This window comes from Scyliorhinus torazame, chromosome 10 (genome assembly GCF_047496885.1).
Source record: "Scyliorhinus torazame isolate Kashiwa2021f chromosome 10, sScyTor2.1, whole genome shotgun sequence".
Taxonomy (NCBI): domain Eukaryota; kingdom Metazoa; phylum Chordata; class Chondrichthyes; order Carcharhiniformes; family Scyliorhinidae; genus Scyliorhinus; species Scyliorhinus torazame.
The window spans coordinates 128,010,515-128,154,693 of NC_092716.1; the positions used below are offsets into that span (position 1 = coordinate 128,010,515).

General features: G+C 53.3%; 1 protein-coding gene across 1 annotated transcript; it reads right to left on the reverse strand.

Annotated features, from left to right (window-relative positions):
• Nucleotides 1-38,921: 38,921 nt before the first annotated feature.
• Nucleotides 38,922-110,510, reverse strand: LOC140430249 (uncharacterized). Its single transcript, XM_072517676.1, has 6 exons — nt 110,424-110,510; nt 106,069-106,360; nt 76,401-76,700; nt 69,238-69,348; nt 52,798-52,830; nt 38,922-41,296 (listed from the first exon to the last, which is right to left on the reverse strand). Exons 1-6 carry the CDS (start codon nt 110,508-110,510, stop codon nt 40,815-40,817), a joined length of 1,305 nt encoding a protein of 434 aa, XP_072373777.1. The 3' UTR covers nt 38,922-40,814.
• Between the last annotated feature and the right edge of the window lie 33,669 nt (nt 110,511-144,179).

A 144,179-nucleotide genomic window follows, 5' to 3' on the forward strand; every position in this document is an offset into this window, starting at 1 on the left:
CACCCTCCATCCTCCCTCCATCTTCCTCCCTCCACCCTCCTCCCTCCATCCTCCCGCCATCCTCCTTATACCTCCTCACTTTATCCTCCTCCCTCCACCCTCCTCCATCCATCCTCCCTCCAACCTCATCTCTCCATCCTCCTCCCTCCATCTTCCCTCCATCCTCCTCCCTCCATCCTTTTCCCTCCATCCTCCTCCCTCCATCCTACTCCCTATATCCTCTTCCCTCCATTCTCCAACCTCCATCCTACCTCCCTTCATCCTCCTCCCTCCATCCTACTCCCTCCATCCTCCGCCCTCCATCCTCCTCCCTCCATCCTCCTCTCTCCATCCTCCTCCCTCCATCCACCTCCCTGCACACTCCTCCAACCATCCATCCGCCCTACATCCTCCTCCCACCATCTTCCCTTCATCCTCCTCCCTCCATCCTGGTCCCTCCATCCTCCTCCCTCCATCCCCCTCCATCATCCTCACTCCATCCTCCCTCCAAACTCCTCCCGCCATCCTCCTCCCTCCACCCTCCTCCCTCCATCCAGCTCCCTCCACCCTCCTCCCTCCATCCTGCTCCCTCCATCCGTCCTCCATCCTTCTCCCTCCATCCACCTCCCTTCCTTCTTCCTCCCTTCATCACCCTCCCTCCATCCGTCCTCCATCCTCCGCCCTCCATCCTCCCTCCATTCTCCCTCCCTCCATTCTCCCTCCATCCTCGTCCCCCAAATCTGCTCCCTCCATCCTCCTCCGTCCATCCTCTTCGATCCATCCTCCTCCCTCTATCCACCTCCCTCCATCCTCCTCCATCCATCATCCCTCCATCCTTCTCCCTCCATCCTCCTCCCTCCATTCTGCCTCTATCTTCACTCCAAAGTCCCTCCATCCTCCTCCCTCCATCATCCTCACTCCATCCTCCCTCCATCCTCCTCCCTCCATCCTCCTCCCTCCTTCCATCCTCCCTCCATACTCCTCCCTCCATCCTCCTACCTCCATCCATCCTCCATCCTCCTAGCTCCATCCTCTTCCCTTCATCCCCCTCCCTCCATCCATCCTCCCTCCATCCTCCTCACTCCACCCTCCCCCATCCATCCTCCCCCATCCTCTTCCCTCCACCCTCCTCCATCCATCCTCAATTGCATCCTCCCTCCATCCCGCTCCTTTCATCTTCCTCGCTCCATCCTCCTCCCTCCATCCTGTTCCCTCCATCTTCCCCCTCCATCCTCCTCCCTCCACCATGCTCCGTACATCCTCCTCCCTCCATCCTTTTACTTCCAACCTCCTCCCTCCATTCTCCCTCCATCCTCCTCCCTCCATCCTTTTCCATCCAACCACTCTCCATTCTCCTCCCTCCATCTATCCTCCCTCCATCCTGCTCGCTACATTCTCCTCCCTCCATCCTCCTCCATCCATCCTCCCTCCAAACTCCTCCCTCCATCTTCCTCCCTCCAACCTCCTCCCGCCATCCATCCTCCCTCCAACCTGCTACCTCCATTCTCCTCCATCCATCCTCCTTCCATCCACCCCCATCCTCCTCCCTCCACCCTCATCTAGCCATCCTCAATTGCATCCTCCCTCCATCCCGCTCCTTCCATCTTCCTCTCCTCCCTCCATCCACCTCCCTCCACCCTGCTCCGTCCACCCTCCTCCCTCCATCCTTCTCCCTCCATCGTGTTACCTCCAACCGCCTCCCTCCATCCTCCCTCCATCTTCCTCGCTCCATCCTTCTCCATCCAACCACCCTCCATCCTCCTCCCTCCATCCATCCTCCCACCATCCTGCTCCCTCCATTCTCCTCCCTCCAGCGTCCTCCATCCTTCCTCCCTCCATCCTCTGCCCTCCATCCTCCTCCCTCCATTGTTCCTCTATCTTCTACTCCAAAGTCACTCCATTCTCCTCCCTCCACCCTGGTCCCTCCCATCTCCTCCCTCCATCGTCCTCACTCCATCCTCGCTCCATCCTCCTCATGCCAACCTGCTCCCTCCCTCCTCCTCCCTCCATCGTCCTCATTCCTTCAACACTCCATTCTCCTCCCTCCATTGTCCTCCCTCCATCCTCCCTCCATCCTGCTCCCTCCATCCTCCTCCATCCACCTCCCTCCACCCTCCTCCCTCCATCGTCCTCACTCCATCTCCCTCCATCCTCCTCCCTCGATCCACCTCCATTCAAACTCCTCCCTCCATTTCCCTCCCTCCATCTGCCTCGATCCATCCTCCTCCCTCCATCCTGCTCCCTCCATCCTGCTCCCTCCATCCTCCCTCCATCCTCCTCCCTCCATCCTCATCCCTCCATTCTTCCTCCATCTTAACTACATCGTCCCTCCATCCTCCTCCCTCCATCCTCGTCCCTCCATCTTGCTCACTCCAACCTGCTCCCTCCATCCTCCTCCCTCCATCGTCCTCACTCCATCCTCCCTCCATCCACCTTCGTCCATCCTCCTCCGTCCATCCTCCTCCCTCCATCCTCTTCCCTCCATCCTACTCCCTCGAATCTTCTCCCTCCATCTTCCACCTTACCCCTCCTCCCTCCATTCACCTCACTCCACCCTCCTTGCTCCATCTCCCTCCCTCCATCTGCCTCGATCCATCCTCCTCCCTCCATCCTGCTCCCTCCATCCTCCTCCCTCCATCCTCCTCCATCCATCCTCCCTCCATCCTCCTCCCTGCATCCTCATCCCTCCATTCTTCCTCCATCTTAACTACATCGTCCCTCCATCCTCCTATCTCCATCCTCGTCCCTCCATCTTGCTCACTCCAACCTGCTCCCTCCATCCTCCTCCCTCCATCCTCCTCACTCCAACCTCCCTCTATCCACCTCCCTCCATCCTCCCTCCATCCACCCTCCATCCTCCTCCCTCCATCCACCTACGTCCATCCTCCTCCGTCCATCCTCCTCCCTCCATCCTGCTCACTACATCCACCTCCCTTCATTCATCTCCATGCATCCTCCTCCCACCATCATCCCTCAATCCTCCCTCCCTCCATTCTCCCTAGAATCTCCTCCCTCCATCCTGGTTCCTCCCTCCATCCTCCCTCCACCCTCCTCCCTCCTTCCTCCTCCTTCCATTCTCATTCCTCTATCCTCCTCCCTCCATCCTCCCTCCATCCTCCTCCCTTCATCCTCCTCCCTCTATCCTCCTCCCTCCATCCAACTTCCTCCATCCTCCTCCCTCCATCCTCCCTCCATTATCCCTCCACCCTCTACCCTCCTTCCTCCTTCCTCCATCCTCCTTCCTCTGTCCTCCTCCATCCACCGTCCCTCCATCCTCCTCCATCCACCCTCTTCCATCCGTCCTCCCTCCATCCTCCCTCCATCCTCCTCCCTCCATCCGGCTCCCGCCATTTTCCTCCCTCCATCCTCCTTCCTCTATCCCGCTTCCTCCATCTTCCTCCCTCCACTCTGCTCCCTCCATCCTCCTCCATTCATCCTCCTCCCTCCATCCAGTTCCCTCCATCCTCCTCCCTCCATCCTCCTCCCTCCATCCTCCTTCCATTCTCCTCCTTCCATTCTCCTCCCTCCATCCTCCTCCCTCCATCCTCCTCCATCCATCCTCCCTCCATCTTCCTCCCTGCATCCTCATCCCTCCATTCTTCCTCCATCTTAACTACATCGTCCCTCCATCCTCCTCCCTCCATCCTCGTCCCTCCATCTTGCTCATCCAACCTGCTCCCTCCATCCTCCTCCATCCATCGTCCTCACTCCATCCTCCCTCCATCTACCTCCCTCCATCCTCCCTCCATCCACCCTCCATCCTCCTCCCTCCATCCACCTACATCCATCCTCCTCCGTCCATCCTCCTCCCTCCATCCTGCTCACTACATCCACCTCCCTTCATTCATCTCCATGCATCCTCCTCCCACCATCATCCCTCAATCCTCCCTCCCTCCATTCTCCCTAGAATCTCCTCCCTCCATCCTGGTCCCTCCATCCTCCCTCCATCCTCCCTCCACCCTCCTCCCTCCTTCCTCCTCCATCCATTCTCATTCCTCTATCCTCCTCCCTCCATCCTCCCTCCATCCTCCTCCCTCAATCCTCCTCCCTCCATCCTCCTCCCTCCATCTAGCTCCCTCCATCCTCCTCCATCCATCCTCCCTCCATTATACCTCCACCCTCTACCCTCCTTCCTCCTTCCTCCATCCTCCTTCCTCTATCCTCCTCCATCCATCCTCCCTCCATCCTCCTCCCTCCACCTCTACCCTCCTTACTCCTTCCTCCATCCGTCCTCCCCCCATCCTCCCTCCATCCTCCTCCCTCCATCCCGCTCCCACCATCTTCCTCCCTCCACCCTGCTCCCTCCATCCTCCTCCCTTCATCCTCCTCCCTCCATCCAGTTCCCTCAATCCTCCTCCCTCCATCCTCCTCCCTCCATCCTCCTCCCTCCATCCTCCTTCCATTCTCCTCCCTCCATCCTCCTCCCTCCATCCTCCTCCCTCCATCCTCCTCCTTCCATTCTCCTCCCTGCATTCTCCCCCCTCCATCCTCCTGCCCCCTTTCTCCTCCCTCCATCCTCCTCCCTCCATCCTCCTCCCTCCATTTGCCTCCCTCCATTCTGGACACTCCGTCCTCCTGCTTCCACTCCCCCTCCGTCGTCCTCACTCCATCCTCCCTCCATCCACCTCTCTCCATCCTCCCTCCATCCACCTCCGTCCATCCTCCTCCCTCCATCCTCATCCCTCCATTCATCCTCCATTTTAACTCCATCGACCCTCCATCCTCCTCCCTCCATCCTCCCTCCATCCATCCTCCTCCCTCTAGCCACCTACGTCCATCCTCCTCCGTCCATCCACCTCCCTCCATCCTCCCTCAATCCTCCTCCCTCCATCCTCCTTCCTCCATCCTCCTCCCTCCATCTAGCTCCCTCCATCCTCCTCCTTCCATCCTACCTCCATCCTCCTCCCTCCATCGACCTCCCTCCTTTCTCCCTCCATCCTCCCTCCATCCTCCCTCCATCCTCCTCTCTCACTCCATCCTACCTGCATTCTTCTCCCTCCATCCTCCCTGCGTGCTCCCTCCATCCTCCTCCCTCCTCCTCCCTCCATCCTCTCCCTCCATCCTCCTCCGTCCATCCTCCTCTCTCCATCCTCCTCAATCCATCATCCTCCCTCCAAAGCACTCCTTCCATCCTCCTCCGTCGATCCTCCATCCAGCCTCCTCCCTCCCACCATCCTCCCTCCATCCTCCTCCCTCCATCCTCGTTCCTCCATCCTCCTCCCTCCATCTAGCTCCCTCCATCCTCCTCCCTCCATCCTCCCTCCATCCTCCTCCCTCCATCTAGCTCCCTCCATCCTCCTCCCTCCATCCTCCCTCCATCTTCCCTCCAACATCCGCCCTCCATCCTCCTCCATCCACCCTCCTCCATCTGTCCTCCCTCCATCCTCTTCCGTCCATCCACCTCCCTCCATCCTGCTCACTACATCCACCTCCCTTCATTCATCTCCATGCATCCTCCTCACACCATCATCCCCTATCCTCCCTCCCTCCATTCTCCCTCGAATCACCTCCCTCCATCCTGGTCCTTCCATCCTCCTCCCTCCACCCTCCTCCCTCCATCCTCCTCCCTGCATCCCCTCCATCCATCCTCCTCCCTCCATCCTCCATCCATCGTACACACTCCTTCCTCCTCCCTCCATTCTCGTTCCTCTATCCTCCTCCATCCACCCTCAATCCTCCTCCCTCCATCCTCCCTCCATCCTCCCTCCAGCCTCCGCCCTCCATCCTCCTCCATCCACCCTCCTCCATCTGTCCTCTCTCCATCCACCTCCCTCCACCCTCCTCCCACCATCCTTGTCCCTCCATCTAGCTCACTCCAAACTGCTCCCTCCATCCTCCTCCCTTCATCGTCCTCACCCCATCCTCCCTCCATCCACCTCCCTCCATCCTCCCTCCATCCACCCTCCATCCTAATCCCTCCATCCACCTACGTCCATCCTCCTCCCTCCATCCTCATCCCTCCATTCTTCCTCCATCTTAACTCCATCGTCCCTCCTTCCTCCTGCTCATTCCATCCATCTCCCTCCATTCATCTCCAGCGATCCTCCTCCAACCATCATCCCTCCATCCTCCCTCCCTCCATTCTCCCTCGAATCTCCTCCCTCCATCCTAGTCCCTCCATCCTCCTCCCTCCACACAACTCCCTCCATCCTCCTCCCTGCATCCCCCTCTATCCATCCTCCTCCCTCCATCCTCCATCCATTGTCCACACTCCATCCTCCCTCCGCCCTCCATCCTCCCTCCATCCTCCTCCCTCCATGTAGCTCCCTCCATTCTCCTCCCTCCATCCTCCCTCCATCTTCCCTCCAACATCCGCCCTCCATCCTCCTCCCTCCAGCCTCCTCCCTCCATCCTGCTACTTCTCTCCATCTGCCTCCGTCTATCCTCCTCCCTCCAGCCTCCTCCCTCCATCATCCTCCCTCCATCCTCCTCACTCCATCCTCCCTCCATCCTCCCTCCATCCTCCTCCCTCCATCCTCCTTCCTCCATCGTCATCCCTCCATCCCACTCCCTCCATCCTCCTCCCTCCATCCTCCTCCCTCAATCCTCCTCCCACCATCCTCCCTCCATCCTCCTCCCTCCATTCTCCACCCTCCATCATTCTCTCTCCATCCTCCCTCCATCCTCTTCCATCGTCCTCCCTGCAACCAGTTCCCTCCATCCTCCTCCGTCCATCTTCGCCCCTCCATCTTCCTCCCTCCATCCTAACTCCATCCTCCTCCCTCCATCCTCCTCCCGCCCTCCATCCTCCTCCCTCCATCCTCCAACCTCCTACCTCCATCCTCCTCGCTCCAGCCTCCCACGATCCTCCCCCCATCCTCATCCCTCCATCCTCCTCCCTCCATCCTACTCCCTCCATCCTCCTCCCTCCATCCTCCTCCTTCCATCCTCTCCCTCCATCCTCCTCACTCCATCCTCCTCCCTCCATCCTCCTCTCTCCATCCTCCTCCCACAATCCTCTACCCTCCACCCTCCGCCCTCCATCCTCCCGCCATCCTCCTCCATCGTCCACCTTCCATCCTCCTCCACACCCTCCTCCCTCCATCCTCCCTCCAACCTCTTCCCTCCATCCTCCTCCCTCCATCCTCCTCCCTCCATCCTCCTCACTCCATCCACCTCCCTCCATCCTCCTCCCTATATCCTCCCTCCATCCTCCCTCCATTCTCCTCCCTCCATCCTCCTCCCTCCATCCTCCTACCTCCATCCTCCCTCCATACTCCTCTCACACTCCATCCTCCCTGCAATCGACTCCCTCCATCCTCCCTGCATACTCCCTCCATCCTCCTCCATCCTCCTCCCTCCATCCTCTCCCTCCATCCTCTTCCCTCCATCCTCCCTCCATCCCCCTCCCTCCAGCCTCCTCCCTCCATCCTTGTCCCTCCATCGCACTCCCTCCATCCTCCTCCGTCCATCCTCCCTCCATCCCTCTACCTCCCTCCATCCTCCTTACATCGTCCTCCCTCCAGCCCCCTCCCTCCATCCTGCTCCTTTCCTCCATCCTCCTCCATCCATCCTCTTCCCTCCATGCTCCTCCCTCCATCCTCCTCCCTCCATCCTCCTCCCTCCATCGTCCCTCCATCCTCCTCCCTGCATCCCCCTCCATCCATCCTCCTCCCTCCTTCCTCCATCCATCGTACACACTCCATCCTCCCTCCCTCCATCTTCCCTCCATCCTCCCTCCATCCGCCTCCCTCCATCCTCCTCCCTCCATCCTCCAGCCTCCATCCTCCTCCCTCCATCCTCCTTCCATCCTCCACCCTCCATCCTACTCCCTCCAAACTCCCTCCATCCTCCACCCACCATCCTCCTCCCTCCATCCTCATCCCGCCATCCTCCCTCCACCCTCCTCCTTCCGGCCTCCTCCCTCCATCCTCCTCCCACTGTCCTCCTCCCTCCATCCTCCCTCCATTAAACTCCCTCTGTGCACTTCCCTCCATTCTCCTCCGTCCATCCTGCTCCCTTCATCCTCGTCCCTCCATCCTCCACCCTCCACAGTCCTACCTCCCTCCATCCTTCTCCCTCCATCCTCCTCCCTCCATCCTCCCACCATCCTCCTCCCTCCATCCTCCTTCCACAATCCTCCTCCCTACACCCACCCTCCATCCTCCTCCCTCCATCTTCCTCCCTCCATCCTCCTCCATCTGGCCCACTCCCTCCATCTTCCACCCTCCAATTCTCCTGCCTCGATCTTCGTCCCTCCATCTTCCTCCCTCCATCCTACCTCCATCCTCCTCCCTCCATCCTCCCTCCATCCTCCTCCCTCCATCCTCCTTCCATCCTCCCTCCAACCTCCTCTCTCACTCCATCCTACCTGCATTCTTCTCCCTCCATCCTCCCTGCATACTCCCTCCACCCTCCTCTGTCGATCCTCGCTCCATCCTCCTCCCTCCATCCACCTCCCTCCATCCTCCTCCCTCCATCCTCGCTCCATCCTCCCTCCATTCTCCTCCCTCCATCCTCCTCCCTCCATTCTCCTACCTCAATCCTCACTCCATCCTCCATCCATCCTCCTCTCTCACTCCATCCTCCCTGCATTCTTCTCCCTCCATCCTTCCTGCATACTCCCTCCATCCTCCTCCATCCTCGTCCCTACATCGCACTCCCTCCATCCTCCTCCGTCCATCCTCCCTCCATCCTGCTACCTCCCTCCATCCTCCCACCATCGTCCTCCCTCCAGCCTCCTCCCTACATCCCACTCGCTCCAGCCTCCTCCCTCCATGCTCCTCCCTCCATCCTCCTCCCTCCATCCTCCTCCCTCCATCGTCCCCCCATCCTCCCTCCAACCTCCTCCCTCCAACCTCCTTCCTCCATCCTCATCCCTACATCCCACTCACTCCATCCTCTCCCTCCATCCTCCTCCCTCCAGCTTCCCTCCATCCACCTCCCTCCATCCTCCACCCTCCATCCTCAACCCTCCATCGCACTCCCTCCATCCTCCTACCTCCATCCTCCCTCCATCGTCCTCCCTCCAGCCTCCTCCCTCCATCCTGCACCTTCCCTCCATCCTCCTCCATCCAACCTCCTCCCTCCATGCTCCTCCCTCCATCCTCGTACCTCCATCCTCCTCCCTCCATCGTCCCTCCATCCTCCCTCCATCCTCCTCCCTCCATCCTCCTTCCTCCAGCCTCATCCCTACATCCCACTCGCTCCATCCTCCTCGCTCCATCCTCCTCCCTCCATCCTCCTCCCTCCATCCTCCAACCTCCATCCTCCTCCCTCCATCCTCCCTCCATCCTCCACCCTCCATCCTCCTCCCTCCATCCTCCCTCCATCCTCCACCCACCATCCTCCTCCCACCATCCTCCACCCGCCATCCTCTCTCCACCCTCCTCCTTCCGTCCTCCTCCCTCCATCCTCCTCCCACTGTCCTCCTCCCTCCATCATCCCTCCACCTTACTCCCTCTGTCCTCCTCCCTGCATCCCCCTCCATCCATCCTCCTCACACCTTCCTCCATCCATCGTACACACTCCATCCTCCCTCCCTCCATCTTCCCTCCATCCTCCCTCCACCCTCCTCCCTCCTTCCTCCTCCCTCCATTCTTGTTCCTCTATCCTCCTCCCTCCATCCTCCTCCCACCATCCTCCTCCCTCCATCTTGCTCACTCCAACCTGCTCCCTCAATCCTCCTCCCTCCATCGTCCACACTCCATTCTCCCTCCGTCCTCTTCCCTCCATTCTCCCTCCATCCTCCCTGCATCCTCATCCCTCCTTCCTCCTCCCTCCATTCTCCTTCCTCTTTCCACCTCCCTCCATCCTCCCTCCATCCTCCTCACTCAATCCTCCTCCCTCCATCCTCCTCCCTCCATCTAGCTCCCTCCATCCTCCTCCCTCCATCCTCCCTCCATCCTCCCTCCATCCTCCCTCCACCCTCCTCCCTCCTTGCTCCTCCCTCCATCCTCCTTCCTCTATCCTCCTCCATCCATCCTCCCTCCATCCTCCCTCCATCCTCCACCTTACATCCTTCTCAATCCATCCCGCTCCCTCCATCTTCCTCCCTCCATCCTCCTCCCTCTATCCCACTCCCTCCATCTTCCTCCCTCCACCCAGATCCCTCCATCCACCTCCCTCCATCCTCCTCCCTGCATCCAGTTTCCTCCATCCTCCTCCCTCCATCTTCGTCCCTCCATCATCCTCCCTCCATCCTACCTCCATCCTCCTCACTCCATCCTCCCTCCATCTTCCTCCCTCCATCCTACCTCCATCCTCCTCTCTCCATCCTCCTCCCTCCACCCTCCCTCCATCTTCCTCCCTCCATCCTCCCTCCATCCTCCCTCCATCCTCCTCCCTCCATCCTCCACCCTCCTCCCTTCATCCTCCCGCCATCCTCCTCCATCGTCCACCCTCCATCCTCCTCCCACCCTCCTCCCTCCAACCTCCCTCCAACCTCTTCCCTCAATCCTCCTCCCTCCATCCTCCCTCCATCCTCCCTCCACCCTCCCTCCATTTTCCTCCCTCCATCCTCCTCCCTCCATCTTCCTCCCTCCATCCTCCCTCCATCCTTCCTCCATCCTCCTCTCTCACTCCATCCTCCCTGCATTCTTCTCCCTCCATCCTCCCTGCATACTCCCTCCATCCTCCTCCATCCTCCTCCCTCCATCCTCTCCCTCCATCCTCCTCCCTCCATCCTCCCTCCATCCCCCTCCCTCCATCCTCCCCCCACCATCCTCGTCGCTCCATCGCACTCCCTCCAGCCTCCACGTCCATCCTCCCTCCATCCTCCTAACTCCTTCCATCCTCCTTCCATCGTCCTCCCTCCAACCAACCTCCTCCCTCCATGCTCCTCCCTCCATCCTCCACCCTGCATCCTCCTTCCTCCATCCTCATCCCTCCATCCTCCTTCCATTCTCCCTCCATCCTCCTCCCTCCATCCTCCTTCCTCCATCCTCATCCCTACATCCCAATTGCTCCATCCTCTACCTCCATCATCCTCCCTCCATCCCCCTCCCTCCATCCTCCACCCTCCATCCTCGTCCCTCCATCGCACTCCCTCCATCCTCCTCAGTCCATCCTCCCTCCATCTTCCTACCTCCCTCCATCCTCCCTCCATACTCCTCCCTCCATCCTCCTCCCTCCATTGTACCTCCATCCTCCCACCCTCCATCCTCCTCCATCCATCCTCCTTCCTCCATCCTCATCCCTACATCCCAGTCGCTCCATCCTCCTCCCTCCATCCTCCTCCCTCCACCCTCCTCCCTCCATCCTTCCTCCATCCTGTTCCCTCCATCCTCCACCTTCCATCCTCCAACCTCCATCCTACTCCCTCCATCCTCCCTCCATCCTCCACCCACCATCCTCCTCCCTCCATTATCCTCCCGCCATCCTCTCTCCACCCTCCTCCTTCCGTCCTCCTCCCTCTATCCTCCTCCCACTGTCCTCCTCCCTCCATCCTCCCTCCGCCTTATCCCTCTGTCCACCTCCCTCCATCCTCCTCCCTCCATTTTACTCCCTCCATTCTCCTCCGTCCATCCTGCTCCCTACATCCTCGTCCCTCTATCCTCCTCCCTCCATCCTCCACCCTCCAACCTCCTCAGTCCATCCTCCCTCCATCCTCCTCCCTCCATCCTCCTCCCTCCATCCTCCTCCCTCCACCCTCCCTCCATTCTCCTCCCTCCATCCTCCTTCCACAATCCTCCTCCCTCCACCCTCCCTCCATTCTCCTCCCTCCATCTTCCTCCCTCCATCCTCCTCCATCTACCCCACTCCCTCCATCTTCCTCCCTCTACCCTGCTCCCTCCATCCTCCTCCATCCAATTCTCCTCCCTCCATCCAGTTTCCTCCATCCTCCTCCCTCCATCTTCGTCCCTCCATCTTCTTCCCTCCATCCTACCTCCATCCTCCTCCCACCATCCTCCCTCCATCCTCTTCCCTCCATCCTCCCTCCATCCTCCTCACTCACTCCATCATACCTGCATTCTTCTCCCTCCATCCTCCCTGCATACTCCGTCCATCCTCCTCCATTCTCCTCCCTCCATCCTCTCCCTCCATTCTCCTCCACTCCATCCTCTTCCGTCCATCCTCCTCCCTCCATCATCCTCCCTCCATCCTCCTCCCTCCACCCGCCCTCCATCCTCAATCCTCCATCCTCCTCCTTTCATCCTCCTTTCTCCATCCTCCTCCCACAATTCTCCTCCCTCCACCCTCCCTCCTTCCTCCTCCCTCCATCATCCTCACTCCATCCTCCTCAATCCATCCTCCTCCCTCCATCCTCCACCCTCCATCCTCCTCCTTTCATCCTCCTATCTCCATCCTCCTCCCACAATCCTCCTCCCTCCACCCTCCCTCCTTCCTCCTCCCTCCATCCATCACCCTCCATCTTCCTCCCTCCATCTTACCTCCATCCTCCTCTCTGCATCTTACTCCCTCCACACTCCCTCCATCCACACTCCATCCTCCTCCCCCATCCTCCTAACTCCATCCTCCTCCCTCCATCCTTCTCCATCCACCCTCCTCCATCCATCCTCCCTCCAACCTCCTCCCTCCATCCTCCTCCCTCCAGTCTCCCTTCATCCTCCCTCCATTCTCCTCCCTCCATCCTCCTCAATCCATCCTCCGTCCATCCTCCCTCCACCCTCCCCCCATCCTCACTCCATCCTCCTCTCTCACTCCATCCTCCTTCCTCTATCCTCCTCCCTCCATCCTCCCTCCATCCTCCTCCCTCCATCCTCCTTCCTCCATCCCACTCCCTCCAACATCCTCCCTCCATCCTCCCTCCATCCTCCTCCCTTCATCCTCCCTCCATACACCCTCGATCCTCCACCATCCTCCTCCCTACATCCTCCTCCCTCCATCCTCCTCCTTCCATTCACCTCTCTCCATCCTCCTCCCACAATCCTCCTCCCTCCATCCTCCCTCCATCCTCCTCTCTCCATCCATCTCCCTCCATCTTCCTCCCTCCACCCTACCTCCATCCTCCTCCCTCCATCCTCCTAACTCCATCCTACTCCCTGCATCCTCCCTCCAACCCCTCCCTCCATCCTCCTCTCTCCATCCTCGTCCCTCCATCGCACTCCCTCCATCCTCCTCAGTCCATCCTCCCTCCATCCTCCTACCTCCCTCCATCCTCCTCCCTCCATCCTCCTACCTCCATTGTCCCTCCATCCTCACTCCATCCTCCTCCCTCCATCCTCCTTCCTCCATCCTCATCCCTACATCCCACTCGCTCCATCCTCCTCCCTCCATCCTCCTCCCTCCACCCTCCTCCCTCCATCCTCCCTCCATCCTTCTCCCTCCATCCTCCACCCTCCATCCTCCTCCCTCCATCCTCCCTCCATCCTCCTCCCTCCGCCCTCCTCCCTCCATCCTCCCTCCATCCTCCTCCCTCCATCCTCCTCCCACCATCCTCTCTCCAACCTCCTCCATCCGTCCTCCTCCCTCCATCCTCCTCCCACTGTCCTCCTCCCTCCATCCTCCCTCCGCCTTACTCCCTCTGTCCACCTCCCTCCATCCTCCTCCCTCCATCCTCCTCCCTCCATTTTACTCCATCCATTCTCCTCCGTCCATCCTGCTCCCTACATCCTCGTCCCTCCATCCTCCTCCCTCCATCCTCCACCCTCCATCCTCCTCAGTCCATCCTCCCTCCATCCTCCTCCCTCCATCCTCCTCCCTCCATCCTCCCTCCATCCTCCCTCCATCCTCCTCCCTCCATCCTCCACCCTCCTCCCTTCATCCTCCCGCCATCCTCCTCCATCGTCCACCCTCCATCCTCCTCCCACCCTCCTCCCTCCAACCTCCCTCCAACCTCTTCCCTCAATCCTCCTCCCTCCATCCTCCCTCCATCCTCCCTCCACCCTCCCTCCATTTTCCTCCCTCCATCCTCCTCCCTCCATCTTCCTCCCTCCATCCTCCCTCCATCCTTCCTCCATCCTCCTCTCTCACTCCATCCTCCCTGCATTCTTCTCCCTCCATCCTCCCTGCATACTCCCTCCATCCTCCTCCATCCTCCTCCCTCCATCCTCTCCCTCCATCCTCCTCCCTCCATCCTCCCTCCATCCCCCTCCCTCCATCCTCCCCCCACCATCCTCGTCGCTCCATCGCACTCCCTCCAGCCTCCACGTCCATCCTCCCTCCATCCTCCTAACTCCTTCCATCCTCCTTCCATCGTCCTCCCTCCAACCAACCTCCTCCCTCCATGCTCCTCCCTCCATCCTCCACCCTGCATCCTCCTTCCTCCATCCTCATCCCTCCATCCTCCTTCCATTCTCCCTCCATCCTCCTCCCTCCATCCTCCTTCCTCCATCCTCATCCCTACATCCCAATTGCTCCATCCTCTACCTCCATCATCCTCCCTCCATCCCCCTCCCTCCATCCTCCACCCTCCATCCTCGTCCCTCCATCGCACTCCCTCCATCCTCCTCAGTCCATCCTCCCTCCATCTTCCTACCTCCCTCCATCCTCCCTCCATACTCCTCCCTCCATCCTCCTCCCTCCATTGTACCTCCATCCTCCCACCCTCCATCCTCCTCCATCCATCCTCCTTCCTCCATCCTCATCCCTACATCCCAGTCGCTCCATCCTCCTCCCTCCATCCTCCTCCCTCCACCCTCCTCCCTCCATCCTTCCTCCATCCTGTTCCCTCCATCCTCCACCTTCCATCCTCCAACCTCCATCCTACTCCCTCCATCCTCCCTCCATCCTCCACCCACCATCCTCCTCCCTCCATTATCCTCCCGCCATCCTCTCTCCACCCTCCTCCTTCCGTCCTCCTCCCTCTATCCTCCTCCCACTGTCCTCCTCCCTCCATCCTCCCTCCGCCTTATCCCTCTGTCCACCTCCCTCCATCCTCCTCCCTCCATTTTACTCCCTCCATTCTCCTCCGTCCATCCTGCTCCCTACATCCTCGTCCCTCTATCCTCCTCCCTCCATCCTCCACCCTCCAACCTCCTCAGTCCATCCTCCCTCCATCCTCCTCCCTCCATCCTCCTCCCTCCATCCTCCTCCCTCCACCCTCCCTCCATTCTCCTCCCTCCATCCTCCTTCCACAATCCTCCTCCCTCCACCCTCCCTCCATTCTCCTCCCTCCATCTTCCTCCCTCCATCCTCCTCCATCTACCCCACTCCCTCCATCTTCCTCCCTCTACCCTGCTCCCTCCATCCTCCTCCATCCAATTCTCCTCCCTCCATCCAGTTTCCTCCATCCTCCTCCCTCCATCTTCGTCCCTCCATCTTCTTCCCTCCATCCTACCTCCATCCTCCTCCCACCATCCTCCCTCCATCCTCTTCCCTCCATCCTCCCTCCATCCTCCTCACTCACTCCATCATACCTGCATTCTTCTCCCTCCATCCTCCCTGCATACTCCGTCCATCCTCCTCCATTCTCCTCCCTCCATCCTCTCCCTCCATTCTCCTCCACTCCATCCTCTTCCGTCCATCCTCCTCCCTCCATCATCCTCCCTCCATCCTCCTCCCTCCACCCGCCCTCCATCCTCAATCCTCCATCCTCCTCCTTTCATCCTCCTTTCTCCATCCTCCTCCCACAATTCTCCTCCCTCCACCCTCCCTCCTTCCTCCTCCCTCCATCATCCTCACTCCATCCTCCTCAATCCATCCTCCTCCCTCCATCCTCCACCCTCCATCCTCCTCCTTTCATCCTCCTATCTCCATCCTCCTCCCACAATCCTCCTCCCTCCACCCTCCCTCCTTCCTCCTCCCTCCATCCATCACCCTCCATCTTCCTCCCTCCATCTTACCTCCATCCTCCTCTCTGCATCTTACTCCCTCCACACTCCCTCCATCCACACTCCATCCTCCTCCCCCATCCTCCTAACTCCATCCTCCTCCCTCCATCCTTCTCCATCCACCCTCCTCCATCCATCCTCCCTCCAACCTCCTCCCTCCATCCTCCTCCCTCCAGTCTCCCTTCATCCTCCCTCCATTCTCCTCCCTCCATCCTCCTCAATCCATCCTCCGTCCATCCTCCCTCCACCCTCCCCCCATCCTCACTCCATCCTCCTCTCTCACTCCATCCTCCTTCCTCTATCCTCCTCCCTCCATCCTCCCTCCATCCTCCTCCCTCCATCCTCCTTCCTCCATCCCACTCCCTCCAACATCCTCCCTCCATCCTCCCTCCATCCTCCTCCCTTCATCCTCCCTCCATACACCCTCGATCCTCCACCATCCTCCTCCCTACATCCTCCTCCCTCCATCCTCCTCCTTCCATTCACCTCTCTCCATCCTCCTCCCACAATCCTCCTCCCTCCATCCTCCCTCCATCCTCCTCTCTCCATCCATCTCCCTCCATCTTCCTCCCTCCACCCTACCTCCATCCTCCTCCCTCCATCCTCCTAACTCCATCCTACTCCCTGCATCCTCCCTCCAACCCCTCCCTCCATCCTCCTCTCTCCATCCTCGTCCCTCCATCGCACTCCCTCCATCCTCCTCAGTCCATCCTCCCTCCATCCTCCTACCTCCCTCCATCCTCCTCCCTCCATCCTCCTACCTCCATTGTCCCTCCATCCTCACTCCATCCTCCTCCCTCCATCCTCCTTCCTCCATCCTCATCCCTACATCCCACTCGCTCCATCCTCCTCCCTCCATCCTCCTCCCTCCACCCTCCTCCCTCCATCCTCCCTCCATCCTTCTCCCTCCATCCTCCACCCTCCATCCTCCTCCCTCCATCCTCCCTCCATCCTCCTCCCTCCGCCCTCCTCCCTCCATCCTCCCTCCATCCTCCTCCCTCCATCCTCCTCCCACCATCCTCTCTCCAACCTCCTCCATCCGTCCTCCTCCCTCCATCCTCCTCCCACTGTCCTCCTCCCTCCATCCTCCCTCCGCCTTACTCCCTCTGTCCACCTCCCTCCATCCTCCTCCCTCCATCCTCCTCCCTCCATTTTACTCCATCCATTCTCCTCCGTCCATCCTGCTCCCTACATCCTCGTCCCTCCATCCTCCTCCCTCCATCCTCCACCCTCCATCCTCCTCAGTCCATCCTCCCTCCATCCTCCTCCCTCCATCCTCCTCCCTCCATCCTCCCTCCATCCTCCTCCCTCCATCCTCCTTCCACAATCCTCCTACCTCCACCCTCCCTCCATCCTCTCCCTCCATTCTCCTCCACTCCATCCTCCTCCCTCCATCCACCTCCCTCCATCCTCCTCCCTCCATCCCCCTTCCTCCATCCGGCTCCTTCCCTCCATCCGCCTCCGTCCATCCTCCTCCCTCCATCCTCCTCCCTCCATCATCCTCCCTCCATCCTCCTCCCTCCACCCGCCCTCCAATCTCCTCGCTCCATCCTCCATCCATCCTCCCTCCATCTTCCCTCCATTGTCCTCCCTCCATCCTCCTCCCCCACCCTCATCCATCCATCCTCCCTCCAACCTCCTCCCTCCATCCTCCTCGCTACTGCCTCCCACGATCCTCACTCCATCCTCCTCCCTCCATCCTCCTCCCTCCATCCTCCACCCTCCATCCTCCTCCTTTCATCCTCCTATCTCGATCCTCCTCCCACAATCCTCCTCCCTCCACCCTCCCTCCATCCTCCTCCCTCCATCCATCACCCTCCACCTTCCTCCCTCCATCCTACCTCCATCCTCCTCCCTGCATCTTACTCCCTCCACACTCCCTCCATCCACACTCCATCCTCCGCCCCCATCCTCCTAACTCCATCCTCCTCCCTCCATCCTCCTCCATCCACCCTCCTCCATCCATCCTCCCTCCAACCTCCTCCCTCCATCCTCCTCCCTCCAGTCTCCCTTCATCCTCCCTGCATTCTCCTCCCTCCATCCTCCTCACTCCATCCTCCGTCCATCCTCCCTCCACCCTCCCTCCATCCTCACTCCATCCTCCTCTCTCACTCCATCCTCCCTCCATCCTCCTCCCTCCATCCTCCCTCCATACTCCCTTCATCCTCCTCCATCCTCCTTCCTCCAACCTCCTCCCTCCATCCTCCCTCCATCCTCCTCCCTCCATCCTCCTCCCTCCATCCCACTCCCTCCAACATCCTCCGTCCATCCTCCCTCCATCCTCCTCCCTCCATCCTCCCTCCATCATCCCTCCATACACCCTCCATCCTCCACCATCCTCCTCCCTCCATCCTCCTCCCACCATCCTATCTCCAACCTCCTCCTTCCGTCCTCCTCCTTCCAATCTCCTCCCACTGTCCTCCTCCCTCCATCCTCCCTCCACCTTACTCCCTCTGTCCACCTCCCTCCATCCTCCTCCCTCCATCCTCCTCCCTCCATTTTACTCCATCCATTCTCCTACGTCCATCCTGCTCCCTACACCCTCGTCCCTCCATCCTCCTCCCTCCATCCTCCACCCTCCATCCTCCTCAGTCCATCCTCCCTCCATCCTCCTCCCTCCATCCTCCTCCCTCCATCCTCCCTCCATCCTCCTCCCTCCATCCTCCTTCCATAATCCTCCTACCTCCACCCTCCCTCCATCCTCCTCCCTCCATCTTCCTCCCTCCATCCTACTCCATCTATCCAACTCCCTCCATCTTCCTCCCTCCATCCAGTTTCCTCCATCCTCCTCCCTCCATCTTCGTCCCTCCATCCTCCCTCCATTATCCTCACTCACTCCATCCTACCTGCATTCTTCTCCCTCCATCCTCCCTGCATACACCATCCATCCTCCTCCATTCTCCTCCCTCCATCCTCTCCCTCCATTCTCCTCCACTCAATCCTCCTCCCTCCATCCTCCTCAATCCATCCTCCTCCCTCCATCGCACTCCCTCCGTCCTCCTCCGTCGATCCTCCCTCCATCCTCCTCCTTCCAGCCCCCTCCCTCCATCCTGCTCCTTCCCTCCATCCGCCTCCGTCCATCCTCCTCCCTCCATCCTCCTCCCTCCATCATCCTCCCTCCATCCTCCTCCCTCCATCCTCCCTCCATCCTCCCTCCTTCCTCCATCGCCATCCCTCCATCTTCCTCCCTCCATCCTACCTCCATCCTCCTCCCTCCATCCTCCTCCCTCCACCCGCCCTCCATCCTCCTCCATCCATCCTCCATCCATCCTCCCTCCATCCTCCCACCATCATCCTCCCCCCATCCTACTCCCCCACCCTCCTCCATCCATCCTCCCTCCAAACTCCACCCTCCATCCTCCTCGCTCCAGCCTCCCACGATCCTCCCTCCATCCTCCTCCCTCCATCCTCCTCCCTCCATCCTCCCTCCATCCTCCGCCCACCATCCTCCTCCCTCCATTAGCCTCCCGCCATCCTCTCTCCACCCTCCTCCTTCCGTCCTCCTCCCTCCATCCTCCTACCACTGTCCTCCTCCCTCCATCCTCCCTCCGCCTTACTCCCTCAGTCCACCTCCCTCCATCCTCCTCCCTCCATCCTCCTCCCTCCATTTTACTCCCTCCATCCTCCTCCCTCCATCCTCCACCCTCCATCCTCCTCAGTCCATCCTCCCTCCATCCTCCTCCCTCCATCCACCTCCCTCCATTCTCCGCCACTCCATCCTACTCCCTCCATCCTCCCTCCAACCCCTCCCTCCATCCTCCTCTCTCCATCCTATTCCCTCCATCGCACTCCCTCCATCCTCCTCAGTCCATCCTCCCTCCATCCTCCTACCTCCCTCCATCCTCCTCCCTCCATCCTCCTCCCTCCATTGTCCCTCCATCCTCACTCCATCCTCCTCCCTCCATCCTCCTTCCTCCATCCTCCTCCCTACATCCCACTCGCTCCATCCTCCTCCCTCCATCCTCCTCCCTCCACCCTCCTCCCTCCATCCTCCCTCCATCCTTCTCCATCCTCCACCCTCCATCCACCTCCCTCCATCCTCCTTCCTCCATCCTCCTTCCATCCTCCAACCTCCATGCTACTCCCTCCATCCTCCCTCCATCCTCCTCCCTCCACCCTCCTCCCTCCATCCTCCCTCCAACCTCCTCCTTCCATCCTCCTCCTTCCATCCTCCTCCCACTGACCTCCTCCCTCCTCCCTCCCTCCGCCTTACTCCCTCTGTCCACCTCCCTCCATTCTCCCTCCATCCTCCTCCCTCCATTTTACTCCATCCATTCTCCTCCGTACATCCTGCTCCCTACATCCTCGTCCCACCATCCTCCTCCCTCCATCCTCCACCCTCCATTCTCCTCAGTCCATCCTCCCTCCATCCTCCTCCCTCCATCCTCCTCCCTCCATCCTCCCTCCATCCTCCTCCCTCCATTCTCCTTCCACAATCCTCCTACCTCCACCCTCCCTCCATCCTCCTCCCTCCATCTTCCTCCCTCCATCCTCCTCCATCTATCCCACTCCCTCCATCTTCCTCCCACCACCCTGCTCCCTCCATCCTCCTCCCTCCAATTCTCCTCCCTCCATCCAGTTTCCTCCATCCTCCTCCCTCCATCTTCGTCCCTCCATCCTCCCTCCATCCTCCTCACTCACTCCATCCTACCTGTATTCTTCTCCCTCCATCCTCCCTGCATACTCCGTCCATCCTCCTCCATTTTCCTCCCTCCATCCTCTCCCTCCATTCTCCGCCACTCCATCCTCCTCCCTCCATCCTCCTCAATCCATCCTCCTCCCTCCATCGCACTCCCTCCGTCCTCCTCCGTCGATCCTCCCTCCATCCTCCTCCCTCCAGCCCCCTCCCTCCATCCTGCTCCTTCCCTCCATCCACCTCCGTCCATCCTCCTCCCTCCATCATCCTCCCTCCATCCTCCTCCCTCCATCCTCCCTCCATCCTCCCTCCATCCTCCTCCCTCCACCCGCCCTCCATCCTCCATCCATCCTCCCTCCATCCTCCCTCCATCATCCTCCCTCCATCCTCCTCCCCCACCCTCCTCCGTCCATCCTCCCTCCAAACTCCTCCCTCCATCCCCCTCGCTCCAGCCTCCCACGATCCTCCCTCCATCCTCCTCCCTCCATCCTCCTCCCTCCATCGTCGTCCCTCCATCCTCCTCCTTTCATCCTTTTCTCTCCATCCTCCTCCCACAATCCTCCTCCCTCCACCCTCCCTCCATCCTCCTCCTTCCATACATCTCCCTCCATCCTCCTCCCTCCATCCTACCTCCATCCTCCTCCCTGCATCTTCCTCCCACCACACTCCCTCCATCCACACTCCATCCTCCTCCCCCATCCTCCTAAGTCCATCCTCCTCCCTCCATCCTCCTGCGTCCACCCTCCTCCATCCATCCTCCCTCCAACCTCCTCCCTCCATCCTCCTCCCTCCAGCCTCCCTTCATCCTTCCTCCATCCTCCTCCCTCCATCCTCCTCCCTCCATCCTCCTCGATCCATCCTCCTCCCTCCATCCTGCTCCTTCCATCCTCCTCCCTCCATCCTCCTCCCTCCACCCTCCTCCCTCCATCCACCTCCCTCCACCCTCCTCCCTCCATCCTACTCCCTCAAACCTCCTCCCTCCATCCTCCTCCCTCCCCCTCCTCCCTCCATTCACCTCCCTCCACCCTCCTCCCTCAATCCTCCTCCCTCCATCCTCCTTCCTCCATCCACCTCCCTCCAAACTCTTCCCTCCATCTCCCTCCCTCCAGCTTCCTCGATCCATCCTCCTCCCTCCATCCTGCTCCCTCTATCCTCCTCCCTCCATCCTCCTCCCTCCCCCTCCTTGCTCCATTCATCTCCCTCTACCCTCCTCCGTCCATCCTCCTCCCTCCATCCTCCTCCCTCCATCCACCTCCCTCCAACCTCCTCCCTCCATCTCCCTCCCTCCATCCTCCTCGATCCAAAGTACTCCCTCCATCCTGCTCCCTCCATCCTCCTCCCTCCATTCTTCCTCCATCTTAACTCCATCGCCCCTCCATCCTCCTCCCTCCATCCTCGTCAGTCCATATTGCCCACTACAACCTGCTCCCTCCATCCTCCGCCCTCCATCGTCCTCACTCCATCCTCCCTCCATCCACCTCCCTCCATCCTCCCTCCTTCCATCCACCCTCCATCCTCCTCCATCTATCCACCTCCATCTATCCACCTCCATCCATCCTCCTCGATCCATCCCCCCCTCCATCCTGCTCACTCCATCCACCTCCCTCCATTCATCTCCATGCATCCTCCTCCCACCATCATCCCTCCATCCTCCCTACCTCCATTCTCCCTCGACTCTCCTCCCTCCATCCTGGTCCCTCCAACCTCCTCCCTCCTCCCTCCATCCTGCTCCCTGCAACCCCCTCCATCCATCCACCTCCCTCCATCCTCCATCCATTGTCCACACTCCATCCTCCTCCCTCCATCTAGCTCCCACCATCCTCCTCCTTCCATCCTCCCTCCATCCTCCTCCCTCCTTCCTCCTCCCTCCATCCTCTTTTCTCCATCCTCCTCCCTCCATCCTCCCTCCATCCTCCTCCCTCCATCCTCCTCCCTCCATCCTCCCTCCATCCTCTCTCCACCCTCCTCCCTCCTTCCTCCTCCCTCCATCCTCCTTCCTCTATCCTCATCCATCCATCCTCCCTCCATCCTCCTCCATCCACCCTCCTCCATCCATCCTCCCTCCATCCTCCCTCCATCCTCCTCCTTACATCCTCCTCCCTCCATCCCGCTCCCTCCATCTTCCTCCCTCCATCCTCCTCCCTCTAATTCACTCCCTCCATCTTCCTCCCTCCACCCTGCTCCCTCCACCCTCCTCCCTCCATCCTCCTCCCTCCATCCTCCTCCCTCCATTCTCCTTCCTCCATCCTCCTCCCTCCATTCTCCTCCCTCCATCCTCCCTCCATCCTCCTCCCTCCATCCTCCTCCTTCTATTCTCCTCCCTTCATTCTCCTCCCCCCATCCTCCTACCTCCATTCTTCTCCCTCCACCCTCCCTCCATCCTCCTCCCTCCATTCTCCTCCCTCCATCCTCCCTCCATCCAATTCCCTCCATCTCCATCTTCAGCGGGAGCATTGCGGAAGTGGTTGCTGGGAGGTAAGTCTGTCCTTTAAAAGCACTTGTCTTTGCAGGGGCAGGCCAGTCGATTTCGGCGGGAGAATCAGCTGGTGAGTCAGTTTCAGTGGGAGCATTGCGGAAGTGGTTGCTGGGAGGTAAGTCTGTCCTTTAAAAGCACTTGTCTTTGCAGGGGCAGGCCAGTCGATTTCAGCGTGAGAATCAGCTGGTGAGTCAGTTTCAGCGGGAGCATTGAGGAAGTGGCTGCTGGGAGGTAAGTCAACCTTTAAAAGCACTTGTCTTTGCAGGGGCAGGCCAGTCGATTTCGGCGGGAGTGGAGCTGGCTGGTTAGTCAATTTCAGCAGGAGCTGAGAATTTTTCTTTTTTTTTTAATTAGTTTTTTAGGCGGGAACAGGAAGTCGACCCGCAGACGTCTGGGAGACCCTCACCAATAAATTCTGGTGGAGAGGAAACCCGAGACACTACACGTGTAGTGTCTCCCACCCGCCCTCCTCCTCTAACCTAATAATAAAACCCATTGGTCTGAGGTAAGTACCATATTTTATTATATTATTATTATTTTTTATAAAAATTTAATTTAGTTGTTAGCCAGATCTTGGTAGAAAGTAGAGGAATGGCAGGGAAGGGAGTGCAATGTTCCTCCTGCAGGATGTTTGAGGTGAGGGATGCAGTTAGTGTCCCTGCTGATTTTACCTGCAGGAAGTGCTGCCATCTCCAGCTCCTCCAAGACCGAGTTAGGGAACTGGAGCTGGAGTTGGAAGAACTTCGGATCATTCGGGAGGCAGAAGGGGTCATAGATAGCAGCTTCAGGGAATTAGTTACACCAAAGATTGGAGATAGGTGGGTAACTGTAAGAGGGACTGGGAAAAAGCAGTCAGTGCAGGGATCCCCTGCGGTCGTTCCCCTGAGAAACAAGTATACCGCTTTGGATACTTGTGGGGGGGACGAGTTACCAGGGGTAAGCCATGGGGTACGGGCCTCTGGCACGGAGTCTGTCCCTGTTGCTCAGACGGGAAGGGGGGAGAGGAGCAGAGCATTAGTAATTGGGGACTCTATAGTCAGGGGCACAGATAGGAGATTTTGTGGGAGCGTGAGAGACTCACGTTTGGTATGTTGCCTCCCAGGTGCAAGGGTACGTGATGTCTCGGATCGTGTTTTCCGGGTCCTTAGGGGGGAGGGGGAGCAGCCCCAAGTCGTGGTCCACATTGGCAATAACGACATAGGTAGGAAAGGGGACAAGGATGTCAGGCAGGCTTTCAGGGAGCTAGGGTGGAAGCTCAGAACTAGAACAAACAGAGTTGTTATCTCTGGGTTGTTGCCCGTGCCACGTGATAGTGAGATGAGGAATAGGGAGAGAGAGCATTTAAACACGTGGCTACAGGGATGGTGCAGGCGGGAGGGATTCAGATTTCTGGATAACTCTTTCTGGGGAAGGTGGGAGCTCTACAGACAGGATGGTCTACATCTGAACCTGAGGGGCACAAATATCCTGGGGGGGAGATTTGTTAGTGCTCTTTGGGGGGGTTTAAACTAATGCAGCAGGGGCATGGGAACCTGGATTGTAGTTTTAGGGTAAGGGAGAATGAGAGTAAGGGATAAATCTGGAGCACAGATTTGACGTCGCAGGAGGGGGCCAGTGTTCAGGTAGGTGGTTTGAAGTGTGTCTACTTCAATGCCAGGAGTATACGAAACAAGGTAGGGGAACTGGCAGCATGGGTTGGTACCTGGGATTTCGATGTTGTGGCCATTTCGGAGACATGGATAGAGCAGGGATAGGAATGGATGTTGCAGGTTCCGGGGTTTCGGTGTTTTAGTAAGCTCAGAGAAGGAGGCAAAAGAGGGGGAGGTGTGGCGCTGCTAGTCAAGAGCAGTATTACGGTGGCGGAGAGGATGCTAGATGGGGACTCTTCTTCCGAGGTAGTATGGGCTGAAGTTAGAAACAGGAAAGGAGAGGTCACCCTGTTGGGAGATTTTTATAGGCCTCCTAATAGTTCTAGGGATGTAGAGGAAAGGATGGCGAAGATGGATCTGGATATGAGCGAAAGTAACAGGGTAGTTATTATGGGAGACTTTAACTTTCCAAATATTGACTGGAAAAGATATAGTTCGAGTACAATAGATGGGTCGTTTTTTGCAGTGTGTGCAGGAGGGTTTCCTGAAACAATATGTTGACAGGCCAACAAGAGGCGAGGCCACGTTGGATTTGGTTTTGGGTAATGAACCAGGCCAGGTGTTGGATTTGGAGGTAGGAGAGCACTTTGGGGACAGTGACCACAATTCGGTGACGTTTACGTTAATGATGGAAAGGGATAAGTATACACCGCAGGGCAAGAGTTATAGCTGGGGGAAGGGCAATTATGATGCCATTAGACGTGACTTGGGGGGGATAAGGTGGAGAAGTAGGCTGCAAGTGTTGGGCACACTGGATAAGTGGGGCTTGTTCAAGGATCAGCTACTGCGTGTTCTTGATAAGTATGTACCGGTCAGACAGGGAGGAAGGCGTCGAGCGAGGGAACCGTGGTTTACCAAGGAAGTGGAATCTCTTGTTAAGAGGAAGAAGGAGGCCTATGTGAAGATGAAGTGTGAAGTTTCGGTTGGGGCGATGGATAGTTACAAGGTAGCGAGGAGGGATCTAAAGAGAGAGCTAAGACGAGCAAGGAGGGGACATGAGAAGTATTTGGCAGGAAGGATCAAGGAAAACCCAAAAGCTTTCTATAGGTATGTCAGGAATAAGCGAATGATTAGGGAAAGAGTAGGACCAGTCAAGGACAGGGATGGGAAATTGTGTGTGGAGTCTGAAGAGATAGGCGAGATACTCAATGAATATTTTTCGTCAGTATTCACTCAGGAAAAAGATAATGTTGTGGAGGAGAATGCTGAGCCCCAGGCTAATAGAATAGATGGCATTGAGGTACGTAGGGAATAGGTGTTGGCAATTCTGGACAGGCTGAAAATAGATAAGTCCCCGGGACCTGATGGGATTTATCCTAGGATTCTCTGGGAGGCCAGGGAAGAGATTGCTGGACCTTTGGCTTTGATTTTTATGTCATCATTGGCTACAGGAATAGTGCCAGAGGACTGGAGGACAGCAAATGTGGTCCCTTTGTTCAAAAAGGGGAGCAGAGACAACCCCGGCAACTATAGACCGGTGAGCCTCACGTCTGTAGTGGGTAAAGTCTTGGAGGGGATTATAAGAGACAAGATTTATAATCATCTAGATAGGAATAATATGATCAGGGATAGTCAGCATGGCTTTGTGAAGGGTAGGTCATGCCTCACAAACCTTATTGAGTTCTTTGAGAAGGTGACTGAACAGGTAGACGAGGGTAGAGCAGTTGATGTGGTGTATATGGATTTCAGCAATGCGTTTGATAAGGTTCCCCACGGTAGGCTATTGCAAAAAATACGGAGGCTGGGATTGAGGGTGATTTAGAGATGTGGATCAGAAATTGGCTAGCTGAAAGAAGACAGAGGGTGGTGGTTGATGGGAAATGTTCAGAATGGAGTACAGTCACAAGTGGAGTACCACAAGGATCTGTTCTGGGGCCGTTGCTGTTTGTCATTTTTATCAATGACCTAGAGGAAGGCGCAGAAGGGTGGGTGAGTAAATTTGCAGACAATACTAAAGTCGGTGGTGTTGTCGATAGTGTGGAAGGATGTAGCAGGTTACAGAGGGATATAGATAAGCTGCAGAGCTGGGCTGAGAGGTGGCAAATGGAGTTTAATGTAGAGAAGTGTGAGGTGATTCACTTTGGAAGGAAGAACAGGAATGCGGAATATTTGGCTAATGGTAAAGTTCTTGAAAGTGTGGATGAGCAGAGGGATCTAGGTGTCCATGTACATAGATCCCTGAAAGTTGCCACTCAGGTTGATAGGGTTGTGAAGAAGGCCTATGGAGTGTTGGCCTTTATTGGTAGAGGGATTGAGTTCCGGAGTCGGGAGGTCATGTTGCAGCTGTACAGAACTCTGGGACGGCCGCATTTGGAGTATTGCGTACAGTTCTGGTCACCGCATTATAGGAAGGACGTGGAGGCTTTGGAGCGGGTGCAGAGGAGATTTACCAGGATGTTGCCTGGTATGGAGGGAAAATCTTATGAGGAAAGGCTGATGGACTTGAGGTTGTTTTCGTTGGAGAGAAGAAGGCTAAGAGGAGACTTAATAGAGGCATACAAAATGATCAGGGGGTTGGATAGGGTGGACAGTGAGAGCCTTCTCCCGCGGATGGATATGGCTGGCACGAGGGGACATAACTTTAAACTGAGGGGTAATAGATATAGGACAGAGGTCAGAGGTAGGTTCTTTACGCAAAGAGTAGTGAGGCCGTGGAATGCCCTACCTGCTACAGTAGTGAACTCGCCAACATTGGGGGCATTTAAAAGTTTATTGGATAAACATATGGATGATAATGGCATAGTGTAGGTTAGATGGCTTTTGTTTCGGTGCAACATCGTGGGCCGAAGGGCCTGTACTGCGCTGTATTGTTCTATGTTCTATGTTCTATCTTCCTCCCTCCATTCTCCTCCCTCCATCCTCCCTCCATCCTCCTCCCTCCATCCTCCTCCTTCCATTCTCCTCCCTCCATTCTCCTCCCTCCACCCTCCCTCCATCCTCCTCCCTCCATTCTCCTCCCTCCATCCTCCCTCCATCCTCCTCCTTCCATTCTCTTCCCTCCATTCTCCTCCCTCCATCCTCCTCCCTCCATCCTCTTACCTCCATCCTCCCCATCCTTCTCCCTCCACCCTCCATCCTCAGTCCAGCCTCCCTCCATTCTCAATCCTCCCTCCATCCTCACTCCATCCTCCCTCCCTCCATCCTCCTCGATCCATCCTCCTCCCTCTATCCTCCTCCCTCCATCCTCCTCCCTCCATTCTCCCACAATGCTCCTCGATCCATCCACTTCAATCTATCCTCCTCCCTCGATCCTGCTCCCTACATCCTCCTCCCTCCATCTTCCCTCCATCCTCCTCGGTCCATGCTCTGCCCTCAATCCTCCTCTCTCCATCCTGCTCCTTCCATCCTCCTCCGTCCATCTTCCTCCCTCTATCATCCTCCGTCCATTCTTCCTCCATCTTCACTCCATCGTCCCTCCATGCTCCTCCCTCCATCCTGGTCCCTCCATCCTCCTCCCTCCATCCTGGTGCCTCCATCTTCCTCACTCCATTGTCCTCACTCCATCCTCCCGCCATCCTCCACCATCCATCTTCCTCCCTCCATCCTCCTCACTCCAGACTCCCCCCTCCTTTTTCCTCCATTCATCCTCCTCCCTCCACCCTCCTCCCTCCATCCTGCACCCTCCAACCACCTCCCTCCATCCTCCTCCCTCCATCCGTCCTTCATCCATCCTCCCTCCATCCCCCTTGATTGATTCTCCTCCCTCCATCCTCCTCCCTCCATCCACCTCCCTCCATCCTCCTTGATGGATCCTCCTCCCTCCATCCTCCTTCCTCCATCCTCCTCCCTCCATCCTCCTACCTCCAACCACCTCCCTCTATACTCCCTCCAGCCATCCTCATCCCTCCATTCTCCATCCATCCTCCTCCCTCCATCCTCCCTCCATCCTCCTCCCTCCATCCTCCTCCCTCCATCCTCCTCCCTCCATCCACCTCACTCCAAACTCCTCCCTCCATCCTCCTCCCTCCATCCTGCTTCCTCCATCCATCCTCTATCTTCCTCCCTCCATCTACCTCCCTCCACCTTCCTCCCTCAATCCTTCTCCCCAATCTGATACCTCCATCTCCCTCCCTCCATCCTCCTCGATCCATCCTCCTCCCTCCATCCTGCTCCCTCCATCCTCCCCCTCGATCCTCCTCCCTCCTTCCTCCTCCCTCCATTCTTCCTCCATCTTCACTCCATCCTCCCCCTCCATCCTCATCCCTCCATGCTGCTCACTCCAACCTGCTCCCCCCATCCTCCTCCCTCCATCGTCCTCACTCCATCCTCCCTCCATCCACCTCCCTCCATCCTCCTCCATCCATCCTCCTCCCTCCATCCAGCTCACTCCATCCACCTCCCTCCATTCATCTCCATCCATCCTCCTCCCTCCATCATCCCTCAGTTCAATACCTGATGGACCATGGAATCACGTGACTTCAATTTTAAGGTTCTGTGTCCTTGTTCGGAATTTTCCATTGCGACTGGAATAGTTTCTCTCTCTATTGACTCTGTTGAACCCCTTAACTGTCTTCAACTGCTTGGTGAAATCACCCTCTCGAATCACTGCCCTTATGTGGTTTGGCCTACATGTGACTCCAGACCCACGGCAATGTGGTTGACTCTTCACTGCCCCTGAAATGGCCCAGCAAGCAACTCAGCAAGGTGCATTTAGGGATGGGCAAGAAATGCTGGCCTTGCCAGTGATGTCCACTTCCTGCATTTAAACGCCCCTTCGCAGTTCTGTTGGTTTCCCATTGCAATTAAATGTTTGAATATCGAAAAGATTCTTTAAACATCGAGATGATGCAGCCATGAGTTTATCAAGGAAATGGTGCCCAGAAAAGCAAACAGTTAGCAACTTATATCACCCATTTAACAGAATGAAACATCCAACAGCCTCGCAGCATTGTAATCAAACAAAATTCAATATCGAGACATGGAGCGGATATTCAGTTCAAGTCAACAGAAGACAGTGGATTTAGAGAATGTCTGAAAGGACGAGGGTGAAGGGTAGACAGAGAGGGAGGGAGCGAGAGACTGAGAGAGAGAGAGACTGAGAGAGAGAGAGAGAGAGAGAGACTGAGGGAGAGAGAGACTGAGAAAGACAGAGAAGAGACTGAGACAGAGAAAGAGGGGGACGGGAGAGAGCGAGACTGAGAGAGAGCGAGACTGAGAGAGAGATCCTTGGCAGCTGAAGGTACAGCCACCAATGATGGAGTGATGGGAATCGGGGAATAGGCCAGAATTGAAGGAGCGCAGAGATCCCGGAATAATTGTGGGGGCTGGAGGTAGGTAGAGATAGGGAGGATTGTATTCAGATGTGGTTAGAGACAGGGAGGGTAGTAGTTGATGGAGGAGGTTACAGAGAGAGGGAGATCCAGCAGAGGGCAGTCGAGCGGAGCTGCTGATTGGCCGTTGCAGGGGAAATTTGCATACGTCCGTGTGCTCACCCTAACTTGGAGGTGATTTGTGGAGATGCTCTTGTCAAGTGACACTTAAACCCGAAACACTTCTTCAGTGTTTGCCTCCCTACCCTCTCCTCTAACCCCCCAAAAAACAACCGCTGTAAGGATCAAGAGAAAGGCTCGAGGGCAGGTAGAAGTGGAAAGTTGAACCGTGACATCACAGCCTGCAGGTAAGGGATTGGCTGGTGACTGGTGAGTAGTTTTTATTTATTTTCCCTCAGGTGTTATCGTGCGTGGCGCAGAGGTTGCTGAGTGAGTGCTTGCTGAGAAGGGGAGTGAATAACAGGTAAGCTCTTTCTTTCTTTCTTTTTTATCTAGAGGGGATGACAGGGAAGGTAGTGCAATGTTCCTCCTGCAGGATGTTTGAGGTGAGGGACGCCATCAGTGTCCCTGCTGATTTCATCTGTGGGAAGTGCACCAATCCCCAGGTCCTCAGATGGGTGACGGTGAGAGGGGCTGGGAGGAAGCAGTCAGTACAGGGATCCCCTGTGGCCGTTCCCCTTAGTAACAAGTATACCGCTTTGGATACTGTTGGGGGGGGGGACTTACCAGGGTTAAGCTATGGGGTACAGGTCTCTGGCACAGAGTCTGTCCCTGTTGCTCAGAAGGGAAGGGGGGAGAGGAGTAGAGCATTAGTCATTGGAGACTCCATAGTTAGGGGGATAGATAGGAGATTCTGTGGGAACGAGAGAGACTCACGGTTGGTGTGTTGCCTCCCAGGTGCCAGGGTACATGATGTCTCGGATCGTGTTTTCGGGATCCTTAAGGGGGAGAGGGAGCAGCCCCAAGTCGTGGTCCACATAGGTACCAACGACATAGGTAGGAAAAGGGATGGGGATGTAAGGCAGGAATTCAGGGAGCTAGGGCGGAAACTTAGATCTAGGACAAACAGAGTTATTATCTCTGGGTTGTTACTCGTGCCACGTGATAGCGAGACGAGGAATAGGGAGAGAGAGGAGTTGAACACGTGGCTACAGGGATGGTGTAGGAGGGAAGGTTTCAGATTTCTGGATAATTGGGCCTCATTCTGGGGTCGGTGGGACCTCTACAAACGGGATGGTCTACACCTGGACCAGAGGGGTACCAATATCCTGGGGGGAAATTTGATAATGCTCTTCGGGAGGGTTTAAACTAGTTTAGCGGGGGCTTGGGAACCTGAATTGTAGCTCCAGTATACAGGAGGTTGAGAGTAGTGAGGTCATGAGTAGGGTTTCAAAGTTGCAGGAGAGTACCGGCAGGCAGGAAGGTGGTTTAAAGTGTGTCTTCTTCAATGCCAGGAGCATCCGGAATAAGATGGGTGAACGTGCGGCAAGGGCTGGTACCTGGGACTTCGATGTTGTGGCCATTTCGGAGACATGGATAGAGCAGGGACAGGAATGGTTGTTGCAGGTGCCGGGGTTTAGATATTTCAGTCAGCTCAGGGAAGGTGGTAAAAGAGGGGGAGGGGTGGCATTGTTAGTCAAGGACAGTATTACGGTGGCAGAAAGGGCGTTTGATGAGGACTCGTCTACTGAGGTAGTATGGGATGAGGTTAGAAACAGGAAAGGAGAGGGGTTTTCTATAGGCCTCCGAAAAGTTCCAGAGATGTAGAGGAGAGGATTGCAAAGATGATTCTGGATAGGAGCGAAAGCAACAGGGTAGTTGTTATGGGGGACTTTAACTTTCCAAATATTGACTGGAAACACTATAGTTTGAGTACATTAGATGGGACAATTTTTGTCCAATGTGTGCAGGAGGGTTTCCTGACACAGTATGTAGATAGGCCAACGAGAGGCGAGGCCATTTTGGATTTGGTACTGGATAATGAACCAGGGCAGGTGTTAGATTTGGAGGTAGGTGAGTACTTTGGTGATAGTGACCACAATTTGATTACGTTTATTTTAGTGATGGAAAGGGATAGGTATACACCGCAGGGCAAGAGTTATATCTGGGGGAAAGGCAATTATGATGCGATGAGGTAAGACTTAGGATACATCAGATGGAGAGGAAAACTGCAGGGGATGGACACAATGGAAATGTGGAGCTTGTTCAAGGAACAGCTACTGCGTGTCCTTGATAAGTATATACCTGTCAGGCAGGGAGGAAGTGGTCGAGTGAGGGAACTGTGGTTTACTAAAGCAGTCGAAACACTTGTCAAGAGGAAGAAGGAGACTTATGCAAAGATGAGACATGAAGGTTCAGTTAGGGCGCTCGAGAGTTACAAGTTAGCTAGGCAGGACCTAAAGAGAGAGCTAAGAAGAGCCAGGAAGGGACATGAGAAGTCTTTGGCAGGTAGGATCAAGGATAACCCTTTCTATAGATATGTCAGGAATAAAAGAATGACTAGGGTAAGAGTAGGGCCAGTCAAGGACAGTAGTGGGAAGTTGTGCTTGGAGTCCGAGGAGATAGGAGAGGTGCTGAATGAATATTTTTCGTCAGTATTCACACAGGAAAAAGACAATGTTGTCGAGGAGAATACTGAGATTCAGGCTACTAGACTAGATGGGCTTGAGGTTCATAAGGAGGAGGTGTTAGCAATGCTGGTAAGTGTGAAAATAGATAAGTCACCTGGGCCGGATGGGATTTATCCTAGGATTCTCTGGGAAGCTAGGGAGGAGATTGCTGAGCCTTTGGCCTTGATCTTTAAGTTATCTTTGTCTACAGGAATAGTGCCAGAAGACTGGAGGGTAGCAAATGTTGTCCCCTTGTTCAAGAAGGGGAGTAGAGATAACCCCGATAACTATAGACCAGTGAGCCTTACTTCTGTTGTGGGAAAAATCTTGGAAAGGTTTATAAGAGATAGGATGTATAATCATCTGGAAAGGAATAATTTGATTAGAGATAGTCAACACGGTTTTGTGAAGGGTAGGTCGTGCCTCACAAACCTTATAGAGTTCTTTGAGAAGGTGACCAAACAGGTGGATGAGGGTAAAGCAGTTGATGTGGTGTATATGGATTTCAGTAAAGCGTTTGATAAGGTTCCCCATGGTAGGCTACTGCAGAAAATACAGAGGCATGGGATTCAGGGTGATTTATCAGTTTGGATCAGAAATTGGCTAGCTGGAAGAAGACAAAGGGTGGTGGTTGATGGGAAATGTTCAGACTGGAGTCCAGTTACTAGTGATGTACCACAAGGACCTGTTTTGGGGCTACTGCTGTTTGTCATTTTTATAAATGACCTGGAGGACGGCATAGAAGGATGGGTGAGTAAAGTTGCAGATGACACTAAAGTCAGTGGAGTTGTGGACAGTGCGGAAGGATGTTACAAGTTACAGAGGGACATATATAAGCTGCAGCGCTGGGCTGAGAGGTGGCAAATGGAGTTTAATGCAGAAAAGTGTGAGGTGATTCATTTTGGAAGGAATAACAGGAAGACAGAGTACTGGGCTCATGGTAAGATTCTTGGCAGTGTGGATGAGCAGAGAGTCTCGGTGTCCATGTACATAGATCCCTGAAAGTTGCCACCCAGGTTGAGAGGGTTGTTAAGAAGGTGTACGGTGTGTTCGCTTTTATTGGTAGAGGGATTGAGTTTAGGAGCCATGAGGTCATGTTGCAGCTATACAACACTCTGGTGCGGCCGCATTTGGAGTATTGTGTGCAATTCTGGTCGCCGCATTATAGAAAGGATGTGGAAGCATTGGAAAGGGTGCAGAGGAGATTTACCAGAATGTTGCCTGGTATGGAGGGAAGATCTTATAAGGAAAGGCTGAGGGACTTGAGGCTGTTTTCGTTAGAGAGAAGAAGGTTAAGAGGTGACTTAATTGAGGCATACATGATGATCAGAGGATTGGATAGGGTGGACAGTGAGAGCCTTTTTCCTCGGATGGTGATGTCTAGCATGAGGGGACATACCTTTAAATTGAGGGGAGATAGATATAAGACAGATGTCAGAGGTAGGTTCTTTACTCAGAGAGTAGTAAGGGCGTGGAATGCCCTGCCTGCAACAGTAGTGGACTCGCCAACACTAAGGACATTCAAATGGTCATTGGATAGACATATGGACAATAAGGGAATAGTGTAGATGGGCTTTAGAGTGGTTTCACAGGTCGGCGCAACATTGAGGGCTGAAGGGCCTGTACTGCGCTGTAATGTTCTATGTTCTATGTTGGTTGATGGAGGAGGTTACAAAGATCGGGAGGGTAGTAGGGGTTAGATGAGGTTACAGAGATAGGGAGGGTTGTAGGGGCTGGAGGAGATTACTGAGAATGGGAGGGCATTAATTGATGGAGAAGGTTACAGAGATAGGGAGAGTTGTAGGGGCTGGAGGAGGTTACAGAGATAGGGAAGTGGAGACATTTACAGAGATAGCAAGGATTGTAGGGGCTTGAGGATGTTACAGAGATAGGGAGGGTTGTAGGGGCTGGAGGAGGTTCCTGCGATAGGGAGGGATGTAGTTCATGACGGAGGTGTCAGTGATAGGAGGGAGTTCGGAGATCAGAGAGGGTTTGAGCCCAAGGATATAAATTAAAATTGACAGAATGAAGAGTATAAATTGACAGGGGCTGCAAGAGTTGAGCAACCTGGGGATGTTTTTAAAAAATCCTTGACAATGGCAGGGCAAATTGCGATGGCTGTTTCCAAACAGGAATCTGAGTTTTATGAACTGTGACACAGATTAATGGAATTAATGGTGAATCTGTACAAAACACTGGTTCAGCCTGAACATAGAACATAGAACATAGAACAATACAGCGCAGTACAGGCCCTTCGGCCCACGATGTTGCACCGAAACAAAAGCCATCTAACCTACACTATGCCATTATCATCCATATGTTTATCCAATAAACTTTTAAATGCCCTCAATGTTGGCGAGTTCACTACTGTAGCAGGTAGGGCATTCCACGGCCTCACTACTCTTTGCGTAAAGAACCTACCTCTGACCTCTGTCCTATATCTATTACCCCTCAGTTTAAAGTTATGTCCCCTCGTGCCAGCCATATCCATCCGCGGGAGAAGGCTCTCACTGTCCACCCTATCCAACCCCCTGATCATTTTGTATGCCTCTATTAAGTCTCCTCTTAACCTTCTTCTCTCCAACGAAAACAACCTCAAGTCCGTCAGCCTTTCCTCATAAGATTTTCCCTCCATACCAGGCAACATCCTGGTAAATCTCCTCTGCACCCGCTCCAAAGCCTCCACGTCCTTCCTATAATGCGGTGACCAGAACTGTACGCAATACTCCAAATGCGGCCGTCCCAGAGTTCTGTACAGCTGCAACATGACCTCCCGACTCCGGAACTCAATCCCTCTACCAATAAAGGCCAACACTCCATAGGCCTTCTTCACAACCCTATCAACCTGGGTGGCAACTTTCAGGGATCTATGTACATGGACACCTAGATCCCTCTGCTCAGCCACACTTTCAAGAACTTTACCATTAGCCAAATATTCCGCATTCCTGTTATTCCTTCCAAAGTGAATCACCTCACACTTCTCTACATTAAACTCCATTTGCCACCTCTCAGCCCAGCTCTGCAGCTTATCTATATCCCTCTGTAACCTGCTACATCCTTCCACACTATCGACAACACCACCGACTTTAGTATCATCTGCAAATTTACTCACCCACCCTTCTGTGCCTTCCTCTAGGTCATTGATAAAAATGACAAACAGCAACGGCCCCAGAACAGATCCTTGTGGTACTCCACTTGTGACTGTACTCCATTCTGAACATTTCCCATCAACCACCACCCTCTGTCTTCTTTCAGCTAGCCAATTTCTGATCCACATCTCTAAATCACCCTTAATCCCCAGCCTCCGTATTTTTTGCAATAGCCTACCGTGGGGAACCTTATCAAACGCTTTGCTGAAATCCATATACACCACATCAACTGCTCTACCCTCGTCTACCTGTTCAGTCACCTTCTCAAAGAACTCAATAAGGTTTGTGAGGCATGACCTACCCTTCACAAAGCCATGCTGACTATCCCTGATCATATCATTCCTATCTAGATGATTATAAATCTTGTCCCTTATAATCCCCTCCAAGACTTTACCCACTACAGACGTGAGGCTCACCGGTCTATAGTTGCCGGGGTTGTCTCTGCTCCCCTTTTTGAACAAAGGGACCACATTTGCTGTCCTCCAGTCCTCTGGCACTATTCCTGTAGCCAATGATGACATAAAAATCAAAGCCAAAGGTCCAGCAATCTCTTCCCTGGCCTCCCATAGAATCCTAGGATAAATCCCATCAGGTCCCGGGGACTTATCTATTTTCAGCCTGTCCAGAATTGCCAACACCTCTTCCCTACGTACCTCAATGCCATCTATTCTATTAGCCTGGGGCTCAGCATTCTCCTCCACAACATTATCTTTTTCCTGAGTGAATACTGACGAAAAATATTCATTTAGTATCTCGCCTATCTCTTCAGACTCCACACACAATTTCCCATCCCTGTCCTTGACTGGTCCTACTCTTTCCCTAGTCATTCGCTTATTCCTGACATACCTATAGAAAGCTTTTGGGTTTTCCTTGATCCTTCCTGCCAAATACTTCTCATGTCCCCTCCTTGCTCGTCTTAGCTCTCTCTTTAGATCCTTCCTCGCTACCTTGTAACTATCCATCGCCCCAACCGAAACTTCACACTTCATCTTCACATAGGCCTCCTTCTTCCTCTTAACAAGAGATTCCACTTCCCTGGTAAACCACGGTTCCCTCGCTCGACGCCTTCCTCCCTGTCTGACCGGTACATACTTATCAAGAACACGCAGTAGCTGATCCTTGAACAAGCCCCACTTATCCAGTGTGCCCAACACTTGCAGCCTACTTCTCCACCTTATCCCCCCCAAGTCACGTCTAATGGCATCATAATTGCCCTTCCCCCAGCTATAACTCTTGCCCTGCGGTGTATACTTATCCCTTTCCATCATTAACGTAAACGTCACCGAATTGTGGTCACTGTCCCCAAAGTGCTCTCCTACCTCCAAATCCAACACCTGGCCTGGTTCATTACCCAAAACCAAATCCAACGTGGCCTCGCCTCTTGTTGGCCTGTCAACATATTGTTTCAGGAAACCCTCCTGCACACACTGTACAAAAAACGACCCATCTATTGTACTCGAACTATATCTTTTCCAGTCAATATTTGGAAAGTTAAAGTCTCCCATAATAACTACCCTGTTACTTTCGCTCATATCCAGAATCATCTTCGCCATCCTTTCCTCTACATCCCTAGAACTATTAGGAGGCCTATAAAAAACTCCCAACAGGGTGACCTCTCCTTTCCTGTTTCTAACTTCAGCCAATACTACCTCGGAAGAAGAGTCCCCATCTAGCATCCTCTCCGCCACCGTAATACTGCTCTTGACTAGCAGCGCCACACCTCCCCCTCTTTTGCCTTCTTCTCTGAGCTTACTAAAACACCTAAACCCCGGAACCTGCAACATCCATTCCTGTCCCTGCTCTATCCATGTCTCCGAAATGGCCACAACATCGAAGTCCCAGGTACCAACCCACGCTGCCAGTTCCCCTACCTTGTTTCGTATACTCCTGGCATTGAAGTAGACACACTTCAAACCACCTACCTGAACGCTGGCCCCCTCCTGCGACGTCAAATCTGTGCTCCTGACCTCTATACTCTCATTCTCCCTTACCCTAAAACTACAATCCAGCTTCCCATGCCCCTGCTGCATTAGTTTAAACCCCCCCAAAGAGCACTAACAAATCTCCCCCCCAGGATATTTGTGCCCCTCAGGTTCAGATGTAGACCATCCTGTCTGTAGAGGTCCCACCTTCCCCAGAAAGAGCCCCAGTTATCCAAAAATCTGAATCCCTCCCGCCTGCACCATCCCTGTAGCCACGTGTTTAAAAGCTCTCTCTCCCTATTCCTCATCTCACTATCACGTGGCACGGGCAACAACCCAGAGATAACAACTCTGTTTGTTCTAGTTCTGAGTTTCCATCCTAGCTCCCTGAAAGCCTGCCTGACATCCTTGTCCCCTTTCCTACCTATGTCGTTGGTGCCAATGTGGACCACGACTTGGGGCTGCTCCCCCTCCCCCCTAAGGACCCGGAAAACACGATCCGAGACATCACGTACCCTTGCACCTGGGAGGCAACATACCAAACGTGAGTCTCTCACGCTCCCACAAAATCTCCTATCTGTGCCTGATCGGAGACATGCGTCCCCAGGTTATAAGAATGGGGAAGCCACAACAATGGGGGCGATTCTCCGAGCCCTGCGCCGCTCCGAGGTGCGGAGAATCACCGCCATTTGCGGCGGCACATTTGGCGCGGCGCCGGCCGCTGGAATCAGCGGGGCCGCCGATTCTCCGGCCTGAATGGGCTGAGCGGCCGCCCCGATACGACAGTTCCCGCCAGCGCCATTCACCCCTGGTCACTGCCGGCGGGAACTCTGCGGGAACGCTCGGGGGCGGCCTGTGGGAGGGGGGAGAGGGGCTCCTTCACCAGGGGGGCCTCAGATGGGGTCTGGCCCGCGATCGGTGCCCACCAATCGGCGGGCCGGCCTCTCCCCCCCCCCCCCCCCCGGGCTACTTTTCGGCACAGCCAGCCCCTGAACACCGACCCCATGTTGGCGTAAGAAATTCCCCATGCATGCGCAGGATGGCGCGGCCAAACTGTGCATGCGGAGGACTGAGCTGGTGCGGCGCCCATTTGGTGCCGCGTAAGGAGGCTGGAGCGGCATTAACCGCTCCAGCGTGAACACTTGGCCTCCATATCGGAGAATCGCCCCCCCCAGATCCTTCACCACACCTGGGGAGCATATACCGGCCTTCTCACCAGCAGGAACTCTCAGTCCTGCCGACTATGAACCGCTGCCATGGGATTCCCGGTGGATTGAGCAGGAAATCCCATTGGCAGCAGCAAGACCAGATGATGCCATCATCAGCCAATGGTGGGCTGTCTCTGGCTGCTGAGAAACATGTCACAGATGGCAGGTAAAATATCCCCCACCCACCACTCCGATCTTTGAATGTTCAAACCTGTGACGAGTCTGAGGTAAAATTCCCCAAATCAAACATTTTCACTCTCAAATCCATCAACTGGCGTGATTATCACAATGAGAAAACATGTTCACACTGATATAAACTGGAACCTCTTAATGTTTGAAACATTTCAGAGACGATTAAATACTTTATTTTTTAAGAGTAGCCTCTGTTAAGTCTGAAATGTGGCAGCCGTATTGTTATCAGCAAGCTCTCACAAACAGCAATGTGAGACAAAGCAGTGGAAGCGATTGTCTCCAGGACTCTAAGTCCACCCCCATAGCCCTGTTCACAATAATGGTCCAATGATGTTTAGTGACTAACAGACTGCAATATAAGGGAAGGGCTCAGGGGGTTTCTAGATAGAATAACAAATACCCGGGAGTGAGTTACAGACTGGAATCTAATCGAGGGGTTTGGGTGGTTTATATATAGAATAACAGATCCCCGGGAGTGAGTTACGGACTGGAAACTAATCGAGGGGTTTAGGTGGTTAATATATAGAATAACAGATACCCGGGAGCGAGTTACAGACTGGAATCTAATCGAGGCTTTCAGGATGGTTAATATATGGAATAACAGATACCCGGGAGTGAGTTACAGACTGGAATCTAATCGAGGGGTTTGGGTGGTTTATATATAGAATAACAGATCCCCAGGAGTGAGTTACGGACTGGAAACTAATCGAGGGGTTTAGGTGGTTAATATATAGAATAACAGATACCCGGGAGTGAGTTACAGACTGGAATCTAATCGAGGCTTTCAGGATGGTTAATATATGGAATAACAGATACCCGGGAGTGAGTTACAGACTGGAATCTAATCGAGGCTTTCAGGATGGTTAATATATGGAATAACAGATACCCGGGAGTGAGTTACAGACTGGAATCTAATCGAGGGGTTTGGGTGGTTTATATATAGAATAACAGATCCCCGGGAGTGAGTTACAGACTGGAAACTAATCGAGGGGTTTAGGTGGTTAATATATAGAATAACAGATACCCGGGAGTGAGTTACAGACTGGAATCTTATCGAGGGGTTTGGGTGGTTTATATATAGAATAACAGATACCCGGGAGTGAGTTACAGACAGGAATCTAATCGAGGCTTTCAGGATGGTTAATATATGGAATAACAGATACCCGGGAGTGAGTGACAGACTGCAATCTAATTGAGGGGTTTGGGTGGTTTATATATAGAATAACAGATTCCCGGGAGTGAGTTACGGACTGGAATCTAATCGAGGGGTTTGGGTGGTTTATATATAGAATAACAGATACCCAGGAGTGAATTACAGACTGGAATCTAATCGAGGGGTTTGGGAGGTTTATATATAGAATAACAGATACCCGGGAGTGAGTTACAGACTGGAATCTAATCAAGGGGTTTTGTTGGTTTATATATAGAATAACAGATTCCCGGGAGTGAGTTACGGACTGGAATCTAATCGAGGGGTTCGGGAGGTTTATATATAGAATAACAGATTCCCGGGAGTGAGTTACAGACTTGAATCTAATCGAGGGGTTTGGGGGGTTTATATATAGAATAACAAATACCCGGGAGTGAGTTACAGACTGGAATCTAATCGAGGGGTTCGGGTGGTTTATATATAGAATAACAGATTTCCGGGAGTGAGTTACAGACTGGAATCTAAGCGAGTGGCTCGGGATGGCTTATATATAGAATAACAGATGCCAGGGATTGAGCTACAGACTGTGATCTAATCGAGGGGTTGGGTGTAGCTTATAGATAAAATATGAGACAGCCGGAAGTGAGCTACTGATTGGAATCTAATCGCGGGGTTTGGGATGGTTTATATATAGAATAACAGATACACAGGAGCGAGTTACAGACTGGAACCTAATCAAAAGGTTCAGGTCGTTTATATATGGAATAACAGATACCCGGGAGTGAGTTACAGACTAGAGCTAATCAAATGTTTTGGAGCTATTTAAATGTAGAATATTCCTCGGAATGAATTTTAACTGATCTCAATTCCCAAATCCACCTTGTTGCCTTACGTTGTTGTCTAAAGTGTCACCTGCTCAGCTTCTGCTGAATACGTTACTGCACTTTGACCATCAGTTCCCTGTGGGCTGAGGTGTTGGTAGTCAGAATCTTTTGGTCGTTGCTTCAGGCTTGTATATGTGGAATCTTGAACTGGAACCAACTGGGGAGAGGCAATCCCAGCCTCGGCGTGCTCTCTTATCGAGCCTGAGCTAGGCCCAGCCTCGGCTTGTCTCCTCAAGCTTGTAGGCCCAGCCTCGGCCTGCCCCCTCAGGCTTGCAGCAGGCCTAGCCTCGGCTGGCTTGCTTATCGAGCCTGAGCTCAGCCCAGTCATGGCCTGTTGCCTCTGACCTGAGCTCGTCTCAGCCTCAGCCTCCACTGTCAGGTTTGACGACCCTCTTGGCTCGGCCTGCACCCTTTGGCCAGTGGCCAAGGCCTGGGACTGCTCTTCGGTGCTAGGATGAAGTCCAGGACTTAGCAAATCGGAGTAAATTCCTTCATCATCTGCAAAGAGGAAAGATCAATGTCGGTGGGAAAAGAAATAGAAGAACAATGAGCAGTCAGAGGCCATTCAGCCTGGTCTTCAATAATTAAGGCTGATCTTATCAGCTCTATTTTCTATTCCTCTCCCCACATGCTCGTGAAATGCTCAAAAATCTCTCAATCTCAGTTGTGAATCTACGCGACGACTGAACCCACACAGCCCACTGGGGTAGTGAATTCCAAAGATTCACCAGCCTCAGAGGGAAGGGTTTGAAATGACTGAAGCCTTATTCTGAGACTGTGACCCCATATCCCAGGCTCTGCAGCCAGGAGGCAGGGGAGCAACATCCTGTATTTATCTACTCTGTCAAACCGTGGACCAACTGTCTACGTTTCAATGAGATCACCTCTCACTCTTGGCACAGTGGTTAACACTGCAGCCTCACAGTGCCAGGGACTGGGAACTGGGTGACTGTCCATGTGGAGTTTACACTTTCTCCCCGTGTGTGCGTGGGTTTCCTCCGGATGCTCCGGTTTCCTCCCACAATCCATAGATGTGCAGGTTAGGTGGATTGGTCATGTTAAATTACCCCTTAGTGTCCAGGGATGTGCAGCTTAGGTGGGGTTAAAGGGTTAGGGTGGGGGTGTGGGCCTAGGTAGGGTGCTTTTTCAGAGGGTCAGCGCAGACTCGATGAGCCAGATGGTCTCAATCTGCATTCTATGATTCAACAATATCTCTCATTCAAGGAGTTAGTCAAATTAATTTTTACTGACCCGACTCAAAGGTGACTTCATTAAATAAGGAGACCCAAACTGTATGAAGTATTCCCTCTACACTGTCCCATCAAACACTCCCAGGACAGGTACAACACGGGCTTAGATACAGAACCACTGTAATAGGAGATGTAAGGTCGGACCTGCACTACAGATTCGCCGGTAGCTCCTGCCGGCTGGCTCCGCCCACGGAGAACTGTATAACTATGCATGACCTCCAGTGCCCTGCCATTTCGCCAGCTGCAGCAGGAGGCCACCCATCTGACTGTAATAAAGCCACAGTTGTACCCAACTTTAGTCTTTGTGCAATTGATCGTGCATCAATTTATTACAGTCAGATTTTCCACAGAATGGATATCCGAATTAAGCCCTTTCGCCTGCAGCTGGATCCGCACTCGCCCGACGCCAGAAAAGACTTTACTCACTGGCTAGCATGTTTTGAGGCTTACATCCACGCGGCGGTCCCCACACCAACGGAGGCTCAGAAGATAAACGTCCTGTACTCCAGACTGAGCTCCAGCGTGTTCCCGTTGATACAAGACGCCACGAATTACACACAAGCAATGGAACTCCTTAAGGAACATTACGCACAGAAGACGAACATGCTCTTCACCAGGTATGTACTCGCCACCCGCTCGCAACTACCTGGTGAGTCCATCGAAGTCTTCTGGCGGGCCCTAATTCCACTCGTCCGGGACTGTGACTGTCAGGCCGTCACGGCCCACGAACACGCAAATCCCCTCATGCGCGATGCCTTCGTGACGTGGATTGCGTCGGACCGCATCCGAGAACGATTACCGGAAGGGGCCACGCTCGAACTGGCAGAGACGAAAACCTTGGCGCTCTCCATGACGGTCGCATCCTGTAACGTACAATCGTACCCCTCCCGCCGCGCTGCCCACCCTTCTACTCCTTCCTACCCCTCCCAGACCCCGCCGACAACCTCCTCAGCTGGGGCCCTGCGTTCGCAATATGCCTGCACCTCACGCCGATCCGCGCACCCCAGGGGTCCCCGCTGCTACTTCTGCGGTCAGCAGAAGCACCCCCGCCAACACTGCCCGGCCCGCACTGCCGTTTGTAAAGCCTGCAGTAAAAAGGGCCACTTCGCGGCTGTGTGCCAGGCCTGGGCAGTCGCTGCGATCGCGCCCGCTATCGCCCCCTCCCCCACGCCAGACACACAATGGGAGCCGCCATCTTCTCCTCCCGGGTCCATGTGCGACCAATGGGCGCCGCCATCTTGTCCCCCTTCGGCCACGTGCGCCCCATGGGCGCCGCCAGCTTGTCCCCCACAGGGTCTCCGGACATCCTGACATCGAAACCACACACGCTCGCCATCCAAAGCATCCGATGGCTACCCGCGGCTCGCTTCGATGACACTGGACCAATCTTGCCTGCACAACCTGGCCACTGCGTCGATGACGGTTAAAATCAACGGCCACGCGACCTCGTGCCTGCTGGACTCCGGGAGCACCGAAAGCTTCGTTCACCCAGATACGGTAAGGCGCTGCTCCCTCGCGGTCCACCCTGCCAATCAAAGGATCTCCCTAGCATCCGGATCCCACACCGTCCCGATCCGAGGCTTTTGTACAGTCACCCTCACGATCCAGGGCATAGAATTTTGTAACTTCCTCCTCTATATCATTCCTAATCTCTGCGCTGCACTCCTGTTGGGCCTGGACTTCCAATACAACCTCCAGAGCCTCACCCTCAAATTCGGCAGGCCCTTACCCCCCCCCTTACCGTTTGCGGCCTCGCGACCCTCAAGGTCGATCCCCCCTCCCTTTTTGCCAATCTAACTGCGGATTGCAAGCCCGTTGCCACTAGGAGCAGACGGTACAGCACCCAGGACGAGACCTTCATCAGGTACAAAGTCCAGCGGCTGCTTAAGGAGGGTATTATCGAGGCCAGCAACAGCCCCTGGAGAGCCCAAATGGTAGTGGTTAAAACTGGGGAGAAACACAGGATGGTCGTGGACTACAGCCAGACTATCGATCGGTACACGCAGCTCAACGCGTACTCTCTCCCACGCATATCTGATATGGTCAATCAGATTGCGCAGTACCGGGTCTTCTCAACAATTGACCTGAAGTCCTACCACCAGCTCCCCATCCGGAAGTCGGACCATACACTGGTCCATACAAAGGCCCCTCCCCTCCACCGACCGTAACTCGTACATTCTCAGTGTGGCCATACACTGCCTTCGAGGCGGACGGTCGCCTCTACCACGTCCTTAGGGTCCCTTTCAGTGTCACAAATGGGGTCTCGGTCTTCCAAAGAGAGATGGACCGAATGGTCGACCAGTAAGATTTGCGGGCCACCTTTCCGTACTTAGATAATGTCACCATTTGCGGCCATGACCAGCAGGACCACGATGCCAACCTCGATAAATTTCTCCGCACTGCCGTTCTTCTCAACCTGACCTACAACAAAGAGCAGTGTGTGTTCAGCACGACCCAGTTAGCCATTCTCGGCTATATAGTCCAAAACGGACTTCTTGGTCCGACCCCGACCGCATGCGCCCCCTCATGGAACTACCCCTCCCCCACTGCCCCAAGGCCCTCAAACACTGCCTGGGGTTCTTTTCCTACTACGCTCAGTGGGTCCCAAACTATGCGGACAAGGCCCGCCCACTCATTCAGTCCACCCAATTCCCCCTCGCAGCCGAGGCACAACATGCTTTCGCCCGCATCAGAGCAGACATCGCCAAGGCCGGGATGCGCGCAGTGGACGAGTCACTGCCTTTCCAAGTAGAAAGCGACGCTTCAGACGTCGCCGTTGCCGCCACTCTAAACCAGGCAGGCAGACCCGTGGCATTCTTTTCCCGCACCCTTCATGCCTCTGAAATTCGACATTCATCCGTCGAAAAGGAGGCTCAAGCTATCGTTGAAGCTGTGCGGCAATGGAGGCATTACCTGGCCGGTAAGAGATTCACTCTCCTTACAGACCAACGGTAGGTAGCCTTCATGTTCAATAACACACAGCGGGTCAAGATCAAAAATGATAAAATCTTGCGGTGGAGAATCGAGCTCTCCACCTATAATTACGAGATTTTGTATCGCCCCGGTAAACTCAACGAGCCGCCGGACGCCCTCTCCCAAGGTACATGTGCCAGCGCACAAGTAGACCAACTCCGGGCCCTACACAACAGCCTTTGTCACCCGGGGGTCACTCGATTGTGCCATCTGCTCAAAGCTCGTAATCTGCCCTACTCCGTCGAGGAAGTAAGGACAGTCACCAGGGACTGCCAGGTCTGTGCGGAGTGCAAGCTGCACTTCTACCGGCCGGACCGTGCGCGCCTCAGCGTGGATTTCAAAGGGCCCCCTCCCCTCCACCGACTGTAACATGTACATTCTCAGTGTGGTCGATGAGTACTCCAGATTCCCCTTCGCCACCCCATGCCCCGATATGATGTCTGCCACCGTCATCAAGGCCCTCAGCACCATCTTTGCGCTGTTCGGTTTCCGCGCCTACATCCACAGTGACAGGGGATCCTCATTCATGAGCGATGAGCTGCATCAGTTCCTGCTCAGCAGGGGTATAGCCTCCAGCAGGACGACCTGCTACAATCCCTGGGGAAACGGGCAAGTAGAACGGGAGAATGGGACGGTTTGGAGGGCCATCCAGCTGGCCCTACGGTCCAGGAACCTCCCAGCCTCTCGCTGGCAGGAGGTCCTCCCTGACGCTCTGCACTCCATCCGGTCATTATTGTGCACCGCCACTAATAACACACCCCATGAATGTGTTTTTACCTTCCCCAGGAAGTCCACATCCGGGGTGTCGCTCCCGACTTGGCTCACTGCTCCAGGACCGGTCCTTCTCCATAGGCACGTCCGATTCCACAATGCGGACCATTTGGTGGACAGGGTTCACCTGCTCCACGCCAACCCTCAATATGCCTATGTTGAGTTCCCCGACGGCTGCCAAGATACTGTCTCACTCAGGGACTTGGCACCATCAGGTTCCACCCCAACCCCCCCCCCCACCAATGCGCCCCCCCCCCGACCTCCCACCGCGCCGCCAATATTGGCCCCACCAGACTAAACCTCCCCCTCCCCTTTTCGGCACAAGAGGACGAAGAGGACTTCTGCACGCTCCCAGAGTTCCCCGACGACTGGCCAGCATCAGCACCGCCACCACCGCCATAGGTGCCATCTCCACCACCGCCAGCAGCGAATTCGCCGCCACCATTGCGCCGCTCCCAACAAAGCACCAAAGCACCGGACTGGCTGAACCTTTGACGGACTCCGGACCGTCAACATGGACTTTTCTTTCCCGAGCACTGTACATAATTGCACTAATTGTATATAGTTTCACGTCACCCCCGCCGGACTCATTTTTAACAGGGGGTGAATGTGGTGAACCACTGTAATAGGAGATGTAAGGTCGGACCTGCACTACAGGTTCGCCGGTAGCTCCTGCCGGCTGGCTCCGCCACGGAGAACTGTATAACTATGCATGACCTCCAGTGCCCTGCCATTTCGCCAGCTGCAGCAGGAGGCCACCCATCTGACTGTAATAAAGCCACAGTTGTACCCAACTTTAGTCTTTGTGCAATTGATCGTGCATCAACAGAGTAAAGCTCCCTCTACACTGTCCCCATCAAACACTCCCAGGACAGGTACAGCACGGGGTTAGATACAGAGTAAAGCTCCCTCTACACTGTCCCCATCAAACACTCCCAGGACAGGTACAGCATGGGGTTAGGCACAGAGTAAAGCTCCCTCTACACTGTCCCCGTCAAACACTCCCAGGACAGGTACAGCACGGGGTTAGATACAGAGTAAAGCTCCCTCCACACTGTCCCCATCAAACACTCTCAAGACAGGTGTGGTGAATGTAAATACAGTTAATTCGCCAGTTATGTTCTATGTTTGTAAATACAGTTAATTAACCCTGTGGGTTTTATCTGTGGGCCATTGTATGGCTTCACCCACAGGGGGAGATGTTGGAGGATGTTGGAGCATGTACGGGCTCTTCCCATCGCTCCGCCCCTTTGAAGGAGTATAAGAAGAGTATACTGTCCTCTGTATGTACCAGTCGCAGGCAGGCAAAGTTGATAGTTAATTAAAAGCACTGTTTTACTCTGACACGAGTCCTTGAGTGAATTGATGGTCGCATCAATTTAATTAACTATCTGAACAAAACGATTATGGAGTCAGCCCTCAAACCTGACAGATTGGAGCTCGATCCAAAGGCCGCGGAGGCAAAGGAAATTTTTTCACACTGGCTGCGGTGTTTTAAGGCCTACCTTTCCGCGTCGTCGGCGCCATCCGTCACGGACGAACAAAAATTGAGTCTCCTCCACGCACGGGTGAGTCACCGCATTTCTGTGGAACTCGAAGAGGCCACCTCATATACCGTCGCTCTCGCAATCCCCGAGCGCATCTACGTGCGGCCTGTGAATGAGGTCTATGCACGACATATTCTCGCTACTCAACGCCAGCGCCCCGGGGAGTCACTCAACGACTATCTGCACGACCTCAAAGCCCTCGCGCGCAACTGTAACTATCAGGCCGTTGCGGCCACTCAGCACATGGAGCTCGCCGTCCGCGTTGTGGGGGTCAGATCAAATTACGTGCGGCGGCGACTGCTCGAGAAGGGGGCCCAGGACCTGGACAAGACGGTGAAACCGGCGACTTCACTGCATTTCCGGCCGAACACTCGACCCCCTCGTGGGCTCCCGACCAGAGATTACCCCAGGCCTGTGCTGTGCGCCCACCCGCTCATCGTGGGGGGGTTGCCTTGTTATTTTTGCGGACAGCCTCAACACCCTTGACAGCACTGCCCGGCCCGCAACGCACACTGCAACAGTTGCGGCTGAAAAGGGCACTTGCCCGCAGACCTCGCAATGTGGCAGCATGCCTGCCGACTCCGACTCCGCACAGCATGGGCCACTCACGGGGGCCGCCATTTTGGCCATCCCCCCCCCCCACGGGGCAGGCCACGTGCGATCCATGGGGCCGCCATTTTGGCCATCCTCCCCCACCCGGCCAGCCACGTGCGATCCATGGGGCCGCCATCTTGGACGCCACCTTCCTCGACGCCCGCCACGCTTGATCAACGGGGACCGCCATCTTGGACGCCATCTGCTACGCCGCTCGACGCGTACGACCTGCTCGGACAGTCACCGGGGGGTCACCCCAGCACAGCCGACCACGCCGCCGGTTACCCTCAAATCAGCGCAGTCACCTTGGACCAGTCGCGACCCAAGCACCTCGAGAGCTCAATGATGGCCGTCTGGGTTAACGGGTACAAGACACCTTGCCTGTTCGACTCCAGGAGAACCGAGAGTTTCATCCACCCAGATCTGGTAAGCAGCTGCTCGCTCCCGATATTCCCGACGCAACAAACAATTTTCCTCGCCTCCGGGTCGCACTTGGTATAAATCCGAGGGGGCACTCCGGTAACCTTAGTGGTACAGGGCGCTGAGTACACTAATTTCCAGCTGTATGTGCTCCCAGACCTCTGCGCCCCCCTCCTTTTAGGGCTCGATTTTCAATGCAATCTTAAGAGCCTGACGCTTAGTTTTGGCGGACCCTTGCCCCTACTCACTGTGTGCAGCCTAGCCACTCTGAAAGTCGACTCTCCTTCTCTCTTCGCAAATCTCACCACTGATTGCAAGCCAGTAGCCACTCGCAGCAGGCGATATAGCATGCAGGACAGAATATTTATTAGGTCTGAGGTCCTGCGTCTCTTGCGGGAAGGACTCGTAGAGGCCAGCAATAGCCCCTGGAGAGCTCAGGTGGTGGTCGTCAAGACTGGGGAGAAGCTCCGGATGGTAGTTGATTACAGCCAGACCATTAACCGGTTTACGCAACTTAATGCATACCCCCTTTCCCGGATTGCAGACATGGTCAATCAGATCGCTCACTACCGCGTGTTCTCCACAGTGGATCTGAAGTCTGCATACCACCAACTCCCAATCCGTCCGGAGGTTCACCACTACACTGCGTTCGAGGCAGACGGCCGCCTTTTTCATTCCTCCGGGTCCCTTTTGGCATCACGAACGGGGTTTCGGTGTTCCAACGAGCAATGGACCGAATGGTGGACCAGTACGGGCTGCGGGCCACGTTTCCGTACTTGGACAACATCACCATCTGCGGCCATGATCAGCAGGACCACGACGCCAACCTCCACCAATTTCTCCAAACCGCCCAAAAACTCAACCTCACCTATAATAAGGAGAAATGCGTTTTCCGCACCACCAGGCGAGCCATCCTCGGCTACGTCGTGGAACACGGAGTCCTAGGGCCCGACCCTGACCGTCTGCGCCCCCTCCTGCAACTCCCTCTCCTTCACTGTCCCAAGGCCCTCAAGAGGATTTTTTTCCTACTACGCCCAGTGGATCCTCCAGTATGCGGACAAAGCCCGCCCACTATTTACGGTCACCCTTTTCCCTCTAGCAGCCGAGGCCCGCCAGGCCTTCAACTGCATCAAGGCGGACATTGCCAAAGCCGCGAATCCGTCCCCTTCCAGGTGGAGAGCGACGCATCAGAGGTCACTCTCGCCGCCGCTCTCAATCAAGCAGGCAGACCGGTTGCGTTTTTTTCACGCACCCTCACCGCCTCTGAACTTTGACACTCCTCGGTCGAAAAAGAGGCTCAAGCCATCGTGGAAGCCGTTCGGCACTGGAGGCACTTCCTCGCTGGTAGGACCAACGATCGGTAGCCTTCATGTTCGACAATACGCAGCGGGGCAAAATCAAGAACGATGAGATCTTGAGGTGGAGGATCGAACTCTCCACCTATAATTACGATATAGTATATCGTCCGGGGAAGCTCAATGAGTCCACAGATACCCTGTCCCACGGCACATGCGCCAGTCCGCAAGAGGACCGACTACCGGCTATCCACGACGACCTCTGCCACCCGGGGGTCACCCGGCTCGCCCATGATATCAAGGCCCGCAACCTGCCCTACTCCACCGAGGAGGTCAAAGCTGTAACCAGAGACTGCAAATCTGTGCGGAGTGTAAACCGCACTTCTATCGACCAGATAAAGCCCACCTGGTGAAGGCATCCCGGCCCTTTGAACGCCTCAGTATCGATTTCAAAGGGCCCCTCCCCTCGAATAATCGCAATACCTACTTTCTCAATATTATTGATGAGTTTTCCCATTTGCCATCCCGTGCCCCGATATGACCACCCCCACTGTTATCAGAGCCATGCACGGTATCTTCACCCTGTTTGGTTTCCCCAACTACGTATTAGTGAGAGGCAGCACGGTTTTGTGAAGGGGAGGTCGTGTCTCACTAACTTGATAGAGTTTTTCGAGGAGGTCACTAAGATGATTGATGCAGGTAGGGCAGTAGATGTTGTCTATATGGACTTCAGTAAGGCCTTTGACAAGGTCCCTCATGGTAGACTAGTACAAAAGGTGAAGTCACACGGGATCAGGGGTGAACTGGCAAGGTGGATACAGAACTGGCTAGGCCATAGAAGGCAGAGGGTAGCAATGGAGGGATGCTTTTCTAATTGGAGGGCTGTGACCAGTGGTGTTCCACAGGGATCAGTGCTGGGACCTTTGCTCTTTGTAGTGTATATAAATGATTTGGAGGAAAATGTAACTGGTCTGATTAGTAAGTTTGCAGACGACACAAAGGTTGGTGGAATTGCGGATAGCGATGAGGACTGTCTGAGGATACAGCAGGATTTAGATTGTCTGGAGACTTGGGCGGAGAGATGGCAGATGGAGTTTAATCCGGACAAATGTGAGGTAATGCATTTTGGAAGGGCTAATGCAGGTAGGGAATATACAGTGAATGGTAGAACCCTCAAGAGTATTGAAAGTCAAAGAGATCTAGGAGTACAGGTCCACAGGTCATTGAAAGGGGCAACACAGGTGGAGAAGGTAGTCAAGAAGGCATACGGCATGCTTGCCTTCATTGGCCGGGGCATTGAGTATAAGAATTGGCAAGTCATGTTGCAGCTGTATAGAACCTTAGTTAGGCCACACTTGGAGTATAGTGTTCAATTCTGGTCGCCACACTACCAGAAGGATGTGGAGGCTTTAGAGAGGGTGCAGAAGAGATTTACCAGAATGTTGCCTGGTATGGAGGGCATAAGCTATGAGGAACGATTGAATAAACTCGGTTTGTTCTCACTGGAACGAAGGAGGTTGAGGGGCGACCTGATAGAGGTATACAAAATTATGAGGGGCATAGACAGAGTGGATAGTCAGAGGCTTTTCCCCAGGGTAGAGGGGTCAATTACTAGGGGGCATAGGTTTAAGGTGAGAGGGGCAAGGTTTAGAGTAGATGTACGAGGCAAGTTTTTTACGCAGAGGGTAGTGGGTGCCTGGAACTCACTACCGGAGGAGGTAGTGGAAGCAGGGACGATAGGGACATTTAAGGGGCATCTTGACAAATATATGAATAGGATGGGAATAGAAGGATACGGACCCAGGAAGTGTAGAAGATTGTAGTTTAGTCGGGCAGTATGGTCGGCACGGGCTTGGAGGGCCGAAGGGCCTGTTCCTGTGCTGTACATTTCTTTGTTCTTTGTTCTTTGTACGTCCACAGTGACAGGGGCTCGTCATTCATGAGTGACGAACTGCGTCAGTACCTGCTTAGTAAAGGCATCGCCTCGAGCAAGACTACCAGTTACAACCCCCGGGGAAACGGACAGTTGGAGAGGGAGAATGCGACGGTCTGGAAGATCGTCCTACTGACCCTACGGTCCAGGAATCTCCCGGTTTCCCACTGGCAGGAAGTCCTCCCCGATGCGCTCCATGCTATTAGGTCCCTCCTTTGCACGGCCACAAACCAGACTCCTCCTGACCGCTTGTTTATTTTCCCCAGGGGGACTACCTCCAGGGCCTCGCTCCCACCCTGGCTGATGACACCGGGTCCGGTTCTCCTCCGGAAACACGTTTGGACCCAGAAGACCGATCCCCAGGTAGAGAGGGTCCAGCTCCTGCACTCAAACCCGCACTACGCATATGTTGAGCACCCCGATGGTCGACCGGATACCGTCTCCCTCAGAGACCTTGCGCCCGCAGGCTCCGCCACCACTACGTCCACAGTACTCCCCGCGATGTACCCCGCTCTTTCTCCCATGCCCAGCGCCCTCGCGCCCATTTGGCTCCTGCGCTCCCTTCCGCCCGGCACATCAGTCCGCAGGAATGAAGCTCAGGAAGAGCCGCTCCCGGAGTCCACTCCTGGGGCTGCACCGGACCCACTTCCCCAGCCACCTGAAATGGCTGCAACACCAGTGCTTCGGCGGTCGCAGCGTACGATCCGGACGCCGGACCGGCTGAACTTGTGACCCATCACCCCCGCCAGACTTAATTTTTTTACAGGGGGTGAATGTGGTGAATGTAAATACAGTTAATTCACCAGTTATGTTCTATGTTATTAACCCTGTGGGTTTTACCTGTGGGCCATTGTATGGCTTCACCCACAGGGGGAGATGTTGGAGGATGTTGGAGCATGTACGGGCTCTTCCCATCGCTCCGCCCCTTTGAAGGAGTATAAGAGTAGCTGGCCTGTGGGACTATCCTCAGTATGTACCACTCACAGGCAGGCAAAGTTGATAGTTAATTAAAACTACTGTTTTACACGAATCCTTGAGTGAATTGATGGTCGCATCAACAGGTACAGCACGGGGTTAGATTATTTCCTCAGTTGCCTGAATTGCTGTCACTATGCCCCTGGCCTCCTCCACCCCACACCAGTAATTGACACAATCAAGTGTTGTTTGTTAGCTGCACTCGGGCAGTTTCTAAGCGCTTACTGGACTGATCTCCTACCTTTGTTCTGTTTACTTTTCTTCCCACTGTTACCTGGTGATATAAGAGATGAAATAGGAAAGAATTAGTATCAAATGACATCAAGTCTGCATTATCCCTCCCTCCCTCCCTCCCTCTCTCTCCCCCCCCTCTCTCTCCCCTTCTCCCCCCCTCTCTCTCCCCTTCTCCCCTCCCTCTCTCCCTCCCGCTTCCTACCTCCTTCTCTTCCCCCTTTTTCTCTGACTCTCTCTCTCTCCATCCCTCCCTCCCCTTCCCTCTCTCACCCTCCCTCCCTTTCAACTCTCTCCAACCTCTCTCTGTCCCGATTGGTCTCCCTTCTTCCTTCTCTCTCTCTCCTCACCCTCCTGCACAGCCTCTCTCTCCCTCCCTCCCTCCCTCCCTCCCTCCTTCCCTCCCTCCCTCCTTCCCTCTCTCTCCCTCACTCTTCCTCCCAGCATCTCCCTCACTCTCCTTCCCTCTCCCTGCCTCCCTCTCTCTCTCTCTCTCTCACTCCCTCCCTCACTCCCTATTTCTCTCCCTCCTACCTTTCCTTTCCCTCCTGTCTCTGACTTTACCTCACCCTTCCTCCCCTCTCCCTCCCTCCCTCTCCCTCCTTCACTCTCTCTCGCTCTCCCACACCCATCCTCCCTCCTCATCACTTTCCCACACTCCTTTCCTCCCTCTCCCTCACACCCTCTTTCTCTATCTCCCTCCCTCTGCAGGAAAGTCTCTCCTTCCCACTGCCACTGGCAGTGCGGGGTCCCCTCTCCTTCTCACAGCCACTGCCAGTGCATGAACCCCTATGCCTCCCACAGCCACTGCCAGTGTGGGATCCCCTCTGCCTCCCACAGCCACTGCCAGTGTGGGATCCCCTCTGCCTCCCACAGCCAGTGCAGGATCTTCTCACCTTCCCACTGTCAGTGCGTGAAACCCTCACCTTCCCACTGCCACTGCCAGTGTGTGAACCACTCTCCTTCCCACTGCCAGTTCATGAACCCATCTCCTTCCCACGACCAGTGCGGGATCCCCTCTCATTCCCACTGCCAGTGCGGGATCCCCTCTCCTTCCCACTGTCAGTGCCAGTGCGTGAACCCCTCTCCTTCACACTGCCACTGCCAGTGTGTGAACCCCTCTCCTTCCCACTGTCAGTGCGTGAACCCCTCTCCTTCCCACTGCCAGTTCGTGAACCCCTCTCCTTCCAACGACCAGTGCGGGATCCCCTCTCCTTCCCACTGCCAGTGCGGGATCCCCTCTCCTTCCCACAGCCACTGCCTGTGTGTGAAGCCCTCTCCTTCCCACTGTCAGTGCAGGATCCCCTCTCCTTCCGACTGCCAGTGCGGGACCCCTCTCCTTCCCACAGCCACTGCCAGTGCGGGATCCCCTCTCCTTCCCACAGCCACTGCCAGTGTGGGATCCCCTCTCCTTCCCACTGTCAGTGCCAGTGTGGGATCCCCTCTCCTTCCCACAGCCACTGCCAGTGCGGGATCCCCTCTCCTTCCCACTGTCAGTGCAGGATCCCCTCTCCTTCCCACTGTCAGTGCAGGATCCCCTCTCCTTCCGACTGCCAGTGCAGGATCCCCTCTCCTTCCGACTGCCAGTTCGGGACCCCTCTCCTTCCCACAGCCACTGCCAGTGCGGGATCCCCTCTCCTTCCCACTGCCAGTACGTGAACCCCTCTCCTTCCCACTGTCACTGCCAGTGTGTGAACATCTTTCCTTCTCACTGCCACTGCCAGTGTGTGAGCCCCTCTCCTTCCCGCTGTCAGTGCGAGATCCCTTCTCCTTCCCACTGCCAGTGTGTGAACCCATCTCCTTCCCACTGCCAGTGCATGAACCCCTCTCCTTCCCACTGCCAGTACGTGATATCCTCTCCTTCCCACTGCCAGTGCGGGATCCCCTGACCTTCCCACTGCCAGTGTGTGAACCCCTCTCCTTCCCACTGCCACTGCCAGTGTGTGAACCCCTCTCCTTCCCACTGCCAGTGCGTGAACCCCTCTCCTTCCCACTGCCACTGCCAGTGTGTGAACCCCTCTCATTTCCCACTGCCAGTGCGTGTACCCCTCTCCTTTCCACTGCCAGTGTGTGAACCCCTCTCCTTCCCACTGTCAGTACGGGATCCCCTCTCCTTCCCACTGCCAGTGTGTGATCCCCTCACCTTCCCACTGCCAGTGCGCGAACCCCTCTCCTTCCCACTGCCAGTGCGTGAACCCCTCTCCTTCCCAGTGACAGTGTGGGATCCCCTCTCCTTCCCACTGCCAATGCGTGAACCCCTCTCCTTCCCACTGCCAGTGCATGACCCCTCTCCTTCCCACTGCCAGTGCGGGATCCCCTCTCCTTCCCACTGCCAGTGCGGGATCCCCTCTCCTTCCCACTGCCAGTGCGGGATCCCCTCTCCTTCCCACTGCCAGTGCGGGATCCCCTCTACTTCCCACTGCCAGTGCGGGATCCCCTCTCCTTCCCACTGCCAGTGCGGGATCCCCTCTCCTTCCCACTGCTAGTGCGGGATCCCCTCTCCTTCCCACTGCCAGTGCAGGATCCCCTCTCCTTCCCACAGCGACTGCCAGTGTGGGATCCCCTCTGCCTCCCACAGCCACTGCCAGTGCAGGATCCCCTCTCCTTCCCACAGCGACTGCCAGTGTGGGATCCCCTCTGCCTCCCACAGCCACTGCCAGTGCGGGATCCCCACTCCTTCCCACAGCCACTGCCAGTGCGTGAACCCCTCTCCGCCCCACTGCAACTGCCGGTGTCTGCACCCCTCTACTTCCCACTGCCACTGCCAGTGTGTGAACCCCTCTCCTGCCCACAGCTGCTGCCAGTGTGTGAACCCCTCTCCCCCACACTGCCAGTGTGGGATCCCCTCTCATTCCCACTGCCAGTGCGGGATCCCCTCTCCTTCCCACTACCACTCCCAGTGTATGAACCCCTCTCCTTCCCACAGCCACTGCCAGTGCGGGATGCCCTCTCCTTCCCACTGCCAGTGCGGGATCCCCTCTCCTTCCCACAGCCACTGCCAGTGTGTGAACCCCTCTCCTTCCCACTGCCACTGCCGGTGTGTGAACCCCTCCCTTCCCACAGCCACTTCCAATGTGTGAACCCCTCTCCTTCCCACTGCCAGTGCGTGAACCCCTCTCCTTCCCACTGTCAGTGCCAGTGCGTGAACCCCTCTCCTTCCCACTGCCAGTGCGTGAACCCCTCTCCTTCCCACTGCCACTGCCAGTGCGTGAACCCCTCTCCTTCCCACTGCCAGTGCGGCACCCCTCTCCTTCCCACTGTCAGTGCGTGATCCCCTCTCCTTCCCACTGTCAGTGCCAGTGCGTGAACCCCTCCATTCTCACTGCCACTGCCAGTGTGTGAACCCCTCTCCTTCTCACTGCCAGTGCGTGAACCCCTCTCCTTCCCACTGCCAGTGTGTGAACCCCTCTCCATCCCACTGCCAGTGTGTGAACCCCTCTCCTTCCCACTGCCAGTGCCGGATCCCCTCTCCTTCCCACTGCCAGTGCGGGATCCCCTCTCCTTCCCACTGTCAGTGCGGGATCCCCTCTCCTTCCCACTGTCAGTGCGGGATCCCCTCTCCATCCCACTGTCAGTGCGGGATCATCTCTCCTTCCCACTGTCATTGCGGGATTCCCTCTCCTTCCCACAGTCAGTGCGGTATCCCCTCACCTTCCCACTGCCAGTGCCAGTGCGTGAACCCCTCTCCTTCTCACTGCCACTGCCAGTGCGTGAACCCCTCTCCTTCCCAATGCCACTGGCAGTGTGTGAATCCCTCCCTCTCCTTCCCACTGCCAGTGCGGGATCCCCTCTCTTTCCCACAGCCAGTGCGGGATCCCCTCTCCTTCCCACTGCTACTGCCAGTGCTGGATCCCCTCTCCTTCTCACTGCCACTGCCAGTGCGTGAACCCCTCTCCTTCCCACTGCCACTACCAGTGTGTGAACCCCTCTCCTTTCCATTTCCACAGCCAGTGTATGAACCCCTCTCCTTCCCACTGCCAGTGTGTGAACCCTTCTCCTTCCCACAGCCAGTGCGGGATCCCCTCTCCTTCCCACAGCCAGTGCGGGATCCCCGCTCCTTCCCACAGCCAGTGTGGGATCCCCTCTCCTTCCCACAGCCAGTGCGGGATCCCCGATCCTTCCCACAGCCTGTGTGGGATCCCCTCTCCTTCCCACAGCCAGTGCGGGATACCCTCTCCTTCCCACAGCCAGTGCGGGATCCCCTCTCCTTCCCACTGCCAGTGCGGGATCCCCTCTCCTTCCCACTGTCAGTGCGAGATCCTCTCTCCTTCCCACTGCCAGTGCAGGATCCTCTCTCCCTCACATACCCAGTGCCAGTGCAGGCGCTCTTCTCCAGCCCTCACACACCCAGTGCCTGTGCAGGCTCTCCTCTCCAGCCCTCACACACCCAGTGCCAGTGCAGGGTCCTCTCTCCCTCACACACCTAGTGCCAGTGCAGGATCCTCTCCCATCCCTCACACACTCAGTGCCAGTGCAGGATCCTCTCTCCCTCACACACCCAGTGCCAGTGCAGGTTCTCCTTTCCTCCCTCACACACCCAGTGCCAGTGCAGGTACTCCTTTCCTCCCTCACACACCCAGTGCCAGTGCAGGATCCTCTATCCATTACTCACACACCCAGTGCCAGTGCAGGATCCTCTCTCCATCCGTCAAACACGCAGTGCCAGTGCAGGCTCTCCTCTCCCTCATCTAAACACCCAGTGTCCGTGCAGTATCCTCTCCATTCCTCACACACCCAGTGCCAGTGCAGGCTCTACTCTCCATCCCTCACACACCCAGTGCCAGTGCAGGCTCTCCTCTCCATCCCTCACACAACCAGTGCCAGTGCAGGCTCTCTCCATCCCTCACACACCCAGTGCCAGTGCAGGATCCTCTCTCCATCCCTCACACACCCAGCGCCAGTGCAGGCTCTCCTCTCCCCCCTCTATACACCCAGTGCCAGTGCAGGATCCTCTGTTCCTCACACACCCAGTGCCAGTGCAGGCTCTGCTCTCCATCCCTCACACACCCAGTGCCAGTGCAGGCTCTCCTCTCCATCCCTCACACACGCAGTGCCAGTGAAGGATCCTCTCTCCCTCACACACCCAGTGCCAGTGCAGGCGCTCTTCTCCAGCCCTCACACACCCAGTGCCAGTGCAGGCTCTCCTCTCCATCCCACACACACACAGTGCCAGTGCAGGCTCCCCTCTCCGTCCCACACACTGCCAGTGCAATCTCTACTCTCCACCCCTCACACACCCAGTCCCAGTGCAGGATCCTCTCTCTCTCTCTCACACACCCAGTGCCAGTGCAGGCTCTCCTCTCACTCTTCTAAACACCCAGCGCCAGTACAGGATCCTCTCTCCATCCCTCACACACCCAGTGCCAGTGCAGGATCCTCTCTCTCTCACACACACCCAGTGCCAGTGCAGGATCCTCTCTCCATCCCTCACACACCCAGTGCCAGTGCAGGATCCTCTCTCTCTCTCACACACCCAGTGCCAGTGCAGGATCCTCTCTCTCTCACACACCCAGTGCCAGTGCAGGTTCTCTTCACCATCCTTAACACACCCAGTGCCAGTGAAGGCTCTCTTCTCCATTCCCTCACACACCCAGTGCCAGTGCAGGCTCTCCTCTCCATCCCTCAGAAAACCAGTGCCAGTGCAGGATCCTCTCCCCATCCCTCACACACCCAGTGCCAGTGCAGGCTCTCCTCTCCATCCCTCACAAAACCAGTGCCAGTGCAGGCTCTCCTCTCCATCCCTCACACACCCAGTGCCAGTGCAGGCTCCCCTCTCCGTCCCACACACTGCCAGTGCAATCTCTACTCTCCACCCCTCACACACCCAGTCCCAGTGCAGGCTCTCCTTTCACTCCTCTAAACACCCAGCGCCAGTACAGGATCCTCTCTCCATCCCTCACACACCCAGTGCCAGTGCAGGATCCTCTCTCTCTCACACACACCCATGCCAGTGCAGGATCCTCTCTCCATCCCTCACACACCCAGTGCCAGTGCAGGATCCTCTCTCTCTCTCACACACCCACTGCCTGTGCAGGATCCTCTCTCCATCCCTCGCACATCCAGTGCCAGTGCAGGATCCTCTTTCCATCCCTCACACACGCAGTGCCAGTGCAGGATCCACTCTCCATCTCTCACACACCCAGTGCCAGTGAAGGATCCTCTCTCCCTCACATACCCAGCGCCAGTGCAGGCGCTCTTCTCCAGCCCTCACACACCCAGTGCCAGTCAGGGTCCTCTCTCCCTCACACACCCAGTGCCAGTGCAGGCTCTCCTCTCCATCCCTCACACACCCAGTGCCAGTGCAGGATCCTCTCTCCCTCACACACCCAGTGCCAGTGCAGGCTCTCCTCTCCATCCCTCACACACCCAGTGCCAGTGCAGGCTCTCCTCTCATCCTTCACACACCCAGTATCAATGCAGGATCCTCTATCCATCCCTCACAGACCCAGTGCCAGTGCAGGATCCTCTCTCCATCCCTCACACACCCAGTGCCAGTGCAGGATCCTCTCTCTCTCTCTATCACACACGCAGTGCCAGTGCAGGATCCTCTCTCCATCCCTCACACAACCAGTGCCAGTGCAGGATCCTCTCTCTCTCTCTCTCTCACACACCCAGTGCAAGTGCAGGATCCTCTCTCCATCCCTCACACACCCAGTGCCAGTGCAGGATCCTCTCTCTCTCTCACACACCCAGTGCCAGTGCAGGTTCTCTAATCTATCCTTCACACACTCAGTGCCAGTGCAGGCTCTCCTCTCCCTCCTCTAAACACCCAGTGCCAGTGCAGGATCCTATCTTCCTCACGCAGCCAGTGCCAGTGCAGGATCCTCTCTCCATCCCTCACACACCCAGTGCCAGTGCAGGATCCTCTCTCCCTCACATGCCCAGTGCCAGTGCAGGCTCTCTTCTCCATCCCTCACACATCCAGTGCCAGTGCAGGATCCTCTCTCCCTCACACACCCAGTGCCAGTGCAGGATCCTCTCTCTCTCACACACCCAGTGCCAGTGCAGGCTCTCCTCTCCATCCCTCACACACCCAACGCCAGTGCAGGATCCTCTTTCTCTCACACAGCCAGTGCCAGTGCAGGATCCTCTCTCCCTCACACACCAGTGCCAGTGCAGGATTCTCTCTCTCTCACACACCCTGTGCCAGTGCACGATCCTCTCTCTCTCACACACCCAGTGCCAGTGCAGGATGCTCTCTCCCTCACACACCCAGTGCCAGTGCAGGATTCTCTCTCTCTCCCACTGCCAATGCGTGAACCCCTCTCCTTCCCACTGCCAGTGCGTGACCCCTCTTCTTCCCACTGCCAGTGAGGGATCCCCTCTCCTTCCCATTGCCAGTGCGGGATCCCCTCTCCATCCCACTGCCAGTGCGGGATCCCCTCTCCTTCCCACTGCCAGTGCGGGATCCCCTCTACTTCCCACTGCTAGTGCGGGATCCCCTCTCCTTCCTACTGCCAGTGCGGGATCCCCTCTCCTTCCCACTGTCAGTGCGGGATCCCCTCTCCTTCCCACTGCCAGTGCGGGATCACCTCTCCTTCCCACTGCCAGTGCGGGATCCCCTCTCCTTCCCACTGCCAGTGCGGGATCCCCTCTCCTTCCCAATGCCAGTGCGTGATCCCCTCACCTTCCCACTGCCAGTGCGTGAATCCCTCTCCTTCCCACTGCCAGTGCGTGAACCCCTCTCCTTGCCACTGCCAGTGCGTGATCCCCTCTCCTTCCCACTGCCAATGCGTGAACCCCTCTCCTTCCCACTGCCAGTGCGTGACCCCTCTTCTTCCCACTGCCAGTGCGGGATCCCCTCTCCTTCCCATTGCCAGTGCGGGATCCCCTCTCCATCCCACTGCCAGTGCGGGATCCCCTCTCCTTCCCACTGCCAGTGCGGGATCCCCTCTACTTCCCACTGCTAGTGCGGGATCCCCTCTCATTCCCACTGCCAGTGCGGGATCCCCTCTCCTTCCCACAGCCAGTGCGGGATCCCCCCTCCTTCCCACTGCCAGTGCAGGCTCTCCTCTCCATCCCTCACACACCCAGTGCCAGTGCAGGATCCTCTTTCCATCCCTCACACACCCAGTGCCAGTGCGGGATCCGCTCTCCTTCCCACTGCCAGTACGTGAACCACTCTCCTTCCCACTGTCAGTGCGGGATCCCTTCTCCTTCCCACTGCAAGTGTGTGAACCCATCTCCTTCCCACTGCCAGTGCATGAACCCCTCTCCTTCCAACTGCCAGTGCGTGATATCTTCTCCTTCCCACTGCCAGTGCGGGATTCCATCACCTTCCCACTGCCACTGCCAGTGTGTGAACCCCTCTCCTTCCCACTGCCACTGCCAGTGTGTGAACCCCTCTCCTTCCCACTGCCAGTGCGTGAACCCCTCTCCTTCCCACTGCCACTGCCAGTGTGTGAACCCCTCTCATTTCCCACTGCCAGTGCGTGTACCCCTCTCCTTCCCACTGCCAGTGTGTGTACCCCTCTCCTTCCCACTGTCAGTGCGGGATCCCCTCTCCTTCCCACTGCCAGTGCGGGATCACCTCTCCTTCCCACTGCCAGTGCGGGATCCCCTCTCCTTCCCACTGCCAGTGCGGGATCCCCTCTCCTTCCCAATGCCAGTGCGTGATCCCCTCACCTTCCCACTGCCACTGCCAGTGCGTGAACCCCTCTCCTTCCCACTGCCAGTGCGTGAACCCCTCTCCTTGCCACTGCCAGTGCGTGATCCCCTCTCCTTCCCACTGCTAGTGCGCGATCCCCTCTCCTTCCCACTGCCAGTGCGGGATCCCCTCTACTTCCCACAGCCAGTGCGGGATCCCCCCTCCTTCCCACTGCCAGTGCAGGCTCTCCTCTCTATCCCTCACACACCCAGTGCCAGTGCAGGCTCTCCTCTCCATCGCTCAAACACCCAGTGCCAGTGCAGGCTCTCCTCTCCATCCCTCACACACCCAGTGCCAGTGCAGGATCCTCTCTCCCTCACACACCCAGTGCCAGTGCAGGATCCTCTCTCCCTCACACACCCAGTGCCAGTGCAGGATCCTCTCTCCCTCACATGCCCAGTGCCAGTGCAGGCTCTCTTCTCCATCCCTCACACACCCAGTGCCAGTGCAGGATCCTCTCTCCCTCACACACCCAGTACCAGTGCAGGATCCTCTCTCCCTCACACACCCTGTGCCAGTGCAGGATCCTCTCTCTCTCACACACCCAGTGCCAGTGCATGCTCTCCTCTCCATCCCTCACACACCCAGCGCCAGTGCAGGATCCTCTCTCTCTCTCTCACTCACCCAGTGCCAGTGCAGGATCCTCTCTCCATCCCTCACACACCCAGTGCCAGTGCAGGATTCTCTATCCATCCCTCACACACCCAGTGCCAGATCAGGATCCTGTCTCCATCCCTCACACACCCAGTGCCAATGCAGGCTCTCCTCTCCATCCCTCACACACCCAGTGCCAGTGCAGGCTCTCCTCTCCATCCCTCACACACCCAGTGCCAGTGCAGGCTCTTTGTCCATCCTTCACACACCCAGTGCCAGTGCAGACTCTTCTCTCCATCCGTCACACACGCAGTGCCAGTGCGGGGTCCTCTCTCCATCCCTCACACACGCAGTGCCAGTGCAGGATCCTCTCTCCATCCCTCACACACCCAGTGCCAGAGCAGGATCCTCTCTCCATCCCTCACACACCCAGTGCCAGTGCAGGATCCTCTCTCCGTCCCTTACATACCCAGTGCCAGTGCAGGATCCTCTCTCCATCCCTCACACACCCAGTGCCAGTGCAGGATCCACCTCCATCCCTCACACCCAGCGCCAATTCAGGCCCTCCTCTACCTCCCTCACACAACCTGTGCCAGTGCAGGCCCTCCTCTCCCTCCCTCACACACCCAGTGCCAGTGCAGGGTCCTCTCTCCATCCCTCACACACCCAGTGCCAATGCAGGAACCTCTCTCCCTCACACACCCAGTGCCAGTGCAGGATCCTCTCTCTCTCACATACCCAGTGCCAGTGCAGGCTCTCCTCTCCATCCCTCACACACCCAGCGCCAGTGCAGGATCCTCTTTCTCTCACACAGCCAGTGCCAGTGCAGGATCCTCTCTCCCTCACACACCAAGTGCCAGTGCAGGAATCTCTCTCTCTCACACACCCTGTGCCAGTGCAGGATCCTCTCTTTTTCACACACCCAGTGCCAGTGCAGGCTCTCCTCTCCATCCCTCACACACCCAGCGCCAGTGCAGGATCCTCTTTCTCTCACACAGCCAGTGCCAGTGCAGGATCCTCTACCCATCCCTCACGCAACCAGTGCCAGTGCAGGATCCGCTCCCATCCCTCACACACCCAGTGCCAGTGCAAGATCCTCTGTCCACCCCTCACACACCCAGTGCCAGTGCAGGCTCTCCTCTCCATCCCTCACACGCCCAGTGCCAGTGCAGGATCCTCTGTCCATCCCTCACACACCCAGTGCCAGTGCAGGATCCTCTCTCTCTCTCTCACACACCCAGTGCCAGTTCAGGATCCTCTCTCCATCCCTCACACACCCAGTGCCAGTGCAGGATCCTCTCTCCCTCACACACCCAGTGCCAGTGCAGCCTCTCCTCTCCATCCCTCACACACCCAGTGCCAGTGCAGGCTCTCCTCTCATCCCTCACACACCCAGTATCAGTGCAGGATCCTCTATCCATCCCTCACAGACCCAGTGCCAGTGCAGGATCCTCTCTCCATCCCTCACACACCCAGTGCCAGTGCAGGATCCTCTCTCCATCCCTCACACACTCAGTGCCAGTGCAGGCTCTCCTCTCCCTCCTCGAAACACCCAGTGCCAGTGCAGGATCCTATCTTCCTCACGCAGCCAGTGCCAGTGTAGGCTCTCCTCTCCATGTCTCACACACCCAGCGCCAGTACAAGCTCTCCTCTCCCTCCTCTCAACACCCAGTATCAGTGCAGGATCCTCTCTCCATCCCTCACACACCCAGTGCCAGTGCAGGATCCTCTCTCTCTCACACACACCCAGTGCCAGTGCAGGATCCTCTCTCCATCCCTCACACACCCAGTGCCAGTGCAGGATCCTCTCTCTCTCTCTCACACACCCAGTGCCAGTGCAGGATCCTCTCTCCCTCACATGCCCAGTGCCAGTGCAGGCTCTCTTCTCCATCCCTCACACATCCAGTGCCAGTGCAGGATCCTCTCTCCCTCACACGCCCAGTGCCAGTGCAGGATCCTCTCTCTCTCACACACCCAGTGCCAGTGCAGGCTCTCCTCTCCATCCCTCACACACCCAACGCCAGTGCAGGATCCTCTTTCTCTCACACAGCCAGTGCCAGTGCAGGATCCTCTCTCCCTCACACACCAGTGCCAGTGCAGGCTCTCCTCTCCATCCCTCACACACCCAGCGCCAGTGCAGGATCCTCTTTCTCTCACACAGCCAGTGCCAGTGCAGGCTCTCCTCTCCATCCCTCACACATCCAGTGCCAGTGCAGGATCCTCTCCCCATCCCTCACACACCCAGTGCCAGTGCAGGCTCTCCTCTCCATCCCTCACACACCCAGCGCCAGTGCAGGATCCTCTTTCTCTCACACAGCCAGTGCCAGTGCAGGATCCTCTCCCCATCCCTCACACACCCAGTGCCAGTGCAGGATCCGCTCCCATCCCTCACACACCCAGTGCCAGTGCAAGATCCTCTGTCCATCCCTCACACACCCAGTGCCAGTGCAGGCTCTCCTCTCCATCCCTCACACACCCAGTGCCAGTGCAGGCTCTCCTCTCCATCCCTCACACACCCAGTGCCAGTGCAGGATCCTCTTTCCATCCCTCACACACCCAGTGCCAGTGCGGGATCCGCTCTCCTTCCCACTGCCAGTACGTGAACCTCTCTCCTTCCCACTGTCAGTGTGGGATCCCTTCTCCTTCCCACTGCAAGTGTGTGAACCCATCTCCTTCCCACTGCCAGTGCATGAACCCCTCTCCTTCCCACTGCCAGTGCGTGATATCCTCTCCTTCCCACTGCCAGTGCGGGATTCCCTCACCTTCCCACTGCAACTGCCAGTGTGTGAACCCCTCTCCTTCCCACTGCCAGTGTGTGAACCCCTCTCATTTCCCACTGCCAGTGCATGAACCCCTCTCCTTCCCACTGCCACTGCCAGTGTGTGAACCCCTCTCATTTCCCACTGCCAGTGCGTGTACCCCTCTCCTTCCCACTGCCAGTGTGTGTACCCCTCTCCTTCCCACTGTCAGTGCGGGATCCCCTCTCCTTCCCACTGCCAGTGCGGGATCACCTCTCCTTCCCACTGCCAGTGCGGGATCCCCTCTCCTTCCCACTGCCAGTGCGGGATCCCCTCTCCTTCCCAATGCCAGTGCGTGATCCCCTCACCTTCCCACTGCCACTGCCAGTGCGTGAATCCCTCTCCTTCCCACTGCCAGTGCGTGAACCCCTCTCCTTTCCACTGCCAGTGCGTGATCCCCTCTCCTTCCCACTGCCAATGCGTGAACCCCTCTCCTTCCCACTGACAGTGCGTGACCCCTCTTCTTCCCACTGCCAGTGCGGGATCCCCTCTCCTTCCCATTGCCAGTGCGGGATCCCCTCTCCATCCCACTGCCAGTGCGGGATCCCCTCTCCTTCCCACTGCCAGTGCGGGATCCCCTCTACTTCCCACTGCTAGTGCGGGATCCCCTCTCCTTCCCACTGCCATTGCGGGATCCCCTCTCCTTCCCACAGCCAGTGCGGGATCCCCCCTCCTTCCCACTGCCAGTGCAGGCTCTCCTCTCCATCCCTCACACACCCAGTGCCAGTGCAGGATCCTCTTTCCATCCCTCACACACCCAGTGCCAGTGCGGGATCCGCTCTCCTTCCCACTGCCAGTACGTGAACCTCTCTCCTTCCCACTGTCAGTGCGGGATCCCTTCTCCTTCCCACTGCAAGTGTGTGAACCCATCTCCTTCCCACTGCCAGTGCATGAACCCCTCTCCTTCCCACTGCCAGTGCGTGATATCTTCTCCTTCCCACTGCCAGTGCGGGATTCCATCACCTTCCCACTGCCACTGCCAGTGTGTGAACCCCTCTCCTTCCCACTTCCACTGCCAGTGTGTGAAACCCTCTCCTTCCCACTGCCAGTGCGTGAACCCCTCTCCTTCCCACTGCCACTGCCAGTGTGTGAACCCCTCTCATTTCCCACTGCCAGTGCGTGTACCCCTCTCCTTCCCACTGCCAGTGTGTGTACCCCTCTCCTTCCCACTGTCAGTGCGGGATCCCCTCTCCTTCCCACTGCCAGTGCGGGATCACCTCTCCTTCCCACTGCCAGTGCGGGATCCCCTCTCCTTCCCACTGCCAGTGCGGGATCCCCTCTCCTTCCCAATGCCAGTGCGTGATCCCCTCACCTTCCCACTGCCACTGCCAGTGCGTGAATCCCTCTCCTTCCCACTGCCAGTGCGTGAACCCCTCTCCTTGCCACTGCCAGTGCGTGATCCCCTCTCCTTCCCACTGCTAGTGCGGGATCCCCTCTCCTTCCCACTGCCAGTGCGGGATCCCCTCTCCTTCCCACAGCCAGTGCGGGATCCCCCCTCCTTCCCACTGCCAGTGCAGGCTCTCCTCTCTATCGCTCAAACACCCAGTGCCAGTGCAGGCTCTCCTCTCCATCCCTCACACACCCAGTGCCAGTGCAGGATCCTCTCTCCCTCACACACCCAGTGCCAGTGCAGGATCCTCTCTCCCTCACACACCCAGTGCCAGTGCAGGATCCTCTCTCCCTCACATGCCCAGTGCCAGTGCAGGCTCTCTTCTCCATCCCTCACACACCCAGTGCCAGTGCAGGATCCTCTCTCCCTCACACACCCAGTACCAGTGCAGGATCCTCTCTCCCTCACACACCCTGTGCCAGTGCAGGATCCTCTCTCACACCCAGTGCCAGTGCATGCTCTCCTCTCCATCCCTCACACACCCAGCGCCAGTGCAGGATCCTCTCTCTCTCTCTCACTCACCCAGTGCCAGTGCAGGATCCTCTCTCCATCCCTCACACACCCAGTGCCAGTGCAGGATTCGCTATCCATCCCTCACACACCCAGTGCCAGATCAGGATCCTGTCTCCATCCCTCACACACCCAGTGCCAGTGCAGGCTCTTTGTCCATCCTTCACACACCCAGTGCCAGTGCAGACTCTTCTCTCCATCCCTCACACACGCAGTGCCAGTGCAGGATCCTCTCTCCATCCCTCACACACCCAGTGCCAGTGCAGGATCCACCTCCATCCCTCACACACCCAGCGCCAATTCAGGCCCTCCTCTCCCTCCCTCACACAACCTGTGCCAGTGCAGGCCCCCCTCCCCCTCCCTCACACACCCAGTGCCAGTGCAGGATCCTCTCTCCATCTTTCACACACCCAGTGCCAGTGCAGGATCCTCTCTATCACACATAGGCAGTGCCAGTGCAGGCTCTCCTCTCCGTCCCTCACACACCCAGTGCCAATGCAGGAACCTCTCTCCCTCACACACCCAGTGCCAGTGCAGGCTCTCCTCTCCATTCTTCATACACCCAGTGCCAGTGTAGTCTCTCCTCTCCATCCCTCACACACGCAGTGCCAGTGCAGGCTCTCCTCTCCATCCCTCACACACGCAGTGCCAGTGCAGGGTCCTCTCTCCATCCCTCACATACCCAGTGCCAATGCAGGAACCTCTATCCCTCACACACCCAGTGCCAGTGCAGGCTCTCCTCTCCATCCCTCACACACCCAGCGCCAGTGCAGGATCCTCTTTCTCTCACACAGCCAGTGCCAGTGCAGGATCCTCTCTCCCTCACACACCAAGTGCCAGTGCAGGAATCTCTCTCTCTCACACACCCTGTGCCAGTGCAGGATCCTCTCTTTTTCACACACCCAGTGCCAGTGCAGGCTCTCCTCTCCATCCCTCACACACCCAGCGCCAGTGCAGGATCCTCTTTCTCTCACACAGCCAGTGCCAGTGCAGGATCCTCTACCCATCCCTCACGCAACCAGTGCCAGTGCAGGATCCGCTCCCATCCCTCACACACCCAGTGCCAGTGCAAGATCCTCTGTCCACCCCTCACACACCCAGTGCCAGTGCAGGCTCTCCTCTCCATCCCTCACACGCCCAGTGCCAGTGCAGGATCCTCTTTCCATCCCTCACACACCCAGTGCCAGTGCAGGATCCTCTCTCTCTCTCTCACACACCCAGTGCCAGTTCAGGATCCTCTCTCCATCCCTCACACACCCAGTGCCAGTGCAGGATTCTCTATCCATCCCTCACACACCCAGTGCCAGATCAGGATCCTCTCTCCATCCCTCACACACCCAGTGCCAGTGCAGGATCCTCGATCCATCCCTCACACAGTGCCAGTGCAGGATTCTCTCTCCATCCCTCACACAAGGAGTGCCAGTGCAGGATCCTCTCTCCATCCCTCACACACCCAGTGCCAGTGCAGGATCCTCACTCCATCCCTCACACACCCAGTGCCAGTGCAGGATCTTCTCCATCCCTCACACACCCAGTGCCAGTGCAGGATCCTCTCTCCATCGCTCACACGCCCAGTGGCAGTGCAGGATCCTCTCTCCATCCCTCACACACGCAGTGCCAGTGCAGGATCCTCTCTCCATCCCTCACACACGCAGTGCCAGTGCAGGATCCTCTCTCCATCCCTCACACACGCAGTGCCAGTGCAGGATCCTTTCTCCATCCCTCACACACGCAGTGCCAGTGCAGGATCTTCTCCATCCATCACACACCCAGTGCCAGTGCAGGATCCTCTCCATCCCTCACACACCCAGTGCCGGTGCAGGATCCTCTCTCCATCCGTCACACACCCAGTGCCAGTGCAGGATCCTCTCCATCCCTCACACACCCAGTGCCAGTGCAGGATCCTCTCCATCCCTCACACACCCAGTGCCAGTGCATGATCCTCTCTCCATCGCTCACACACCCAGTGGCAGTGCAGGATCCTCTCTCCATCCCTCACACACGCAGTGCCAGTGCAGGATCCTCTCTCCATCCCTCACACACCCAGGGCCAGTGCAGGATCCTCGATCCTCTCTCCATCGCTCACACACGCAGTGCCAGTGCAGGCTCTCCTCTCCATCCCTCACACACGCAGTGCCAGTGCAGGATCCTCTCTCCATCCCTCACACACCCAGGGCCAGTGCAGGATCCTCGATCCTCTCTCCATCGCTCACACACGCAGTGCCAGTGCAGGCTCTCCTCTCCATTCCTCACATACCCAGTGCCAGTGCAGGATCCTCTCTCTATCGCTCACACACGCAGTGCCAGTGCAGGCTCTCCTCTCCATTCCTCACACACCCAGTGCCAGTGCAGGAAATCTCTCTCTATTCCTCACACACCCAGTGCCAGTGCAGGATCCTCTCTCCATCCCACATCCAACTCTTCACTCTCTCTGACACCCACACTCAATGATCACAATCTCAGCTGATAAATAGAGGAGATTGTGTTCTGTGATCAGACCCAATACTCAACTTGATTGGTCACGGCAGAGATAGAATGTGATCAGCAAGGCAGCCACACAAATTGCCAGGTAAATTGCAGTAAGAATGATCTTCACCTTCTGGTACTGAATGGATGAAATATCTGTAAACAGAGCAAGGAGAGAGAGGGGCTGTCAATAGGAAGTGACAACAACTGATTGTTCAGTCCTGTACATGTGTGTGTGTTTGTGTGTGAGACTGTGCGTATGTCTGTATGTGTTTGTCTGTGTGTGTCTGTTTGTGTGTGTATCCGTGTGTGTAAATTTCTGTTTGCGTGTGTCTGTGAATGAGTGTCTGTGTGTGTGTGTGTCTGTGTGTGCCAGTGTGTCGGTCTGTCTGTGTGTGTATCCATGTGTGTAAATTTCTGTTTGCGTGTGTGTGAGGTTCTGTGTGTGTGCGTTCTGTATGTGCATGCGTGTCTGTCTGTTTGTGAGTCTGGTTAGGCCAGCATTTATTGCCCATCCCTAGTTGCCCTTCAGAAGGTGATTGTGAGTTGCCTTCTTGAATCACTGCAGTCCATGTGCTGTAGGTACACCGCTGTGCTGTTAGGGAGGGAGTGCCAGGATGTTGCCCCGGCGACAGTGAAGGAACGGCGATATATTTAAAAGTCAGGGTGGTGAGTGACTTGGAGGGGAAACTCCAGGTGGTGGGGTTCCCAGGTATCTGCTGCTCTTGTCCTTCTATGTGGTAGTGGTCGTGGGTTTGGAAGGTGCTGCCTGAGGAACCTATGTGAGTTACTGCAGTGCATCTTGTAGATGGTACACATGGACTTCCGGGTGCGGCTATGCAGAGCTACGTCGCATATTCGGTAGCTCCCGCTTGGAACGGACTTTTGGGCTCTTTTGCAGGGCCCCCACGGCATTTGTTTGACATTTCCCAGTGTGGCAAGAGGACTGCAACACTCCCCTGATGGTGTCCCCCAGGAGTGTTGTGTCTTTTGGCTGCCAGGCCCGGCAGAAGCAGTGGAAGATTTGGCTGCAACAGGATAAACAGCATTTGCAGCAGTTTGCAGCATGCAAGCGGGGGAAGGGCAAGCTTAAAGCTGCAAACAGTCCTGAGGACCTTTATCAAAAGTGAATTCTAACAGCAGAGGGAACAACTGTGAAAAGATCTCACCAGGGCCACTGAAGAAGCGGGGACGAGGCTTCCGGTGGCGGCCATGGAGGAGTAGGTCACGCATTCGGCAGCTCCCGTCTGGAACGGACACTTAGACCTTTTTCAGGAGTTTCCACAGACATTTTGGGGCAGATTGGTGAAGCGAACACTGCCAAAAGGATTCCCTCTCGAGACTTTTGGGCTCTTTTCAGGGCCCCCAAGGGCACTTTTTCGACGTTTCCCGGTGTGGGAAGGAGTTAATAATAGTTCCCCGTCAGTATATGGCTTTAACTCGGAGCGGGGTGACAAAAAAGGTGGTGGTGGACCAGAAGAAGGGAGGGAAGAAGGACAAAATGGCGGCGGGCGGAGACCAGGCAGCGTGGAGGCAGTGGGTGGAGGAGCAACAGGAGGGTATCCAGCGCTGCCTCAGAGAGATTAAAAAGGACCTGCTAGAGCCGATGAAGGCTTCTATTGATAAGCTGCTGGAGACACAGACGGCCCAGGGGGTGGCGATCCGAGAGGCTCAACAAAAGATCTCTGTCAATGAGGACGAGATCTTAGTCCTGGCGGTAAAGGTGGAGGCGCACGAGGCGCTCCACAAGAAATGGCAGGAGCGGTTCGAGGAGATGGAGAATCGGTCGAGGCGGAAGAATCTGCGGATTCTGGGCCTCCCAGAGGGGCTGGAGGGGCCAGAAGTGGTCACCATGTTAAACTCGCTGATGGGAGCGGAGTCCTTCCAGGGGCCCCTGGAGCTGGAAGGGGCCCATAGAGTGTTGGCGAGGAGGCCCAAGGCTAACGAGCCTCCGCGGGCGGTGCTGGTGAGGTTCCATCGGTTCGCTGATCAGGCGTGTGTGCTCAGGTGGGCCAAGAAGGAGAGGAGCAGCAGGTTCGGAGGTTCGGATATATCAGGACTGGAGTGCGGAGGTGGCGAAGGGGAGGGCCGGGTACAATCGAGCGAAGGCGGTGCTGCACAGGAAGGGGGTGAAGTTTGGCATGTTGCAGTCGGCGCGATTGTGGGTCACCTACAAGGACCGGCACCATTATTTTGAGTCTCCGGAGGAGGCGTGGGCCTTTGTTCAGGCCGAGAAGCTGGACACAGACTGAGGGTCGGGATGGGCGATTGGGGACTGCGGTGGATATGTTATGCCTATTTTTGGTTCGGGGGGTGGGGCCTTTGCATTGTTTTGGGTTTCTTTTTCTCTATGTTTTTCTCTTTCGGGTTGGGGAGGGTGGATGGGGTGGTTTGGGCACTGTTTTGGTTGGTGGCGGGGCCTGGTAGGTGGAGAGCGCGGGATTTTTTTCCCACGCCGAAGACTGGGGGGGACAGGACCGGGGCGGGGAAGCGAGGATTGTTTCCCCCGTGCTTAGAACGGGGTGGGGGAGAGCCTGTGAATGGGGAGCGGGAGAGGAGGGTGTGCCACACAATGGGAGGAGTCGAAGGGGAGGCGGGAGTGGCCGGGGTCAGCAGGAGTCAGCTGACTTGCGGAAGTGCAATGGGGGGAGTAAACCAGCTAGGATGGGTCCTAGCCGGGTGGGTGGGGGGGAATCGAGTTGCTGCTGCTAAGATCAAGGAGGAGCTGGAGCGAGTGGGGTGGGACAAGGCGGGGGTATGCCGCTGTGGGGAACGGGCCGGGTGTGGGGTGCGGGCGCGTGGCTGGCCGAGGAGGGATCATGGCTAGTCGGCGGGGGAGGGGGGCGGGTAGCCCTCTGATCCGGCTGATAACCTGGAATGTAAGGGGACTGAATGGGCCGGTCAAGCGGGCTCGTGTGTTCGCGCACCTGAAGGGGCTCAAGGCTGATGTGGTTATGCTCCAGGAGACACACCTGAAGGTGGCAGACCAGGTAAGACTGAGGAAAGGGTGGGTAGGTCAAGTGTTTCACTCGGGGCTAGATGCCAAAAATCGAGGGGTGGCGATCTTAGTGGGAAAGAAGGTGTTATTCGAGGCGTCGAGCATTGTGGCAGATAATGGCGGTAGGTACATAATGGTAAGTGGTAAGTTGCAGGGAGAGAGGGTGGTACTGGTCAATGTGTATGCTCCGAACTGGGACGATGTGGGTTTTATGCGGCGTATGTTGGGTCGGATCCCAGACTTGGAAGTGGGGGGCCTGATAATGGGGGGAGACTTTAACTGGGTCATTCACTGGGTCGCTCCAGGTCGAGGACGGGTAGGAAGCCGGCGGCGGCTAGAGTGTTGAGGGGATTTATGGACCAAATGGGAGGGGTGGGCCCTTGGAGATTTGCAAGGCCGGGGGCTAGGGAATTTTCATTCTTCTCACATGTCCATAAGGCTTATTCTCGAATCGACTTTTTCATTTTGAGTAGGGCGCTGATAGCGAGAGTAGAGGATATCGAGTATTCAGCAATAGCCATTTCGGACCACGCCCCGCATTGGGTGGACTTGGAGATGGGGGAGGAGAGGGACCAGCGCCCGCTGTGGCGCTTGGAGGTGGGGCTGTTGGCGGACGAGGAGGTGAGCAAGCGGGTCCGCGGAAGTATAGAGAGGTACTTGGAGACCAACGACAACGGGGAGGTCCGAGTGGGGATGGTATGGGAGGCACTGAAGGCGGTGGTGAGGTGAGAGCTGATCTCCATCAGGGCCCACAAGGAGCGGAGGGAGCGGGGGGAGAGGGAGAGGCTGGTGGGGGAGATGGTGAGGGTAGACAGGAGGTATGCGGAAGAACCTGAGGAAGGATTGTTGAGGAAGAGGCGCAGCCTCCAGGCCGAATTCGACCTGGTGACCACCAGGAAGGCGGAGGTGCAGTGGAGGAAGGTTCAGGGGGCGGTCTACGAGTTTGGGGAAAAGGCAAGCCGGATGCTGGCGCATCAGCTTCGGAAGCGCGACGCAGCTAGGGAGATCGGGGGACTTAAGGACAGGGGAGGGAGCGTGGTGCGGAGTGGGGTTGGCATCAATGGAGTCTTCAGGGACTTCTACGAGGAATTGTACCGATCCGAGCCCCCACGGGAGGAGGGAGGGATGGGCCATTTCCTGGACCAATTGAGGTTTCCAAAGGTGGAAGAGGGACTGGTGGCGGGACTGGGGGCCCCGATTGGGCTGGAGGAGCTGATCAAAGGGATAGGAAGCATGCAGGCGGGGAAGGCACTGGGGCCGGACGGTTTCCCGGTCGAGTTCTATAAAAAATATATGGACCTGTTGGGCCCGCTGTTAGTTAGGACCTTTAATGAGGCAAGGGAGGGGGGGGGCTTTACCCCCGACGATGTCCCGGGCACTGATCTCCTTGATCCTGAAGCGGGACAAGGATCCCCTGCAATGTGGGTCTTACAGACCGATTTCCTTGCTAAATGTAGATGCCAAGGTGCTGGCGAAGGTCTTAGCCACGAGGATTGAGGATTGTGTGCCACAGATCATCCATGAAGACCGGACGGGATTTGTGAAGGGGAGACAGTTGAACGCGAATGTGCGGAGGCTTTTGAACGTTATCATGATGCCGGCGAGGGAGGGGGAGGCGGAGATAGTGGTGGCGATGGACGCTGAGAAAGCCTTCGATAGGGTAGAGTGGGGGTACCTGTGGGAGGTGCTGAAGAGGTTCGGGTTTGGGGAGGGGTTTGTCAGGTGGGTTAGGCTGTTGTACGAGGTCCCGATGGCGAGTGTGGCCACAAATAGGAGGAGGTCCGAGTACATTCGATTGCACCGAGGGACGAGACAGGGGTGTCCCCTGTCCCCCCTGCTCTTCGCACTGGCGATTGAACCCCTGGCTATGGCACTGAGAGAGTCGAGGAACTGGAGGGGGTTGGTGCGGGGTGGGGAGGAGCAGAGGGTGTCGCTTTATGCGGACGACCTGCTGCTGTATGAGGCGGACCCGTTGGGAGGAATGCCAGAGGTAATGAGGATGCTTAGGGAATTTGGGGACTTTTCGGGGTACAAGCTCAATATGGGGAAGAGCAAGCTGTTCGTAGTTCAGCTAGGGGACCAGGAGAGGGGGATTGGCGAGCTCCTACTAAAAAGGGCGGAGAGGAGTTTCAGATATTTGGGGGTCCAGGTGGCCAGGAGCTGGGGGGCCCTGCATAGGCTTAACTTTACAAGGCTGGTGGAGCAAATGGAGGAGGAGTTCAAGAGGTGGGACGCGTTGCCGCTGTCCCTGGCGGGTAGGGTGCAGTCAATCAAAATGACGGTGCTCCCTAGGTTTTTGTTCCTGTTCCAGTGCCTCCCCGTGTTTATCCCGAAGACTTTTTTCAGGCGGGTTAACAGGAGTATAATGGGGTTTGTGTGGGCGCGAGGGACTCCGAGGGTGAGAAGGGTGTTCCTGGAGCGGAATAGAGATGGGGGGGGCTGGTGCTGCCCAACCTCTGTGGGTACTACTGGGCCGCCAATGCTACAATGGTGCGCAAGTGGGTGATGGAGGGAGAGGGGGCTGCATGGAAGAGGCTGGAGACGGCGTCCTGTGTGGGTACGAGTCTGGGGGCGCTGGCAACGGCGCCGCTGCCGCTCCCTCCAAGGAGGTATACCATGAGCCCGGTGGTGGTGGCGGCCCTCAAAATTTGGGGGCAGTGGAGGCGGCATAGGAGGGAAGTTAGGGCCTCGGCGTGGACCCCATTACGGGGGAACCACCGGTTCGCCCCAGGAAGAACAGGTGGAGGGTTTTCGGGGTGGCACAGGGCAGGCATACGAAGGTTAGGGGACCTGTTTGTGGACGGGAAGTTTGCGAGCCTGGGTGTGCTGGAGGAGAAGTACGGGCTCCCCCCGGGGAACACCTTCAGGTACTTACAGGTAAGGGCGTTTGGCAGACGGCAGGTGGTGGAATTCCCACGGCTACTGCCACACACAGTACAGGACAGGGTGCTCTCGGGGGGGTAGGTGGGATTGGGGAAGATCTCGGAAACTTACCAGGTGATGCAGGAGGAGGAGGAGGCCTCGGTGGTGGAGTTGAAAGGTAAGTGGGAGGAGGAGTTGGGAGAGGAAATCGAAGAGGGGACGTGGGCAGATGCCCTAGGGAGGGTGAACTCTTCCTCTTCATGCGCGAGGCTCAGCCTCATACAGTTTAAGGTGCTGCACAGGGCACACATGACCGGGACAAGGATGAACAGGTTCTTTGGGGGTGAGGACAGGTGTGTTAGGTGCTCAGGGAGCCCAGCAAATCACACCCATATGTTCTGGGCATGCCCAGCGCTGGAGGAATTTTGGAAGGGCTTGGCGAGGACGGTGTCGCGGGTGGTAGGATCCAGGGTCAAACCGGGCTGGGGGCTCGCAATATTTGGGGTGGCAGAGGAGCCGGGAGTGCAGGAGGCGAAAGAGGCTGGAATTCTGGCCTTTGCGTCCCTGGTAGCCCGGCGGAGGATTCTCCTTCAGTGGAAAGATACGAGGCCCCCAAGTGTGGAATCCTGGATCAGCGATATGGCAGGGTTCATTAAATTGGAGAGGGTGAAATTCGCCTTGAGAGGGTCGGTACAAGGGTTCTTTAGGCGGTGGCAACCGTTCTTAGACTTTCTAGCAGAAAGCGAGACATTGGTCAATGGCAGCAGCAACGTGGGGGTGGGGGGGGTGGTTTACTTTATTTTTGTTTATGTTATTTACACTGGAGGGTCTGAGGGGGTGTGTACACCTGTTGTGTTAAGTCGGGGGGTTAATGTTAATTTACTATTGATGTACAGGGGTGGGGAGGGGTTTTGGGGGTTGCTTTTTTAAATTGTGTTTTGTACTTAACCCTGTTGGGTTCTTTTTTCTTTCTCATTTTGTTATTGATATTTTATGAAAACCTTTAATAAAATTTTTTTTTTTTTTTAAAGTAGATGGTACACACGGCTGCCACTGTTCCTCGGTGGTGGAAGGTTTGAATGTTTGTGGAAGGGGGAGCAATCAGGCTGGCTGCTTTGTCCCAGATGGTGTTGAGCTTCTGGAGTGTTGTTGGAGCTGCGCTCATCCAGGCAAGTGGATAGTATTCCATTACACTCCTGACTTGTGCCTTAGAACATAGAACATAGAAAATACAGCACAGAACAGGCCCTTCAGCCCACGATGTTGTGCCGAACCTTTGTCCTAGATTAATCATAGATTATCATATGAAGCACTTATGTTTGAAATGGGAAAGATGACAGATCATTACCTGGTAACATTTTGACATAGTCGCTGTAACCACAAGTTTCTCCCACATCAACAATCAGCTTGGCATCTGCTTGAGCGCCCTTGCACTTGTAAACCGTCTGTGCGAGGTGTGAGTCAAGTGTGACATTCAAAATACTACCACCAAACTGCAAATTATGCCTCTGATCATTGACGACCTTTTCATTGCCTCTGAACCACTCCAAATTGGAGTCACCACTCAAGTCAGAACATATCAGTTGCACGTTGCATGGCCCACTGATGGCCTGCTTTCTGTCAATGCAAACCTGAAGCTGTTCGGAACCTAGTAAAGAAAAGACAGCATTAGTAACTCAAGCAGCTGGGTGGAGGAGAACGCTTAATGTTAATCATTTACAGGATGTGGGCGTCGCTGGCTAGGCCAGTATTCATTGCCCATCAGTAATTGCCCTTGAGAAGGTGGTGGTGAGCTGCAGTCCGAGAGGTGTAGGTATACCCACTGTGCTGTTAGGGAAGGAGTTCCAGGATGTTGTCCCAGCGACAGTGAAGGAACGGCGATATATTTCCAAGTCAGGGTGGTGAGTGACTTGGAGGGGAACCTCTGCTGCTCTTGTCCTTCTAGATGATAGTGGTTGTGGGTTTGGAAGGTGCTGCCCCAGGAACTTTGGTGAGTTACTGCAGTGCATCTTGTAGAACAAACAAAGAACAAAGAAAAATACAGCACAGGAACAGGCCCTTCAGCCCTCCAAGCCTGTGCCGACCATGCTGCCCATCTAACCTAAAATCTTCTACACTTCCGGGGTCTGTATCCCTCTATTCCCATCCTATTCATGTATTTGTCAAGATGCCCCTTAAATGTCACTATCGTCCCTGCTTCCACCACCTCCTCCGGCAGCGAGTTCCAGGCACCCACTACCCTCTATGTAAAAAACTTGCCTCGTACATCTCCTCCAAACCTTGCCCCTCGCATCTTAAACCTTGCCCCCTAGTAATTAACCTCTCGACACTGGGAAAAAGCCTCTGACTATCCACTCTCTCTATGCCCCTCATAATTTTGTAGACCTCTATCAGGTTGTCCCTCAACCTCCGTCGTTCCAGTGAGAACAAACCGAGTTTATTCAACCGCTCCTCATATCTAATGCCCTCCATACCAGGCAACATCCTGGTAAATCTCTTCTGCACCCTCTCTAAAGCCTCCACATCCTTCTGGTAGTGTGGCGACCAGAATTGAACACTATACTCCAAGTGTGGCCTAACTAAGGTTCTATACAGCTGCAACATGACTTGCCAATTTTTATACTCAATCCCCCGGCCAATGAAGGCAAGCATGCCGTATGCCTTCTTGACTACCTTCTCCACCTGTGTGGCCCCTTTCAGTGACCTGTGGACATGTACTCCTAGATCTCTCAGACTGTCAATACTCTTGAGGGTTCTACCATTCACTGTACATTCCCTACCTGCATTAGACCTTGCAAAATGCATTACCTCACATTTGTCCGGATTAAACTCCATCTGCCATCTCTCTGCCCAAGTCACCAAACAATCTAAATCCTGCTGTATCTTCTGACAGTCCTCATCGCTATCCGCAATTCCACCAACCTTTGTGTCGTCTGCAAACTTACTAATCAGACCAGTTACATTTTCCTCCAAACCATTTATATATACTACAAAGAGCAAAGGTCCCAGCACTGATCCCTGCAGAACACCAGTAGTCACAGCCCTCCATGGTACACACGGCTGTCACTGTTCGCCAGAGGGTTTGAATGTTTGTGGAAGGGGTGTCAATCAAGTGGGCTGCTTTGTCTTGGGTGGTGTCGCGCTTCTTGAGTGTTGTTGGAGCTGCACTCATCCAGGCAAGTGGAGAGTATTCCATTACACTCCCGACTTGAGCCTTGTGAGATGGTGGACAGGCTTTGGGGAGTCAGGAGGTGAGTTACTCACCATAGGATTCCTAGCCTTTGACCTGCCCTGGCAGCCACAGTATTAATGTGGCTAGTCCAGTTCAGTTTCTGACCAAAGGTAACCCCCAGGATGTTGATTGTGAGGGATTCAGCGATGGTAATGCCATTGAATGTCAAGGGGCAGTGGTTTATCCTCTCTTGTAGGAGATGGTCATTGCCTGGCACTTGTTGGCATGAAAGTAACTTGCCACTTGTCAGCCCAAGCCTGGATACTGTCCAGCTCTTGTCAATGTCCAAATCAATGGACAAAGACCTTGTTGCAATTGGACATGGACTGCATCAGTGTCTGAGGAGTACGTGACTGGAGAGGTGAGGTCTAGGGAGTAGGGTATAACAATGAGAGACAAACAAGAGGCAATAGTTTTAAAAACAGCAAATGATGCCCCTTCAAGTCTGAATTTGAAGGTGGCAAGGTGGCACAGTGGTTAGCACTGCTGCCTTGCAGCGCCGAGGACCCGGGTTCGATCCCGGTCCTGGGTCACTGTCCATGTTTGCACATTCTCTCCTTGTCTGCATAGGTCTCATCCCCACAACCCAAAGATGTGCAGAGTAAGTGGATTGGCCACGCTAAATTGCCTCTTATTTGGAAAAAAATAATTTGGTACTTTAAATTTATTTTAAAAAGTCTGAATTTGAATTCGGAGACTGAGATTTTTCTTAATCAAAAGGTTAAAGGGATAAATGGAAGCATGGTAGCACAGTGGGCAACAGGGTGGCACAGTGGTTATGTGTGGCATGGTGGCACAGTGATTTTAGGCAGCACGGTGGCACATTGGGCAACATGGTGGCACATTGGGTGACAGTGGCACAGTGGTTCTAGGCGGCACAATGTGGCACAATGGTTAGCACTGCTGCCTCACAGCTCCAGGGACCCGGGTTAAATTCGGGCCTTGGGTCACTGGCTGTGTGGAGTTGGCACATTCCCCCCGTGTCTGCGTGGGTTTCCTCCGGGTGATCCTGTTTCCTTCTGCAGTCCAAAGAGGAGGGGAGGCAGTGGTGTCGTGGTACTGTTGCTGGAAGAGAAATCCAGAGACCCAGAGTAATGCTCTAAAGACCCAGGTTTCAATCCCACTATGGCAGGTGGTGAAATTTGAATTCAGTAAAAAAACAAATCTGGAAATAAAAGTCCCAAGATTGTCGTAAAAACCCATCAGATTAATTAATATCTTTCAGGGAAGGAAATCTGTCGTACTTGCGTGGTCTGGCCTCCATGTGACTCCAGACCCACAGCAATGTGGCTGACTCTGATATGCCCTCAGGGTTGGGGAATAAATGTTGGCCCAGCCAGCGAGGTCCACATCCCATGAACAAATGAAAAAAAAGATGCACAGTTTATGGGTTATGGGGATGGTGCAGACTTGAAGGGCCCAAAGACCTCCTTCTACATGTAGGGGTTCTATGGATCCCGGGAAAAGTGGGACAGATGCAGTTTGTTCACAAGGCAGCCAAGATCACTGAAAAGTACAACAGCCTGCCCTCAACTCCCTCACACTCTCTCTCCCTCAACTCCCTCACACTCACTGTCTCTCCCTCACCTCCTTCACACTCTCTCCCCCTCAACATCCTGTCATGTGAGAGTACCTTTAAGAAATGGGTGTTTAAGAAATGTACCTTTAAGAAATGGGTGTTTATCAGTGATGTCAGAGAGTGGGCAGAGCTGGGCTGTATGCCAGCTTTTCACTTTTGTTTTAGGCTGTTTGCTGCAGGGTGTGTTTTAGTTTCGTTTTCAGTGTTGGAGCTGAAGCCAGACCAAGCTGGTGTACTGCTGTTCTCTCTGCCATCAAAAGACTATCTCTTGATCATTTGGTGAATTCAGAATTATAAATGTTCTCAGTAGTGAATGTAAACCTAATGTGCTTCTGTTGAAAGGTGTTTCTTCTGTTTTCTGGATGTTGTTTGGGAAGTTATTCAGGATTACTTCGTGTTGTATTCTTTGGGGATTGTATTTGAATTGATGGTTGCTAAGATGTTCATTGTATGTTTTAATAAGGTTAACTTGAGTTCATAGAATAAACATTGTTTTGCTTTTGAAAAATACTTTTCCAATTCTGCTGTACCACACCTACCACAATCTATTAAAAGTTGTGGGTTAGGTGATGATACACTTTGGGGTTCTCTAAACCCAGGCCCATAACAATTCTCACACTCTCGCCCTTAACTCGCTCACACTCACTGTCTCTCCCTCGACTCCCTCAAACTCACTCTCTCTCCCTCAACTCCATCACACTCACTCTCTCTATCAACTCCCTCACACACTCTCTCTCCCTCAACTCCCTCACACTCTCACCCCTCAACTCCTTCAACTCACTCTATCCCCCTCAACTCCTTCCCATTCACTGTCTCCCCCTCAACACGCTCACTCACTCTCTCCCTCAACTTCCTCACAATCTCTCTCCCTCAACTCACTGTCTCTCCCTCAACTTCCTCACACTCACTGTCTCTCCCTCAACTCCCTCACACACACATTCTCTCCCTCAACTCCCTCACACTCTCAAAGTTTGGTTTCCAACATCAGTTTCAGCCTGTGAGGGATAGAAACTGGGGACATGAGAAATACTCAAGTGGTAAAGGTAAAGGTGATCTGATGGGAGATAATAAGGAGAGTGTACCTCAGATTAAAAAAGAAATCCAGGAGGGTGGAAAATATATGAAAAGTTTCAAATGTTTTCACTGTAGTAAACTAGGCCATGTAAAGTCACAGTGTTGGTGGTTGAAGAAAAGCACTGGGAAGGCTGATGTGTTAAAACAGGATAAGACAGTGGGGTTTGTTAAAGTGGTGAAGGAAAGCCCAAGTGAAGTGAAGAGAAGGTGCAAAGATTGTACAGCCTGATCAAGAGGTGATTGATCAGAAGGTGCCAGATCTCTTTAAAGAATTTACTTGTGTGGGTAAAGTTTACTCGTGTACCAGGAGGAGCAGGTTAAAAAGCCACAATTTTAAGAGATACGGGAGTTAGTCAATCTTTAATGATAAGAGATGAGGAGTTATGTAGTTTGGGAAGAATATTGCCAGAAAAGGTGGTAATATGTGGAATTCAGCGTGAGAGGAGTGGTGTTCCATTATATAAGGTAAGGTTGGAAAGTCCAGTGAAGAGTGGTGAAGCGGTAGTCGGAGTGATACAAAGAACAAAGAAATATACAGCACAGGAACAGGCCCTTCGGCCCTCCATGCCCGTGCCGACCATGCTGCCCGACTAAACTACAATCTTCTACACTTCCTGGGTCCGTATCCCTCTATTCCCATTCTATTCATGTATTTGTCAAGATGCCCCTTAAATGTCACTATCGTCCCTGCTTCCACCACCTCCTCCGATAGCGAGTTCCAGGCACCCAATACTCTCTGCGTAAAAAAACTTGCCTCGTACATCTACTCTAAACCTTGCCCCTCTCACCTTAAACATATGCCCCCTAGTAATTGACCCCTCTACCCCGGGGAAAAGCCTCTGACTATCCACTCTGTCTATGCCCCTCATAATTTTGTAGACCTCTTATCAGGTCGCCCCTCAACCTCCTTCGTTCCAGTGAGAACAAACCAAGTTCATTCAACCGCTCCTCATAGCTAATGCCCTCCATACCAGGCAACATTCTGGTAAATCTCTTCTGCACCCTCTCTAAAGCCTCCACATCCTTCTGGTAGTGTGGCGACCAGAATTGAACACTATACTCCAAGTGTGGCCTAACTAAGGTTCTATACAGCTGCAACATGACTTGCCAATTCTTATAGTCAATGCCCCGGCCAATGAAGGCAAGCATGCCGTATGCCTTCTTGACTACCTTCTCCACCTGTGTTGCCCCTTTCAGTGACCTGTGGACCTGTACTCCTAGATCTCTTTGACTTTCAATACTCTTGAGGGTTCTACCATTCACTGTATATTCCCTACCTGCATTAGACCTTCCAAAATGCATTCCCCCACATTTGTCCGGATTAAACTCCATCTGCCATCTCTCTGCCCAAGTCACCAAACAATCTAAATCCTGCTGTATCCTCTGACAGTCCTCATTGCTATCCGCAATTCCACCAACCTTTGTGTCGTCTGCAAACTTACTAATCAGACCAGTTACATTTTTCTCCAAATCATTTATATATACTACAAACAGCAACGGTCCCAGCACTGATCCCTGTGGAACACCACTGGTCACAGCCCTCCAATTAGAAAAGCATCCTTCCATTGCTACTCTCTGCCTTCTATGACCTAGCCAGTTCTGTATCCACCTTGCCAGCTCACCCCTGATCCCGTGTGACTTCACCTTTTGTACTAGTCTACCATGAGGGACCTTGTCAAAGGCCTTACTGAAGTCCATATAGACAACATCCACTGCCCTACCTGCATCAATCATCTTAGTGACCTCCTCGAAAAACGCTATCAAGTTAGTGAGACATGACCTCCCCTTCACAAAACCATGCTGCCTCTCACTAATACGTCCATTTGCTTCCAAATGGGAGTAGATCCTGTCTCGAAGAATTCTCTCCAGTAATTCCCTACCACTGAAGTAAGGCTCACCGGCCTGTAGTTCCCTGGATTATCCTTGCTACCCTTCTTAAACAGAGGAACAACATTGGCTATTCTCCAGTCCTCCGGGACATCACCTGAAGACAGTGAGGATCCAAAGATTTCTGTCAAGGCCTCAGCAATTTCCTCTCCAGCCTCCTTCAGTATTCTGGGGTAGATCCCATCAGGCCCTAGGGACTTATCCACCTTAATATTTTTTAAGACACCCAACACCTCGTCTTTTTGGATCTCAATGTGACCCAGGCTATCTACACACCCTTCTCCAGACTCAACATCTACCAATTTCTTCTCTTTGGTGAATACTGATGCAAAGTATTCATTTAATACCTCGCCCATTTCCTCTGGCTCCACACATAGATTCCCTTGCCTATCGTTCAGTGGGCCAACCCTTTCCCTGACTACCCTCTTGCTTTTTATGTACGTGTAAAAAGCCTTGGGATTTTCCTTAACCCTATTTGCCAATTATTTTTTGTGACCCCTTCTAGCCCTCCTGACTCCTTGCTTAAGTTCTTTCCTACTCTCCTTATATTCCACACAGGCTTCGTCTGTTCCCAGCCTTTTAGCCCTGACAAATGCCTCATTTTTCTTTTTGACGAGGCCTACAATATCTCTCGTTATCCAAGGTTCCCGAAAATTGCCCTATTTATCCTTCTTCCTCACAGGAACATGCCGGTCCTGAATTCCTTTCAACTGACACTTGAAAGCCTCCCACATGTCAGATGTTGATTTGCCCTCAAACATCCGCCCCCAATCTATGTTCTTCAGTTCCCGCCTAATATTGTTATAAAGATAGAGAAACTATCTTGTCCAGGAATACAGTTTATCTTGGGTAATGGATCGCTGGTGGGATTGATGCCTACTGTGGTTGATAAGCCAGTGGAAAATCACACAACTGAAGTGTTGAAGGACAAATATCCTGGGATTTTTCCGGATTGTGTAGTAACAAGGTCGCAAAGTCGGATAAAGGAATTCCATTCGTACTGTTTGCAATTAGGGATGCACCTAATGAGTCAACCAAATTCAGTCCTTTTGAACTAATTTTTGGTCATGAGGTAAGAGAACCACTTCAATTGATTCAGGAAAAATTGGTGAGTGAGAAATCGAGAAATTACATTATTGGATTACGTCTCAAAAACAGCTTCTTCCCCACTGTCAGCAGACTCCTAAATGGCCCTCTTATGGACTGATTTCATTAACACTACACCCTGTATGCTTCATCCGATGCCAGTGCTTTTGTAGTTACATTGTATATGTTGTGTTGCCCTATTATGCATTTTCTTTTATTCCCGTTTCTTCTCATGTACTTAATGATCTGTTGATCTGCTCGCGGAAAAATACTTTTCACTGTACCTCGGTACACGTGACAATAAACAAATCCAATCCAATCCACAGGTTAAGACGAGGAGAAATCAAAGAGTGAAGATGAAGTTGAAGTGCAATTATCAGAAACTATTTTTGATCAGATGGTTGAAAAAGAACAAGAACAAGTGGTGGATGAGGCGGATATTTTTAGTTCAGGAAAATTGGCGGAGTTACAACAGAAAGATCTAGAAATAAAACGGATGTGTCAGAAAGAGGAATCTGTATTGGAAGAGGAATCTGAGTATACCAGAGTGTTATCACCGTAAAAGTGATGTCTTGATGAGAAAATGGAGACCTTTACATATGCAGGCGGATGAAAAGTGGGCAGAATTTCATCAAGTAGTATTGCCGGTAGGGTATAGAAAGGAGGTGTTGTGAGTAGCACATGAGGTACCAGTGGGAGGTCATTTGGGAATAAGGAAAACTCAAGCTAAAATACAAAAACATTTTTATTGGCCTGGACTACATAAAGATGTCGTTAAAGTTTGGAGATCATGTCACACATGTCAAGTGATAGGGAAACCTCAAGCAGTGATAAAACCAGCACCCTTAATACTCATTTCAGCATTTGAGGAACAAGGGTCCTAATTGCTTGCGTAGGACCGCTTCCTGAAACAAAAAGTGGGAATCAATATCTTTACTCGATATGGACTACCCACAGAAATACAATCGGATCAAGGATCAAATTTTACCTCAAGGTAATTCAAAGAAGTTATGGATAACTTAAGAATAAAACAATTTAAATCAACTGCGTACCATCCAGAAGCGCAGGGAGCATTAGAAACGTGGCATCAGACATTAAAGACAATGTTGAGGACTTATTGTCAACATTATCCAGGGGATTAGGATAAAGGAATTCCATTCGTACTGTTTGCAATTAGGGATGCACCTAATGAGTCAACCAAATTCAGTCCTTTTGAACTAATTTTTGGTCATGAGGTAAGAGGACCACTTAAATTGATTCAGGAAAAATTGGTGAGTGAGAAATCGAGAAATTACATTATTGGATTACGTGTCAAATTTTAGGGAATGATTAAATTGAGCAGGTGAATTGGCAAGACAACATTTAAAAGTTGCACAAAATGTGATGAAATGGGTAGCGGACAAGAAATTCAAAGTTCGTAGTTTTGCCAGTGGAGATCAAGTTTTAGTGTTGTTCCCAGTGGTAGGTGAACCTTTAAAAGCTAGGTTTTGTGGACCTTATCAGATTCAAAGGAAATTAAGTGAGGTGAATTATGTGGTAAAAACACCAGATAGAAGGAAGACTCACCGAGTGTGTCATGTAAAAGGTACTTTGAAAGGGAAGGAGAGGAAAAGGAGGACGTTTTAATGATTCTAACTCAAAGTGACGAACCAAATCCAGATGACTGTGAATTTGACATACCTCAAATTAAATTGGAAAATGAGGATGTTCTTAAAAATTGGGATAAATTGTTGAGTTACCTTCCAGAGGAAAAACGGACTGACCTGAAGGAGTTATTGATATCACATGGGCACGTTTGTGGAGATAAATTGGGAAGTACTAAAATGGCTGTACATGATGTAGATGTGGGAAATGCTGTTCCAATCAAACAACATCCATATAGACTGAACCCTTTAAAATTGGCACAGGTTAACAAAGAAATTGAGAGTATGCTGAAAAATGGCATAATTGAAGTGGGTTGTAGCCAATGGAGCTCACCCATAGTGATGGTACCAAAACCAGACGGTACCCAACGGTTGTATGTGGACTATAGAAAGGTTAATGCAATTACAATTACTACTCTTATCCTATCCCACGTTTGGAGGATTGCATTGAGAAAGTGGGACAATCAGCTTTTATTTCTAAACTGGATTTACTTAAAGGTTACTGGCAGGTACCTTTATCGAAAAGGTGGAGATTTCAACTTTTGTGACTCCAGATGGTATATACCAATTCAAAGTTATGTTATTTGGCATGAAAAACGCCCCAGCCGCATTTCAACGGTTAACTAACAAAGTTGTTTCAGGATTACCCAATTGTGCGGGAACATCGACGATCTGGTAATTTTCAGGTAGACATGGACAGAACATTTGAAACATCTGATGGAGTTATTCGATCGACTTCAGGAGGCGGGTTTGGTAATAAACCTAGCCAAAAGTGAATTTGGAAAGGCCCAAGTCACTTTGCTTGGCAATACAATGGGACACATCCCATGGGATGTGAAAACAAAAGTTATTGGGGAGTTTCCGATACCCTCGACACGACGGGAAATAATGCGATTTCTTGGTATGAGTGGATTTTAGAACATAGAACGATACAGCGCAGTACAGGCCCTTCGGCCCACGATGTTGCACCGAAACAAAAGCCATCTAACCTACACTATGCCATTATCATCCATATGTTTATCCAATAAACTTTTAAATGCCCTCAATGTTGGCGAGTTCACTACTGTAGGAGGTAGGGCATTCCACGGCCTCACTACTCTTTGCGTAAAGAACCTACCTCTGACCTCTGTCCTACATCTATTACCCCTCAGTTTAAAGTTATGTCCCCTCGTGCCAGCCATTTCCATCCGCGGGAGAAGGCTCTCACTGTCCACCCTATCTAACCCCCTGATCATTTTGTATGCCTCTATTAAGTCTCCTCTTAACCTTCTTCTCTCCAACGAAAACAACCTCAAGTCCATCAGCCTTTCCTCATAAGATTTTCCCTCCATACCAGGCAACATCCTGGTAAATCTCCTCTGCACCCGCTCCAAAGCCTCCACGTCCTTCCTATAATGCGGTGACCAGAACTGTACGCAATACTCCAAATGCGGCCGTACCAGAGTTCTGTACAGCTGCAACATGACCTCCTGACTCCGGAACTCAATCCCTCTACCAATAAAGGCCAACACTCCATAGGCCTTCTTCACAACCCTATCAACCTGGGTGGCAACTTTCAGGGATCTATGTACATGGACACCTAGATCCCTCTGCTCATCCACACTTCCAAGAACTTTACCATTAGCCAAATATTCTGCATTCCTGTTATTCCTTCCAAAGTGAATCACCTCACACTTCTCTACATTAAACTCCATTTGCCACCTCTCAGCCCAGCTCTGCAGCTTATCGATATCCCTCTGTAACCTGCTACATCCTTCCACACTATCGACAACACCACCGACTTTAGTATCGTCTGCAAATTTACTCACCCACCCTTCTGCGCCTTCCTCTAGGTCATTGATAAAAATGACAAACAGCAACGGCCCGAGAACAGATCCTTCTGGTACTCCACTTGTAACTGAAATCCATTCTGAACATTTCCCATCAACCGCCACCCTCTGTCTTCTTTCAGCTAGCCAATTTCTGATCCACATCTCTAAATCACCCTCAATCCCCAGCCTCCGTATTTTCTGCAATAGCCTACCGTGGGGAACCTTATCAAACGCTTTACTGAAATCCATAAATACCACATCAACTGCTCTACCTTCGTCTACCTGTTCAGTCACCTTCTCAAAGAACGCGATAAGGTTTGTGAGGCATGACCTACCCTTCACAAAGCCATGCTGACTATCCCTGATCATATTATTCCTATCTAGATGATTATAAATCTTGTCTCTTATAATCCCCTCCAAGACTTTACCCACTACAGACGTGAGGCTCACCGGTCTATAGTTGCTGGGGTTGTCTCTGCTCCCCTTTTTGAACAAAGGGACCACATTTGCTATCCTCCAGTCCTCTGGCACTATTCCTGTAGCCAATGATGACATAAAAATCAAAGCCGAAGGTCCAGAAATCTCTTCCCTGGCCTCCCAGAGAATCCGAGGATAAATCCCATCAGGACCCGGGGACTTATCTATTTTCAGCCTGTCCAGAATTGCCAACACCTCTTCCCTACGTACCTCAATGCCATCTATTCTATTAGCCTGGGTCTCAGCATTCTCCTCCACAACATTATCTTTTTCCTGAGTGAATACTGACAAAAAATATTCATTTCGTATCTCGCCTATCTCTTCAGACTCCACACACAACTTCCCATCCCTGTCCTTGACTGGTCCTACTCTTTCCCTAGTCATTCGCTTATTCCTGACATACCTATAGAAAGCTTTTGGGTTTTCCTTGATCCTACCTGCCAAATACTTCTCATGTCCCCTCCTTGCTCGTCTTAGCTCTCTCTTTAGATCCTTCCTCGCTACCTTGTAACTATCCATCGCCCCAACTGAAACTTCACACCTCATCTTCACATAGGCCTCCTTCTTCCTCTTAACAAGAGATTCCACTTCTTTGGTAAACCACGGTTCCCTCGCTCGACGCCTTCCTCCCTGCCTGACCGGTACATACTTATCAAGAACACGCAGTAGCTGATCCTTGAACAAGCTCCACTTATCCAATGTGCCCAACACTTGCAGCCTACTTCTCCACCTTATCCCCCCCAAGTCATGTCTAATGGCATCATAATTGCCCTTCCCCCAGCTATAACTCTTGCCCTGCGGTGTATACTTATCCCTTTCCATCACTAACGTAAACGTCACCGAATTGTGGTCACTGTCCCCAAAGTGCTCTCCTACCTCCAAATCCAACACCTGGCCTGGTTCATTACCCAAACCCAAATCCAACGTGGCCTCGCCTCTTGTTGGCCTGTCAACATATTGTGTCATGAAACCCTCCTGCACACACTGTACAAAAAATGACCCATCTAATGTACTCGAACTATATCTTTTCCAGTCAATATTTGGAAAGTTAAAGTCTCCCATAATAACTACCCTGTTACTTTCACTCTTATCCAGGATCATCCTCGCCATCCTTTCCTCTACATCCCTAGAACTATTTGGAGGCCTATAGAAGACTCCAACAGGGTGACCTCTCCTTTCATGTTTCTAACCTCAGCCCATACTACCTCGGAAGATGAGTCCCCATCTAGCATCCTCGCCGCCACCGTAATACTGCTCTTGACTAGCAGCGCCACACTTCTCCCTCTTTTGCCTCCTTCTCTGAGCTCACTTCTCTGAGCTTACTGCTGCCAGTTCCCCTACCTTATTTTGTATACTCCTGGCATTGAAGTAGACACACTTCAAAACACCTACCTGAACACTGGCTGGTGTATACCGGAGATTTGTACCCAATTTTAGCAGTGTGGTCGCTCCACTGACGGACTTGCTCAAGAAGCGTAACAAATTCCAGTGGACAGCGGAGTGTCAACAGGCATTTGAAGGCCTGAAGCCTGTGTTAACCACTGCTCCTGTGTTAGTCATCCCAAATTATACCAAACCATTCAAAGTGGTGGTTGATGCGCGTGATGTGGGTGTAGGTGCGGTGCTTCTACAAGACGACGACGAAGGGCTGGAGTGGCCTATTGGTTACTTTTCAAAGAAATTAAATTATCACTAGAAAACGTATTCCACGATTAAGAAGGAAACTTTGAGTTTGGTGCTGGCTTTGCAACATTTTTACATTTATATGACCAGCAATCCGTCTGACACCGTTATATATACTGATCATAATCCGTTGACGTTTTTGGAGCGATTCCGGAATAACACTGCAAGGCTGTTTCGCTGGAGTTTATTGTTGCAACCATTTCATTTAAAAACAGTACATGTGGCAGGACGAGAAAACGTGATAGCCGATGCTTTGTCACGAATGTGATGAACGGAAGCAGTTTCAGTTGGAGGAGGAAGAACAAAAAAAAAATGGACTATATTATTATACCTGTTTGCGTGTGTTGTTTTTTTGAAACAAAAAAGTATATTTACTGTGCGCATTTCTTAAAGAATGGCGAAAAAGTGAAAAATGAAACCATCTTGAAGTTGATGTGTTTTTTTTTCTTGTGGGGGAGGTGTCATGTGAGAGTACCTTTAAGACATGGGTGTTTAAAAAATGTACCTTTAAGAAATGGGTATTATCAGTGATGTCAGAGTTTGGATGGAGCTGGGCTGTCTCATCTTTTTACTTTCGTTTTAGGCTGTTTGCTGCAGGGTGTGTTTTAGTTTTGTTTTCAGTGTTGGAGCTGAAGCCAGACCAAGCAGGTGTACTGCTGTTGTCTCTGCCATCAAAAGACTATCTCTTGATCATTTGGTGAATTCAGAATTATAAATGTTCTCAGTAGTGAATGTAAACCTAATGTGCTTCTGTTGAAAGGTGTTTCTTCTGTCTTCTGGATGTTGTTTGGGAAATTATTAAGGATTACTTAGTGTTGTATTCTTTGGGGATTGTATTTGAATTGATGGTTGCTAAGATGTTCACTGTATGTTTTAAAAAGATTAACTTGAGTTCATAGAATAAACATTGTTTTGCTTTTAAAAAATACTTTTCCATATCTGATGTACCGCACCTGTAGAATGGGCCGTGTGCTCCCCATACCACAATCTCGTAAAAGTTGTGGGTTAGGTGAACATAGAACATAGAACAATACAGCGCAGTACAGGCCCTTCGGCCCACGATGTTGCACCGAAACAAAAGCCATCTAACCTACACTATGCCATTATCATCCATATGTTTATCCAATAAACTTTTAAATGCCCTCAATGTTGGCGAGTTCACTACTGTAGCAGGTAGGGCATTCCACGGCCTCACTACTCTTTGCGTAAAGAACCTACCTCTGACCTCTGTCCTATATCTATTACCCCTCAGTTTAAAGTTATGTCCCCTCGTGCCAGCCATATCCATCCGCGGGAGAAGGCTCTCACTGTCCACCCTATCCAACCCCCTGATCATTTTGTATGCCTCTATTAAGTCTCCTCTTAACCTTCTTCTCTCCAACGAAAACAACCTCAAGTCCATCAGCCTTTCCTCATAAGATTTTCCCTCCATACCAGGCAACATCCTGGTAAATCTCCTCTGCACCCGCTCCAAAGCCTCCACGTCCTTCCTATAATGCGGTGACCAGAACTGTACGCAATACTCCAAATGCGGCCGTACCAGAGTTCTGTACAGCTGCAACATGACCTCCCGACTCCGGAACTCAATCCCTCTACCAATAAAGGCCAACACTCCATAGGCCTTCTTCACAACCCTATCAACCTGGGTGGCAACTTTCAGGGATCTATGTACATGATCTCTGCTCATCCACACTTTCAAGAACTTTACCATTAGCCAAATATTCCGCATTCCTGTTATTCCTTCCAAAGTGAATCACCTCACACTTCTCTACATTAAACTCCATTTGCCACCTCTCAGCCCAGCTCTGCAGCTTATCTATATCCCTCTGTAACCTGCTACATCCTTCCACACTATCGACAACACCACCGACTTTAGTATCGTCTGCAAATTTACTCACCCACCCTTCTGCGCCTTCCTCTAGGTCATTGATAAAAATGACAAACAGCAACGGCCCCAGAACAGATCCTTGTGGTACTCCACTTGTGACTGTACTCCATTCTGAACATTTCCCATCAACCACCACCCTCTGTCTTCTTTCAGCTAGCCAATTTCTGATCCACATCTCTAAATCACCCTCAATCCCCAGCCTCCGTATTTTTTGCAATAGCCTACCGTGGGGAACCTTATCAAACGCTTTGCTGAAATCCATATACACCACATCAACTGCTCTACCCTCGTCTCCCTGTTCAGTCACCTTCTCAAAGAACTCAATAAGGTTTGTGAGGCATGACCTACCCTTCACAAAGCCATGCTGACTATCCCTGATCATATTATTCCTATCTAGATGATTATAAATCTTGTCTCTTATAATCCCCTCCAAGACTTTACCCACTACAGACGTGAGGCTCACCGGTCTATAGTTGCCGGGGTTGTCTCTGCTCCCCTTTTTGAACAAAGGGACCACATTTGCTGTCCTCCAGTCCTCTGGCACTATTCCTGTAGCCAATGATGACATAAAAATCAAAGCCAAAGGTCCAGCAATCTCTTCCCTGGCCTCCCAGAGAATCCAAGGATAAATCCCATCAGGTCCCGGGGACTTATCTATTTTCAGCCTGTCCAGAATTGCCAACACCTCTTCCCTACGTACCTCAATGCCATCTATTCTATTAGCCTGGGGCTCAGCATTCTCCTCCACAACATTATCTTTTTCCTGAGTGAATACTGACGAAAAATATTCATTTAGTATCTTGCCTATCTCTTCAGACTCCACACACAATTGCCATTCCTGTCCTTGACTGGTCCTACTCTTTCCCTAGCCATTCGCTTATTCCTGACATACCTATAGAAAGCTTTTGGGTTTTCCTTGATCCTACCTGCCAAATACTTCTCATGTCCCCTCCTTGCTCGTCTTAGCTCTCTCTTTAGATCCTTCCTCGCTACCTTGTAACTATCCATCGCCCCAACCGAAACTTCACACCTCATCTTCACATAGGCCTCCTTCTTCCTCTTAACAAGAGATTCCACTTCCTTGGTAAACCACGGTTCCCTCGCTCGACGCCTTCCTCCCTGTCTGACCGGTACATACTTATCAAGAACACGCAGTAGCTGATCCTTGAACAAGCCCCACTTATCCAGTGTGCCCAACACTTGCAGCCTACTTCTCCACCTTATCCCCCCCAAGTCACGTCTAATGGCATCATAATTGCCCTTCCCCCAGCTATAACTCTTGCCCTGCGGTGTATACTTATCCCTTTCCATCATTAACGTAAACGTCACCGAATTGTGGTCACTGTCCCCAAAGTGCTCTCCTACCTCCAAATCCAACACCTGGCCTGGTTCATTACCGAAAACCAAATCCAACGTGGCCTCGCCTCTTGTTGGCCTGTCAACATATTGTTTCAGGAAACCCTCCTGCACACACTGTACAAAAAACGACCCATCTATTGTACTCGAACTATATCTTTTCCAGTCAATATTTGGAAAGTTAAAGTCTCCCATAATAACTACCCTGTTACTTTCGCTCTTATCCAGAATCATCTTCGCCATCCTTTCCTCTACATCCCTAGAACTATTAGGAGGCCTATAAAAAACTCCCAACAGGGTGACCTCTCCTTTCCTGTTTCTAACTTCAGCCCATACTACCTCGGAAGAAGAGTCCCCATCTAGCATCCTCTCCGCCACCGTAATACTGCTCTTGACTAGCAGCGCCACACCTCCCCCTCTTTTGCCTCCTTCTCTGAGCTTACTAAAACACCTAAACCCCGGAACCTGCAACATCCATTCCTGTACCTGCTCTATCCATGTCTCCGAAATGGCCACAACATCGAAGTCCCAGGTACCAACCCATGCTGCCAGTTCCCCTACCTTGTTTCGTATACTCCTGGCATTGAAGTAGACACACTTCAAACCTCCTACCTGAACACTGGCCCCCTCCTGCGACGGCAAATCTGTGCTCCTGACCTCTATACTCTCATTCTCCCTTACCCTAAAACTACAATCCAGGTTCCCATGCCCCTGCTGCATTAGTTTAAACCCCCCCAAAGAGCACTAACAAATCTCCCCCCCAGGATATTTGTGCCCCTCAGGTTCAGATGTAGACCATCCTGTCTGTAGAGGTCCCACCTTCCCCAGAAAGAGCCCCAGTTATCCAGAAATCTGAATCCCTCCCGCCTGCACCATCCCTGTAGCCACGTGTTTAAATGCTCTCTCTCCCTATTCCTCATCTCACTATCACGTGGCACGGGCAACAACCCAGAGATAACAACTCTGTTTGTTCTAGTTCTGAGCTTCCATCCTAGCTCCCTGAAAGCCTGCCTGACATCCTTGTCCCCTTTCCTACCTATGTCGTTAGTGCCAATGTGGACCACGACTTGGGGCTGCTCCCCCTCCCCCCTAAGGACCCGGAAAACACGATCCGAGACATCACGTACCCTTGCACCTGGGAGGCAACATACCAAACGTGAGTCTCTCACGCTCCCACAAAATCTCCTATCTGTGCCCCTGACTATAGAGTCCTCAATTACTAATGCTCTGCTCCTCTCCCCCCTTCCCTTCTGAGCAACAGGGACAGACTCCGTGCCAGAGGCCTGTACCCCATGGCTTACCCCTGGTAAGTCGTCCCCCCCACAAGTATCCAAAGCGGTATACTTGTTTCTCAGGGGAACGACCGCAGGGGATCCCTGCACTGACTGCTTTTTCCCAGTCCCTCTTACAGTTACCCACCTATCTCCAATCTTTGGTTTAACTAATTCCCTGAAGCTGCTATCTATGACCCCTTCTGCCTCCCGAATGATCCGAAGTTCTTCCAACTCCAGCTCCAGTTCCCTAACTCGGTCTTGGAGGAGCTGGAGATGGCAGCACTTCCTGCAGGTAAAATCAGCAGGGACACTAACTGCATCCCTCACCTCAAACATCCTTCAGGAACTCCATGATACACTTTGGGGTCCTCACACTCTCTCCCTTAACTCGCTCACACTCACTGTCTCCCTCGACTCCCTCAAACTCACTCTCTCTCCCTCAACTCCATTACACTCACTCTCTCCCTCAACTCCTTCACACTCTCACCCCCTCAACTGCTTCAGCTCACTGTTTCTCCCTCAACTCCCTCACACTCTCTCTCCCTCAACTTTCTCACAATCTCTCTCCCTCAACTCACTGCCTCTCCCTCAATTTCCTCACACTCACTGTTTCTCCCTCAACTCCCTCACACACTCTCCCCCTCAAGTCCCTCACACTCACCCTCTCCCTCAACTTCCTCACAATCTCTCTCCCTCAACTCACTGCCACTCACTCAATTTCCTCACACTCACTGTTTCTCCCTCAACTTCCTCACACACACTCCCCCTCAACTCCCTCACACTCACCCTCTCCCTCAACTTCCTCACAATCTCTCTCCCTCAACTCACTGCCACTCCCTCAATTTCCTCACACTCACTGTCTCTCCCTCAACTCCCTCACACTCTCCCCCTCAACTCCCTCACACTCTCCCCCTCAACTCCCTCATACTCACTGTCTCTCCCTCAACTCCCTCACACACTCTCTCCCTCAACTTCCTCACAATCTCTCTCCCTCAACTCACTGCCTCTCCCTCAACTCCCTCACACTCATTGTCTGTCCCTCAGCTCCCTCACACTCTCTCCCCCTCATCTCCCTCACACTCACTGCCTCTCCCTCAACTCACTCACACTTACTCACTCTCCCTCAGCTCCCTCACACTTATTGGCCGGGATTCTCCAAAATCCCAGCCAAGCGTTGACGCCGGCATCAACGAGCCTCCAGGCCCAGTCATTTTCCCCGTCCTTGGCGGGCTAGAACGGCGCCGCAGTGCTGTGTGCTGCTCCGGTGCCGAAAGCCAGCCGCCGGGGCGGGTCCGCGGGCAACATGGCAGAGCCCTACAGGGGCCCGGCGCGGAGGAACATAGGTCCCCTTGAAATTAGCGCGCCCGCCGATCGGTTGCCCCCGATCGCGGGCCTGGCCACCGTGGAGAGCACCACCCCCCCCCCCCCCCCGGAGTTGTTTCCTCCGCCCCCCCCATTAGGACAGCCCCTGCAGCCAAAACGGCGAGGTCCCGCCGGGTAGGACCATACTCGAATGACGCCGGCGGGACTCGGCAGGCACTCGGCCCGTCAAGTGCGTAGAATCACTGCGGGGGCCGCTTTCAATGGCGGCCTGGCGTCGGAGCGGCGTTGCGGGATTCACTCGGAGAATCCCGGCCACTATCTCTCCCTCAACTCCCTCACACTCACTGTCTCTCCCTCAACTTCCACACACTCACTGCCCCTCCCTCAACTCCCTCACACTCACTGCCCCTCCCTCAACTCCCTCACACTCTCTCTCCTGATGTGTTGGGTGTTCTGGATCACAAACCGGTCACCAACACTGGAAGTGGTGCAACTCTATTTTATTATAAGGTTAACTATATTAACTTGCTTGAACTGTGGGTAAATGCAATACCAGCTTTAACTGTTGACCCTTGCCTCGTCCTAACCAGGTGATGCACTCAGCACATGGTGAATGTCTGTGTTGCAGGCTGTGAGCTCTGTGCTCCGAGCTGGCTGCTACTCGAGTGAGCGGGAACTCTCCTGTCCCCTGTCTTTATAGTGCGTGTGCTCTCACTGGTGATTGGCTGCGGTGTTGTGTATGCTGATTGGTCCCACTGCATGTCCAGCAGTGTGTGTCTGCACCATGACATACTGGTGTATATTATGACATCTCCCTCAACTCCCTCACACTCACTGTCTCTCCCTCAACTCCCTCACACTCACTGCCCCTCCCTCAACTCCCTCACACTCTCTCTACCACAACTCCCTCACACTCACTGACTCACCCTCAACTCCCTCACACTCAATGCCTCTCCCACAACTCCCTCACACTCTCTCCTTCAACTTCCTCACACTAATTGCATCTGCCTCACACTCACTGTCTCTCCCTCAACTCCCTCACACTCAATGCCTCTCCCTCAACTCCCTCACACTCTCTCCTTCAACTTCCTCACACTAATTGCATCTGCCTCACACTCACTGTCTTTCCCTCAACTCACTCACATTCAGTTTCTCCCTCACACTCACTGTCCCTACCTCACACTAACCGTCTCTCCCGCAACTCCCTCACTCACTGTCCCTCCCTCAACTCCCTCACACTCACTGTCTCTCCCTCAACTTCCTCACACTCACTGTCCCTCCCTCAACTCCCTCACACTCACTGTCTCTCCCTCAACTCCCTCACACTCATTGTTTCTCACTCACAATCAAGTCTCTCCTCAACTCTCTCTCACGGGTCACTGTCTGTGTGGAGTTTGGGCTTTCACCCTGTGTGTGTGTGGGTTTCCTCCGGGTGCTCCGGTTTCCTCCCACAGTCCAAAGATGTGCAGGTTAGGTGGATGGGCCATGATAAATTGTCCCTCAAGTGTCCAAAAGGGGTTATGATGTGGCGATGTCGGCGTTGGACTGGGGCGATTACAGTAAGAAGTCTTACAACACCAGGTTAAAGTCCAACAGGTTTGTTTCAAATCACTAACTTTTGGAGCACTGCTCCTTCCTCAGGTTAGGCGGGGTTACTAGGTTACGGGGATAGGGTGGAGGTGTGGGCTTAAGCCGGGTGCTCTTTCCAAGGGCCGGTGCAGACTGGGTGGGTCGAATGGCCTCCTTCAGCACTGTAAATTCTACTGACTCACTGACTCTCCCTCAACTTCCTCAACTTCCTCACACTTTCCCTTTCAATTTCCTCACACTCACTGCCTCTCCCAGAATCCCCTCACACTTTCTCTCCCTCATCTCCCTCACACTCACTGTTTCTCTCTCACACTCTGTGTCTTTCCCTCACACTCACTATCTCTCCTTCAACCCCCTCACATTTACTGTCTCTCCCTCACACTCACTGTTACTCCCACACACTCACTGGGTGGGATTCTCTCAGCCCAGGGCTGGAGAATCGCCGTGACCGGGGCGAATCGCGCCACACCGCCCCGCGCCAGGACGTGATTCACCACAGAGCGGAGAATCGGCACCATTGGCGAAAGCGTGGTCGGCGCGGCGCCAGTCAGGGGCCGCCGCCGATTCTCGGCACGGAATAAAATCCAAGTCCCGCCGGCGCTTTTCTAACCTGCTCCTAGCCGGCGGGACCTCGACGTGGAAGGTTCCGGAGGCGGCCTGTGGTGGGGGAGGGGGTGGTCCGACCTGGGGGAGTGGGCCTCCATTGTGGCCTGGCGGGCTGGCCTCTCGGGCTGGGGGCCTCCTTTCTTCCGCGCCGGCCTCTGTAGCCGGCCTCGGCGCGGAGAAGGGAGCCATTGTGCATGTGCGGACCCCACGGCACCCAGTTGATGTCGGGATCAGCAGCTGGAGTGGCGAGGGTCGCTCCAGTGCCGTGCTGGCCCCGTGTCGGGGCCAGAGTTGCTGATCCTGAGGCCATGTTGACGTCGTCGGGAAACGCTCAGCCTCAGGATCAGAGAATCCCGCTCACTGACTCTCCCTCAGCTCCCTCTCCTTCAACTCCTTGACACTTATTGACTATCCCTCAACTCTCTTACACTCACTGTTTGTCCCTCACACTCACGTGGCTGGGATTCTCCGAGCCTGCGCCGGGTCGGAGAATCGCTGGCGGGGGGGGCGGGGGGGCACTCGAGAATTCCGCCACGACGGTCCGACGCCGGGCGGCCGATTCTCCGGTCGGCCACTGAAATAGGTCCCCGCGGCGATTCTCCGTGGGCAACAGGCTGAACTCCCGTTGAGTTCAGCCGAGTCCCGCCGGCGTTGTTCGAACCTGGTACCACCCAGCGGGAGCCCGGACCCACGCCCGGTGTGGACGTCCTGGTGGGGGGGCGGGGGAATCTGACTCCGGTGGTGGGGCCTCCACAGGGTCCAGGCCCGGGATTGGGGGATTCCAATCGGCGGGCGGCCGCGATCTGGAGGGGACCAACCTCCTTCCGCGCGGGTCTGCTGTTCGGTTGCTGACATGTTGCTCCGCGCCAGCGTGGTGGTAGCCGTCGCGCGAATGCGTGGACGTGGGCCGGCCGTGCAGGGCCAGCTTTCGGCGCCGGTGCAGCGCACAGCACTCTGGCGCTATTCTAGCCCCCCAAGAACAGGAGAATTGCTGGACCTGGATGCCCGTTGACACCGGCATCGTTGACACTTGGCCGCGATATCGGAGAATCCCGGCCGCAGTCTTTCTCTCACACTCTCTGTCTCTCCTTACCTCCCTCACATTTACTGCCTCCCCCTCACACTCACTGTCTCTCATCAACTCCCCCACACTCACTGTCTCTCCCTCAACCCCCTCACACTCTCTCTCCCTCAATCCCTCACACTCTCTCTCCCTCAACTCCCTCACACTCACTGTCAGTCCCTCAGCTCCCTCATACTCTCTCTCCATCAATCCCTCACATTCTCCCTCAACTCCCTCACACTCACTCGCTGCCCCAACTCCCTCACAGTTACTCTCTCCCTCAACTCCCTCAAACTTTCTCTCCCTCCACTCCCTCACACTCATTCTCTCTCCCTCCACTCCCTCACATTCACTCTCTCTCCCTCAACTCCCTCAAACTCTCTCCCCTCCACTCCCTCACACTCTTTCTCTCTCCCTCAACTCCCTCACTCACTGTCTCTCCCTCACATTCACTGTCTCTCCCTCATCTCCCTCACACTCACTTCCTCATTCTCAACTACCTCACACTCATCTCCCTCAACTCCCTCACACTCACTGTCTCTCCCTCAACCCCCTCACACTCTCTCTCCCTCAACTCCCTGACACTCTCTCCCTCAATCCCTCACACTTTCTCTCCCTCAACTACCTCACACTCCCTGTCTGTCCCTCAGCTCCCTCACACTCTCTCCCTGAAGCCTTCATGCTCTCTCTCCCTCAACTCCCTCACTCACTCGCTCCCCCAACTCCCTCACACTCACTGTCTCCCCTCTACTCCCTCACTAACTGCATCTCCCTCAACTCCCTCACACTCAGGCAACCCTCAACTCCCTCACACTCACTGCCTCGATCTTCAGTTGCCTCACACTCATTCTCAATTCCCTCACACTCACTGTTTCTCCCTCACACTGACTGTCTCTCTCTCTCCACTCCCTTACACTCACTGTCTCTCCTTCAACTTCCTCGCACTCTCTCCACCCTCGACTCGGTCACACTCACTGCTGCACACTACCTCACACTCACTGCCTCTCCCTCGACTCCTGCATTCTCTCTCCTGCAACTCCTTCACACTCACTACCGATCCCTCACTTCCCTCGCATTCCCTCTCCCTCAACTCCCTGACACTTATTGGCTCTCCCTCTACTCCCTCACATTCATTATCTCTCCCTCAACTCTCTCACACTCACTGTCTCTCCCTCACACTCACTGTCTCTCCCTCACACTCACTGTCTCTCCCTCACACTCACTGTCTCTCCCTCACACTCACTGTCTCTCCCTCACACTCACTGTCTCTCCCTCAACTCCCTCACACTCACTGTCTCTCCCTCACACTCACTGTCTCGCCCTCAACTCCCTCACACTCACTGTCTCTCCCTCACACTCACTGTCTCTCCCTCAACTCCCTCACACTCACTGTCTCTCCCTCAACTCCCTCACACTCACTGTCTCTCCCTCAACTCCCTCACTCACTGTCTCTCCCTCACACTCACTGTCTCTCCCTCAACTCCCTCACACTCACTGTCTCTCCCTCAACTCCCTCACTCACTGTCTCTCCCTCACACTCAGTCTCTCCCTCAACTCCCTCACACTCACTGTCTCTCCCTCAACTCCCTCACACTCACTGTCTCTCCCTCACACTCACTGTCTCTCCCTCACACTCACTGCCTCTCCCTCACACTTACTGTCTCTCCCTCACACTCACTGTCTCTCCCTCAACTCCCTCACACTCATTGTCTCTCCCTCACACTCACTGTCTCTCCCTCAACTCCCTCACACTCACTGTCTCTCCCTCACACTCACTGTCTCTCCCTCACACACACTGCCTCTCCCTCACACTCACTGTCTCTCCCTCAATTCCCTCACACTCAGTCTCTCCCTCACACTCACTGTCTCTCCCTAAACTCCCTCACACTCACTGTCCCTCCCTCACACTCACTGTCTCTCCCTCAACTCCCTCACACTCAATGCCTCTCCCTCAACTCCCTCACACTCTCTCCTTCAACTCCCTCACACTAATTGCATCTGCCTCACACTCACTGTCTTTCCCTCAACTCACTCACATTCAGTTTCTCCCTCACACTCACTGTCCCTACCTCACACTAACCGTCTCTCCCGCAACTCCCTCACTCACTGTCCCTCCCTCAACTCCCTCACACTCACTGTCTCTCCCTCAACTTCCTCACACTCACTGTCCCTCCCTCAACTCCCTCACACTTACTGTCTCTCCCTCAACTCCCTCACACTCATTGTTTCTCCCTCACAATCAAGTCTCTCCTCAACTCTCTCTCACGGGTCACTGTCTGTGTGGAGTTTGGGCTTTCACCCCGTGTGTGCGTGGGTTTCCTCCGGGTGCTCCGGTTTCCTCCCACAGTCCAAAGATGTGCAGGTTAGGTGGATGGGCCATGATAAATTGTCCCTCAAGTGTCCAAAAGGGGTTATGATGTGGCGATGTCGGCGTTGGACTGGGGCGATTACAGTAAGAAGTCTTACAACACCAGGTTAAAGTCCAACAGGTTTGTTTCAAATCACTAACTTTTGGAGCACTGCTCCTTCCTCAGGTTAGGCGGGGTTACTAGGTTACGGGGATAGGGTGGAGGTGTGGGCTTAAGCCGGGTGCTCTTTCCAAGGGCCGGTGCAGACTGGGTGGGTCGAATGGCCTCCTTCAGCACTGTAAATTCTACTGACTCACTGACTCTCCCTCAACTTCCTCAACTTCCTCACACTTTCCCTTTCAATTTCCTCACACTCACTGCCTCTCCCAGAATCCCCTCACACTTTCTCTCCCTCATCTCCCTCACACTCACTGTTTCTCCCTCACACTCACTGTCTCTCCCTCACACTCACTGTCTCGCCCTCAACTCCCTCACACTCACTGTCTCTCCCTCACACTCACTGTCTCTCCCTCAACTCCCTCACACTCACTGTCTCTCCCTCAACTCCCTCACTCACTGTCTCTCCCTCACACTCAGTCTCTCCCTCAACTCCCTCACACTCACTGTCTCTCCCTCAACTCCCTCACACTCACTGTCTCTCCCTCACACTCACTGTCTCTCCCTCACACTCACTGCCTCTCCCTCACACTTACTGTCTCTCCCTCACACTCACTGTCTCTCCCTCAACTCCCTCACACTCATTGTCTCTCCCTCACACTCACTGTCTCTCCCTCAACTCCCTCACACTCACTGTCTCTCCCTCACACTCACTGTCTCTCCCTCACACACACTGCCTCTCCCTCACACTCACTGTCTCTCCCTCAATTCCCTCACACTCAGTCTCTCCCTCACACTCACTGTCTCTCCCTAAACTCCCTCACACTCACTGTCTCTCCCTAAACTCCCTCACACTCACTGTCCCTCCCTCACACTCACTGTCTCTCCCTCAACTCCCTCACACTCAGTCTCTCCCTCACACTCACTGTCTCTCCCTCAACTCCCTTACACTCACTGTCCCTCCCTCACACTCACTGTCTCTCCCTCAACTCTCTCACACTCACTGTCCCTCCCTCACACTCACTGTCTCTCCCTCAACTCCCTCACACTCACTGTCTCTCCCTCAACTCCCTCACACTCACTGTCTCTCCCTCACTCTCACTGTCTCTCCCTCAACTCCCTCACACTCACTGTCTCTCCCTCACACTCACTGTCTCTCCCTCAACTCCCTCACACTCACTGTCCCTCCCTCACACTCACTGTCTCTCCCTCAACTCCCTCACACTCACTGTCCCTCCCTCACACTCGCTGTCTCTCCCTCAACTCCCTCACACTCACTGTCTCTCCCTCACTCTCACTGTCTCTCCCTCAACTCCCTCACACTCACTGTCTCTCCCTCACACTCACTGTCTCTCCCTTACACTCACTGTCTCTCCCTAAACTCCCTCACACTCACTGTCCCTCCCTCACACTCACTGTCTCTCCCTCAACTCCCTCACACTCACTGTCCCTCCCTCACACTCACTGTCTCTCCCTCAACTCCCTCACACTCACTGTCTCTCCCTCACTCTCACTGTCTCTCCCTCAACTCCCTCACACTCACTGTCTCTCCCTCACTCTCACTGTCTCTCCCTCAACTCCCTCACACTCACTGTCTCTCCCTCACACTCACTGTCTCTCCCTTACACTCACTGTCTCTCCATAAACTCCCTCACACTCACTGTCTCTCCCTCACACTCACTGTCTCTCCCTCAACTCCCTCACACTCACTGTCTCTCCCTCAACTCCCTCACACTCACTGTCTCTCCCTCAACTCCCTCACACTCACTGTCTCTCCCTCAACTCCCTCACTCACTGTCTCTCCCTCACACTCAGTCTCTCCCTCAACTCCCTCACACTCACTGTCTCTCCCTCAACTCCCTCACACTCACTGTCTCTCCCTCACACTCACTGCCTCTCCCTCACACTCACTGCCTCTCCCTCACACTTACTGTCTCTCCCTCACACTTACTGTCTCTCCCTCACACTCACTGTCTCTCCCTCAACTCCCTCACACTCATTGTCTCTCCCTCACACTCACTGTCTCTCCCTCAACTCCCTCACACTCACTGTCTCTCCCTCACACTCACTGTCTCTCCCTCACACACACTGCCTCTCCCTCACACTCACTGTCTCTCCCTCAATTCCCTCACACTCAGTCTCTCCCTCACACTCACTGTCTCTCCCTAAACTCCCTCACACTCACTGTCTCTCCCTCAACTCCCTCACACTCAATGCCTCTCCCACAACTCCCTCACACTCTCTCCTTCAACTTCCTCACACTAATTGCATCTGCCTCACACTCACTGTCTCTCCCTCAACTCCCTCACACTCAATGCCTCTCCCTCAACTCCCTCACACTCTCTCCTTCAACTTCCTCACACTAATTGCATCTGCCTCACACTCACTGTCTTTCCCTCAACTCACTCACATTCAGTTTCTCCCTCACACTCACTGTCCCTACCTCACACTAACCGTCTCTCCCGCAACTCCCTCACTCACTGTCCCTCCCTCAACTCCCTCACACTCACTGTCTCTCCCTCAACTCCCTCACACTCACTGTCTCTCCCTCAACTCCCTCACACTCATTGTTTCTCCCTCACAATCAAGTCTCTCCTCAACTCTCTCTCACGGGTCACTGTCTGTGTGGAGTTTGGGCTTTCACCCCGTGTGTGCGTGGGTTTCCTCCGGGTGCTCCGGTTTCCTCCCACAGTCCAAAGATGTGCAGGTTAGGTGGATGGGCCATGATAAATTGTCCCTCAAGTGTCCAAAAGGGGTTATGATGTGGCGATGTCGGCGTTGGACTGGGGCGATTACAGTAAGAAGTCTTACAACACCAGGTTAAAGTCCAACAGGTTTGTTTCAAATCACTAACTTTTGGAGCACTGCTCCTTCCTCAGGTTAGGCGGGGTTACTAGGTTACGGGGATAGGGTGGAGGTGTGGGCTTAAGCCGGGTGCTCTTTCCAAGGGCCGGTGCAGACTGGGTGGGTCGAATGGCCTCCTTCAGCACTGTAAATTCTACTGACTCACTGACTCTCCCTCAACTTCCTCAACTTCCTCACACTTTCCCTTTCAATTTCCTCACACTCACTGCCTCTCCCAGAATCCCCTCACACTTTCTCTCCCTCATCTCCCTCACACTCACTGTTTCTCCCTCACACTCACTGTCTCTCCCTCACACTCACTGTCTCGCCCTCAACTCCCTCACACTCACTGTCTCTCCCTCACACTCACTGTCTCTCCCTCAACTCCCTCACACTCACTGTCTCTCCCTCAACTCCCTCACTCACTGTCTCTCCCTCACACTCAGTCTCTCCCTCAACTCCCTCACACTCACTGTCTCTCCCTCAACTCCCTCACACTCACTGTCTCTCCCTCACACTCACTGTCTCTCCCTCACACTCACTGCCTCTCCCTCACACTTACTGTCTCTCCCTCACACTCACTGTCTCTCCCTCAACTCCCTCACACTCATTGTCTCTCCCTCACACTCACTGTCTCTCCCTCAACTCCCTCACACTCACTGTCTCTCCCTCACACTCACTGTCTCTCCCTCACACACACTGCCTCTCCCTCACACTCACTGTCTCTCCCTCAATTCCCTCACACTCAGTCTCTCCCTCACACTCACTGTCTCTCCCTAAACTCCCTCACACTCACTGTCTCTCCCTAAACTCCCTCACACTCACTGTCCCTCCCTCACACTCACTGTCTCTCCCTCAACTCCCTCACACTCAGTCTCTCCCTCACACTCACTGTCTCTCCCTCAACTCCCTTACACTCACTGTCCCTCCCTCACACTCACTGTCTCTCCCTCAACTCTCTCACACTCACTGTCCCTCCCTCACACTCACTGTCTCTCCCTCAACTCCCTCACACTCACTGTCTCTCCCTCAACTCCCTCACACTCACTGTCTCTCCCTCACTCTCACTGTCTCTCCCTCAACTCCCTCACACTCACTGTCTCTCCCTCACACTCACTGTCTCTCCCTCAACTCCCTCACACTCACTGTCCCTCCCTCACACTCACTGTCTCTCCCTCAACTCCCTCACACTCACTGTCCCTCCCTCACACTCGCTGTCTCTCCCTCAACTCCCTCACACTCACTGTCTCTCCCTCACTCTCACTGTCTCTCCCTCAACTCCCTCACACTCACTGTCTCTCCCTCACACTCACTGTCTCTCCCTTACACTCCTGTCTCTCCCTAAACTCCCTCACACTCACTGTCCCTCCCTCACACTCACTGTCTCTCCCTCAACTCCCTCACACTCACTGTCCCTCCCTCACACTCACTGTCTCTCCCTCAACTCCCTCACACTCACTGTCTCTCCCTCACTCTCACTGTCTCTCCCTCAACTCCCTCACACTCACTGTCTCTCCCTCACTCTCACTGTCTCTCCCTCAACTCCCTCACACTCACTGTCTCTCCCTCACACTCACTGTCTCTCCCTTACACTCACTGTCTCTACCTAAACTCCCTCACACTCACTGTCCCTCCCTCACACTCACTGTCTCTCCCTCAACTCCCTCACACTCACTGTCCCTCCCTCACACTCACTGTCTCTCCCTCAACTCCCTCACACTCACTGTCTCTCCCTCACTCTCACTGTCTCTCCCTAAACTCCCTCACACTCACTATCTCTCCCTCACACTCACTGTCTCTCCCTCACTCTCACTGTCTCTCCCTCAACTCCCTCACACTCACTGCCTCTCCCTCACACTCACTGCCTCTCCTTAACAGCTCTCACTCTCCCGATTCCCCACACAACCTTTCCCTTACTCAACCTCTGCCACTCCCTCCCTCTCTGACCTTCTCTTCATTCCCTCTCCTCACACCTTCCCCGCAACTCCCTTACCCTCACCATCTCTCTCTGTCTCATTCACTCCCTCTTTCTCAATCACCTTCTCTCATTCCCTCCCTCTTTCTCCTTCCTCTCGCTCCCATTCCCTACTCCCACTCTCTCATTCCTTCCCTCCCGCACTGTGTCCCTCGCTCACCTCTCCACAGTGACAGCAGAATCAAGGCTCTCCACACATTCCCGTAAACCGGATCCATCAGATGATTGCTGCAGATTGGAAGATGCAATGAGCTGGGGAAGAAGATTGAGCCCCTGAGAAAACCGTCAGAGTCCAGTGAAGAACCTGCAATCTGATCAGTGCAAAGATCAATGCCTGCAGGGGTGTGGACGAAACTTGCAAAACTCTTCTCGCCCTGGACACTTCCTGAGAACTGGTCTGAGCTGATAATGTTCACAAGACCAAAATAAAACCCACAGCCAAAAAACTTCCTCTAAATGACCACATCAAATCCACCCTTAGTGAGAAACAGCGTTAAAACAGCAACAGAGGCAGAGAGAGGGAAGGACAGGGAGAGAGGGAAAGAGACATGAGCAAGAGACTGAGAAACAGACAGAGAGACAGAACAGAGACAGAGAAAGTAAAACAGCAGGAAACAGATACATATAGAGAGAGAGCAACAGACAGAGAGAGCCAGGCAAATATGAGAGAGACTGAGAAAGAGAGAGTCAAAGAGAAAAATAGATGGGGGAGAGAGAGGAAGGGAGACAGAGCAAGAGAGAGACAGGGGAAGAAAGAGAGGGGGAGAGAGAGAAGGGAGCTGCTGCTGACTGTCTGTCCCAGTGTCCTCCTCTCTCCCCCTCCTCAAGGTGCTGCTGACTGTCTGTCCCAGGGTCCCCCCTTGCTCCCTCCTCAAGGTGCTGCTGACTGCCTGTCCCAGGGTCCCCCCTTGCCCCCTCCTCAACGTGCTGTTGACTGTCTGTCCCAGGGTCTTCCTCTCTCCCCGACCTCAAGGTGCTGCTGACTGTCTGTCCCAGGGTCCTCCTCTCTCCCCCTCCTCAAGGTGCTGCTGACTGTCTGTCCCAGGATCCTCCCTTGCCCCCTCCTCAAGGTATGCTGACTGTCATTCAAGGGTCCCCCCTTGCCCCCTCCTCAAGGTGCAGCTGACTGTCTTGACGCACGACCAATTGCACAAAGACTTGAGTTGGGTACAACTGAGGCTTTATTGCTCCAAGATGTGTGACCTCCCACAGCAGCTGGCGAAATGGCTGCAGCATGGAGGACACACATATTTATACTCCACCTATTGGGCGGAGCCAGCAGGCAGGGACTACTAACAAACCTGTAATACAGGTCCTACCATACATCACCTAATTGAGGTGCAACAGTGGTTTACCACATTCACCCCCTGTTAAAATTGAGTCCGGCGGGGGTGGTGGTGAACTATGTACAACAAATAGTTTTCTTTTTACATTTACATTTACAATCCTTGACAGAGGGAGAAAAAAAATGTCTTTTGAAGTTAAGTGGACCAGTCAGAGGTTTAACCGGTCCGGGGCCTTGATGTGCCGCTGGGCGCGACGTAGTGGTGCGGCAATGCCGATGCTGGTCTGATGTCTGGTGCCTCCGGGAGTGTGCCGGAATCCTCTTCATCCTCAGGCGTGAGCAGGGGGAGGACGGATGGTCCCGGGAGGGTTGCTGCTGGGAGCGCCGGGGGAGGGGAGGGTGGTGCCAGACCGGGGGGTGTGTGTGTGTGGAACCTGCTGGTGCCAGGTCCCAGAGGGAGACAGTATCCTGGCGGCCGTCGGGGTACGCCACGTAGGCGTAATGGGGGTTTGCATGGAGCAATTGCACCCTTTCCACCAATGGGTCCGCCTTGTGGAGTCGGACATGGCTACGGAGCAGGAAGGGTCCTGGAGCTGCGAGCCAAGTCGGGAGCGACACCCTGGATGTGGACTTCCTGAGGAAGGCAAAAAGACGTTCATGGGGTGTGTTGTTAGTGGCGGTGCACAGTAGTGACCGAATGGAGTGTAGTGCATCAGGGAGGACCTCCTGCCTGCGGGAGGCCGGGAAAGCTCCTGGACCCTAGGGCCAATTGGACGGCCCTCCATACCGTCCCGTTCTCCCTCTCTACCTGTCCGTTTCCCCGGGGGTTATAGCTGGTCGTTCTGCTGGAGGCGATACCCCTGCTGAGCAGGAACTGATGCAGCTCATCACTCATAAAGGAGGATCCCCTGTCACTGTGGATGTAGGCAGAGAAACCGAACAGAGCGAAGATTGTGTTGAGGGCTTTGATGATGGTGGCATGGGATGGCGAAGGGGAATCTGGAGTACTCATCGACCGCACTGAGAAAATACGTGTTACGGTCGGTGGAGGGGAGTGGCCCTTTGAAATCCATGCTGAGGCGTTCAAAGGGGCGGGAGGCCTTCACCAGGTGCGCACGGTCCAGCCGGTAGAAGTGCAGCTTGCACTCCGCACAGACCTGGCAGTCCCTGGTGACTGTCCGTACTTCCTCGACGGAGTAGGACAGATTGCAGACTTTTATGAAATGGTACAACCGTGTGACTCCTGGGTGACAAAGGCTGTCGTGCAGGGTCCGGAGTCGGTCTACTTGTGCGCTGGCACATGTACCTCTGGATAGGGCATCAGGGGGCTTGTTGAGCTTACCAGGGCCATACAAAATCTCGTAATTATAAGTGGAGAGCTCGATCCTCCACCTCAAGATTTTATCATTCTTGATCTTGCCCCGCTGTGTGTTATTGAACATGAAGGCTACCGACCGTTGGTCAGTGAGGAGACTGAATCTCCTGCCGGCCAGGTAATGCCTCCAATGCTGCACAGCTTCAACGATAGCTTGAGGCTCTTGCTCGACAGAGGAGTGCCGAATTTCTGAGGCATGAAGGGTGCGGGAGAAGAATGCCACGCCTGCCTGCCTGATTGAGGGTGGTGGCTAGGGCGAGGTCTGATGTATCGCTCTCTACTTGAAAAGGCAGCGTCTCGTCTACTGCGTGCATCCCGGCCTTGGAGATATCGGCTCTGATAAGGGCGAAGGCCTGTTTTGCCTCATAGGAACATAGAACATTCTCCCCAGGTGCTATATGCAGCCGCCTCTTGAATATGCTCAAAGTTTTAGCATCAACTGCTTCCTGTGGTAATGAATTCCACAGGCTCAGCACTTTTTGGGTGAAGAAATGTCTCCTTATCTCTGTCCGAAATGGTTCACACTGAATCCTCAGGCTGTGACCCCTGGTTCTGGACACACCCATCATTGGTAACATCTACCCTGCATCTACCCTGTCTAGTCCTGTTAGAATTGTATAAGCCTCTATGGGATCCCCCTCATTCTTCTGAGCTCCAGCGAGAACAACCCTAACCTAGTCAATCTCTCCTCATACGACAGTCCCGCCATCCCTGGAATCAGTCTGGTAAACCTTCGCTGCACTCCTTCAAGAGCAAGAACATCCTTCCTCAGAGAAGGAGACCAAAACTGTACACAATACTCCAGGTGTGGCCTCACCAAGGCCCTGTACAATTGCAGCAACACATCCCTGCTTCTATACTCGAAACCTCTCGCAATGAAGGCCAACATACCATTAGCCTTCTTTACCACCTGCTGCACCTGCATGCTTACCTTCAGCGAATGGTGCACAAGGACACCCAGGTCCTGCTGCACACTCCCCTCCCCCAATTTACAGCCATTCAGGTAGTAATCTGCCTTCCTGTTTTTGCTTCCAAAGTAAATAACCTCACACTTATCCGAATTATACTGCATCTGCCATTGGTTTGCCCACTTGCCCAACCTGTCCAGATCATGCTGTAAGACCCCTGCATCCTCGTCACAATTCACCCTCCCACCTAATTTGGTATCATCTGCAAACTTTGAGATGTTACATTTTGTTTCCTCAACCAAATCATTAATATATGTTGTGAATAGCTGGGGTCCCAGGACCGATCCTTGTGGTACCCCACCAGTTACTGCCTGCCAATTTGAAAAAGACCCGTTAATTCCTAATCTTTGTTCCCTCTCTACCAACCAGTTTTCTATCTACCTCAAAACACTTCCCCAATCGTGTGCGCTTTAGTTTTGCACAATAATCTCTTCTGTGGGACTTTGTCAAATGCAGCACGGTAGCACAATGGTTAGCACAGTTGCTTCACAGCTCCAGAATCCCAGGTTTGATTACTGGCTTGGGTCACTGTCTGTGCGGAGTCTGCATGTTCTCCCCGTGTCTGCGTGGGTTTCCTCCGGGTGCTCCGGTTTCCTCCCACAGTCCAAAGATGTGCGGGTTAGGTGGATTGGCCATGATAAATTGCCCTTAGTATCTAAAATAGGTTAGGTGGGGTTACAGGGATAGGGTGGAGTTGTGGGGATATGGTGGAGGTGTGGGCTTGGGTAGGGTGTTCTTTCCAAGGGCCGATGCAGACTCAATGGGCCGAATGGCCTCCTTCTGCACTGTAAATTCTATAATTCTATGATCACAGTATAGGATCTTGGACCTGTTTTCTGCAATACCTCAGCACATTGTGACCAGCCATCAGGATGCTCCACTCTCACCATGTCATTTGGTTTCAAAGGTTTCAGACTCCTGGTAGACTTGTCATAATATTCCTTTTGCTTCTTCTTAGATTGCAACAGATCCATTTACTCATTGGTCAGCATGGGAAGGCAGAGTTGTCTGTACTTTTCGACTAATCAACAGCTCTGATGGCGACAAACCATAACTTAAAGGAGATGCTCGATAGCTGAGCAATGCTAAATATGGATCATTTTTACTGTACATAGCCTTCTTCAGCAACTGCTCAACTATCTGAACCCCTTTTTCTGCTTTGCCATTTGATTGCATTATAATGAATTTAATTTTTACAGGCCGAAAATCATATTGCTGTGCAAATTCCTGCCATTCTTTACTGTTAGAGCATGGTCCCTTATCACTCATTACTAACTCGGCTATTCCATGTCGAACAAACACTTTTGTGTGCATGATTACACAATTTGCTGATGAGCTAGATAATTGTGCTACCTCTGGATAATTTGAATAGTTGTCCACTGCGAGCAACTATTCTCTCCCATGAAGGTAGAACAAGTTTATCCCAACCTTTTGGCAAGGAACTGACACAATTTCACCTATTTCCATTGGTTCCTTTGCTTGTCGATATTGATATTGTTGACAAGTAGTACACTTTTCCACCATGTTCTGCATGTCTTTGTTTATTCCCGGTCAATATACAGTATCTCGCACTCTTCGCTTGCATTTCTTGATTCCAAGGTGACCCTCCTGAATCTTTTGCAGTATTTCCTTTGTGCAGAGACTGTGGAATAATAATTCTCTCTTGCTTCAGTAACAAGCCAATTTTCATACACTTAGTTCTGATCGTATGTGATGATATTTAGAACATGAACCTTTCGGCCATCCATTATTGAGATTGTGTATCACCATTTGTAATACTTCATACTTCTCTGTTTCTTCAACAATCAGTTTTGACTTCGCATCTGACACTGGTAGTGTTTCCGTGATCATATCTACATGAACCTGCACATCCTCTCCAGTGGAGCTGTCATCTTGTGCTGTTGTAGCTCTAGACAACGCATCCGTTACCATAATATGCTTGTCAGATGTAAAGGTTAATTCAACATCATATCTCTGAAGTTTCATCATCATCCATTGAATGCGTTGACATTCTTCTTGATTTTTGCAACCAGCAGTCTATGATCTGTCTCGACAATGAACGTAGGTAGACTATATATGTAGCTATGGAATTTCTCCACATCAGTCACTAGCCCTAAACACTCTTTCTATTTGTGCATAATGACATTCAGATTCTCTCATAGATCTTGAAGCATATGCTACTGGTTTCCAATCACCAACATTTTCCTGTTGCAGCAAAACTGCGCCTAAACCATCATAGAACATGGAACATACAGTGCAGAAGGAGGCCATTCAGCCCATCGAGTCTGCAACGACCCACTTAAGCCCTCACTTCCACCCTATCCCCATAACCCAATAACCCCTCCTAACCTTTTTCATCACTAAGGGCAATTTATCATGGCCAATCCACCTAACCTGCACGTCTTTGGACTGTGGGAGGAAACCGGAGCACCCGGAGGAAACCCACGCAGACAGGGGGAGAACGTGCAGGCTCCGCACAGACAGTGAGCCAGCGGGGACTCGAACCTGGGACCTGGCACTTGTGCCACCGTGCTGTCCTTCGATGCATCTGTTGAAATCTTGGTATTTTTTGTTGGGTCGAAGAATGTTAACACTGATGTGGTCATGAGGCCATTCTTTAGTCTTATCTATTCTTGTTCATGTTGGTCAGTCCAAATGAAGCTATTCATTTACTTTAGGACATCTCTAAGACATACTGGCTGGAATTCTCCATAGCTTGACACCGAAATCAGGGCAGGTGCCAGTTTGACGCCTGTTCATCTGTTCATCCAATGATAGTTTTCAACAAAGAAAAATCACAGAGTTGGGAGAAACAGAAGTTAGACTTAAAAGAACACAGTCCTCTGATGAAGGATTATAGTCTTGTTGTTTGAGCCTGTTGTTTGAGCGATGCTCCACCATCTCCAAATTAGCAACATTGGGATGCGCCGCGTGCAGTCGCAACGCTGTTGGTGCATCATCAGCCGCCCCACCCGCGATTCTCCACCTCCCATGGGCTGAGTTCCCAATGGTATGGGTGATGGGTGGTCCCAGTGGTCATGAGCCTGGTGTTCCGGCGTGACAACTGTGTTTTCCAGCACGTAACCGATGCGCGTTGTGGGGGGGTGTAGGCGTGCGCCAATGCACCCTGCGCATGCGGCCCAGGACCTGGCGATTCTCTGACCATTTTAAGTGCGATCCGCGGGTGTTTCGCACAGCGGCGGTGTTAGGCCGTCACCGGTACCGGAATCGGTGAGGATTTCACGCCAATTTTCCACGGACCCTCACTGAGCCTCAGAAACGGAGATTCCAATCCGTTGACTTTGCTGAGAGATTTGGTACGAATTTTCCAATGAAGTTGATTATGCCCAGTACTCTTAGTACTCCCTTTTTATCTGTAGGTCGAGGCATATTTATGATGGCTTGTATCTTCATGTCATCAGGCTATATTCCTTGACCAGATAATCCGTCTCCTGGGAACGATATTTTCTTTACACCAAACTGACATTTGGCCTTGTTGAGATGTAGCCCATTTCTTCTAACATTTTACAATACCCTAATTATCCTGTCATTGTGTTTCACTTGGGTCGAACCCCAAATTATGATGTCATCGACGTATACTCAAAAACCTTGAATGCCTTCAGCAATGTGTTCCATCGCTCTGTGGAATATTTCTGACGCTGTGATTATGCTAAACACCAAACGGAGTATTGAACGTACAATATTTGGTACTTCTTCATCTTGCTTGAGCTGCTAGAATCCTTGCAAAGCATCAAGTTTGCTGAAATATTTTGCATCAGACATCTCACTTATGATCTCTCTTTTAGGTATCGGATAGTGTTCCCTTTTTATATTTGCATTTCAATTTTTGGGAACTATGCATATTCGGAGGTCATTGTTTCTTTTTTTTACGTACACCATTGAATTGACCCAATCTGTCAGCTCTTCAATATTTTTTATCACGCCAAGATGTGTCATCCTGCCTAATTAGACGGTGCTGTAACTCTTCTCGGAGCATGTTTCACCAGTTGAGCATCCTTTTTTAATTGAATCTTGTAAGTGAAAGGTAAAACACCAAAACCCTGGAATATTTCTGGAAAAGCCTGCACAGTGGACTCCACTGATCCACTGTGAGTGCTCAGTGCACAGTCAGCGCTATACACTCTTCTCACCAGCTCCAGTGCTTCAGCACGGTAGCACAAGTGGATAGCACTGTGGCTTCACAGGTTCAATTCCCCGCTGGGTCACTGTCTGTGTGGAGTCTGCACATTTTCCCTGTGTCTGCGTGGGTTTTCTCTGGGTGCTCCAGTTTCCTCCCACAGTTCAAAGTCCTGCAGTTTTGGTGGACTGGCCATGCTAAATTGCCATTAGTGCCCAAAAACGTTAAGAGGGGTTATTGGTTACGGGGATAGGGTGGAAGTGAGGGCTTAAGTGAGTCGGTGCAGACTCGATGGGCTGAAAGGGCCTCCTTCTGCACTGTATGTTCTAAGTTCACACACTTCAACACCTAGCAACGACTCGCAATCTTCAGCTACTATGGAGAATTTAACTTTGTGAATTTTATCCTTTACATCCAGTTCACACATTCCCAATGTGTCAATTTTCTGACCATTATAGTCCTTCAAGAAGACTGGTTTGTTCAATATTCTGAGTTTTAATTTCATAGCCTTGACATTACTGATGCTTATGAAGTTTGCTTTTGTTCCTGTGTCTAACTTAATAGTTATGTGATCTATTTATTAACAAAGAAACTGCCCTTTGTCTCTGTTGAAATATTGTTTCCATCATTTTTTGTTTCTGTTTGCGACATTTTATTATTTTTGGCTGTGTTTGTCCTGTCTTCATCCGAGACTACATCAATAAACAAATGTGCCTTCCAAGTTAATATCAGCTCCCTACATTAACTTTCTGGGATGTGAAACATTGTTTCGCAAAACGAATTTTTCCTTTGCACTTTGTGCAAACGTTTCCATAAGCTGGACATTGCCTCAGTAGGTGCCTATTTCCGCATCTTTTACATATAATGGCTGCTTTTGTCAAACGTTTAAAATGGCCACCGCTGCTGAGACCATGTTTTATTTTCGAGTGCGTCACAAAATCTATGACATAGGCTTCGCTCCCAATTTACGCGCCAAAAAGCTTGGCAAATCTTAATCATGTCTCCTAACTGAAGCTTATTCTCCCGTAAGAGACGTTCACACACCTTATCATCATTTATTCCGAAGACAATTCGATCCCAAATCATCGAGGATTTTAACGTCGCAAAGTTACATTTTTTTGCTTTTAACCTGAGGTCTGTAAGAAAGCTATCAAAGGACCCACCTGTCTTCTGCGTGCGCGTTCTAAATATGTACCGCTCAAAAGTTCCATTCTTTTTCGGCATACAGTGCTCGTCAAATTTCTTAATGATGTCATCGAAGCTTTCTTCACTTTCAAAAACGAAGGTGTTGTAAATCTCTATCGCCTGGGGGCCTGCCACCGTTAGCAACAATGCTATTTCTCATTCATCTGGATGCGCTACAGACAGCATGAACTGTTGCTTAAATGCGCACCAATTGCCATCCACATTACCGGTTACACGAAGATGTTCAGGAGTTTTCAAACTTTCCATTTTCTTCTTTTCCTTGTTTAGCATTTTCAGAGATTACCTTCGATGTTCCACAATTTTTTTGTAGCATCATTTCACCAAATTTGAAGACTGTGTCCTTCAAATGTTCACACTTCAGATCTTCAGTTTTTGATCACCACTACTGGTACCATGTTACATTCTCATACAGAGACAATCACTGAGTCGGCCTACCAAAGAACATTTAGTTCGAGACTGGTCAAATGTATTATTGTATAACAAACTGTGGGTTGGAAACTAATGCTAATAGGCTGGAACAAACACAAATACAACTCAACCATAATGAATTCTCCTTCAGACTTCCCCGAGGTTACAGTGTCACATGGTATTACTTGTCTGACACCTAGTGGTAGGAGGCTAAACATATTTACGTATGCACTTGCATATGCATATCACGACAACTCCCTCCACAAGGTTTTGCTGACTGCCTGTCCCAGTGTCCTCCACTGCAGTAGTCTCTCGCACTCATACTGCTGCCACTGTGCCTCAGTGGTGGAGGGAGCAAATGTTTATGGAAGGGGTGCAAATCAAGCTGGGTGTGGAGAGAAAATGGGGCAGTGGGATTATCTTGGGATTGATACCGAGGTCACGTGTACCGAGGTACAATGAAAAGTATTGTTCTAAGTACAGTCCAGTCAGATCATTCCATCCGTGAAAAAAAACACAGGGCAAACATAAAATACACAATGTAAATACATAGACACTGGCATCGGGTGAAGCATACAGGAGTGTAGTACTACTCGGTAGAGAAGATGTGTGAAGAGATCAGTTCAGTCCATAAGAGGGTCATTCAGGAGTCTGGTAACAGCGAGGAAGAAGCTGTTTTTGAATCTGTTCATGCGTGTTTTCAAAATTTTATATCACCTGCCCGATGGAAGAGAGAATAGTCCAGGTGGGTGGGGTCTTTGATTATGCTGCCCGTTTTCCCAAGACAGTGGGAGGTGCAGACAGAGTCAATGGATGGGAGGCGGATTCGTGAGATGGACTGGGCTTTGTTGACGACTCTCTGAAGTTTCTTACGGTCCTGGGCCGAGCAGTTGCCATACCAGGCTGTGATGCAGCCCGATAGGATGCTTTCTATGGTTCATCTGTAAAAGTTGGTAAGAGTTAATGTGGACATGCCGAATTTCCTTAGTTTCCTGAGGAAGTATAGGCGCTGTTGTGCTTTCTTGGTGGTAGCGTTGATGTGGGTGGACCAGGATAGATTTTTGGAGATGTGTACCCCTAGGAATTTGAAACTGCTAACCATCTCCACCTCGGCCCCGTTGATGCTGACAGGGGTGTGTACAGTACTTTGGTTCCTGAAGTCAATGACCCGCTTTTAGTTTTTCTGGCATTGAGAGATGCCTCCTGTATTCTGACTCACACTTAAGGGAACCTTAAGGGGAAGGTAGAAGATCAAGAGAACCTGTCTAGGCACCAGATACTAAGAATATTGGGACTATCGGAGGGAACCGAAGGCAGGAAACCCACGGACTAGTAAAGCTGGTGGGAAGGGACAGCTTCCGCAACCTGCCAGAGATAGACAAGGCTCACAGGTCGCTCGGGCCCAAACCCTAGGGCCGGGGAACAGCCGAGGGCAATAAATGCGAAGATGCACTGGCACCAAGACCGGAAGTGAATCCTGCGATATGCCAGGCAGACGGAAAAATGCCATTGGGAGGAACACCAGATACGAATCCACCAGGACATTTGGGCAAACCTGGCCAAATGGCGGGCAGAGTTCAACATAGGGAACGCGTTCCTGGTGAAAAGTAGGAATGAAGTGTGGGATGCTCTACCCAAGCTATGGATAACATTCCAGGGAAAGGAGCACTCTTTTCGGCCCCTGCGGTTGTAGACGGGTTCGTCCAAAAGAACGGGCTGGGGAAGCAGCAGCAGAAACAGTGGTGAAGCTGTCACCCGGAGAGACTAAAAGTCAATTTGCGCGGGATGGTACCGTACCACCTCGTTCTGAAGCCAAAAATTAAGGCACAGAAAGGAGGCAGGGAGGACAGGAGGGTTCAGGAAAAAGGGGGAAAGAGAAAGAGGGCAAAGGAAAGAAAAAATATCGTTCGTATAGGCGGAGAGTTCCATTCTTCACCTCAAGGTTTTGTCGTTTTTTATTTTGCCCCGTTGTGCGTTGTCGAACATAAAGGCAACCGACCCTTGATCGGTGAAGAGGGTGAACCTCCTACCGGCTAGGTGGTGCCTCCAGTGCCGCACAGCTTCCACAGTGGCTTGCGCTTCCTTCTCGACAGAGGAGTGTCGAATCTCAGAGGCGTGGAGGGTTCTAGAAAAGAAGGCTACAGGCCTGCCCGCCTGGTTGAGGGTGGTGGCCAGGGCGACGTCTGACACATCGCTCTCTACCTGGAAAGGGATGGACTCGTCCACCGCCTGCATCGCGGCTTTGACAATATCGGCCTTGATGCGGCTGCAGGCCGAGTGGACGTCAGCCGTCAGGGGGAATATAGTGGCTTTGATAAGTGGGCGGGCTTTGTCCGCATAGTTGGGGACCCACTGGGCGTAGTAGGAAAATAGCCCCAGGCAGCGTTTGAGGGCATTGAGGCTGTGGGGAAAGGGAAATTCGATGAGGGGGTGCATGCGGTCGGGGTTGGGCCCTAGGACTCCGTTTTCCACGACATAGCCGAGGATGGCTAGCCGGGTTGTGCGGAAAACGCACTTCTCTTTGTTATATGTGAGGCTGAGGGAGTGGGCGGCCTGGAGGAACCTCTGAAGGTTGGCGTCGTGGTCCTGCTGATCATGGCCACAGATGGTAAGTACGGGTATGTAGCCCGCAGCCCGTACTGGTCCATCGTTCTCTGAAACACCTAGACCCCATTAGTGACGCCGAAAGGGACCCTGAGGAAGTGGAAGAGTCGGCCGGCTGCTTCAAAAGCAGTGTAGTGGCGATCTTCCGGGCGGATCGGGAGCGGGTGGTAGGCAGACTTCAGATCGACCGTGGAGAACACCCGGTACTGTGCGATCTGGTTGACCATCTCTGCTATGCGGGGGAATAGGTATGCATCAAGTTGTGTGAACCGGTTAATGGTCTGGCTGTAGTCTACAACCATCCGATTCTTTTCCCCGGTCCTGACTGTCATGATATTCAGATAAACATCATGGTGCAAACACACATACACACTGGTGCACAGATCAACGGACCAATCAATACACTCGCAACATCACAGCCAATCACAAGCAAGAGCAGGCACACTATAAAACGGGGAACACGACACTTCCGGCTCATTCCAGCAGGAGAAAGCTCAGGGCACAGAGCTCACAGAAAGCCACTCAGACATTCACCATGTGCTGAGTGCCTCTCCAAGATAGTGTTAGGGCTGGGTCCACAGGTTAGAGGGTAGTGAACGAACCACAGTAACAAGTTTACAGATGTTAATATTGTTAGTAAAAAAACTGAGTTGTACCTTCCGCAACCGTGTTGGTTCGTCTGTGTAGCAGAGCACACAACATGACATAGTACCAGGATTGGAAGCCAGCAACTGTGTGAGCTACCTACGCATCCTCAGCAATCCGCCATCCTGCGCCATGGACACCATCAGCCCACTGCAGCCGCTCCAAATCGCTGGAAACCTCGGCGTTCACTGGAAGTTGTTCAAACAGCGCTTCCAGTTCTTCCTAGAAGCCACAGAAAAGGAGAATGCTTCGGACACCAGGAAAATCACCCTCCTCCTCTCCACGGCAGGGCAACACGCCATCCACATCTACAACTCCCTGGTGTTCGCGGAAGGTGAGGACATAACGAAGTACAAGACGACCCTTCTCAAACTCGAACATCACTTCAGCATCGAGGTAAATGAGAGTTTCGAGAGGTACCTCTTCCAGCAGCGCCTGCAGGGTAAGGATGAGCCTTTTCAATCTTTCCTAACACACCTCCGTATTCTCGTGCAGTCCTGCGGTTACGAGGCCACCTCCGATTCCATGATTCGGGACCAGATAGTTTTTGGGGTTACCTCGGGCACCCTACGCCAGTAGCTCCTCAAGATAAAAAGCCTCACCCTAGCAACCGCCATCGAAGCCTGCGTCCTCCATGAAAACGCGACCAGCCGCTACTCCCAATTACAAGCGGCCGAATCGGCAGGGCAGGGGTCCTACAAGGCCGAGCGGGTCCAGTCCATCGAGTTCCTCCCGGCCCGCGGCCCGGACGAGGGCGGCCATTTTGCGCGCTTTTCGCGGCCTTCCGCGCTTGAACGCGCCAAAAGAGGGACGCAGAGGGACGTGACGCGCAGGCGCACTCTACGCAGGACTGAACTGCGCATGCGCGATGGCGCAATGAACGCCATGAAGTCACGACGTGTGGCAACTGTGGATCCGCACATTTAAAGCGGCAATGTCCGGCAAAGAACCGACAATGCCTTCGCTGTGGCAAGATGGGCCACTACGCTGCCTGCTGCCGAGCAGCTCAACCTGCCAACGCTCCCCAATTCCGACAGCCTCGCAGGGACGTGCGGGCCATTCAGCCTCCATACACCGAGTCATACCCGGACGATATACAGACCGGTGATACAGACGACCGGGAAGCCTTCCACATTGCGGTCATTGACAGGAACGGGATGTCTCCAAGCAGGACCCACCAGCCGATGCCAGTGAACAGTGTCAATCCGGGTGATGAATGGTGTGCCACCCTAATGGTCAACCTGAATTTGTCGCCCACCTACTAGGCTGGACTTATGAGCCTGTTTGAACATTGGACTCACTAAATGTTTTATGCCTCTATGTTAATAAGTTTCTCTTTTGTCGTTACAGGAGTTCGTTTTGATGCTTGATGTTTACACTTGTTTTGTTGATGGTACAACCTCATTGCTATGTTGCACCTGACACCTTCCTATGTATATAGTTTAGCCTCATGTACATTTTGTAGATATTGCACACACAAATTCAGCTGCACTCAGTACACATCTATATTTATTACCACACAGGCACATATTCTTGTAAAAAAGGGGGATGTCATGATATTCAGATAAACATCATGGTGCAAACACACATACACACTGATGGACAGATCAACGGACCAATCAATACACACACAACATCACAGCCAATCACAGGCAAGAGCATACACACTATAAAACGGGGAACACGACACTTCCCGCTGATTCCAGCAGGAGACAGCTCAGGGCACAGAGCTCACAGCGCGCCACTCAGGCATTCACCATGTGCTGAGTGCTTCTCCAAGATAATGTTAGGGTTAGGTCCACAGGTCAGAGGGTAATGAACGAACCACAGTAACCAGTTTACAAATGTTAACATTGTTAGTAATAAAACTGAGTTGTACCTTCCGCAACCGTGTTGATTCGTCTGTGTAGCAGAGCACCCAACACGACACTGACAACCACCACTTGTGCTCTCCAGGGGCTGTTGCTGGACTCGATGACCCCCTCCCTCAAGTGTCGCTGGACCTCCGACTTGATAAAAGCCATGTCTTGCGAACTGTACCGCCTGCTCTTGGTGGCGATGGGCTTACAGAGGGGGTGAGGTTCGCAAAAAGCGAAGGGAGGGGCGACCTTAAGGGTCGCGAGGCTACATACAGTGAGGGTGGGGGGGTCCGCCGAACTTTAGCGTCAGGCTTCGGTGACTGCATTGGGAAGTCGAGTCCAAGCAGTTGGGGTGCGCAGAGGTAGGGAGGACATACAGTTTAAAATGGGCATACTCAGCACCCTGTATCGCGAACATTCGCGACACAGTACCCCCGGATCTGTACCGAATGGGATCCGGAGGCGAGGGAGATTGTCTGGGATGTAGGGTAGATGTGGAGGGAGCAGCACCTTACCGTGTCGGGGTGGACAAAGCTCTCTGTGCTCCCGGAGTCGAAAAGACAGGGGGTCTTGTGTCCATTGACCAGGGCGGCCATCATCGAGTTCTTCAGGTGTTTTGGCCATGACTGGTCGGGGGTGACTGCACCGAACTGCGGGTAGTCTGCATGGTCGGAGGTATCGGGGGTCGTATAATGGCGGCCCCCACGGGTCGCACGTGTCGGGCTGGGTGGGAGACGGTGACCAAGATGGCCACCCTCATCGGTCACACGTGTCAGTTGGTGCTGAGGATGGCTGCCAATATGGCCGCCCCCACAGGTCGCACGTGTCGGGCTGGGTTAAAGACGGCGGCCGCCACGAGTTGCACGAGGCAGATGACGCCTCTGAAGGGGGCGGTGCCGGTAGGCACGCAGCCACATTGTGGGGTCTGCGGGCCTGTGAGTCCGTGGGTCGGGCCTGGTACGCTTTCGACTTCAGGGCTTTGGATCGAGCCAGACAGACTCTGGCAAAATGTTCCTTTTTGCCGCAGTCGCTGCATGTCGCGGTGCAGGCTGGGCAATGCTGCCGGGGGTGTTGGCCTTGACCGCAGAAGTAGCAAGGCGGTCCCCCGGGCGGAACGGGCAGCTGCGCGGCACAGGCCTGGGAGGTAGTCGGGTCTGTTGAAGGCCACGACTATGGTGCCCACGAGGGGTTTGCTGGGTCTGCCGTAAACGCGCTGAGGCTCTGGTAGGCCACCTCTAACGAGGAGGCTAGCTTTACCTGTAAGTCAGTGGCCCCGTTTTCCAGTAGTTAGACCGGACCCCAGCCACGTAGGTGTTCCGGATCATCAGTTTCATGTGCTCGACAGCCTTCACATCCTTGTAGTTGCAGTTGTGGGCGAGTAGAGTCAGGTTCTCCAGGTACTCGTCCAGCGATTCCCCGCCGCGTTGTCGGCGGGTAGTGAGGAGATGCCGCGCGAACACTTTGTTCACGGACTGTCTCTTTAGAATCACAACTGCCACGTCGTACGTGGCTGCGTCCTGAATCGTACCCGAGATTCGGTGGCTCACCCAGGCGTGGAGGAGGAGCATCTTGAGGGCGTCGGATGGAGGCGTTGCAGAGGAGTCGAGGTAGGCCTCAAAACAGCGAAGCCGGTGGGAGAAGATTTCCTTAGCTTCTGCTGCTCGTGCGTCGAGTTCCAATTTATCAGGCTTCAGAGCGGCTTCAATAGTGATGTCTTTGTGTAATAGATTGATGTACCATTAATCCACTACTAGACGATGAGAGCGAGAGAACATAGGCTTTATTACACAAGAACTTGCCTGCCTGAGAGAGCTGTAACAACTGAGCATCGCCCCCAGGTGGCCGGTCTATATACCGACCGGGGGGGGCAGAGCCCACCAGGGTTCCAGAACACTACATGGAAAAGGGATCATATTACAATACTCTACAGACAACGTATTCTGGTGAATACATTCACCACAAAAGGCAAATGGTAAGTTGACGTTCACAGTAAGAGGATGTGAGTAGAGGAATAGGGGTGTTTTATTGCAATTGCACAGGGCAGGTGAGGCCACACCTGGAGTATTCTGTGCAGTTCTGGTGTCCTTATCTGAGGAAGGATGTTCTTGCTATGGAGGGAGTGCAGCAAAGGTTTACCAGACTGATTCCTGAAATGGTGGGACTGACATGTGAGGAGAGACTAAATAGGTTAGGATTATATTCATTGGAGTTTTGAAGAGTGACGGAGGATCTCATAGAAACGTATAAAATTCTAACAGTAGTTGACAGGGTAGATTCAGAAAGAATGTTCCCGATGGTGGGGAGTCCAGAACTTGTCATAGTTTGAGGATAAGGGGTAAATCTTTTAGGGCTGAGGTGAGGAGAAATTTCTTTGCCCAGGCATCGGTGAAAGTAGTTGAGGCCAAAACGTTGTGTAATTTCAAGAAGTGGAGATGCCGGCGTTGGACTGGGGTGAGCACAGTACGAAGTCTTACAACACCAGGTTAAAGTCCAACAGATTTGTTTCGATGTCACTAGCTTTCGGAGCGCTGATCCTTCCTCAGGTGAATGAAGAGGTCTGTTCCAGAAACACATATATAGACAAATTCAAAGATGCCAAACAATGCTAGGAATGCGAGCATTAGCAGGTGATTAAATCTTTACAGATCCAGAGATGGGGTAACCCCAGGTTAAAGAGGTGTGAATTGTCTCAAGCCAGGACAGTTGGTAGGATTTCGCAGGCCAGATGGTGGGGGATGAATGTAATGTGACATGAATCCCAGGTCCCGGTTGAGGCCGCACTCATGTGTGCGGAACTTGGCTATAGGTTTCTGCTCGGCGATTCTGCGTTGTCGCGGGTCCTGAAGGCCGCCTTGGAGAACGCTTACCCGGAGATCAGAGGCTGAATGCCCTTGACTGCTGAAGGGCATTCAGCCTCTGGGCTGCACGGTAGCACAGTGGTTAGCACTGTGGCTTCACAGCGCCAGGGTCCCAGGTTTGATTCCCCGCAGGGTCACTGTCTGTGCGGAGTCTGCATGTTCTCCCCGTGTCTGCGTGGGTTTCCTCCGGGTGCTCCGGTTTCCCCCCACAGTCCAAAGATGTGCAGGTTAGGTGAATTGGGCATGCTAAAATTGCCCTTAGTGTCCAAAAAAGGGTGGGAGGGATTATTGGGTTATGGGGATAGGGTGGAAGTGAGGGCTTAAGTGGGTCGGTGCAGACTCGATGGGCCGAATGGCCTCCTTCTGCACTGTATGTTCTATGTTCTATGTTCTATGTTCATTGTTTGGCATCTTTGAATTTGTCTATATGTGTGTTTCTGGAACAGACCTCTTCATTCACCTGAGGGAGGAGCAGCGCTCCGAAAGCTAGTGACATCAAAACAAACCTGTTGGACTTTAACCTGGTGTTGTAAGACTTCGTACTAATTTCAAGAAGGCATTAGATATAGCTCTTGGGGCTAAAGGGATAAAGGTATATGGGGGGAAGGCGGGATCAGGGTCTTGAACTCTATGATCAGCCTTGATCATAATGAATGGCAGAGCAGACTCAAAGGGCCAAATGGCTTCATCCTTCTATTTTCTAGTTTTCTATGTATGGGGGTGACGCGACCATCCCTCCCAGGGACACCTGTGACAGGGAAACCCCCCATGGAGCCCTCGCTAAAGCAATCCCTCCACAGACCCCATCTCCATACATAGACCCACCCACCCACCCCACACACAAATCCTCCCTCCCCCAACCACAGAGAAGGGGTCTCAGCCTGGAAGCTAGAAAACAGTTCATACAGGGAATGTGGGAAGCTCCAGGTGTCCATACCTGGAAGGAGAGCAGCTGTGCCGGTGCAGGATTCCCACAGATCCACTGTCTGCAATCCATTCATGGCTTTCCAGTGGCAGTTTGTCATTGACACCTCGTAAAAACCATCTGCAGCTTTGATCCATTCATATCCCTTCACGCTTAAGTGGCCTAAGTGGTGAAACCCCAATGTTTGTAGACATTGACCACATCAAAGAGAGTTAAGTGCAGTGGAATCACACAAATGCACTTGTACTTTCATCTCTTTGATGTGCAGGGGAGGGTGTCTGTGTGTGTGGAGGGGTCTTTGGAGAGGGTTCCTTTGGCAGGAGACCCTAGGGCAAGTCCCCCTCTTAGGGGCACTGGGGGGATCTCCTGTTACAGGGGTTCCTGGAGGGGGATGGGGGGGGGGTGGTGAAACGGTCAGGTCACCTCATATTTGGGGGTAGGGAGAGGCATCAGGCAATCTTAGGGCTGGGGAGCTGCGGTGTGTGGGGGAGCATGTTGGGGCCAATTTGTGTTGTGGGGGTGGGCCGGGGTCAACGTGCGGTGCCGGGGGTGGGGGGGAGGATCTGTTGTCAGCGGCATGGCTCTGCAATCAGGCCACCTGCTCAAGATGGCGACCCAACATCGGGATTCCCCTGGGAATCCCTCATATTCCATGAATTTGCATGGTGTGGAACACTGAATTGCATCCCGCAAGGAGATGAACACAATCGATTCCAATAAGAAATGGTGCTGGATTCACTGGGTTTGCGATTGACACTCAGGAGGCTGTCAAGCTATAGCTGCAAAAACTACACTTCACTCCCCACACACACCATCACAGCCAACATAAGAACATAAGAACTAGGAGCAGGAGTAGGCCATCTGGCCCCTTGAGTCTGCTCCGCCATTCAATGAGATCATGGCTGATCTTTTGTGGACTCAGCTCCACTTTCCGGCCCGAACACCATAACCCTTAATCCCTTTATTCTTCAAAAAACTATCTATCTTTATCTTAAAAACATTTAATGAAGGAGCCTCTACTGCTTCACTGGGCAAGGAATTCCATAGATTCACAACCCTTTGGGTGAAGAAGTTCCTCCTAAACTCAGTCCTAAATCTACTTCCCCTTATTTTGAGGCTATGCCCCCTAGTTCTGCTTTCACCCGCCAGTGGAAACAACCTGCCCACATCTATCCTATCTATTCCCTTCATAATCTTATATGTTTCTATAAGATCCCCCCTCATCCTTCTAAATTCCAACGAGTACAGTCCCAGTCTACTGAACCTCTCCTCGTAATCCAACCCCTTCAGCTCTGGGATTAACCTAGTGAATCTCCTCTGCACATCCAACAAGGTGGCAGCAAAACCCGCGACACCACGGTTCACAGACGCCGAGCTCGAGACCCTCCTGGACTCTCTGGAGGAGAGGCAGGTGACCCTGTGCTGCGGGATAGCGTTCGTTGTGCCTGGGCACAGGTGACAGAGGTAGTCAGCGCCAGGTGCAACACCATCCGGACGGGCCAGCAGTGCCGGTAAAAACTGCACAACTTCCTCAGAGAGCCCAGGGTGAGTAGGCAACACTGTGCCACTGGCACTAACCCCGATCCCACACACCGGTAACCTTACTACCCCCCACCCAGGGGTCGGCCGAACCCCTACCCTGTACCACATTTCGGCACTCATACCGGCCGCCATAGCCGGGTGCTCTGCCACTGAGTCCACCAGGAGCTGCTGTTGATGGGGCGGACCCTCTGGTGTCTCCCACCCCCGACCCCAGCCACAGCCACAGCCACAGCCCCGGGTGCTGACCATCAACAAGGACAAACCGGAGCTCGAGTCCGATAATGACACTGATTTCCCATCACAGCTGTCTCCAACACCCTTCACCATCCTAGAGACACGAACCTCGGTTGGGCACTTTAGTGAAGAGTCTCCTGGGACACTCTCTGGTGCGCATCACACAGCTGATCTGGTACAACTGGTGAAGGTAGGAACACCTGAGGGGGCCGACGGTCAGAGGGTGGGCTGACCCCAGGAACCAGCTGCTGTTCAAGCAGGTTTGAGGATTACAAAGAACAAGAACAAAGAAATGTACAGCACAGGAACAGGCCCTTCGGCCCTCCAAGCCCGTGCCGACTATGCTGCCCGACTAAACTACAATCTTCTACACTTCCTGGGTCCGTATCCCTCTATTCCCATCCTATTCATGTATTTGTCAAGATGCCCCTGAAATGTCACTATCGTCCCTGCTTCCACCACCTCCTCCGGTAGCGAGTTCCAGGCACCCACTACCCTCTGCATAGAAAACTTGCCTCGTACATCTACTCTAAACCTTGCCCCTCTCACCTTAAACCTATGCCCCCTAGTAATTGACCCCTCTATCCCGGGGAAAAGCCTCTGACTATCCACTCTGTCTATGCCCCTTATAATTTTGTAGACCTCTATCAGGTCGCCCCTCAACCTCCTTCGTTCCAGTGAGAACAAACCGAGTTTATTCAACCGCTCCTCATAGCTAATGCCCTCCATAGGGCAACATTCTGGTAAATCTCTTCTGCACCCTCTCTAAAGCCTCCACATCCTTCTGGTAGTGTGGCGACCAGAATTGAACACTATACTCCAAGTGTGGCCTAACTAAGGTTCTATACAGCTGCAACATGACTTGCCAATTCTTATTCTCAATGCCCCGGCCAATGAAGGCAAGCATGCCGTATGCCTTCTTGACTACCTTCTCCACCTGTGTTGCCCTTTTCAGTGACCTGTGGACCTGTACTCCTAGATCTCTTTGACTTTCAATGCTCTTGAGGGTTCTACCATTCACTGTATATTCCCTACCTGCATTAGACCTTCCAAAATGCATTACCTCACATTTGTCCGGATTAAACTCCATCTGCCATCTCTCCGCCCAAGTCTCCAAACAATCTAAATCCTGCTGTATCCTCTGGCAGTCCTCATCGCTATCCGCAATTCCACCAACCTTTGTGTCGTCTGCAAACTTACTAATCAGACCAGTTACATTTTCCTCCAAATCATTTATATATACTACAAACAGCAAAGGTCCCAGCACTGATCCCTGTGGAACACCACTGGTCACAGCCCTCCAATTAGAAAAGCATCCTTCCATTGCTACTCTCTGCCTTCTATGACCTAGCCAGTTCTGTATCCACCTTGCCACCTCACCCCTGATCCCATGTGACTTCACCTTTTGTACTAGTCTACCATGAGGGACCTTGTCAAAGGCCTTACTGAAATCCATATAGACAACATCCACTGCCCTACCTGCATCAATCATCTTAGTGACCTCCTCGAAAAACTCTATCAAGTTAGTGAGACACGACCTCCCCTTCACAAAACCATGCTGCCCCTCACTAACACGTCCATTTGCTTCCAAATGGGAGTAGATCCTGTCGCAAAGAATTCTCTCCAGTAATTTCCCTACCACTGAAGTAAGGCTCACCGGCCTGTAGTTCCCTGGATTATCCTTGCTACCCTTCTTAAACAGAGGAACAACATTGGCTATTCTCCAGTCCTCCGGGACATCCCCTGAAGACAGTGAGGATCCAAAGATTTCTGTCAAGGCCTCAGCAATTTCCTCTCCTGCCTCCTTCAGTATTCTGGGGTAGATCCCATCAGGCCCTGGGGACTTATCTACCTTAATATTTTTTAAGACACCCAACACCTCGTCTTTTTGGATCTCAATGTGACCCAGGCTATCTACACACCCTTCTCCAGACTCAACATCTACCAATTTCTTTTCTTTGGTGAATACTGATGCAAAGTATTCATTTAGTACCTCGCCCATATCCTCTGGCTCCACACGTAGATTCCCTTGCCTATCCTTCAGTGGGCCAACCCTTTCCCTGGCTACCCTATTGCTTTTTACGTACTTGTAAAAAGCCTTGGGATTTTCCTTAACCTTATTTGCCAATGACTTTTCATGACCCTTTCTAGCCCTCCTGACTCCTTGCTTAAGTTCCTTCCTACTTTCCTTATATTCCACGCAGGCTTCGTCTGTTCCCAGCCTTTTAGCCCTGACAAATGCCTCCTTTTTCTTTTTGACGAGGCCTACAATATCTCTCGTTATCCAAGGATCCCAAAAATTACCATATTTATCCTTCTTCCTCAGAGGAACATGCCGGTCCTGAATTCCTTTCAACTGACACTTGGAAGCCTCCCACATGTCAGATGTTGATTTGCCCTCAAACATCCGCCCCCAATCTATGTTCTTCAGTTCCTGCCTAATATTGTTATAATTAGCCTTCCCCCAATTTAGCACATTCATCCTAGGACCACTCATATCCTTGTCCACCAGTACTTTAAAACTTACTGAATTGTGGTCACTGTTACCGAAATGCTCCCCTACTGAAACATCTACCACCTGGCCGGGCTCATTCCCCAATACCAGGTCCAGTACCGCCCCTTCCCTAGTTGGACTGTCTACATATTGTTTTAAGAAGCCCTCCTGGATGCTCCTTACAAACTCCGCCCCGTCTGAACCCCGGCACTAAGTGAGTCCCAGTCAATATTGGGGAAGTTGATGTCTCCCATCACCACAACCCTGTTGTTTTTACTCTTTTCCAAAATCTATCTACCTATCTACTCCTCTATCTCCCGCTGGCTGTTGGGAGGCCTGTAGTAAACCCCCAACATTGTGACTGAACTCTTTTTATTCCTGATCTCTACCCATATAGCCTCACTGCCCTCTGAGGTGTCCTCCCGCAGTACAGCTGTAATATTCTCCCGAACCAGTAGCGCAACTCCGCCTCCCCTTTTACATCCCCCTCTATCCCGCCTGAAACATCGAAATCCTGGAACGTTTAGCTGCCAATCCTGCCCTTCCCTCAACCAGGTCTCTGTAATGGCAACAACATCATAGTTCCAAGTACTAATCCAGGCTTCTGGAACTGACTGTCCCACTGATTATGGAGATGCAGTCGCAGAGCCAGGGACCACATGAGGGGTTGTCGGCGAGCATCCAGCGCCTGTAGGTGCTGTTGGAGGAGTCCAACCACATGCAGCAGCAGGAGGTGGTGCCAGTCATGCGTGTCACCCAGGCCAACACCGCACGGGTGGCATCCACTATGGAGGCATTGGGGTGACGATTTCGGGCATGGATCAGCATATCCAAGGCCTAGGGCATTCTGTGCAGGCGCTGGCCGAGGCCCAGGACAGGGTTGCCGCCTCACAGGCAGTCATGTGCCAGAACCACCTGGAAATTGCCGCAGAGCTTCTGAGCGTGGCCCAGTCACAGCAGGCCATGGCTGGGAACTTTGGTGCATTGCCCAGGTTCTGGCCGCCGTGACCCATTCCCAGAGGGAGGTGACCCGTTCCCAGAGGGAGATGGCGCAGTCACTGGCTGATGTGGCACAGACCCAGAAGGTGGTGACACAGTCGCAGCGTGTTGTGGCGCAGTTCCAGACGGAGATGGTCCACTTCCTGTGCTCCATGGCCATGAGCATACGGACGCTGGTCAAGACAGAGTGGGCCTCCAGGACTGGCAGTGCCAGATGGCGGGTGGGGCCTCAGGGGATGGCTCCACTTGCACCCCATCTCATGGAGTTTCCCAGGGGGCCACCGGGCACTCCATGGGAGGAAGAGGTAATGGCGCCCTTGCCGGTGACCTCCGCAGGCAAGGTGATGGAATGCCACAGAACCTCGGACACTGCCCCGTCCTGGTGGGCAGTGGGCAGAACAGAGCGACACAACATAACGAGCAGCAGCCGGGCCCATCCAGGCCTAGTCGTCCCAGAAGTCGCCCGCCAACAGCGAACCAGGTCACTGGGTAGGAATTACAGCAGGCCACCTCCACTCCCAACGTTCCATCTGGCAATCCATCTAGACGTAAAATTAGGGCCTGAAATGCCAGAAAGTTAGAGACCAGTTAAATTGGCACAGTCTAGGGCACAGTTTAGTTATAGGGACTAGGGGACGTAGCTGTAAATATTTGTGCACATTAAACAGTTGTTAGCACTTTAACAACCTGCCTCAGTGCTGTCAGATGGGTGTGAAGGGTGGGCTGCTCTGGGCTGGCCAGAGAGGGGGAGCGGGTGCTGGAGGGGTGGGAGGAGTGAAATGGGTAGACGCAGTGGATACGGCTGGTCTCCCCCCCCCCCCGACTATCCCCAGCTTCTTTGCCCCAGGGATCCGATGAGACCTTGTGATGAAATGGCCAGCTCACAAGCAGGATCACCCAGGCGGATGGCAGGAGTCAGATAGAGCCATAGAGGTGTACAGCATGAAAACAGGCCATTCGGCCCAACCTGTCCATGCCACCCAGTTTTTAACCACTAAGCTAGTCCCCATTGCCTGCATTTGGCCCATATCCCTCCATACCATCTTTCCCATATAACTGTCTAAATGCTTTTTAAAAGACAAAATTGTACCCGCCTCTACTACTGCCTCTGGCAGCTCGTACCAGACACTTCCCAGCCTTTATGTGAAAAAAGTGCCCCTCTGGACCCTTTTGTATCTCTCCCCTCTCACCTTAAACCTACGGCCTCTAGTTTTAGACACCCCTACTTTGGGAAAAGATGTTGACTATCTACCTTACCTATGGCATTCATTATTTTATAGACCTCTATAAGATCACCCCTAAGCCTCCTATGTTGCAGGGAAACAGCCTCTCCTTCTCACTCAAGCCATCAAGTCCCCGGATGAATACGTGGCTGAAGAGATGGTGTCGGGGGGAGGATTTCAGATTCCTGGGGCATTGGGACCGGTTCTGGGAGAGGTGGGACCTGTACACCTCTCTGTGGACGGGTTACACCTGGGCAGGACGGAACTGATGTCCTAGAGCAGTTGGGAAGGGTTTAAACTAATATGCCAGGGGTTGGGAACCTATGAAAGGAGTCAGAGAAAGAGGGAGCAAGGACAAAAACAAAAGGTAGAAAAGTGAATAAGAAAAGTGATAGGTGGAGAAACCAAGGGCAAAATTCAAACAAGGCAGGAGAGAAAAATATTGGGAGCAAGACAAACATTGTGAAAAAGACAAACTTAAAGGCTCTGTGCCTTAATGCACGGAGCATTTGTAATAAAGTGGATGAACTAATCGCGCAGATAGATATAAATGGGTATGATATAATTGGGATTACGGAGTCATGGTTGCAGGGTGAAGAGGGATAGGAACTGAATGTCCCTGGGTATTCAGTATTCAGGAAGGACAGGCATAAAAGAAAAGGTGGTGGTGTGGCACTGCTGGTTAAAGAGGAAATTAACACAGTAGTGAGAAAGGATATTAGCTCTGACAATGTGGAATCTGTATGGGTAGAGTTGAGAAATACCAAGGGACAAAAAACATTAGTGGGTGTCATATATAGATCCACAAACTGCAGTGGTGAGGTTGGGAATGGGACTAAACAAGAAATTAGAGATGCATGTAACAAGGGAATATCGGTGATCATGGGTGATTTTAATCTTCACATAGATTGGGCAAATCAAATTAGCCACAATGCCGTAGAGGAGGAATTCCTGGAGTGTATACGGGATGGTTTTCTTGACCAATATGTGGAGGAACCAACTAGGTAGCAGGCCATCTTAGACTGGGTACTGTGCAATGAGAAGGGAATCATTGCCAATCTGGCTATACAAGACGCCTTGGGTTGAGCGACCATAACATGATAGAATTTTTATCAAGCTGGAGAGTGAAGTCGTCGATTCGGACTCTAGGGTGCTGAATCTTAATAAAGGGAACTATGAGGATATGAGGCGTGAGTTGGCCTTGATAGATTGGGGAGAGTTACTTAAAGGGATGACAGTGAATAGACAATGGCAAACATTCAAGGAACGTATGGAGGAACTACAGCAACTGTTCATTCCTGTCTGGCACAAAAGCAAAGGGGGTAAGAGGGCCAACCCATGGCTTACAAAGTAAATTAGAAATAGCATCCGATCCAAGGAAGAAGCATACAGATTAGCCAAGAAAAATAATAGGCCTGAGGATTGGGAGCAGTTTAAAATTCAGCAAAGAAGGACGAAGGGATTTATTAAGAAGGGGAAAGTATAGTATGAAAGGAAGCTTGCAGGGAACATAAAGACTGACACTAAGAGATTCTGTATATATGTAAAGAGAAAGAGATTGGTTAAGAGAAATGTAGGCCCCCTACTGACAGAAACAGGGGAATGCATAATAAGGGACAAAGAAATGGCTGAGCAATTGAATACATACTTTGGTTCTGTCTTCACAAAATAGGACACAAATCAGATCCAGAAATGTTGGAGAATGAAAGGTTTAGTGAGAGGGAAGAACTGAGGGAGATCAACATTAATAGAGAAATAGTGCTGGGAAAATTGATTGGCTTGAAGGCGGATAAATCCCCAGAGCCTGGGAATCTGCTTAAGGAGGTGGCTCTGGTAATTGTGGATGCATTGGTGGTCATCTTCCGGGGTTCTATAGACTCTGGAATTCTCCCTGCAGATTGGAAGGTAGCTCACATCACTCCAATATTCAAAAAGGGAGGTAGAGAGAAAGCAGGGAATTATAGACCAGTAAGCCTAACATCGGTAGTGGGGAAAATTCTTGAATCCATTATAAAACATACAGTGCAGAAGGAGGCCATTAGGCCCAACGGATCTGCACCGACCCACTTAAGCCCTCACTTCCACCCTATCCCCATAACCCAATAACCACTCCTAACCTTTTTGATCACTAAGGGCAATTTAGCATCGCCAATCCACCTAACCTGCATGTCTTTGGACTGAGGGAGGAAACCGGAGCATCCGGAGGAAACCCACGCAGGCACAGGGAGAACATGCAGACTCCGCACAGACAGTGACCCAGCGGGGAATCAAACCTGGGACCCTGGGCGCTGTGAAGTCACTTGTGCTACTGTGCTGTTATCAAGGACATTATAGCGGAACATTGAGAAAGCATTGGCAGGATCAGTCAGAGTCAGCATGGATTTATGAAGGGAAAATCATGTTTGATAAATCTGTTGGAATTCTTTGAAGAGGTAACCAGTACAGTTGACAAGGGGGAGCCAGTCGATGTGGTATATTTGGACTTTCAGAAGGCGTTTGACATAGTCCCGCAGAAGAGATTAGTGTGCAAAATTAAAGCGCGTGGGATTGGGGAAAATGTATTGAGGTGGATAGAAAACTGGTTGGCAGAGAGGAAACAAAGAGTAGCAATTAATGGGTCCTTTTCAAATTGGCAGGCAGTAACGAGTGGGGTACCACAGGGATCGGTACGAGGACCCCAGCTATTCACAATATATATTAATGATTTGGATGAGGGAACAAAATGTAACATGTCAAAGTTTGCAGATGATACCAAGTTAAGTGGGAGGGTGAATTGTGATGAGGATGTAGGGATCCTACAGCAAGATCTGGACAGGTTGGGCGAGTGGGCAAACCAATGGCAGATGCAGTATAATTTGGATAAGTGTGACATTATTAATTTTGGAAGCAAAAACAGGAAGGCAGATTACTACCTGAATGGTTGTAAATTGGGGGAGGGGAGTGTGCAGCGGGACCTGGGTGTCCTTGTGCACCATTCGCTGAAGGTAAGCATGCAGGTGCAGCAGGCGGTAAAGAAGGCTAATGGTATGCTGGCCTTCATTGCGAGAGGTTTTGAGTATAGAAGCAGGAATGTGTTGCTGCAATTGTACAGGACCTTGGTGAGGCCACACTTGGAGTATTGTGTGCAGTTTTGGTCTCCTTCTCTGAGGAAGGATGTTCTTGCTCTCGAGGGAGTGCAGCGAAGATTTACCAGACTGATTCCAGGGATGGCGGAACTGTCATATGAGGAGAGATTGACTAGGTTGGGATTGTTCTCACTGGAGGTCAGAAGAATATGGGGGGATCTCACAGAGACTTATAAAATTCTAACAGGACTAGACAGGGTAGATGCAGGGAAGGTGTTACCAATGATGGGTGTGTCTAGAACCAGGGGTCACAGTCTGAGGATTCAGGGTAAACCATTTCGGACAGAGATGAGGAGACATTTCTTCACACAAAGAGCGGTGAGCCTGTGGAATTCATTACCACAGGAAGTAGTTGATGCTAAAACTTTGAAAATATTCAAGAGGCGGCTGCATCTAGCACTTGGGGGGAATGGGATCAAAGGCTATGGGGAGAAAGCAGGATTAGGCTATTGATTTGGATGATCAGCTATGATCGTGATCAATGGCGGAGCAGGCTTGAAGGGCCAAAAGGCCTCCTCCTGCTCCTATCTTCTATATATCTATGTAAATCTATGTAAATGTATCTATCTAAATCCAAGTAAATATTTTTTGCTCTCTTCCTCGTTTAATAATATTCTTTCTATCATAGGTTGACCAGAACTGTACTCAGTATTCCAAGTATGCCTTACGAATGTCTTGTACAACTTCAGCAAGACGCCCCAACTCCTGTATTCAGTGTTATGACAAATGAAACCATGCATGCTGAATGCCTTCTTCACCAACCTGTCCATCCTGACTCCACTTTCAAGGGGCTATGAACCTGTACTCCTAGATCTCTTTGTTCTGTAACTGTCCCCAACTCCCTACCATTAACTGAGTAGGTCCTGCCCTGATTCGATCTACCAAAATGCATCACCTCACATTTATCTGAATTAAAATCCATCTGCCATTCATTGGCCCACTGGCCCAATTGGTCAAGATCCCGTTACAATCTTATTTAACCTTCTTCACTGCCCACTCTGCCATTAATCTTGGTGTCATCTGCAAACTTACTGACCATGTCTCCTAAATTCTCATCCAAATCTTTAATATAAATAACAAATAACACTGGACCCAACACCGATCCCTGAGGCAGACCGCTGGTCACAGGCCCCTAGTTTGAAAAACAATCCTCCACATCCACCCTTTGGCTTCTGTCGTCAAGCTAAATTTGCATTCAATTGGCTGCCTGAATCCCGTGAGATTTAACCTACCATGCAGTACCTTGTCAAAGGCCTTGCTAAAGTCCATGTAGACAACCTCGACTGCACTGCCCTCATCTACCTTCTTGGTTACCCCTTCAAAAAACTCAATCAAATTCATGAAACATGACGCTGGATTCTCCGATTTTGAGACGAATTGCTGGTGCCGGTGTGGGAACGGTGGTGTTTTAAGACAGGCAAAACGGCGCAACAGCTGCACCGATTCAGCAACTCTAACTGGGCAAGCACCATCGGCACGTGGAACGCAACCTGTTCCATGCAAAACAGCGCCGGATTCACCGGGTCCGTGATTGGCGCACATGAGACTCACACGCCGCAGCCGCACTGAAACGATCCATCCCCCCACACACACTGTCCCAGTCAACAAGATGTCTGCAAGGAGAGCAGCGCCACAGTTCAGGGACGCTGAGCTGGACGCCCTTGAGAAGAAGCGGATGGCCCTGTATCCCGGCCCGGGAGGAAGGCTGCCAGGTGCCGCCGTTCGCCGTGCCTGGGCGCAGGTGGCAGACGCGGTCAGCGCCGTGGGCAACATAACCCGGACTGGCATCCAGTGCAGGAAGAAACTGCACAATCTCCTCTGGGCGGCAGTGCTGTGACCCTGGCACCAACCACCCCCCCCCTACACACACGTAACCTGTCCCCTCCCCCCCAGGGACTACTGAACCCCTATCCTGCCCCACATGCCAGCACCCATGCAAGCCGCAATGGCCGGGTATGGCCACTGAGGCCACCATCTACCCAACCCCTGGGCTGCATGCGTCGTAATGTCTGATAGTTGCCTGTGTTTCTCTCCCAGCCCGCCAGAGGACAACCGCCGGGAGCGGGAGGACCCACTTGACCTGCAGCCCCTCACCGTGCCCAAGCAGAGGGCATTGGATGTGGTCGGTGGCCCGGAGGAAAGGGAGGTCACCGAGGTGGAGGTCGGCGGCGGGTAAGCAAGTGAGACACCGCTTAGTTGCGCTTCCCCATGACACATGTGTGGACCCCCCCCTCAAACCCCCCACCACCCCCCCCCTCAGCCCAGCTCACCCCCTCATCCGCCTCAGCCCCCACCCGCGCCCCCCCCCCTCCCCGCCCCAGTACGCAAATGATACATGTCATCTTGTGTCTTCCAGGACCTGCTGGAGATGGGACCGGTCCATCCGGAGACCCCCGCCCGCAGCCAGTGCCAGAGCCGGTGCCCCCCAGACGGCCGAGCACTGACGGGGAGAGCAGCACGAACACCAGCCTGAGACTCAGGACACCCCGGAGTTCAGGTCGAGGGAGCACACTGACTTTCCGTCACAGCTTCTCCAACACCCTCCACCAACCCAGAGACTATCACCTCGGTTGGGCACATTAGTGAAGAGGCTCCTGGGACACTATCTGATGCATACCACACAGTCGTTCTGGTGCAGCAGGTGGAGGTAGGGACACCTGAGAGGCCGGACGGTCAGAGGGTAGTCCGGCCCCAGGAACCAGCTGCCGTCCCAATGGGTTCCGGGCTGCTGGAACATCCACTCCCAGCCACAGTGCAGATGCAGGCAGAGACGCAGGGACTCCAGGGGGGGCTGACGACCAGCTTCCAGCACCTGCAGGGGCATGTGGAGGAGTCCATCCGCATGTTAGGAGCAGGGGGTGGTGCCGGTCATGCGTGCCACCCAGGCCGACATCAGACGCCACGTCTGCGGTGGAGGCAATGGGGGGGGCGACAGTGTCGGATATGGGTCAGAGTGTGCAAGACCTGGGGCATTCTTTGCAGGTGGGGGCCAAGGCCCAGGACAGGGTTGCCCTCTCACAGGCAACCATGTGCCAGAGCCACCTGGACATTGCAGCGGCGCTCCTCAGCATGGCCCAGTCACAGCTGGCCATTGCTGAGAACCTCGGCGCCATTGCCCAGGCGCTGGCCGGCGTGGCGCAGACAGTGAGCAGGGTGGACCAGTCCCAGAGGAAGGTGGCCCAGACCCAGAGGGAGCTGGCCCAGTCCCAGAGGGAGGTGCCCAGTCCCAGAGGAGCTGGACCAGTCCCAGAGGGAGGTGCCCAGTTCCAGAGGGAGGTGGCCCACACCCAGAGGGACGTGGCCCAGGCCCAGAGGGAGGACCCCCAGAGGGAGGTGGCCTAATCACTGGCTGATGTGGCATGTACCCTCAAGGTGGTAGCACAATCACAGACGGAGATGGCCCACTCCCTGTGCTCCATGGCCGAGAATGTGCAGACCCTGGTCGAGACCAGAGCGGGCCTCCGGGACTGGCAGCGCCAGGTGGCGGGGGGGTGGGCTCAGGGGATGGGTCCGTTCGCACCCCCGTCCCATGGAGCAGCCCGGGGGCCATCTGACACCCCAATGGAGGAAGAGGTGATAGGGCCCATGCCAGTGACTCCCGCAGGGGTGATGGCGGATCAGCGCAGCACCTCGGACTCTGCCCCCCATCCTGGCGCATCTGGTGGGCGACGGGCAGAACCGGGTGGCAGCCCGCCACCCGGGACGCCCGAGTAGTGGCTGGGCCCATCCAGGCCAGGTCGCCGCAGGAGACGTGCACCAACGGGGACCCTCGTCGCAGGGCAGGAGTCACAGCAGGCCGCCTCCACTCCTGCTGTTCCATCTGGGGAACCACCTAGGTGCAGTGTTAGGGTCTGTAAGGGCAGAAAGTCAGACACCAGTTAGGTTGGCACGGGTGCAGGGCACAGCTGAGTTGTAGGGGCTAGGGCACAAACTATACATATTTCAGGTAAACACCTGTTAACACTGTTGAAACCTGTCTCGGTGCTCTGTCTGATGGGTGTAGGCGTGGGCAGGTCGGTGCTGGCTGGGGGGAGTAGGGGGTGAGGGATGAGTGCTCCCCCCCCCTCACTCCGCCCTGCTGCCCCGAATGTCCCGAGCACAACCACTTCAGGGATTCGACAGGGCCGTGTGATGGACTGGCCCGCTCACATGCAGGGATCACCCAGGTGGAAGGTGGTACCTTGGGCAGGAGTCAGACATTGTCATACAATGTGCAGCACATAGCTCATTGCAGAGCGGGTTGTCATCACCCTCCATCCCATGGACCAGACCCGCTGTCACTGGCAACTCAGTACCCCCCAGCTCCTAGTGCCGCAGGTATGTGGCGTGAAGGGCTGTGCATGTAGGCGGCTTGGTGATGTGGGAGGTGAGGGGATGTGGGTCTGGGATGGTGGTGTCCGTGCCACTGGTCAGCAACCCCTCCTCCCCCCTCCTAGTCAGTGAAACCTGTCGCAATGAGGGCGTCCCGTGTATGCTGGCCCTGGCGATAGCGTTGTGCGGCCTCCGTGCCTGCCTGGAACCCATGAATAGCTCATCCTCCCCCTCCCCCGCATCCTCCTCATCGGTCGAGGTCTGCCCTTCCTCCTCCTCCTCCTCCAGCACATTGTCCATCTGTTGGGCTATATTGTGCAGGACGCAGGAGGCCATCACGATTTGGGTGACCCTCCCAGCCTCGTACTGGAGGGCCCCTCCTGAGCAGTCCAGGCACCTGAAGCGCATCTTTCGCATGTCGAACCACCTCTCGACCACACCTCTGGTCGCTGTAAAGGCATCATTGTAGCGGGTCTCCGCGTCGGTCTGGGGCCTCCGTATAGGCCACGACCGCAGCGGGTAACCCCTATCGCCCAGCAGCCAGCCCGCAGTCAGGGGTGGGGGTGTTGCCACTCAAACATGTCGGGGATCACTGAGTGTGCCAATATGAATGAGACGTGCACGCTGCCCGGGTATCGGGCGCTGAAGTGTACGATGCGCATCTGATGGTCACAGATCAGCTGGACGTTCATGGAGTGGAACCCCTTTCTGTTTGTGTAGAACGGCCTGTTATCCGCAGGTGCCCGTAGGGCGACATGCATGCCATCGATCACCCCCTGCATCCCGGCGATGGCAGCAAACCCCACTGCCCAGGCATCCTGGTGGGTGCGGTCCACATGGAACAGGATATACTGGTCCGCCTGTGCACATAGGGTGTCCGTGATGGCACAGATGCACCAGTGCACCAAGGTGGCAAGTCATGTTGCAGCTGTATAGAACCTTAGTTAGGCCACACTTGGAGTATAGTGTTCAATTCTGGTCGCCACACTACCAGAAGGATGTGGAGGCTTTAGAGAGGGTGCAGAAGAGATTCACCAGAATGTTGCCTGGTATGGAGGGCATTAGCTATGAGGAGCGATTGAATAAACTCAGTTTGTTCTCACTGGAACGAAGGAGATTGAGGGGAGACCTGATAGAGGTCTACAAAATTATGAGGGGCATAGACAGAGTGGATAGTCAGAGGCTTTTCCCCAGGGTAGAGGGGTCAATTACTAGGGGGCATAGGTTTAAGGTGAGAGGGGCAAGGTTTAGAGTAGATGTACGAGGCAAGTTTTTTACGCAGAGGGTAGTGGGTGCCTGGTACTCGCTACCGGAGGAGGTGGTGGAAGCAGGGACGATAGGGACATTTAAGGGGCATCTTGACAAATACATGAATAGGATGGGAATAGAGGGATACGGACCCAGGAAGTGTAGAAGATTGTAGTTTAGTCGGGCAGCATGGTCGGCACGGGCTTGGAGGGCCGAACGGCCTGTTCCTGTGCTGTACATTTCTTTGTTCTTTGTTCTTTGTTATCTGTGAGATCCCGGACAGGTCCCCACTTGATGACTGGATATGGGTTTGATTTTCAAACCCTTCGATCAATCTGCTCTTCAACTTTGTACACGGAAGTGGGTTCAGAAACCTTTGAGTACATTTGTGTATTTGTGGTTTGGGGGAAAAGGAGGGGATTTCCTGTCGAACATGCTTCCCTTTTAGATAAACCACCAGGATCATAGCATGCCTGATAAGAGATATTGTAAAGTGTCCAGTGAGTGAACAATGTATATGGGTAAAAACCACAGGAAACCTCAGAATATCTATTCCAAACATTTGTCACCTTAACATAGAACATAGAACATAGAACGATACAGCGCAGTACAGGCCCTTCGGCCCACGATGTTGCACCGAAACAAAAGCCATCTAACCTACACTATGCCATTATCATCCATATGTTTATCCAATAAACTTTTAAATGCCCTCAATGTTGGCGAGTTCACTACTGTAGCAGGTAGGGCATTCCACGGCCTCACCACTCTTTGCGTAAAGAACCTACCTCTGACCTCTGTCCTATATCTATTATCCCTCAGTTTAAAGCTATGTCCCCTCGTGCTAGCCATTTCCATCCGCGGGAGAAGGCTCTCACTGTCCACCCTATCTAACCCCCTGATCATTTTGTCTGCCTCTATTAAGTCTCCTCTTACCCTTCTTCTCTCTAACGAAAACAACCTCAAGCTCATCAGCCTTTCCTCATAAGATTTTCCCTCCATACCAGGCAACATCCTGGTAAATCTCCTCTGCACCCGCTCCAAAGCTTCCACGTCCTTCCTATAATGCGGTGACCAGAACTGTACGCAATACTCCAAATGCAGCCGTACCAAAGTTCTGTACAGCTGCAACATGACCTCATGACTCCGGAACTCAATCCCTCTACCAATAAAGGCCAACACTCCATAGGCCTTCTTCACAACCCTATCAACCTGGGTGGCAACTTTCAGGGATCTATGTACATGGACACCTAGATCCCTCTGCTCATCCACACTTCCAAGAACTTTACCATTAGCCAAATATTCTGCATTCCTGTTATTCCTTCCAAAGTGAATCACCTCACACTTTTCTACATTAAACTCCATTTGCCACCTCTCAGCCCAGCTCTGCAGCTTATCTATGTCCCTCTGTAACCTGCTACATCCTTCCGCACTGTCGAGAACACCACCGACTTTTGTGTCGTCTGCAAATTTACTCACCCACCCTTCTGCGCCCTCCTCTAGGTCATTGATAAAAATGACAAACAGCAACGGCCCCAGAACAGATCCTTGTGGTACGCCACTTGTAACTGAACTCCATTCTGAACATTTCCCATCAACCACCACCCTCTGTCTTCTTTCAGCTAGCCAATTTCTGATCCACATCTCTAAATCACCCTCAATCCCCAGCCTCCCTATTTACTGCAATAGCCTACCGTGGGGAACCTTATCAAACGCTTTACTGAAATCCATATACACCACATCAACTGCTCTACCCTCATCTACCTGTTCAGTCACCTTCTCAAAGAACTCAATAAGGTTTGTGAGGCATGACCTACCCTTCACAAAGCCATGCTGACCATCCCTAATCATATTATTCCTATCCAGATGATTATCAATCTTGTCTCTTATAATCCCCTCCAAAACTTTACCCACAACAGACGTGAGGCTCACCGGTCTATAGTTGCCTGGGTTGTCTCTACTCCCCTTTTTGAACAAAGGTACCACATTTGCTGTCCTCCAGTCCTCTGGCACTATTCCTGTAGCCAATGATGACATAAAAATCAAAGCCAAAGGCCCAGCAATCTCTTCCCTGGCTTCCCAGAGAATCCTAGGATAAATCCCATCAGGCCCCGGGGACCTATCTATTTTCAGCCTGTCCAGAATTGCCAACACCTCTTCCCTACATACCTCAATGCCATCTATTCTAACAGCCTGGGTCTCAGCATTCTCCTCCACAACATTATCTTTTTCCTGAGTGAATACTGATGAAAAATATTCATTTAGTATCTCGCCTATCTCTTCAGACTCCACACACAACTTCCCATCCCTGTCCTTGACTGGCCCTACTCTTACCCTAGTCATTCTTTTATTCCTGACATACCTATAGAAAGCTTTTGGGTTTTCCTTGATCCTACCTGCCAAATACTTCTCATGTCCCCTCCTTGCTCGTCTTAGCTCTCTCTTTAGATCCTTCCTCGGTACCTTGTAACTATCCATCGCCCCAACTGAAACTTCACACCTCATCTTCACATAGGCCTCCTTCTTCCTCGTAACAAGAGATTCCACTTCTTTGGTAAACCACGGTTCCCTCACTCGACGCCTTCCTCCCTGCCTGACCGGTACGTACTTATCAAGAACACGGAGTAGCTGTTCCTTGAACAAGCTCCACATATCCAGTGTGCCCAACACTTGTAGCATACGTCTCCAACCTATCCCCCCCAAGTCATGTCTAATGGCATCATAATTGCCCTTCCCCCAGCTATAACTCTTGCCCTGCGGTGTATACTTATCCCTTTCCATCACTAACGTAAACATCACCGAATTGTGGTCACTGTCCCCAAAGTGCTCTCCTACCTCCAAATCCAATACCTGGCCTGGTTCATTACCCAAACCCAAATCCAAAGTGGCCTCGCCTCTTGTTGGCCTGTCAACATATTGTGTCAGGAAACCCTCCTGCACACATTGTACAAAAAACGACCCATCTAACGTACTCGAACTATATCTTTTCCAGTCAATATTTGGAAAGTTAAAGTCTCCCATAATAACTACCCTGTTACTTTCGCTCTTATCCAGAATCATCTTCGCCATTCTTTCCTCTACATCCCTCGAACTATTTGGAGGCCTATAGAAAACTCCCAACAGGGTGAGCTCTCCTTTCCTGTTTCTAACCTCAGCCCATACTACCTCGGTAGAAGAGTCTCCATCTAGCATCCTCTCCGCCACCGTAATACTGCTCTTGACTAGCAGCGCCACACCTCCCCCTCTTTTGCCTCCTTCTCTGAGCTTACTAAAACACCTAAACCCCGGAACCTGCAACATCCATTCCTGTCCCTGCTCTATCCATGTCTCCGAAATGGCCACAACATCGAAGTCCCAGGTACCAACCCATGCTGCCAGTTCCCCTACCTTATTTCGTATACTCCTGGCATTGAAGTAGACACACTTCAAACCACCTACCTGAACACTGGCCCCCTCCTGCGACGTCAAATCTGTGCTCCTGACCTCTATACTCTCATTCTCCCGTACCCTAAAACTACAATCCAGGTTCCCATGCCCCTGCTGCATTAGTTTAAACCCCCCCAAAGAGCACTAACAAATCTCCCCCCCAGGATATTTGTGCCCCTCAGGTTCAGATGTAGACCATCCTGTCTGTAGAGGTCCCACCTTCCCCAGAAAGAGCCCCAGTTATCCAGAAATCTGAAGCTCTCCCGCCTGCACCATCCCTGTAGCCACGTGTTTAATGCTCTCTCTCCCTATTCCTCATCTCATTATCACGTGGCACAGGCAACAACCCAGAGATAATAACTCTGTTTGTTCTCTGTTAAGTAACACTTACTTCACACAAATGCCAGAATGGCCATCGGCAAAGAGAGAGGATCTAACCATCATCCCTATCTCTGTAATATCCTCCAGTCCCTACACCCCTCACGATGTAATATCCTCCAACCTCTACACCCCTCCCTATCTTTGTAATATCGTCCAGCCCCTACACCCCTCGTATCTCTGTAATATCCTCCAGCCCCTTACACCCCTCCCTATCTTTGTAATATCCTCCAGCGTCTACACCCCTCCCTATCTATTCGATATCCTCCAGCCCCTACACCCCTATCTCTGTAATATCCTCCAGCACCTACAACCCTCCTATCTCTGTAATATCCTCCAGCACCTACAACTCTCCCTATTGTTGTAATATCTTCCAGCCTCTACACCCCTCCCTATCTATTCGATATCCTCCAGCCCCTACACCCCTCCTATCTCTGTAATATCCTCCAGCCCCTTACACCACTCCCTATCTCTGTAATATCCTCCAGCCTCTACACTCCTCCCTATATATTCAATATCCTCCAGCCCCTACACCCCTCCCGATCTCTGTTACATCCTCCAGTCCCTACACCCCTCCCTATCTTTGTAATTGTGGTGAATGTATTCACCTAAGTATAAGTATGAACTGTCTGTATAGTGCTGTGACCTATGACCTGCCTACCCCCACCCCTCAATCGTCTCCGACACGCCGAACTGAAGCTCAAGCTCCAGACACAATGCCCCCGGAGTCACCATCTGGAACAACCGTGCCCGCCGCATTGCCAGAGCTGAGGAGGTCTGAAAGAACAATCCAGCCTCCAGACAGACTGAATATTTGATGGCCCCACGTCACCCCCGCTGGACTTGATTTTTTTAACAGGGGGTGAATGTGTTGAATGTCTTCATCTAAGTATGAACTGTCTGTAGCGCACAAAGACTCCCGAGAGACGAATAGAGGTGAAGTCGATGAGGCTTTATTAAGCGTGACTTGTTCCCCGCAGTTCAGTAACAGACTGGCCTGCGGGGGAGAACTCCTGGTTCTTA

Coding starts and splice junctions, on each gene's coding strand:
- LOC140430249 (XM_072517676.1), bottom strand. CDS start 110,510: ATGGATCTGTTGCAATCTAAGAAGAAGCAAAAGGAATATTATGACAAG. Junction 69,349..76,400: donor CTATGTCAAAATGTTACCAG/GTAATGATCTGT, acceptor CTCTGTTTACAG/ATATTTCATCCATTCAGTAC. Junction 52,831..69,237: donor TCTCTGCCGTGACCAATCAA/GTTGAGTATTGG, acceptor TTATATCACCAG/GTAACAGTGGGAAGAAAAGT.